A 144179-nucleotide genomic window follows, 5' to 3' on the forward strand; every position below is an offset into this window, starting at 1 on the left:
GTTACCCTGAAATGATTTCATATTGAGATAAAAACAGCTGCATTGGACCTTTAAACATCCTCTGTATTATGTGCTTATTGTTTAATGATGTCTTCTAGGTGTCATGTTGTCTGCCAATGGCATGTCCATCTTTTTGTGAGAAATTACACTGGTCACTCAAAACACTTATAAAGTATAAATAGCCCACACTTTAGATGAGGCCACGCAAAAATATTTAACTTGTAACGATTGTCGTCTGGAGAAGGAGAGGAGGACCAAGGTGCAGCGTGGTAAGTGGCCATATTTTTTTAATAAAATACGAAAACACTTGACAACACTTGACAAACAACAAAAACGACAAAAGAACAGTCGTGAAAGGTAAAACTAAACAGGAAACAACCACCCACAACACACAATGGAAAACAGGCTACATAAATATGGCTCCCAATCAGAGACAACGATAAACAGCTGCCTCTGATTGGGAACCACACCAGGCCAAACACATAGAAAAGAAACAACCTAGAAAAAAGAACATAGACTGCCCACCCCAACTCACGCCCTGACCAACCTAACACAAAGACATAAAAAAGAAACTAAGGTCAGAACGTGACATAACTAATGATTCATAAATGGTTTATAAGGACCTATATTGAAAATGTCATGAATTAATTTATGAATGATTATTAAATACTTGTTGTTTATACATTTGTGAATAACTAGGTTACTAACATTTACAAATGTGGGAGTAATGATTAATAAATTATGACTACACTATTTACTAATCCATTATAAATGCTTTATTAGGTGGAGGATAGTGGTCACCATAAAACAGCAAGTGGGGTCACCATAAAACAGCATTTAATGCCCTATATATCCAAGATGGCGTAGCAGTGTAGACGTGTTTTGTTTCATCCTCTCGTGTACGTTTGTATTTTTCGTATTTCTTGTATATATTTAAAAACATTTTTTCTATCTCTTTTCGATTTTTATTTTGATTATACCTTCCGGTAACCTACCTCACCCAATGTGATACGGAATCGCTATTATTTTTTAACTTTGGAACACATTCAAGAACCCCCAGTAGCTAACCAGCTAATCAGCTACAAGCTATTTAGTCATTTTTAGCCGCTGCTAGCAGCTTTTACCTTCTGCACAGACACCAGCCCTGTTATTAGCCTGGATATTACTCTCCAATTTACCAGCATCGGACTGTCTCTCCACAACAACGCCGGATTCCTGCCGTAATCCCTGAGCCACTACTTCTGATCCTCACAGCTAGCTTGCAGCTAGCACCACTGCCACGAAGCTAGCACCAGTTAGCAAACACAATTCTACAATACCTCTTTCGCCATTGCCATCCGGCTTGGATTCTCTGTCGACACGACCACGTCTGGTCTGCAGACGAATACCCCATCCGCTGTGCCCTCAACCGGCCTCCGTTTGAGCAGACCCCCTCCGTCTGAGCAGACCACCCCCCGGGCTACTAACGTTAAACGCTGCGTGCTAGCGTAGTGGCGGCTTCCCTGCTCCATCTACGGCTGCCCCCTGGACACTATGATCACTTGGCTACATAGCTGATGCCTGCCGGACTGTCCATTAATTCACGGTACTCCATTCTGTTTATTTGTGTTTTATTTGTCGGCTCTGTGTTTTAACTCAGGCTCTGTGTGTAGTTAATCCGACCCTCTCTGCCTAGTCGTCGCCATTTTTACCTGCTGTTGCTGTGTTAGCTGACTAGCTGCTGTTATCTCACCTGTTGTTTTAGCTAGCTCTCCCAATCAAGACCTGCAATCACTTTATGCCTTACTGTATGTCTCTCTCAAATATCAATATGCCTTGTATACTGTTGTTCAGGCTAGTTATCATTGTTTTGGTTTGCAATGGACCCCGTAGTTCCACTCTCCGTACCTCTGATACCTCCTTTGTCCCACCTCCCACACATGCGGTGACCTCACCCATTGAGACCAGCATGTCCAGAGATACAACCTCTCTTATCATCACCCAGTGCCTGGGCTTGCCTCCGCTGTACCCGTGCCCCACCATACCCCTGTCTGCACATTATGCCCAGAATCTATTCTACCACGCCCATAAATCTGCTCCTTTTATTCCTTGTCCCCAACGCTCTAGGCGACCAGGTTTGATAGCCTTTAGCCGCACCCTCATCCTACTACTCCTCTGTTCCTCGGGTGATGTGGAGGTAAACCCAGGCCCTGCATGTCCCCAGGCACCCTCATTTGTTGACTTCTGTGATCGAAAAAGCCTTGGCCTCATGCATGTCAACATCAGAAGCCTCCTCCCTAAGTTTGTCTTACTCACCGCTTTAGCACACTCTGCCAACCCTGATGTCCTTGCTGTGTCTGAATCCTGGCTTAGGAAGGCCACCAAAAATTCTGAGATTTCCATACCCAACTATAACACTTTCCGTCAAGATAGAACTACCAAAGGGGGAGGAGTTAGCCTGCAAAGTTCTGTCATACTTTCCAGGTCTATGCCCAAACAGTTCGAACTTCTAATTAAAAAAATTAATCTCTCCAGAAATAAGTCTCTCACTGTTGCCGCCTGCTACCGACCCCCCTCAGCTCCCAGCTGTGCCCTGGACACCATCTGTGAATTGATCGCTCCCCATCTAGCTTCAGAGTTTGTTCTGTTAGGTGACCTAAACTGGGATATGCTTAACACCCCGGCAGTCCTACAATCTAAGCTAGATGCCCTCAATCTCACACAAATCATCAAGTAACCCACCAGGTACAACCGTAAATCCGTAAACATGGGCACCCTAATAGACATTATCCTGAACAACTTGCCCTCCAAATACACCTCTGCTGTCTTCAATCAAGATCTCAGCGATCACTGCCTCATTGCCTGTATCCGCTACGGGTCCGCGGTCAAACGACCACCCCTCATCACTGTCAAACGCTCCCCAAAACACTTCTGCGAACAGGCCTTTCTAATCGACCTGGCCCGGGTACCCTGGAAGGATATTGACCTCATCCCGTCAGTTGAGGATGCCTGGTCATTCTTTAAAAGTTACTTCCTCACCATATTAGACAAGCATGCTCCGTTCAAAAAATGCAGAACTAAGAACAGATATAGCCCTTGGTTCACTCCAGACCTGACTGCCCTCGACCAGCACAAAAACATCCTGTGGCGAACTGCAATAGCATCGAAGAGCCCCCGTGATTTGCAACTGTTCAGGGAAGTCAGGAACCAATACACGCAGTCAGTCAGGAAAGCAAAGGTCAGCTTTTTCAAGCAGAAATTTGCATCCTGTAGCTCTAACTCCAAAAAGTTCTGGGATACTGTAAAGTCCATGGAGAACAAGAGCACCTCCTCCCAGCTGCCCACTGCACTGAGGCTAGGTAACACGGTCACCACCGATAAATCCGTGATAATCGAAAACTTCAACAAGCATTTCTCAACGGCTGGCCATGCCTTCCTCCTGGCGACTCCAACCTTGGCCAACAGCCCCGCCCCCCCCCCGCTGCTACTCGCCCAAGCCTCCCCAGCTTCTCCTTTACCCAAATCCAGATAGCAGATGTTCTGAAAGAGCTGCAAAACCTGGACCCATACAAATCAGCTGGGCTTGACAATCTGGACCCCCTATTTCTGAAACTGTCCGCCGCCATTGTCGCACCCCCTATTACCAGCCTGTTCAACCTCTCCTTCGTATCATCTGAGATCCCCAAGGATTGGAAAGCTGCCGCGGTCATCCCCCTCTTCAAAGGGGGAGACACCCTGGACCCAAACTGTTACAGACCTATATCCATCCTGCCCTGCCTATCTAAGGTCTTCGAAAGCCAAGTCAACAAACAGATCACTGACCATCTCGAATCCCACCGTACCTTCTCCGCTGTGCAATCCGGTTTCCGAGCCGGTCACGGGTGCACCTCAGCCACGCTCAAGGTACTAAACGATATCATAACCGCCATCGATAAAAGACAGTACTGTGCAGCCGTCTTCATCGACCTGGCCAAGGCTTTCGACTCTGTCAATCACCATATTCTTATCGGCAGACTCAGTAGCCTCGGTTTTTCTAATGACTGCCTTGCCTGGTTCACCAACTACTTTGCAGACAGAGCTCAGTGTGTCAAATCGGAGGGCATGCTGTCCGGTCCTCTGGCAGTCTCTATGGGGGTACCTCAGGGTTCAATTCTCGGGCCGACTCTTTTCTCTGTATATATCAATGATGTTGCTCTTGCTGCGGGCGATTCCCTGATCCACCTCTACGCAGACGACACCATTCTGTATACTTCTGGCCCTTCCTTGGACATTGTGCTATCTAACCTCCAAACGAGCTTCAATGCCATACAACACTCCTTCCGTGGCCTCCAACTGCTCTTAAACGCTAGTAAAACCAAATGCATGCTTTTCAACCGTTCGCTGCCTGCACCCGCACGCCCGACTAGCATCACCACCCTGGACGGTTCCGACCTAGAATATGTGGACATCTATAAGTACCTAGGTGTCTGGCTAGACTGCAAACTCTCCTTCCAGACTCATATCAAACATCTCCAATCCAAAATCAAATCTAGAGTCGGCTTTCTATTTCGCAACAAAGCCTCCTTCACTCACGCCGCCAAACTTACCCTAGTAAAACTGACTATCCTACCGATCCTCGACTTCGGCGATGTCATCTACAAAATAGCTTCCAATACTCTACTCAGCAAACTGGATGCAGTTTATCACAGTGCCATCCGTTTTGTTACTAAAGCACCTTATACGACCCACCACTGCGACCTGTATGCCCTAGTCGGCTGGCCCTCGCTACATGTTCGTCGTCAGACCCACTGGCTCCAGGTCATCTACAAGGCTATGCTAGGTAAAGTGCCGCCTTATCTCAGTTCACTGGTCATGATGGCTACACCCACCCGTAGCACGCGCTCCAGCAGGTGTATCTCACTGATCATCCCTAAAGCCAAAACCTCATTTGGACGCCTTTCCTTCCAGTTCTCTGCTGCCTGCGACTGGAACGAATTGCAAAAATCTCTGAAGTTGGAGACTTTTATCTCCCTCAACAACTTTAAACATCTGCTATCCGAGCAGCTAACCGATCGCTGCAGCTGTACATAGTCCATCGGTATATAGCCCACCCAATTTACCTACCTCACCCCCCATACTGCTTTTATTTATTTACTTTTCTGCTCTTTTGTACACCAGTATGTCTACTTGCACATGATCATCTGATGATTTATCACTCCAGTGTTAATCTGCTAAATTGTAATTATTCGATTTATTGCCTACCTCCTCATGCCTTTTGCACACATTGTATATAGATTCTCTTTTTTTTCTACCATGTTATTGACTTGTTTATTGTTTACTCCATGTGTAACTCTGTGTTGTTGTCTGTTCACACTGCTATGCTTTATCTTGGCCAGGTCGCAGTTGCAAATGAGAACTTGTTCTCAACTAGCCTACCTGGTTAAATAAAAAGTGACATTCCTGTGGCTAAGGCCAATGGCTGTAATTCAGCTAAGCACTTTAAAGTGTTAGAGACGTCTACTCCATGGTTCACACTGGCCTTGCAAGTTGACTAATGTTTTGACCAGGGAGGCAGCTGGTCAGCGAACAGAGATAAGGATGAGCAGATTACTACAAACCTCTCAGAGGAAAGTGTCGGTTTTCATTATGCGTATGTCTGTCAATTATTTGTCAATTAAACCTTTAAATTTAGAAGTCGTTTGCCTTATCCTTGGGCTCAGCATGTTCCACTCCTTGAGCAAATCATTATTCCCGACACCAACTAATCAACTATGATTTCAATATTGAAATTGAAGTAGGTTATTATTTAGTCTTCTGTTATTAAAGCAAGCTATTGATTAGGCAAGCTAAGTTAGCGTCAGCTAGCAGCTAGCTTGGAACCTAACTAGCTGGTTAGCTAACGTTAGCTAATGTTTAACCACATATAAACGTTACCAATATCTCTGGTTTAGCCAAGAGTATTGTAGCTAGCTAACTAAGTTAATGAGGGGTTAGTAGAGGAGGAGGATTTGGAAAACCCGCATGACTGGGAGGGAGTTGCGGAGAAGGGAGAGGCAGGTGAGATTGAGAACAGACAGGGAAGGCCCTCAGTGGGGAAGAGGCCCTTGATTGAGATGGGGTGAGGGGGAGCCAAGAGAGCTCAAACTCTGAACTAAATAGTGAATATTGTACACCGCTAACTAATTACTAGAGACAGTCTTTTTGAAATACAGAATTGATTACTTTTACTCTGGCAGTTTTTGTGCAGTTACAATAAAAGAGAAGGACCTCTAACCATCTCTCTCTCTCTCTCTCTCGGTCCCTCTTTCCATGCAGGCCCACTTTCCAGAACACCTATAACACCCGATGTCACAGGAAGGCCAAAAAGATCATCAAGGACATCAACCACCGAGCCACGGCCTATCATCCAGAAGGCAAGGTCAGTACAGGTGCATCAAAGCTGGGACCGAAAGACTGAAAAACAGCTTTTATCTCAAGGTCATCAGACTGTAAAATAGCCATCACTAGCCGACCTCCACCCAGTACCTTCTCCTGAACTTAGTCACTGTCACTAGCCAGCTACCTCCTGGTTACTCAACCCTTAGAGGCTGCTGCTCTATGTACATAGACATGGAATCACTGGTCACTTTAATAATGTTTACATACTGATTTACTAATTTCATATGTACAGTACATACTGTAGTCTACTGTATTCTAGTCAATGCCACTCCGACATTACTCGTCCTAATATTTATATTTCTTAATTATTTTACTTTGAGATTTGTGTGTATTGTTGTGAACTACTGCACTGTTGGAGCTAGGAACATAAGCATTTTGCTACACGCACAATAAGATCTGCTAAATGTGTATGTGACCAATAACATTTGATTTGATTTAGTTTGATTTATGTGGTGGGGAAGTTGTTCTCTGCTTAGCTGACAGAGATAGGAGCTACAGGAGTCCACTCTGTTCCAAGTACCTGGCTCTTCTCTATGCACAGCACACTGGGGACTTCCTGCAGGTAACCATGACTTCTATCAATCACCCCTATAAATTAATCATTAGTGGTACTGAGAGTTCCTCTAATACAGCTTTGACTCTGCATTGGGGCATTGTAATTAGGACATTTGTCACGTAGAGAGGATGACGTTATTGACTTTTACCAACTGCTTTTTTATTGGTTAAAAAGATGGTTGTATACAGTGGATCGTTCTGTACTGAATGTGTACAAGTAGGTTAGGTAAGGAATGAGGTGAAAACCTTGAGGAGGATAGCTCTCCATGATGAGGATTGGGCAAAATAATTACAGCAGGCTGTTCAATAGTGAGCCATACTGACTGACGAGTGGCGTGGATTGGTACAGCTCAGCTCAGTACCACATAGAATGTTAAAACTTATTTTACTAAATTATTATCTATAGTTGCCGCTTTTGATACAGCAACAGTTTTAAAATGGGCTGCTACCGTGAATGCAATACTAAGATGTTGAAACTTTTGAACTTTTTATTTTTATTCTCTCTCACTGCAGTTGTTCTCAGGAGACTGGTCAGTGTGTGTGTAGAGAACATACACTGAGTGTACAAAACATTATGTACACCTGTTCTTTCCATGACATAGACTGACCAGGTGAATCCAGGTGAAAGCTATGATACCTTATTAATGTCACTTGTTAAATCCACTTCAATCAGTGTAGATGACGAGGAGGAGACAGGTTAAAGAAAGATTTTTAAGCCTTGAGACAATTGACACATGGATTGTGTATGTACAGTGCATATTCAGACCCCTTATCACACACGACACTGACACTTACGTGTCACTGTTGCCTGTGTTGTGGACAAATGTCTTGGTCTTCATACTGTAGTTTGTTCAGCTTTCTTAGGTTCTATTATGATACTGCGAGCACGGGAAAACAAACGCTCCTCAGTCCCTGTACTGGTTCACTGGGGCTTGGTCTCGTCGTTATTGCTTAAAGGTAACAGGCCTTGTGATCATTGATCTTTCTGTACGTTGAAAATAACTGGGTCGCACATCACCTCTATAGTGAAGCCTGTATCCACAGCATCGAGTTTAGCACATGACACCAATGGCAAATCCTGATCCTGTGCATTCCCCTCTTCCTCATACTTATTCTGGAAGTTTTCAAAGAGCTCCTTCCTATTGGACGGGAAAGGAGATCCTGTCAAGGAACTTACAGTGACTGTTTTTGCTTTCGGAGAATTGAGAAAGATGGACGGATACATTTTTTTCGGAGAGATGAGGTCACATTGAGTAAAGAAGAGAGAGTGTTTATTGCCATTCTTTTCAAAAGACCACAAAGAAATGGTTAATATGACCACAAAATCAACATTGTCCAATGGCCATCTCAGTCTCTGGACTTGAACCCCATTGAAAACGTGTGGTTTGAATGTAGAAGAGGGCAGTCCATAAGAGCAGACAAATTATATCAAGGATCTGGAAAGATTCTGTGTGGAGGAATGGTCTATGATCCCTCCCAACATGTTACATTTTACATTTTACATTTAAGTCATTTAGCAGACGCTCTTATCCAGAGCGACTTACAAATTGGTGCATTCACCTTATGATATCCAGTGGAACAACCACTTTACAATAGTGCATCTAACTCTTTTAAGGGGGGGGGGGTTAGAAGGATTACTTTATCCTATCCTAGGTATTCCTTAAAGAGGTGGGGTTTCAGGTGTCTCCGGAAGGTGGTGATTGACTCCGCTGACCTGGCGTCGTGAGGGAGTTTGTTCCACCATTGGGGTGCCAGAGCAGCGAACAGTTTTGACTGGGCTGAGCGGGAACTGTACTTCCTCAGAGGTAGGGAGGCGAGCAGGCCAGAGGTGGATGAACGCAGTGCCCTTGTTTGGGTGTAGGGCCTGATCAGAGCCTGAAGGTACGGAGGTGCCGTTCCCCTCACAGCTCCGTAGGCAAGCACCATGGTCTTGTAGCGGATGCGAGCTTCAACTGGAAGCCAGTGGAGAGAGCGGAGGAGCGGTTCTCCAATGTCATAAACCAATTTAGAATGGCTCAGTGTTGTTATCCTCGCAAGTGGACAGTGATAGAGCAGCGGAAACAGGTGTGCCAATCATTTTTACCTCTATCTTTTTAGATCTGTTTTTATTACTTGTTAAACAAAATATATTTCTCTGAGCAATTGTTTAGTATAAAATAATATAATATCCCCCCCAAAAAATAGCATACAATATAGCTCAGTATTTGTATTATTTATTTTATAGTCTTTTTTTAACATCTTTATCAAGGGTTGCAATAATTGATTCAGAAAGTGTTCAGAACCCTTCCCTTTTTCCACATTTTGTTACGTTACAGCCTTATTCTAATATGAATTTAAAAAAAAACATTTTCTTTATCAATCTACACACAATACCCCATAATGACAAAGTGAAAACAGGTTAAATTTTTTTTTTTAAATGTATTAAAAATAAAAAACTGAAATATCTTATTTACAGAGGTGTAAAGTACTTAACTAAAAATATTTGAAAGTACTACTTAAGTAGTTTTTTTGGGTTATCTGTACTTTACTTTAATATTTATATTTTTGACTACTTTTACTTTTACTTCACTACATTCCTAAAGAAAATTATGTACCTTTTACTCCATACATTATCCCTGACACCGAAAAGCACTCGTTACACTTTGAATGCTTAGCAGGACAGGAAAATGTTCTAATTCACACACTTATCAAGAGAACATCCCTGGTCATCCCTAGGGCCTCTGATCTGGTGGACTCACAAAACACTTGCCTCATTTGTAAATTATGTCTGAGTGTTGGAGCGTGCCCCTAGCTATCCATAATTTAAAAAACAAGAAAAATGATGCCTTACAGTTTGATTAATATAAGGAATTTTACTTTTGATACTTAAGTATATTTTAGAAATTACATTTATTTTTGGTACTTAAGTAGATTTAAAACCAAATACTTTTGGACTTGTACTGAGCGACTTTCACTTTTACTTGAGTCATTTTCTATTAAGGTATCTTTACTTTTACTCAAGTATGACAAATGGGTACTTTTTCCACCACTGCTTAGTTATTTACAAAAGTATTCAGACCCTTTAATATGAGACTCCAAATTGAGCTCAGGTGTATCATCCATTGATCATCCCTTAGATGTTTCTAAAACTTGATTGTAGTCCACCTGTGGTAAATTCAATTGATTGGACATGATTTGGAAAGGAACACACCTGTCGATATAAGGTCTCACAGTTGACAGTGCATGTCAGAGCAAAAACCAAGCCATGAGGTCGAAGGAATTGTCTGGAGAGCTCTAAGACAGGATTGTGTCGAGGCACAGAGCTGTGGAAGGGTACAAAAACATTTCTGCAGCATTTAAGGTCCCCAAGAACGCAGTGGCCTCCATCATTCTTAACTGGAAGAAGTTTGAAACTATCAAGATTCTTCCTAGAGCTGGCCGTCCGGCCAAACTAAGAAATCGGGGGAGAAGGGCATTGGTCAGGAAGGAAACCAATAACCTGATGGTCAAACTGACAGAGTTCCAGAGTTCCTCTGTGGAGATGGGAGAACCTTCCAGAAGGACAACCATCTCTGCAGCACTCCACCAATCAGGCCTTTATGGTAGAGTGGCTAAGCGGAAGCCACTCCTCAGTAAAACTCACATGACAGCCCACTTGGAGTTTGCCCAAAGGCACCTAAAGGACTCTCAGACCATGAGAAACAAGATTCTCTGGTCTGATGAAGCCAAGATAAAACTTTTTGGCATGAATGCCAAGCATTACGTCTGGAGGAAACCTGGCACCATCCATATGGTGAAGCCTGGTGGTGGCATCATCATGCTGTGGAGATGTTTTTCAGCGGGAGGGACTGGGAGACTGGTCGGGATCGAGGGAAAGATGAACGGAGCAAAGTACAGAGAGATCCTTGAGGAAAACCTGCTCCACAGCACTCAGGACATCAGACTGGGGTGAAGGTTCACCTTCCATCAGGACAACAACCCTAAGCATACAGCCAAGACAACACTGGAGTGGATTCGGGACAAGTCTCTGAATGTCCTTGAGTGGCCCAGCCAGAGCCTGGACTTGTGCCCAATCGAACGTCTTGGGAGAGAAAATAGCTGTGCAGCGACACTCCCCTTCCAACCTGACAGAGCTTGAGAAGATCTGCAGAGAAGAATGGGAGAAACTCCCCAAATACAGGTGTAGCTTGTAGCGTCATACCCAAGAAGACTCAAGACTGTAATCACTGGCAAAGGTGCTTCAACAAAGTACTGAGTAAAGGGTCTGAATAAATGTAAATACATTTTTTTTTTTAATACATTTGCAAAAATATCAAAAAAATAGTTTTTGCTTGATGATTATGGGGTATTGTGTGTAGATTGATGATTTTTTTATATCCATTTTAGAATGAGGCTGTAACGTAACAAAATTTGGTGTAGCTCTTGAAAAACAAATCAGTTAAAATATTTTTTTGTAAAGTCTAGGGTGTGTGGGATGTGGAGGGTTTAGTTATGTGTTATTCTAATAAAAGTTATATAGCCATAAGAACAAAAAACACCGTGTGTTCAAGTGAAAATGCTCAACAGTAAAATGCCCCTTGTAGAATGTTTGTTTAATGCTAATGCAAACTGAAAAAACAGCAAAAGACAGGTTAGAATTATTATTTTCATAATTACTATAATTTTTTTATGTTTATACTATTACTATTGCAATGAATTACTAATATTCAAAGATGGTTTAAATATAATCAAGGATTTTAGGAAGCAAATTCTACGAGATTTGCTTGTTTATATACTATTCTTGTCCTGTTCCTGAGAAGAGTGTTCAAATAAATTTCCACAGGGTGGCGACATTCTCTAGGAAAATTATAATAAGTCCCATGGAACAAGCAACAATAAAATGCCCCTTGTTGAATTGAATGTTTGTTTGACGCAAATGCAAACTGAAATAAAAACAAAAGACAGGTTAGAATGATTATTTTCCTAATTACTATCATTTTGATTATTGATACTATTACAATGAATTAATACCAATCAAATATGGTTTAAATATAATCAAGGCTTTTAGGAAGCAAATACCAAGAGATTTGCTTGTTATGCTTTTGTTGTCTTGTTCTTGAGAATAGTGCACAAATAAATATCCACAGGGCGGCAACATTCTTTAAATAATGAGGGTTGAGTGCCATGAAGTGGCAGGCTTCGATACTTACATTGTTGATCAATAGAATTAGACGAAGTAAAGTCATAGGCTGTGGTCCAAACACTTAAAAGACACACCCTCATCAACTTACCCTCACCTTATGCCCTTGGGGGAATCCCTATCACCATCATGGAGGGCGGTCCAAATGATTAGCCAACCAAGGAAGGTTTGCAACGAAGCCCCTCAGCCCTCGTTTTTAGTCGGTTTTGCGAGTGTACAATTACAGTATGTTCACTACGGGGCCTGAAACTCCCCATGATTCAATTTGGAACGATTGTACATCCACTAAGAAAAGTGTGCGAAAACTTAAAAACAACATCAATGGAGAAGTCAACATACAGCTATAAGTAAAAACGAATGCAAATAAGTTAGAAATTGTGTTACTAATGCACATGACGGCACAAATACAGTTGAAGTCGGAAGTTTACACACACTTACATGCTGACCAGACCGGACACGTCGCGTGCGCGAGCGTCGCAAAATAAATTTTGAAATCCATGTTATTCAATTATTGCACGCGCCAACGAGCATCTGCGATGCCAAGGGCTAAAATAGAAGTCATTCCTATTTCTGACGCAGATCGCGCTGCAAGTCCTGCCTCTCCCATCTCCTCATTGGTTTATAGAAGCAGGTACCCACGTGCCATCTCCTCATTGGTTATACCCACGTAGGTGATTGAAAGTCGTGGTAATACTATGAAAGTTTAGATGCGATCGCCATATAAGTTCAAAGATGAAAAAGCCTGGAAGGAGGAGAGATGACTAGAAACGATTCGGTTGGCTGTTTTATGTGTGGATTAATTGTCGGAGTAGAGGTCCTTGTGCATTTCAGGTAAAATAACAACTCAATGTTTATATCCCAGGACAAATTAGCTAGCAACAGCAAGCTAACTAGCTAAATTGCCATACATGTTTAATGCTTTTCGACCTATCCCCAAATTAATGTCATTGGTTCAGAGTTTGTTTTGATATTTTAACCTGCGTGTCGTGATCGTGTTTGGTGTAGGGGGACAAAATAAATTTATGCACGATGGCACACGCGCGCAGCCGGTTTGGGTTCCGTGTTAGGTTGGAGTCATTAAAACTCGTTTCTTAACCACTCCACACATTTCTTGTTAACAAACTATAGTTTTGACAAGTCAGTTAGGACATCTACTTTGTGCATTACACAAGTACATTTTCCAACAATTGTTTACAGACAGATTATTTCACTTATAATTCAGTGTATCACAATTCCAGTGGGTCAGAAGTTTACATACACTAATTTGACTGTGCCTTTAACTTCTTATGGCTTGGGGGCAGTATTTCGACTTCTGGATGAGAAGAGTGCCCAAAGTAAACTGCCTGTTACTCAGGCCCAGAAGCTAGGATATGCATATAATTGGTAGATTTGGATAGAAAACACTCTAAAGTTTGAAATAATAATAATGTCTGTGATTATAACATAACTAATATGGCAGGCGAAAACCTGAGGAAAATCCATCCAGGAAGTGGGATTTTTTTGATATGGGTAGTTTTCAATTGAATGCCTATAGAGTATCTAATGGGTTAGGACGCAGATTTCAGTTCCTATGGCTTCACTAGATGTCAACAGTCGTTAGACATTGTTTCAGGCTTGTGTTTTCAGAAGAATGAGACCTTTCTGTCAGTGGACTGTAGAATCATGCAGTGCTGGATTGCGCACTTGACCGAGTGCGCACCCTTCGTTGTTTTTCCTCTCTATTGAATACGCTATTGTCCGGTTTAAATATTATCGATTATTTAAACAATTGACAACCTGAGGATTAATTATAAACATCGTTTGACATGTTTCGACGAACTTTACCAGTACTATTAGGATGTATTCGTCTGCATGTTTTGACCGCCTTTGAGCCAGTGGATTACTGAACAAAACGCGCCAACAAAACTGAGTTTTTGAGATATAAAGAGGGACTTTATTGAACAAAACGAACATTTATTGTGTAGCTGGGACTCTTGTGACTTCAACCATATGAAGATTTTCAAAGGTAAGTGATTAATTTTAGCACTATTTCTGACATTTGTAATTCCGTTACTTGGTCGTAAAATGTTTGTATGCTTTTGTAAGCGGGGCGCTGTCCTCAGATAATCGCATGGTATGCTTTCACCGTAAAGCCTTTTTCAAATCTGACAAAGTGGCTGGATTAACAAGAAGTTCATCTTTAAGCCGATGTATAACACTTGTATTTTTTATGAATGTTTATTATGACTATTTCTGTATTTTGAATTTGGCGCTTTGCAATTTCCCCGGATGTTGTCGTGATGGGTCGCTAGAGGAATGCTTGCGCCAGGCAATGCTCCAAATACTAATTGAGTGTATGTAAACTTCTGACCCACTGGGAATGTGATGAAAGAAATAAAAGCTGAAATAAATCATTCTCTCTACTATTATTCTGACATTTCACATTCTTAAAATAAAGTGGTGATCCTAAAACATGGAATTTTTACTAGGATTAAATGTCAGGACTTGTGAAAAACTGAGTTTAAATGTATTTGGCTAAGGTGTATGTAAACTTCCGACAACTGCACATCCCGTAAAAAGTAAATGTTTTTGTTTGGTTATCTTTTAGAAATACATTTTTTTCCTTCCTCAGAAGTTCCAGCTAGGCAGGCTAATGTTAGTTAGCTAATTAATTTGCTATCTATCATACAGTAGGCGTATATTAATAAATATATATTTAATATAAGTAGACATGCACTCATAATTAACTGTAGCGCATATAAAGCACCCATAAGCTACAGGTGGCTGAAAACACAATCATCGAGGGATGAACGAGTGATGAATTTCTGGCCACGGGTGGTCCATTTAAAACTAATACCTTCCTCCCTTGCCCCTTGCTCTGCAAGTGTAAACTCATCAGACATAATTTTACGTCATCAGAAGTGTCCACCTAATTTGAGGGCTGAGGGGATTGGGTGTGTCTTTTAAGTGTTTGGACAGCAACCAGAGTGTTCGCCAAGGCGTTGATCATGTGACCTTTAAGCGGAAACCGCATCCGAGAATTTGTTTTCACCGGACGACGCCCTTGTTCGGACTTTTGACCCCCCCCAAAAAATTTTTTGGGGTAAAGTAGATCATACACAGATTATACATACTTTGTTATAACCCTCATGGACATGTGAATACATCATGTAATTTCGCTTTAACAGAAACACATATATATATGGTTTATTTTCCATTTAAAAAAAATGGAAATAGAGTCTGATAGGGGGCATCTATACGCTAAATTAATTTGAGGACAGGTCAAAACACATGAAACATTCATGGACATTTAGCTAGCTAGCTTGCTGTTGCTAGCTAATTTGTCCTGGGATATAAACATTGGGTTGTTATTTTACCTGAAATGCACAAGGTCCTTTTTCTGGATCTATGTAGAATTTTAACCAATTTTGAGTCACACAAAATAGTGTGTTCTCTACTCTGACAATTAATCCACAGATAAAAGGGGAAAACTAGATAGTTATCTCTCCTCCTTCAGTCTTCTTCTTCTTTTGTGGACTTTATATGGCGATTGGCAACCAACTTTAAGGTGCATTACCACAAATAGAACCAAGTTATATTTTAGCGCCTGGCTATGCAAATGCTCGTGAGCAGTTTGGATAAAATTATTAAATAACATGCATATGTAAATTTATTTTGCAATACTCACGTATGCAACACGGGGCGGTATGGTCAGCGTGTAACATCCTGACTACACCGAGCACGCGCATGCGCACGTTGATTTTGTCCATCCACACCAGACACAATCAGGACACGCAGGTTGAAATATCAAAACGAACTCTGAACTAACTATATTAATTTGGGGACAGGTCGAAACACGTGAAACATTTATGGACATTTAGTTAGCTTGCTTGCTGTTGCCCTGGGATATAAACACTGGGTTGTTATTTTACATTAAATGCACAAGGTGCATTTTTTCCTGGATTTTTGCAGAATTTTTACCCTTTCTGAGTCACACAAAATGGTGTGTTCTCTACTCCGATAATTAATCCACAGATAAAAGTGTAAACTTAGTTAGTTTCTAGTAATCTCTTCTTCTTCTGTGGACTTCATATGGCAGTTAGCAACCAATATTAAGGTGCATTACTACAACCGACTGGACTGTGGACCTCAGTTCAGCTTTCAATCACCCACGTGGGTATATGCTCTTAAAAACCAATGAGGAGATGGGAGAAGCGGGACTTGAAGCACATCATGCATCACAAATAGAACCAATTTCTACCCAAAATTACAACCAACTAATTGCAGCATTACTGCAAAAATGGAAGAGGAAAGTGGAAGGGGGAAAAAGTAAGGAATTTGTCTGTCGGCCCTGCATTAAAGACCACAATTGGTTAAAGATAAATAAAAAAGTATACTAGTTTCATTTAATTTAAGGACCAAAAAATGTACAGCCGTGCCATATAGATTGCAAAACAGTTGGGAAGAGATTTTTGACCTACCGATTCCATGGCACATGGTTTATGAACTGATTCCATGGCACATAGTTTATGAACTGATACGCAAAACGACACCGGATTCGAAACGTTGAATTTTTCAATTTAAATTATTATACAGAATTCTTGCAACCAACAGAATGTTATTTATATGGGGGATACAACCTTCCCAGCACTGCAGAGTTTACTGCGAAGAGGCAGAATCATTAGATCATTTGTTTTGGTACTGTCCATATGTAGCTTGTTTTTGGTCACAGGTCCAGGAACGGCTGAAGAATTGCAATATTTACCTGGAGCTAACCCTGCGGACAGCACTACTGGGCGATCTGAAAGTCATATTCAGTCGCTCAATAATATAATAATACATATGTAACAGTATAACTTTAGTACGTCCCCTCGCCCCGACCTCGGGCGCGAACCAGGGACCCTCTGCACACATCAAAAACGGTCGCCCACGAAGCATCGTTACCCATCGCTTTGTGGAACCACTACTTCTAGGTGTATGTGTATATGTATATATATATATTTGCAAAAAAATATATGGGGGATTGGAAGCGATGCAGTCAATTACATTGATCTACCTGCAATATTAAAGCTGATCTACCCCCCCCCACCCCCCCCAAAAAAGATGCACGTGAGCAGGTATGTGTACCAGGTGTGATTGAATAACAGGTATGTGTACATTACTTTTACAACGCTTGTGCGCAAATCGCAGGCGATGTGGTCAGCATGTTATGCCTCGATTACACCGACAATGTTTTTGCACTTTTGCATTTTGGTACAACAGAAGTACATTAATTTCCAATGGAACGCTGCACTTGCGTTGCAGAGGCAGTTGACGTGCGTTCTGTGTGGCGCATGTTGGATTTATCGAATATATTCTTCAAACTGTATGCGCAGGCCGCTTGACAGAAATGGTAGCAGAAGGTGATTTATGAACTTTTGTTGCACACATATCAGGAGGATGCTGCGTATCATTGTTGGTGTGATCGAAGCGTTAGTGGAAGGTAGCGAGATAGTGTATCCAATATCAGACCAGAGTGACCGCTGAAGCACATTTATTGCACCGAAAATCTACAACTACGGCATTGACTTTTACATTTTTTTGTTAAAAAAAATCCAAAACAACAACGAACAATTCAGTCGGATAAAAACTGAATCACTCTGAACACTCCCAAATCCCAATTTCTGCAGACAAATTTCAGTCTCGCTGAAGATTCTAGCCACAATCGCAATATTTTATCACAGATAACACAATCACAGATATTTTATCGGATTTATAAATCATCCGCTTTGCGAGAAGAAGCCCACTGGCCGGTAGTGGGAGAAGCAGGAACGAGATGGATTTTGGCTGACATTCGGCACATTTTTACATCGATGAAACATTTGATCTCAATACAGTTTTCTGAGGGTGGGTATAATTTGTGGAACGTCCCAACAGGAATCTGTTCCAAAAACTTCGTAAAGTATAAGGTGGCCAACAAAAAACGCATACAAAGTAGCATGATCAATTCACCTAGCTAACTAGCTGCCGAATAGGCATCAACTCACCACGTAGCTTATTCTTAATGTTTGTCCATAGGGTACCAGAGTGAGGACAGACATTTTTTGGACTAAACGTGGTGAGTGAAACCTAATGAAATGGCCCACTCCCTACCCGGTATCTTATTCTGCCACTAACAACTTTGTATGCATGCGTTGTTTGTTTGCAAACTGGTTATTTACAATGTTTTTGGAACAGATTCCTGTTGGAACGTTCCACAAATTATACCCACCCGTTTTCTATTCCCTACAATCTGATAAAAAAAAAAAAAAATCGCGTTGTTTAGAATGAGTGTAAATGCGAATTGGGTTGTTGCACACGCGCACTTCACAGAGGCGTTCCCTAACGGAAATATGCAGATATCTGCTAGAACGCGCCAATAGGATCTCGCTAGCTCGTGCCCACCTTGCTTGTTCTGCCCACTATGACTCATTCGTACCCATTGGAAATGACAGGCTGTGGTCTATCTTGGTTTAGTTGAACAAATCTTTGACTGAACCGAATCCGTTCGTCTCCACTCGCCATACGTCATCAATTTTGGCACCAGGCGTGTCCGTCCGTAGCCTCTCGCTTTCCATCTCCACATTGTCTTTACGATATGGCGACTATGTGTGTTGACCGCTGCCCTTCGCTCCGAAAAACAGGTTTTTTATTGTTCAAAACGAGCATTATTTTTGTGTTTCTATTTAATCCGTCTCTAACCACTCGGCTGTATTCTGAGGAGGACCCCGTGGTTATACTGACAAGCGCGACTGTCAAGCAGACTTTGCTCAACTCTTCCACCGCTTGGCTGGTCCAGTTCTACTCATCGTGGTGTGGTCACTGCATCCAGTACTCTCCTACCTGGAAGGCACTAGCTGGCGATGTAAAAGGTGAGTCTTATGGATATTTAGCTAGCTAGCACGGCCAAAGAAAATGTTTGCTAGCCTTTTCTAAATTATCTTTCCCTGTTGTGTTTCTGCTATCTTCTTAGCCGATAGCTAACAACGTTAGCTGGCTAATATTATTAGCTGCTTGATAACTAGCTAGTTTAGTAGCTACCTTAATTGAGTGTGGATTCAAATGTGATACACTAGTTGGCTAACATTACAAATAACAATAACGGTAAGCATAGTCATAATGTTAACTATTGTGTGCATGTTTTCTTAGCTAGCTATTTGGATCGATGTTTTTTCCCCTCATCTGCTCTTCTAGTCAACATATGGTACGGTTTAACACCGTGGTTAAAGTTGGTTTGAAATTAGATATTTGCCGAATATTCGGACCTTCAATCTTCAATAGGTCGAACGATTTGAGCTAACGTCACATACACGAATTTACGAACGTACCCTTCATTAACAATGTCAATTGAGAACGCACAACGACTGTACCACTTAGCTAAGCAAAGAATGACGTGAATAATCAAGTCAATAAACGTTGGGTAGTTAGTTGAATATCATATAATTAATATACTGGCAAGTTTGATGTATTAGTAGGCAACTAACATTAGGTAACTAGCTAACATACAGGCACATACTGCTGTAATGATATGCGGTTCGTAAGAATAGCGTAACTAACAAATTGTCTGCCAACATAACGTGTAACTTATTTGAAAAGTAATTACTTTATTACATTGCTCATCATTTTCTTAACATGTGTCATAATTATTTAAAGCAATGAATTTGTCGGACTTCGGCTAAATATTTTCTGCCATTTACTTCAAATCTGATAACGTTTTGAATCGTTTAGAATTGCATTATGGGCTCTAAAAGCACAGAAATAGTGTCCACTGCTCGTATACTTCATATTTTGGTGTATTTAGTACAACATCTGGGAACTTTTGGTGTACCATACTATGACCAATAAGCATACTGCATCCTCAATTTATGTATTACCACTGTCCCTGATGTAGACATTATGAACAATGTCCAAACATAAATAAAATATGATCTAAATCAGGGTAATCTAGTCAACTCACCTTTAACAACAGGTGCACTGGATGCTGCAGCAGAAAGGATCAGAGAGCTCGAACATCAAGTCCAGAAACTGAGAATAAGCCACTCCCCTCAGTTACAAGTCAACAGATTCTGTGCTTCTGATGAAGATTTTTGATTCTATACCCATTTCCAGTTGGAGATTTTCACTGGATCTAAGCTGGTCCAATGGACAGAGAATCGGACTGCTGACTGGAAACAACCCCCAGTACTAACCGCAAGTTGCAAGTCATTGACAAGTTCTTCCTGTATTGCTGCCATTTAGCTTTAGGATTGAAGGTGAAGGTCTTGCCTGACATCTCTAGAATAAGTGTCCCTACTGTCAGCCGTGTAGTCATCACATGGGCCAACTATCTTTTCCTAGTCCTGGGTTCATTGCCCATCTGGATGAACAGAGAGGATGCGATTGTGACGATGCCTGACAAGTTCCAACAGCACAGTCCAGACGTCAGAGTTATCATTGACTGCACAGAAATAAGATGTGAGAATTCAACATCCTTACTCTTCAATCTGAGATATTCTCCTTTTATAAGAGCACTAACACCTTCAAGGGGCTAATCGGGATTGCCCCATGTGGAGCAGTTACTTTTGTCTCTGAGCTCTACACCGAACCGGTGTATCAGAGGACAAAGGTAACTACTCTCTGACCGAGACATCAAAAGGCTTTCAGGAATTGTGGAGTTACTGGAGCCTGGAGATGGTATCATGGCTGACGAGGGATTCACCATCGAGAGGATGCTGGCTGATGTTGGGACAAAGCTAATCATTCCCCCGTTGAAGAGAACAGCAATGAGGACACTGAAAGTATACAGGCCATAGCTCGTCTGAGGATTCTGGTGGAGAGAGCCATCAGAAGAGTCAAGGACTACCACATCTGGGAAACAACAGTTCCACTCACCTTGGCAGGGACTGTAACCAACGGCTGCTTGATGACCAAATATCAAGGGTCACTTGATGTCGAAGGACAGACTAGTATGATCCAATATTAGCCCTTCAAACCCACCTTCTACTGTCCTACACTGTTCCTGTTCAGCTCTGCCCGAATCCTTAAGATGAAAACAGTGACTGACTGTTGTGTAAAAATATTTTGTAAATTAGTTTTAGTAAATATGTTATTTCTTGTTGGTACACGTTTTTTTTATGACAGTCATTTTCAATCACCTTAACTTGTATGACCATTGTAAGTCAGTCATCTTATGGCATTCCCTGTGACAATCAGTTCTATTCTGGAATTTGTTTGGGGAGACTGCATTGTAGACCCCACCCGGTAAATAGAGCCGTTGACACTTCAAATCCCTTCAGTTGCACACTCTTCAAAATGGTCAAACATTGTTTAAAATAGAGCCAATGTTTCTAAAATAAACACGATAAAACAGTATCTTGTAGGCACACACAGAGCTCTATCAGTAATGCAGAGCAATGTTGTGAACATCTCAATGGTTTTTTTACACCAGTAAATTTTGTTTTTCCACAATATTTTTTTTAGTTAAATTTTTTTTACACAAGAACAAGGTGTCTAAACTCTCGGACGCACACACAGTTCCAACATTAAGTGTAAAGCTGTCTGTTCTCGTCTTTGTTGCTATGTGCTGGGTGGCTAAAGATAAGTCACACCATCTAGCCTTGAAGACAACAGCAGCATTATTTACATAATTTACAATTACATCCCTTCAGGCCATTTTCAGATACTCATCCATGTACAGTACCAGTCAAACGTTTAGACATACCTACCCATTCAATGGTTTTTCTTTATTTTTACTAATTTCTACATTGTAGAATAATAGTGAAGACATCAACACTGAAATAACACATATGGAATCATGCAGTAACCCAAAAAGTGTTTTAAAAAATCTAAACAGTCTTGAAGGAGTTCCCACATATGCAGACCACTTGTTGGCTGCCTTTCCTTCACTTTGTTCTCCAACTCATCCCAAACCATCTCAGTTGGGTTGAGGTTGGGTGATTGTGGAGGCCAGATCATCTGATGCAGCACTGTCCATCAACTCTCCTTGGTCAAAAAATCCTTACACAGCCTGGAGGTGTGTTTTGGGTCATTGTCCTGTTGAAAAACAAATGATAGTCCCACTAAGCGCAAACCAGATGGCATGGCTTATCACCGCAGAATGCTGTGGTAGCCATGCTGGTTAAGTGTGCCTTTAATTCTAAATAAATCACTAACAGTGTCACCATCAAAGCACCCCAACACCATCACACCACCTCCATGTTTCACGGCAGGAACCACACATGCGGAGATCATCCGTTCACCTACTCTGCGTCTCACAAAGACATGGCGGTTAGAACAAAAAATCTCAAATTTGGACTCATAAGACCAAAGGACAGATTTCCACCGGTCTAAGGTCCATTGCTCGTGTTTCTTGGCCCAAGCAAGTCTCTTCTTATTATTGGTGTCCTTTTAGTAGTGGTTTCTTTGCAGCAATTCGACCATGGAAGCCTGATTCACATAGTCTCCTCTGAACAGTAGATGTTGAGATGTGTCTTTTACTTGAACTCTGTGAAGCATTTATTTGGGATAAATTTTCGAGGCTGCTCACTCTCTAATGAACGCATCCTCTGCAGCAGAGGTAACTCTGGGTCTTCCTTTCCTGTGGCGGTCCTCATAAGAGCCAGTTTCATCATAGCGCTTGATGGTTTTTGCGACTGCAGTTAACTTTCAACGTTCTTGAAATGTTCCGTATTGACTGACCTTAATGTTTTAGTTTGAATAAAATATAATTAAATAAAAAGTAAAAAGTGCCCTTCTCTTATCTACATTGAAATAATTTAATTTCAGTAGTCCTCTAAGAATTTTTTTAAATCAATTTCGCATAGCTCATTAGTACACCCTTGTGGTTGAATATATATGTATAAGTTGTAGGTAACTGGGATACAACAATGAATAATGTGGATCAAATATATACCATCAAAGGATACCATACAACTTACAACAATGAACACCTTGTGAAACCGCTGCGAAAACCAACCTTGTTATATTTAAGATTTTAACACGTAAACATTGTTTTGGGCACAGTTGTGTCATTTAATTTTTCACAGATTTGTTGTGCACTCGCATGGCAATCATGGACTGAAATACTGAATTCTGCTCTGTGGAATATAGAGGTGGTTGCTGTGTGGGTGTCACTTGTTCTCAACAGGCTCAGAAGGGGGACTTGAAGAGGGAGACTGCAAAGTCCAGGCAATGCTGCTCTCTTTGTTCTGAGTGTATGCAGTGCTAGTGTTTTTCGTTAATCTTTGTATCTCACATATTATGTGCTCAGTATGATAGAGCAAGATAACTTTCTTAGCAGATCATGACAACAACAGTGGCTGTAGATGATGTAATGAAAAGTTGGAGGGTGGTTGGTAATGGAGGACATCAGGTGAATACGTGTCTGGGTGTCTGGGCTTCTCATGTGAAGGGGGGCTGGATGGGAACTGTTTGACTAAGGGGTCTGGCAGCAGCCTCGTTCTCAGTCATGCGCATTTCACATGAGAGGTATCTCTCGTTCCATTGCTTTTCTACAGACAATGGAATTCTCTGGTTGGAACATTATTGAACGTTTATGATAAAAACATCCTAAAGATTGATTCTATACTTAGTTTGACAAGTTTCTTCGACCTGTAATATAACCTTTTGAACTGTTCGTCTGACTGGACCTGAACGCGCTTTTGGATTTGTTTACCAAACGCCCTAACAAAAGAAGCTATTTTGACATAAATGGACTTAAATTATGGACATTATCGAACAAAACAAACATATATTGTGGAACTGCGATTCCTGGGAGTGCATACATACATGTATTGTGTAACATGAAGTCCTATTAGTGTCATCTGATGAAGATCATCAAAGGTTAGTGATTAATTTGATCTCTTTGTGCTTTTTGTGACTCCTCTCTTTGGCGGGAAAAATGGCAGGGTTTTTCTGTGACTTGGTGGTGACCTAACATAATCGTTTGTGGAGCTTTCGCTGTAAAGCATTTTTGAAATCAGACACCGTGGCTGGCTGGATTAACGAGAATTTTATCTTTAAAATGGTGCCTAATACTTGTATGTTTGAGAAATTTGATTTATGAGATTTCTGTTAATTTGTATTTGGCGCCCTGCAATTTCATTGGCTGTTGGCGAGCGGTTCTGAACCCCAGTCCTAGACAGGTTAAAATACTTTGTCTTTTGGGCTTCACTGAAGTGTAGTGCGTCAGTGCTTCCAGTGGTCGACCGTCCAACTTCTCCAACTGTAGAAGATCGTTGGCTTCCACCGAGGTAACCCTAGGAAGAGAAAAATATCAGTGTTAGGGAAACTTAAACTAGCTTCAGGTTATTTTGTGTGCAAATGCAAGTAGTTATTGAGATTTTTTTATATTCACTTTAACAGATGGTGACCCCAGCTAGTAGCAAAAGAGCAGCGAGGTTTCCCAGGTCTCGCCTTCCCTTTGTCCTTCTTCCAAACAAAGTAATTCTCCTGGATGTCGTAGCACTTGGTCCCCTTCCTGATTCTGCTCCGGTAGCTCTTCTGTTTCTCCTGCGCCTTGTCCATGTTCAGTCTCACCTTGATTGATGACAGGAATACATGCAATTTATATTTCATATTACAAATACATATCTCTTGGAGGGCAAGAAAATACATTAACAGCTGACTATCATTTTTACCTGGTCAAAAATCTCCACATCCTTCTCAGTCCGTGCCTGAAGGTAGTCCTCGAAGGTGTTCTGATCTGGTTCGACAACTTCCACCATATCAGGTGGAGTTTCAGTGATCTAAAAGTACGTACAAAATAGCAATAGTCAAACAACACTAAGTCGATCACAAATTTATAAGACTACAGTATATGCAATAATTGTATATACAATTGCGTTGTTTGCCTCATTCAACAGCTGCGGCTCCAGCCCGTACTCGGCCTAGATGCTGCTGTTGTGTGCCAAACGAATTACCTTCAGGTTGTTCTCCCACCCTTCCTGGTACCAATCAAGGAACTTGCCCATGGCAAGAGGGTCTGGGTTGGTCCTTTCACCAAACCTGCAGGGGGTAGGAAAGCGTTATCTATTGACAATGTAAGATATTGAAATATGTCTGATTTATGTACAATGGAAAAACAAATGGTAAAAAATAAATAAAATAAACCTTTGGTGACAGAATATAACCTATAACATCCGTACCTTGTTCCAGCGTTAGAGAGATTACTTTATTCTTACATGTATTGTGTCATACATTATGCAGATTTTCATATTTGTAAGGACACACACACATTCTTTGATATTGCACTCTGCTGTGGTCAAATATAGAAACCATTACAACATTTGAATTGGGACACTTACCGATCATGTGCCATGGTGAAACAACTGATGGGCTTCAACTACAGCGCCACAGTCTTCAACCTCTCAAACTTCTGGCATGCTAGACAGGGTAAGCAAACAGTGACAAATTGAAACATTATGTGGTCTCTGATAAAACATGAATTGAAATAATACTAATTTCAGATATAATAGAATGTTCTTAATAATAGAATGTACTTAATAAACAAAAGGTTATTTCACTTGCCCAGCTGTCCACCTCCTTGACAATTTCCTGTCAGAATAAGTGTAGGTTGATTTTGGCAATCAAGTGTCTCACTCCGAAATGGCCAGCATATATCTCAGTCAGCACGGCCTCCTTCTCCTCTTTAGTAAAAGTCACCCTCCTGTGTGGCTGGTCATCCTTCCCCCTGGTTAAGGGTATTTGGAATTACCATAATTGCTTACAACTATCCATTTGATTGATCAGGTTTAACTTATAGCTAGACACCTCAATATGACAGATATAAACTATATCAGTGGAGGCTGCTGAGGGGAGGACGGCTCATAATAATGGCTGGAATGGAGTCAATTGAATGTATCAACCACATGGGAACCACGTATTTGATACCATTCCATTTACTCCATTTCTGACATTATGAGCCATCCTCCCTTCAGCAGCCTCCACTGAACTATATGTATAGCTCGCAACTAGCTAACGTTAGATGGAAAATGGTTGTTGAAAAGGGTTGTACATAGCTAAAACAGTCCAATTATCTAATTGAAGTTAACTGCTTAACATTACCTTGAATTGTGAATTTCTCAATGTTGCGATCAGTCGATCAGTCTTCATAATACTTCACCTGTTTGGAAAGACAAAAGAAAATCTCGAGGGATGCCTTTGAAGTGTAAGCTACATACAAACAATGCTGCAATAACAGTTACAGTAGCTTACTTGCTAGCTAACGTTAGCTAAATTAAACTGTCTGGCTAGGCAGGCTGAGGTATAACATTATACGTACATTAGCTAGCAATATCAATCTTAAAACAGCTTAAATTATTTATTCCTATTTAACAATATGTACTTATATAACGACAAATACATGGTAAAGAAAGTTTTCTCTTTCCAGTATTTTCGGTCCTCTGAAGCAGTAGGTAGTAGGCCGGTTGTCACCGTAAAAAACACAGACCTTGCTGAGCTGAGGTAATAATTTTGTGCGGACTGAGCGTGCGGTTATGCGGTGAACTAGAACTGCCTGCGTACTCCTTCCTTCGCGACTGTTACGAGGTAAAATAGAGCCAAGCAACCAGCATAGCAACGGACGCTTTGGTTCATCAATCCGGTCAGAATGTTGCAAGTTGTAGCAACAGCCCTAGCAACAGAAGCTTGAACTCATCAAATCCCATTGTGACATAGATGGGGACACTATCTGGCATGACAGGCCCTCAGTTTCCCACGCCAGTGAGTTCGGGACAGACACCGTTGTAGGCTATTTGCGCAAGGCATAAGAAGCAGTGCTTGACTTGGGCAGGAGCTCACTGGAGCTGAGTACCGGCATCTCAAATGTTCTACTGCTTGAGCTCCCGGTCGTCCTATAGAATATTAGCTCAAAAGTATTATGGAGCTCCTGCACCTAAATATAAACAGTACCAGCACCCAAATTGATTACCGGAACCAATTTCAGTCAAGCATCGATAAGAAGTAATCAGGTAGGCCTATTTCTTGACATTTCCACTGGATCAGAGCATGACATTTTTGCATTTCACGCCGATTCGTTATCGTAAGGTAAAGATTTTTCAAATACGTTCAACTATTGTCATTCTCAATGGTTCTAAAAACACTGTTTGTTTGCTGTTTTGAGGTGAAGAAAACATTACGTTGAGAAGCTCCACAGCTTGATAGTGGTGGTGCGTTAAGTCGATCAGAAATACTATCAGATCCCCAAATGGGCACATTTAATATACCTACATTTGGGCGCTGGCCAGGTAGCCTATAGGCCTACTTATGTGCGTGCGCATCCCTACTCAATATTCACATGAGCACTCTAAACAAAAGACAATGACTAAATTGACAAAACTCATATGAAATAAACCAAATCTTGTTTCTCACAAGTGTAGCATAGTTGGTGCGCTCTGCAAACAATGTGTCCATTCCGACAATGAGAATGGTAAGACTGGAAAAGTAATATTTTATGCATTAACAGAAATGACTGAAACAAACATTGTAGATTAGGAATTATTGGTAAATGTACAACTGGTGACATCTACATTGGCCATGCGACATTTACGGTGTACGGCCCCAGCAGAAGGCAGGGCATTCATACTTCTTGCGCTTCGCTGAGCAGTGCAGGGCTGTTGTCAAGGAAGTTAGTTTGTTTATACAAGATGTACCACCCTCACCTACCGTCAACCAATTATGTCAATGCGGAGAAGCTATACAGAGCCCTCAGCATTGTTACAAAATTTGGGAGGTGCATGGCGATGCGGTACGGAACTTGTTTTGGCATCTGCATGGCTCTGCAATTGCGTCACACCTTCCATATGTGGGAACTTCAAGACTGTTGGAAAAGCATTCCAGGTGACTACCTCATGGAAGCTGGTTGAGGAAATGCTAAGTGTGCAAAGCTGTCATCAAAGCAAAGGGTGGCTACTTTGAAGAATCTCAAATATAACAAATCATTTTGATTTGTTTAACACTTTTTTTGGTTACTACATGATTCCATTTGTTATTTCATACTTTTGATGTCTTCACTGTTATTTTACAGTTGTAGAAAATAGTAAAAATAAAGAAAAACCCTGGAATGAGTATGTGTCAACTTTTGGCTAGTACTCTATATTTATAAAAAATTCCTTAAATTCAATAGTTCCTTGGCCATGTGCTCTAGTAGGGATGGGCATTTGACTTAGTTTTTTTTACTTTTCACAAACTTGCATGATTTCTTAATTTAAAAAAAATTTAATTTAAAAATTAAATTTTGTTTTTACATTACTCAATTGAAAAAATAGAGGTATTTTTAGAACAAGGCTGTAATTTAAAAAAAACTTATCTACACTTAACAAAAATATAAATGCAACATGTAAAGTCTTGGTAAAACATGTAAGGTGTTTGGCAGTAAGTCCAACCGGCCTCAGAACTGCAGACAGGTGGGGTTATGGTATAGGCAGGCATGAGCTACTGACAATGTGCATTTTATCAATTGCAATTTGAATGCACAGAGATACCGTGACAAGATCTTGAGGTCCATTAACGTACCATTCATCCGTCGCCATCACCTCATGTTTCAGCATGATAATCCACGACCCCATGTCACAAGGAACTGTACACAATTCCTGGAAGCTCAAAATGTCCCGGTTTTGCATATTCACCAGACATGTCACACATTGAGCACGTTTGGGATGCTCTGGAACAGCGTGTTCCAGTTCCCGCCAATATCCTGCATCTTCGCACAGCCATTGAAAAGGAATGGGACAACATTCCACAGGCCACAAACAACAGCCTGATCAACTCTATGTGAAGGAAATGTTGCGCTGCATGAGGCAAATGATGGTCACACAGATACTGACTGACTGGTTTTCTGATCCACGCCCCTACTTTTTTTTTTTAAAGGTATCTGTGACCAACATATGCATATAACTAGAGGCTAGAGCTGACCTGGCTGTGGTAACTGCTAGTGTAGGTTATTCATTCATCTCAGTCGAGAGGTGATTAGACATTGGCTAACATTACTGTACATTTCAGTTACAATACGAGCTCAACACTGCGAATAAACACTTGTTTGTTTCTGTTAAGTTAAACATCAGTCAACTAAAGAGTAGACAGTTTCTGATCTGCTTTCTTTTACAACTTGGTGAAGGAGCGCAATACATACAGTGTATTCGGACAACCTTGACTTTTTCCCACATTTTGTTATGATACAGCCTTATTTTAAATTTGATTAAATACAAATCTACACACAATACACCATAATGTCAAAGCAAAAACAGGTTTTTAGACATTTTTGCAAATTTATAAAAAAAAATTAACATACTTTCTTGCCACTATGTCAACCCTTTGGAAATACCTGGATTTCTGCATAAATTGGTCATAAAATTTGATCTGATCATAGAGGTCAGAACAATAAACAGTCTGCTTAAACTAATAACACACAAACAATTATACGTTTTCATGTCTTTATTGAACACACTGTATAAACAGTCACAGTGCAGGGTGGGAAAAGTATGTGAACCCTTGGATTTAATAACTGGTTGACCCTCCTTTGGCAGCAATAACGTTTTCTGTAGTTGCGGATCAGATCTGCACAACGGTCAGGTGGAATTTTGGACCATTCCCCTTTACAAAACTGTTTCAGTTCAGCAATATTCTTGGGATGTCTGGTGTGAACCGCTCTCTTGAGATCATGACACAGCATCTCAATCCGGTTGAGGTCAGGACACTTACTGGGCCACTCCAGAAGTCATATTTTCTTCAGTTGAAGCCATTCTGTTATTGATTTACTTCTGTGTTTTGGGTCGTTGTCCTGTTGCATCACCCAACTTCCGTTGACCTTCAATTGGCGGACAGATAGCCCAACATTCTCTTGCAAAATGTCTTGATAAACTTGAATTCATTTTTTCATCAATGATAGGGCCTGGACAGTTTGCTGAGGCAGCAAAGCAAGCCCAAACCATGATGCTCCCTCCACCATACTTTACAGTTGGGAAGACGTTTTGATGTTGGTGTGCTGTGTCTTTTTTTTCTCCACACATAGTGTAGTGTGTTCCTTCCAAACAACTCAACTGTAGTTTCATCTGTCCACAGAATATTCAGCTAGTAACGCTGTATAACATCCAGGTGCACGTTTGCGAACTTCAGATGTGTAGCAATGTTTTTTTGGACAGCAGTAGCTTCTTCTGTGGTGTTCTCCCATGAATACCATTCTTGTTTTACGTATCGTAGACTCGTCAGAGATGTTAGCATGTTCCAGAGATTTCTGTAAATCTTGAGCTGACGAGAATTTTTCTTAACATCATTGAGCATTCTGCGCTGTGCTCTTGCAGTCATCTTTGCAGGACGGCCACTCCTAGGGAGAGTAGCAACAGTGCTGAACTTTCTCCATTTATAGACAATTTGTCTTGCCGTGGACTGATGAACATCAAGGCTTTTAGAGAGACTTTTGTAACCCTTTCCAGCATTATGCAAGTCAACAATTCTTAATCTTAGGTCTTCTGAGATCTCTTTAGTTCGAGGTATGGTTCACATCAGGCAATGCTTTGTGTAAATAGCAAACTCAAACTTGTGAGTGTTATTTATAGGGCAATCTCCAATCTCCAATCTCGTCTCAATGATTGTACTCCAGGTTAGCTGACTCCTGACTCCAATTAGTTTTTGGAGAAGTCATTAGCCTATGGGTTCACATACTTTTTCCAACCTACACTGTGAATTTTTTAATTATGTATTTAATATAGACAAGACAAATACAATAATTTGTGTGTTATTAGTTTAAGCACACTATTTTTGTCTATTGTTGTGACTTAGATGAAGATCAGATTAGATTTGATGACCAATTTATGCAGAATTCCAGGTAATTCAAAAAGGTTCACATACTTTTTCTTGCCACTGTACCTTATTTCCTTAAGTATTCAGACCCTTTTGCTATGAGTCTCAAAATTGAGCTCAGGTGCATCCTGTTTCCATTGATCATCCTTGATGTTTTTACAACTTGATTGGAGTCCAACTGGGGTAAATTCAATTGATTGGACATGATTTGGAAAGGTGCACACCTGTCTATATAAAGTTCCACAATTGACAGTGCATGTCAGAGCAAAAGCCAAGCCATGAGGTCGAAGAAATTGTCCGTGGAGCTCAGAGACAGGATTATTTTGAGGCACAGATATGGGGAAGGGTACCAAAAAATGTCTGCATCATTGAAGGTCCCCAAGAACAGTTGCCTCCATCATTCTTAAATGGAAGACGTTTGAAACCACCAAGACTCTTCCTAGAGCTGGCCGCCCGGCCAAACAAGGTTCGTCACAAACATTATTTACCACAGCCTCAAATATCGTAAACCCTGCCTGTTTGTACAATTTTGCCTTTTAAAATCTGATTTTAAACTTAACCCTAACCTTAACCACACGGTTAACATTATGCTTAACCCGCCTAAACTTAAGTTAAGACCAAAAAGCACATTTTTACGATATACACAATTATGAAGTTGTGGTAACTAGTGGAAATCCTTAATTTGGCTTCAATGCGCTGATGAGTCTTTACATAGGAATTAATGGTATCACCAGATCGATTGCTTTTTCCATTCATATATACAGTCATTGGTTTCATTGCTTACATTTTCTTGGAAATGCTTTATCCTAGTAGTAGATGCAGGTTGGGCCTACCTTTTTTTTTCTAAATCTCATTTGTCCTCTGTGACCACCTAGCCAGTTCTTTCATTTTCCAGTAGTTTCCTTTTATTCTCTCCAACAAGTAGCAGTTTAGCTATAGTATTATGCTAATCACATCAGGAAGTATGAACCGGTTTTGCACATATTACTTATTTTAATCAGACGCACAAAAAAGACAATGTTTCGATCCAAGTTGGATCCTCGTCAGGTTTCGGTCCGAATTGTATTTTCGTCAGGACGAGATGTCTTCTTTGTGCGTCTGATTAAATCACCATACCAGAGTTGCAGACATATTACTTTTTTATTTAAAATGTTCATCTATCCTGCACCTGATAAATTGGATGTGCATATTTTTCATTTTTTCCCGTTATTCGCTCAGCACTAAGATGTATACAATAGACAAGATTGATAATGTTGGCCTAAATTCTCACTAAGAAGCATTCTGCCGAATTGCATGTTTTTTAGGGAGGCAGACTGAGTTCTTGAGAAGATGAGGAAGGATCACATCAGAGAGAGCTGTTTAATACATTATACCTCTCTTTGTTGGCACATGCTGTCGGCTGGCTAGCCCGTGAATGGCCGCCTACCAGCTGTTACTCTCTCAATGGGGGTCATTCAGGCTCATTGTTTTCTATTGACCCATGGGCTTGCATTTCTCCACATGAGCCGAGGCACATTAAGGATTGTAGGAAGATGGCGAATAGGAACAACCCATGGACACCACTGGCTCCAGGCACAGCCTTTTATTTCCATACAGTGGGGGGGGGAGGTGTAACCAACAGTTGTTTTGTATTGCCTTCAGGCACAATTTAAATAATCGATCTGTTGCTTTCTCCACCAACAATCTATTTTGCCTGTCCTTTAACTTTTTCCATTAGCGCCGGCCTGTCGGCTAATCAGCCGGTTACAGACTCAGTTTCAGCCAGGCTACTTTTTCCACTTCATCTTAACTAGGCTACTTTTCAATTTGCTAGTCTGTCGAGCCCTCTCCCACTAGAATGAACAATGTGCATATTACAGTGCTCTATTGATAGTATAGGTGCCTGTCACTCACAAAGCAATTGATGACAGGGAAATTCAGTCTGCTGTCAGTCCCGCTTTCCGGTGTGCGCAGTGGTTGGTTGCGGTCAAATTTCGTTACACAGAGGAGGGAGAGTGCATGATGCTTGTGAATTTGCACGTCCCATGTAATGTAAGTGGTAACAATGAGTCAAAATCCACTTAACACTAATTAGGCTTTCTGGAAGATTTATTTATTTTCTTTCGCGTGTTTCACATAGCCAACCACGTAGAGTCGTGGCGCATAGGCTATTTACTGTGCTTTGATTGACAACTGAACAGCAAGTGTTGGCTAGTTTATAAAAGGTGTTGAACTGATGGAATAAAGTCGATCTTCTACATCCTTTTGCCATTCTAAAATTATGCAACGTGGATATATGTCCATGGTATTACATTGGTACCAATGGTTTCCTTTCCTAGGATGTCAGGTCTTGGCAGACAGTGACGCTAAATTGTGTGACGCTAAATTGTGTGACGCTAAATTGTGTGTCAGTCAGTGTAGCCTACCATTTCAGATGGAACATGTTAGCCATCCTGATCAGCTTACCGAGTGTTTTTATTTGCTTTAATCACTGAACACAACAGGTGCTTATTAGAGAGGCTTCTATCTCCCTGACCGCACATCACTGAGGTGAGAGCCTTTAATTTGCCTCACTAATTTGCATAGGCTACTGGTAGGCTTAGGCTTTTTGTCGATTTGCTGCAGATAAATTCTGAAAACATTTTCTGAAGATGGTGAATCATCATAGGTAGTGGAGAGCCTCATTCTGGTCCAAATATCAGAATTAGGGCCCTTACGGAATCCAGGCATTAAAACGGAATTCAAGAATATAAAATGTTTTATTGATCTTAGTAGGGAATCAACTAACTGTATTGAAAATGTATTAATTTGCCCAAGTTTATCATAAGACAAACAGAATATATTATTGATTCGTATTTCCTGCAACTTTCTGAAGAGGCAACAACTATGCCCCTGTCTGTGTGTGGTGCACGTCTACCACTTTGTATAGCCGTTATTGATGCTAATGTAAACAGTTTCATTTAATTTATGTCTTCATATCGCAGTCATGTGGTTAATCAAAATTATATCAATTAAATAAAAATGATACAAACCTAAAAAGCTACTCATGTTGCCATAACCAACTAAAAATAACCTACATAAAGCCAACAAATAAAAACATTGGATCCAGCCCAAAGCTTGTGCTGGAGAACTTGCAACATTGTATGAAATATTCTGGGCTCTGCAGTTTCCTGCACCAGTGAGCTCGGGACAGACACAACTATAGGCTATTTGCGCAAGGGATAAGAAGCGGCAGTGCTTGACTTGGGCAGGAGCTCACCAGAGCTGAGTACCAGCACTTCAAATTTTCTTCTGCGCTCTAAACAAAAGACTAAATTGACAACTTGTAAATGGAATGAAATTAACCAAAACTTGTTTCTCACAAGTGTAGCATAGGTTGTGCACTTTGCTAAAAGTGTGTCCACTCCGACAATGAGAACGGGAAGGCTGGAATAATATTGATGCTGGTGCTTAAAGTTAGTGAGGGATATATGAGTCTCCAGCTTCAGTGATTTTTGCAATTCGTTCCAGTCATTGGCAGCAGAGAACTAGAAGGAAAGGTGACCAAAGGAGGAATTTCTTTTTAGGGGTGACCAGTGAAATATACCTGCTGAAGCGTGTGCTACGAGTGGGTGCTGCTATGGTAACCAGTGAGCTGAGGTAAGGCGGGGCTTTACCTAGGAAAGACTTATAGATGACCTGGAGCCAGTGGGTTTGGCGACGAATATGAAGCGAGGGCCAGCCAACGAGAGCGTACAGGTCGCAGTGGTGGGTAGTATATGGGGCTTTGGTGACAAAATGGATGGCACTGTGATAGACTGCATCCAATATGCTGAGTAGAGTGTTGGAGGCTATTTTGTAAATGACATCGCCGAAGTCGAGGATCGGCGGGATAGTCAGTTTCACGAGAGCATGAGTGAAGGATGCTTTGTTGCGAAATAGGAAGCCAATTCTAGATTTATTTTTGGATTGGAGATGCTTAATGTTAGTCTGGAAGGAGTTTACAGTCTAACCACACACCTAGGTATTTGTAGTTGTCCACATATTCTAAATCAGAACTGTCCAGAGTAGTCATGCTGGACGGGCGGGCAGTGATCGATTGAAGAGCTTGCATTTAAGAGCAGTTGGAGGCTACGGAAGGCGAGTTGTATGGCATTGAAGCCTGTCTAGAGGTTAGTTAACAGTGTCCAAAGAAGGGCCAGAAGTATACAGAATGGTGTCGTCTGCGTAGAGGTGGTAACAAGTAACAAACATTGTAGATTAGGAATTAAGGGTTAATGTGCTGGGACAGGCGCAAATTGATATACACTATTGATATACTGGGGAATTGATATACACTAACAATCAAACTCAAACACAATGACGTTATGAAACAATGAATGTGCACAAATTGGCGGGAGAGAAGTGCATTGTGCATCTGGATGCATGGTCATTCTGACGTCTGTATTGGCCATGCAGCATTTACGGTGATATGGCCTCAGCAGAAGTCAGGGCAATTCATTTGCCTAGTTAAATAAAGGTTAAAAAATAAAACATTTGCATTTCTCGGAGCAGTGCAGAGCTGTTGTCAGGAAGTGAGATTGTGTTCATACAGGATGTACCGCCTCCGCCTACCGTCAACCAATCATGTCAATGCGGAGCTATACACAACCCTGCAGTACAGAGCTCAATTTTGCCTCTGCATGTCTCGAGGCTCTGCAATTGCGTAACTCTAATATTTATAATATGCATGTCAATCTCTCCTGGCTCAAAAGCTATCTGTTTGAACTACTGCCTCAAAGTGGAGGAGAGATTGACTTCATCAATAGTTGTATTTCTGAGAGGCATTGACATGTTGAATACACCGAGCTGTCTGTTTGAACTACTGGCGCACAGCTCAGACACCGATGCATACCCCACAAGACATGCCACAAGAGGTCTCTTCACAGTCCCCAAGTCCAGAACAGACTATGGGAGGCGCACAGTACTACATAGATCATGACTACATGGAACTCTATTCCACATCAAGTAACTGATGCAAGCAGTAAAATTTTATTTAAAAAACGATACAAATACACCTTATGGAAAAGCGGGGACTGTGAAGCAACACAAACAGGCACTTAAACACACACGATAACATACCCACTATACACACGTACACATGGTTTTTGTATTGTAGATATGTGGTGGAGTAGGGGCCTGAGGGCACACAGCGTGTTGTGAAATCAGTGAATGTATTGTGATGTTTTTAAATGGTGTAATCTGCCTTAATTTTGCTGGACCCCAGGAAGAGTAGCTGCTGCCTTGGCATGAAAATGTTCAAACGTTACCTAACCTAGCATCATTGCGAACGTTAGCTAGCTAGGTGGCTAGCTAGTACTGACTGCTATGTTCAACATTTAACATTGCTAGCTAGACACAAACAGAACAATGCATAGAATGATCTGCATAAAAAGGCAACCAAGCAAGGTCTATTGGCTAACACCCTTTGGTCTTTTTAACTAACGTTAGCTAGCTAGCAAGCTAACGTTAACAACAGTCACTGCCCAGAGACTGTTTCAACAAACAAAGCAAACACTTTTTACCTTAGATAATTCTTAACTTAACATAATAGCTAGTTAGTAGTGATGTTACGTTTGATACCGGAGCTCCGAGTCATGCATTAAAATCGTTAAGCATCTAACTTCTAAGCCGTGGTCCTTCTTCTTCGTGTGTCATATTGCTATCTGTCGCAGGTCGAAGTGCGAATTGCACATTTTGGTCACCCCAAAAAAACAGAATAGGGAATGGGGAAAAAAGTATTGAATTGCACCACCATCTAACCCACCACCCCATCCCACTACTTGGCCCTAAACGATCCTACACCTATTTTTACTATTTTCTACATTGTAGAATAATAGTGAAGACATATCCTAACTATGAAATAATTCATGGAATTATTTAGTAACCAAAAAGTGTTAAACAAATCAAAATATAATATAGATTCTTCAAATAGCCACCCTTTGCCTTGATGATAGCTTTGCATACTCTTAGCATTCTCTCAACCAGCTTCATGAGGTAGTCACCTGGAATGCATTTTAATTAACAGGTGTGCCTTAAAGTTATTTGTGGAAATTCTTTCCTTCTTAATGCGTTTGAGCCAATCAGTTGTGTTGTGACAAAGTCCATAATTACTTTAAGACAAGGTCAGTCAATCCATGAAAATGTCAAGAACTTTGAAAGTTTCTTCAAGTGCAGTCGCAAAAACCATCAAGCACTATGACAACTGTCTCTCATGAGGACCGCCACAGGAATGGAAGACCTTGAGTTACCTCTGCTGCAGAGGATAAGTTATTTCGCGTTATATTCATCTCAGATTGCAGCCCAAATAAATATTTCAGAGTTCAAGTAACAGACGCATCTCAACATCAACTGTTCAGACCAGGCCTTCAAGGTCGAATTTCTGCAAGAGTACACCAATATGAGGAAGAGACTTGCTTGTGCCAGGAAACATAAGCAATGGATATTAGACTGGTGGAAATCTGTCCAAATTGAGATTTTTGGTTCCATCCTGTGTCTTTGTGAGACGTGGAGTAGGTGAAAGGATGATATCTGCATGTGTGGTTCCCACCGTGAAGCATGGAGGAGGTGGTGTTATGGTGTGGGCGTGCTTTGCTGGTGACACTGATTTATTTAGAATTCAAGGCACACTTAACCAGCATGGCTACCACAGCATTCTGCAGCGATACGCAATCCCATCTTTTTTTGCGCTTAGTCCCACTATCATTTGTTTTTCAGGACAATGACAGTGACCCAAAACACACCTCCAGGCTGTGTAAGGGCTATTTGACCAAGGAGAGTAATGGAGTGCTGCATCAGATGACCTGACCCCCACAATCACCCAACCTCAACCCAATTGAGATGGTTTGGGATGAGTTGGACCGCAGAATGAAGGAAAAGCAGCCAACAGGTGCTCAGCATATGTGGGAACTCCTTCAAGACTGTTGGAAAAGCATTCCTCATGAAGCTAGTTGAGAGAAAGCTTTGCACACTCTTGGCAATCATCAAGGCAAAGGGTGGCTACTTTGAAGAATCTCAAATATAAAATATATTTTGATTTGTTTAACACTTTGGTTATTACATAATTCCATATGTTTCATAGTTTTGATGTCTTCCCTATTATTATTTTTACAATATAGTAAATATAAAGAAACACACCTACTCAATCCAGGGTGTCCAAATGTTTGACTGGTACTGTATTTACAAACAAATATATATGGGGAATTGGAAATGATGCAGACAATTACATTGATGGAAGCTACACTCTATATGCAATATTAAAGCTGATCTACTGCCTAAACATTTAAAAAAAAATCACTAACACCTACTCTAACAAAAATAAAAAATATGTATTAAAGTAGTGGCAGACCCTTGGCTGTGACCCCACTCTGCAATGTGGGATATGCAAAAAAAACACCTTTAAATACGATAACTAACAAATGTCTAGAGCATAGCGTAACTGTCTTACCCTATCATAACCCAAAATATAAGGTTTCATTACTCTGTTGTTTTCAAACAGGAACATAAACCATGCATTAGGGCTGACCCCTTTAGTCGATTGTTTGGTCAACCGAGATTCTTTTTTGTCGACCAGTGGCAAATAGATTTTCTTCCCCATGGCACACGAGGCACCTGTCTTTGCGCCTGTCTCAGTGGAATAATCCATTAAGACCGCGGGGATGCCACGGTCTAAGAAAAGTGTGGCTCAGCAGTACAAGGCACGACTCTCTCCAGATTGTGCGCTCTCCCGCTAATATTCATTGTTTCATAACTTCTTTGTGTGTGCATGGTTTGCTGTGTATCAATTCCCCATTTACTTATGTCACCAGCAGTAGCCTACATTTTACTGTAAATTCCCTTAATTTCTAATCTGCAATGTTTAATTGGTTACTGTAAGTTCTGTTAACGCATTCAAAATATTATTATTAGTCGTTTACAATCATTTTCGGCGTGGACATATTGAAGAAATCACAACCTATGCTACACTTGTGAGAAACAAGTAATTATTTTTTTTTATTTTTTTTTACTTCATTCCATTTATGAGTTTTGTCAATTTATTCATCAACTTTAGTTTGAAATGCTCCTGTCAATGTTGAGTAAGGACACACACCTGATTACAAATATAGAAGTAGGACTAGTCTACCTGGCCTGCGTACAAATGTAGGCTTATAAATGTGCCCATTTGGGGATGTCTGATTTTAGTATTTCTGATTGTCTTAACTCACCACCGCTAAGGAGATGTGGAGCTTTTCAAAGTCATATTTTATTCACCTCAAACACCAAGTAAATAAAGTCTGTTTTTAGAATCAAAAGCATTTGAAAAGTGGATAACCACTTGGCAGGAAATGAAGGGAGAAATGTAATGTTCTTATCCAGTGGAAACATCATAAAAGTGTTACCTCTTATCCCTTGCACAAATAGCCTACAGCTGTGTCTGTTTAAAGCTTACTGGTGTGGATAACTCTTGAGAGCCCAGAATATTTTATACAATGTTGCAAGTTTGCTAGTGAGTTTGGGGCAGACACAGTTGATACAATGTTTCAACTTTGTTGCAGACAGGCCATGCATATGTGATGCAATGTGATTTATATTTTCTACCTGCAGGCTGCAATGTTATTTGTTGGCTTTATGTAGGCTGTTTTTACATAGTTGGCAATGGCAATAAAAGTTACTTTTGATTTATATAATTTTAATTGAGAGAAAATCATTGTCTGGGTTTAGAGATACAAAGACTATTATAAATAAATTAAATAAATCTGTTCCATGAAAATTTGCGTGTGAAAATCACAACTGGCACGCAGATCTGTAGAAATGGTAAGATAAATTGGCGCTCCAAATGGATAAGGTTGCCGACTGCTGGTGTAGCCTATTACCTTTAACTTCGGGAGCATAATGGCAGATTCTGCGAAGGCCAGCAGCAGGAGGAGGGTCGGGAACAGTAATATATTTTTTCCCCTTATGGTTAGGCTATCTTGATCTATCGCTCCTACTTGAGTCATTTGTATGTCTTTATTTAATCCAACAATGTGCTTAAAACATCAGACAAGTTCAATACATACAGTGCATCCGGGAAGTATTCACATCCCTTCACGTTTTCCACATTTTGTTACATTACAGCCTTATTCTAAAATTGATTAAATAGGTTTTTTCCCCTCACCAATCTACACCCAATGCCCCATAATGACAAAGTAAAAACAGGTTTTTAGAAATAATTTGCAAATGTATCACATGTACGTAAGTATTCAGACCCTTTGCTCAGCACTTTGTTGATTACAGCATCAAGTCTTCTTGGTTAGGACGCTACAAGCTTGGACCACCTGTATTTGGGGAGTTTATCCCCCATTTTTCTCTGCAGATCCTCTCAAGCTCTGTCAGGTTGGATGGGGAACGTCGCTGTACAGCTATTTTCAGGTCTATCCAGAGATGTTCGATCTGGTTCAAGTCCGGGCTCTGGCTGGACTTGTCCCGAAGCCACTCCTGCGTTGTCTTGGCTGTGTGCTCTGGGTAATTGTCCTGTTGTAAGGTGAACCTTCGCCCCAGTCTGGCGTTCTGGGGAAGGTTTTCATCAAGGATCTCTCTGTACTTTGCTCTGTTAATCTTTCCCTTCATCCTGACTAGTCCCTGCTGCTGAAAAACATCCCCACCTGCTGCTGAAATTCATCCCCACAGCAAGATGCTACTTCATCTGGTTTCCTCCAGATGTGACACTTGGCATTCAGGCCAAAGAGTTCAATCTTCGTTTCATCAGACCAGAGAATCTTGTTTCTCCTGATCTGGAAGTCTTTTGGCAAACTCCAAGCAGGCTGTCATGTGCCTTTTTTACTGAGCAGTGGCTTCCATCTGGCCACTCTACCATAAAGGACTGATTGGTGGAGTGCTGCAGAGATGTTTGTCCTTCTGGAAGTTTATCCCATCTCCACAGAGGAATTCTGGAGCTCTGTCAGAGTGCCCATCGGGTTCTTGGTCACCTCCCTAACCAAAGCCCTTCTCCCCCTGATTGCTCAGTTTGGCCGAGCGGCCAGCTCTAGGAAGAGTCTTGGTTGTGCCACACTCATTACATTTAAGAATGATGAAGGCGACTGTTCTTGGGAACCTTCAATGCTGCAGACATTTTTTGGTACCCTTCCCCAGATCGGTGCCTCAACACAATCCTGTCTCGGAGCTCTACAGACAGTTCCTTCGACCTCATGGCTTGGCTTTTGCTCTGACATGCACTGTCATTTGTGGGACCCTATATAGACAGGTGTGTGCGGTTCCAAATCATGTCCAATCAATTGAATTTACCACAGGTGGACTCCAAGTTGTAAAACAGGGGTGGGCAAACTGAAATTCAAAGGAGGGACGCATTTTTAAAATCAATTTGCTGGGGCCTCCCGGGTCGCGCAACGGTCTAAGGTATTACATTGCAGTGCTTGAGGCGTCACTACAGACTCGGGTTCGATCCCAGCCTGAGTCACAGCTGGCTGTGACTGGGAGACGCATGAGGTGGCGCATAATTGGCCCAGCGATGTCCGGGTTAGGAAATGTTTTGGCAGGCCGAGATTTCCTTGTCCCATCGTGCTCCAGCGACCCCTGTGGTGGGCCGGGCGCATGCACGCTGACACGGTTGCCAGGTGTACTGTGTTTCCTCCGACACATTGGTGCAGCTGGCTTCCGCATTAAGCAGGCATTGTGTCAAGAAGCAGTGCGGGTCATGTTTTCGGGGGACGCGCGGCTCTCAACCTTCGTCTCTCCCAAGTCCATACGGGAGTTGCAGCGACGGGACAAGACTGTAACTACCAATTTGGATACCACGAAATTGGGGAGAAAAAAGGGTTTACATTTTTTTTGTCTCGCGGGCCAGATTGGAGTGCCCGGCGGGCTTGATCCGGCCCACGGGCCGTACTTTACCCCCCTTGTTGTAGAAACATCTCAAGGATAGGGAATGGAAACAGGATGCCCCTTAGCTCAATTTTGAGTCTCATAGCAAAGGTTCTGAATACTTATGTAAATAAGGTTTTTGTTTTTGTAAATACATATGCAAAACAAATCTACAAACCTGTTTTTGCTTTGTCATTATGGGGTATTGTTTGTAGATTGGAGTTGCTTATTGGTTGTCGGACATAGTGGGGTGCCTGGCTGGCTGCTTTTCTTTTTCTATACAGCCCCAAAGTCCTTATTTATTGGAGGTAAGACTGACCTGTGAACGTTTGTGTTTTCTGTATCAGAATGTACAGTCGTGGCCAAAAGTTTTGAGAATGACATAAATATTAATTTTCACAAAGTCTGCTGCCTCAGTTTGTATGATGGCAATTTGCATATACTCCAGAATGTTATGAAGAGTGATCAGATGAATTGCAATTAATTGCAAAGTCCCTCTTTGCCATGCAAATGAACTAAATCCCACAAAAACATTTCCACTGCATTTCAGCCCTGCCACAAAAGGACCAGCTGACATGTCAGTAATTCTCTCGTTAACCTGTCTAGGACCTCGCCAACAGCCAATGAAATTGCAGGGCGCCAAATTCAATCAACAGAAATCTCATAATTACATTTTCTTAAACATACAAGTATTAGACACCATTTTAAAGATACAATTCTCGTTAATCCAACCACAGTGTCCGATTTCAAAAGTTTTTCGGGCGAAAGCAGAACAAATCATTATGTTAGGTCAGCAACTAGTCACAGAAAGCATACAGCGATTTTTCAACCAAAGAGAGGAGTCACAAAAAGCAGAAATATTGATAAAATGAATCACTAACCTTTGATAATCTTCATCAGATGACACTCCTGGGACAACATGTTACACAATACATGTATGTTTTGTTCGATCAGTTCATATTTATATCCAAAAACCTCAGTTTACATTTGGCTTTGCCTCCAAAACATCCCGTGAATTTGCACAGAGCCACATCAAATCACAGAAATACTCATAATAAACATTGATAAAAGATACAAGTGTTATTCACAGATTTAAAGATATACTTCTCCTTAATGCAACTGCTGTGTCAGATTTTTAAAAAAAAATTGCGGGAAAAGCAAACATGCAATAATCTGAGTACGGCGCTCAGACAACAAATCAACCCAAAGAGATATCCGCCATGTTGGAGTCCACATAAGTCAGAAATAGCATTATAAATATTCACTTACCTTTGATCTTCATCAGAATGCACTCCCAGGAATCCCAGTTCCACAAATGTTTGATTTGTTCCATAAAGTCCATAATTTATGTCCAAATTACTCCTTTTGGTTTTGCGCAATCCAAACTCACGACGCGCGGGCAGGTCCAGGCAAAAGTTCAGATGAAAAATCATATTACAGTCCGTAGAAACATGCCAAACGAAGTATAGAATCAATCTTTAGGATGTTTTTAATATAAATCTTCAATAATGTTCCAACTGGAGAATTCCTTTGTCTTCAGAAAAGCAATGGAACAGAGCTTGCTCTCACGTGAACGAGCGTCATGAGCTCAAGGCATTCTGCCAGACCTCTGATTCATTCCCCTCTCATTCGGCCCCACTTCACTGTAGAAGCATCAAACAAGGTTCTAAAGACTGTTGACATCTAGTGGAAGCCTTAGGAAGTGCAACATGACCACATATACACTGTGTATTCGATAGGCCAAGAGTTGAAAACCTACAAACCACAGATTTCCCACTTCCTGGTTGGATTTCTCTCAGGTTTTCTCCTGCCATATGGGTTATGTTATACTCACAGACATCATTCAAACAGTTTTAAAAACTTCAGAGTGTTTTCTATCCAAATCTACTAATAATATGCATACAGTGGGGAGAACAAGTATTTGATACACTGCCGATTTTGCAGGTTTTCCTACTTACAAAGCATGTAGAGGTCTGTAATTTTTATCATAGGTACACTTCAACTGTGAGAGACGGAATCTAAAACAAAAATCCAGAAAATCACATTGTATGATTTTTAAATAATTAATTTGCATTTTATTGCATGACATAAGTATTTGATCACCTACCAACCAGTAAGAATTCCGGCTCTCACAGACCTGTTAGTTTTTCTTTAAGAAGCCCTCCTGTTCTCCACTCATTACCTGTATTAACTGCACCTGTTTGAACTCGTTACCTGTATAAAAGACACCTGTCCACACACTCAAACAGACTCCAACCTCTCCACAATGGCCAAGACCAGAGAGCTGTGTAAGGACATCAGGGATAAAATTGTAGACCTGCACAAGGCTGGGATGGGCTACAGGACAATAGGCAAGCAGCTTGGTGAGAAGGAAACAACTGTTGGCGCAATTATTAGAAAATGGAAGAAGTTCAAGATGACGGTCAATCACCCTCGGTCTGGGGCTCCATGCAAGATTTCACCTCGTGGGGCATCAATGATCATGAGGAAGGTGAGGGATCAGCCCAGAACTACACGGCAGGACCTGGTCAATGACCTGAAGAGAGCTGGGACCACAGTCTCAAAGAAAACCATTAGTAACACACTACGCCGTCATGGATTAAAATCCTGCAGCGCACGCAAGGTCCCCCTGCTTAAGCCAGTGCATGTCCAGGCCTGTCTGAAGTTTGCCAATGACCATCTGGATGATCCAGAGGAGGAATGGGAGAAGGTCATGTGGTCTGATGAGACAAAAATAGAGCTTTTTGGTCTAAACTCCACTCGCCGTGTTTGGAGGAAGAAGAAGTATGAGTACAACCCCAAGAACACCATCCCAACCGTGAAGCATGGAGGTGGAAACATCATTCTTTGGGGATGCTTTTCTGCAAAGGGGACAGGACGACTGCACCGTATTGAGGGGAGGATGGATGGGGCCATGTATCGCGAGATCTTGGCCAACAACCTCCTTCCCTCAGTAAGAGCATTGAAGATGGGTCGTGGCTGGGTCTTCCAGCATGACAACGACACGAAGCACACAGCCATGGCAACTAAGGAGTGGCTCCGTAAGAAGCATCTCAAGGTCCTGGAGTGGCCTAGCCAGTCTCCAGACCTGAACCCAATAGAAAATCTTTGGAGGGAGCTGAAAGTCCGTATTGCCCAGCGACAGCCCCGAAACCTGAAGGATCTGGAGAAGATCTGTAGGGAGGAGTGGGCCAAAATCCCTGCTGCAGTGTGTGCAAACCTAGTCAAGAACTACAGGAAACGTATGATCTCTGTAATTGCAAACAAAGGTTTCTGTACCAAATATTAAGTTCTGCTTTTCTGATGTATCAAATACTTATGTCATGCAATAAAATGCAAATTAATTACTTAAAAATCATACAATGTGATTTTCTGGATTTTTGTTTTAGATTCCGTCTCTCATAGTTGAAGTGTACCTATGATAAAAATGACAGACCTCTACATGCGTTGTAAGTAGTAAAACCTGCAAAATCGGCAGTGTATCAAATACTTGTTCTCCCCACTGTATATTAGCAACTGGGACTGAGTAGCAGGCAGTTTACTCTGGGCACGCTTTTCATCCAAACGTGAAAATGCTGCCCCCTATCCATAACAAGTTAACACAGATGTGAGTGTTGACGAGTACAAGGCTGGAGATCACTCTGTCATGCTGATTGAGTTCAAATAACAGACTGGAAGCTTCAAAAGGAGGGTGGTGCTTGGAATCATTGTTCTTACTCTGTCAACCATGGTTACCTGCAAGGAAACATGTGCCGTCATCATTGCTTTGCACAAAAAGGAGTCACAGGCAAGGATATTGCTGCCAGTAAGATTGCACCTAAATCAACCATTTATCGGATCATCAAGAACTTCAAGGAGAGCAGTTCAATTGTTGTGAAGACGGCTTCAGTGCGCCCAAGAAAGTTCAGCAAGTGCCAGGACCGTCTCTTAAAGCTTATTCAGCTGCAGGATCAGGGCACCACCAGTACAGAGCTTGCTCAGGAATTGCAGCAGGCAGGTGTGAGTGCATCTGCACGCACAGTGAGGCGAAGACTTTTGGAGGATGACCTGGTGTCAAGAAGGGCAGCAAAGAAGCCACTTCTCTCCAGGAAAAACATCAGGGACAGACTGATATTCTGTAAAAGGTACAGGGATTGGATTGCTGAGGTCTGAGGTAAAGTAATTTTCTCTGAATCCCCTTTCTGATTGTTTGGGGCATCTGGAAAAAAGCTTGTCTGGAGAAGAAGAGGGGACCATCAGTCCTGTGTCATGCCAACAGTAAAGCATCCTGAGACCATTTGTGTGTGGGGTTGCTTCTCAGCCAAGGGAGTGGGCTCACTCACAATTTTGCCTAAGAACACAGCCATGAATAAAGAATGGTACCAACACATCCTCCGAGAGCAACTTCTCCCAACCATCCAGGAACAGTTTCGTGACGAACAATGCCTTTTTCAGCATGATGGAGCACCTTGCCATAAGGCAAAAGTGATAACTAAGTGACTCGGGGAACAAAACATTGATATTTTGGGTCCATGGCCAGGAAACTCCCCAGACCTTAATCCCATTGAGAACTTGTGGTCAATCCTCAAGAGGCAGGTGGACAAACAAACCCCCACAAATTCTGACAAACTCCAAGCATTGATTATGCACGAATGGGCTGCCATCAGTCAGGATGTGGCCCAGAAGTTAATTGACAGCATGCCAGGGCGGATTGCAGAGGTCTTGAAAAAGAAGGGTGAACACTGCAAATATTGACTCTCTGCATCAACTTCATGTAATTGTCAATAAAAGCCTTTGACACTTATGAAATGCTTGTAATTATACTTCAGTATTCCATAGTAACATCTGACAAAAATATCTAAAGACACTGAAGCAGCTAACTTTGTGGAAATTAACATTTGTCATTCTCAGAACTTTTGGCCACGACTGTACTTTTTGCCTTTTAGTTTCTCTAAATTCATTAAAGGTTTAATTAGGATTTGTACCACTGCCTTAAGGCATCCACATGCTTCCCAGACAACAGTTCGGAAGAGTTTGTGCATATATTTGGATATTTTGTGACGTTTTTGTTAATTCTTTACTTTGAGTTTTCCCGGCTGTTCGGGCAAACATGTTTTTTTCCCTAGAGGCAAACCGAATTTCGGATCCGAAGTCTACGCCCCTTCGTCGGTGATAGGTCAACTGTAGGGATTCTTCAATAAAGTCTTTGTTGTATTCCAATGAGAGACGTCTCATTTTCATGTACATTCTTTTCATTGACAAATACTGCACCAAACAGATTTTACATCTTAGATTTAAAATTGCACGACTCTGCAAAAACGTTAAAAAAAAAAGAAGATATTTCTTGAGTTACTTTAGATTAATTCTGACTATTTTTGACGAAGTGTATACTGGACATGGCATCTCAAAATGGACAAACAGTACTATTGCCGCTTTCTTCTCGTTTTTCAAGTGAGGTCTTTTAAGGGAGTATGCGTGCACACTCGTTAGGCTAAGCCACAGCCGAACTGAAGCTTGCTGATGCCTTTACTTTGCCTTTGTCCCTGTAACAACAACTGACATCAATTTTCTCTCTCTTTTTACAGACTGGGAGCATGCCATACGGATTGGCGTCCTGGACTGTGCTCATGAGAATAACTTTGACATCTGCAAGGAGTTTGGCATTCACTTCTACCCCACCTTCAGAGTATGTGCCAGCCAAGATTTGAATCGTGTAGGCTACTAATAAGCCACTATTGTTTTACAGTTCTGCCGCTTGTTCTTTTCTCCCTCAGTACTTTAAAGCACGTGGCCCCACATTTGATGTTGGAAAAACATACAGAGGTAAGATTTTGGTACTTGTAGATGCATTTGGGGATTGTTTTTGGAACAAAATAAGTAGTTTTGATTTGGATGAACTTAAATGTTCACAATATTGTTTGTCTGACAAGGCTTTGCAGTTTGTGAATTTTGTTCCATACTGCCAAATGTAGACAGACCCGTACCACCGCTGCATTCTAGAATAATATGTCCATCTCAAGACAGTTGTTTTCGTATTCGACATTCTCCTCAAGTTGTTTCCATAAAGACCTACTCTTCGGGCTGGGATTTATGCCCTAGGAGTTACCCTCTGCAGGTACCAGGCTGCTCAGGCTTACCTTCCGGGACTTACAATAAAGCTGTGACCGGTCAGAATACAACGGGACTACTGAATAAGTTCAGGCTTTCTAGGTCCGTATACTATAAATCTTCCCAAGATGTATGAATGAGTGGTAACAGGTGTAGGATCTGTGCCAACCTTGTTTTTGGTACCGGCTCTTGTTTCACTGATTCGCAATCTCTAGTTTGACTGTAAATTGCTTTGAACCCTGCTTGCAGCGCCAACTGTTTGTTTATTTAGAACTAGAGTAAAAAACTCGCGGACGCTTAATAAAGCTCAAACCAAGTTTATTCACCCACTGGGTGCACAAGACAAAGAACATATTCACATAAGTCCTGGTATTTAACCCTTTCTCCTATGCTGAGTCTCCTCCTACACATCTGAAAAGCCAATACATCTGTTGCTAGACAGAACCTGAGTGATATCTGTTCTTCCTCACTTCATCTGACCTGACCTCTGCCCAAATTCCTTACTCCTCCCTATAAGATCCCTGATGTCTAACAATAACATATTCTGACAGAATGTAAATGTTCTACATTCCCCTCTCTCCCTCAGTGACATGAATGAGAATATTTCATATTTTAAAGTTAATAAGTCTGAACCCATCAGCGCAAACCAGATGGGATGGTGTATCGCTGCAGAATGCTGTGTTAGTCATGCTGGTTAAGTGTACCTTGAATTCTAAATAAATCACAGACAGTGTCACCAGCAAAGCACCATCACACCTCTACCATGCTTCACGGTGGGAACCACACACGCAGAGGTCATCCGTTCACCTACTCTGCATCTCATAAAGACATTGCGTTTGGAATCTAAAATTTGGACTCATTAGACCAAATTACAGATTTCCACCGGTCTAATGTCCATTGCTCGTGTTTCTTGGCCCAAGCAAGTCTCTTATTCTTATTGGTGTCCTTCAGTAGTGGTTTCTTTGCAGCAATTCGACCATGAAGGCCTGCTTCACGTAGTCTCCTCTGAACAATTGATGTTGTGTCTGTTACATTTACATTTAAGTCATTTAGCAGACGCTCTTATCCAGAGCGACTTACAAATTGGTGCATTCACCTTATGATATCCAGTGGAACAACCACTTTACAATAGTGCATCTAACTCTTTTAAGGGGGGGGGGTTAGAAGGATTACTTTATCCTATCCTAGGTATTCCTTAAAGAGGTGGGGTTTCAGGTGTCTCCGGAAGGTGGTGATTGACTCCGCTGACCTGGCGTCGTGAGGGAGTTTGTTCCACCATTGGGGTGCTAGAGCAGCGAACAGTTTTGACTGGGCTGAGCGGGAACTGTACTTCCTCAGAGGTAGGGAGGCGAGCAGGCCAGAGGTGGATGAACGCAGTGCCCTTGTTTGGGTGTAGGGCCTGATCAGAGCCTGAAGGTACGGAGGTGCCGTTCCCCTCACAGTGCCTGGATTAGGACCTGCGCGCTTCCTGTGTGAGGCAGGGTCGTACTCTGCGAATGTTGTAGAGCATGAACCTACAGGAACGGGTCACCGCCTTGATGTTAGTTGAGAACGACAGGGTGTTGTCCAGGATCACGCCAAGGTTCTGTCCACTCTGGGAGGAGGACACAATGGAGTTGTCAACCGTGATGGCGAGATCATGGAACGGGCAGTCCTTCCCCGGGAGGAAGAGCAGCTCCGTCTTGCCGAGGTTCAGCTTGAGGTGGTGATCCGTCATCCACACTGATATGTCTGCCAGACATGCAGAGATGCGATTCGCCACCTGGTTATCAGAAGGGGGAAAGGAGAAGATTAATTGTGTGTCGTCTGCATAGCAATGATAGGAGAGACCATGTGAGGATATGACAGAGCCAAGTGACTTGGTGTATAGCGAGAATAGGAGAGGGCCTAGAACAGAGCCCTGGGGGACACCAGTGGTGAGAGCACGTGGTGCGGAGACAGATTCTCGCCACGCCACCTGGTAGGAGCGACCTGTCAGGTAGGACGCAATCCAAGCGTGGGCCGCGCCGGAGATGCCCAACTCGGAGAGGGTGGAGAGGAGGATCTGATGGTTCACAGTATCAAAGGCATCCGATAGGTCTAGAAGGATGAGAGCAGAGGAGAGAGAGTTAGCTTTAGCAGTGCGGAGCGCCTCCGTGACACAGAGAAGAGCAGTCTCAGTTGAATGACTAGTCTTGAAACCTGACTGATTTGGATCAAGAAGGTCATTCTGAGAGAGATAGCAGGAGAGCTGGCCAAGGACGGCACGTTCAAGAGTTTTGGAGAGAAAAGAAAGAAGGGATACTGGTCTGTAGTTGACATCGGAGGGATCGAGTGTAGGTTTTTTCAGAAGGGGTGCAACTCTCGCTCTCTTGAAGACGGAAGGGACGTAGCCAGCGGTCAAGGATGAGTTGATGAGCGAGGTGAGGTAAGGGAGAAGGTCTGTGTCCAAACCTTTGACTGCTACTGTACATAAAGAAAAATATTCTCACTTGTGTGACTCATTAAGGCAGCGTGTCTTTCGCGCAGTACTTCTCATTTCCCACTCTGGGATAATGTGATGGGCTTTCACTGTTAAAGTAACTCTCTGTAGCCCTGGAGGTCCATCCATCTGTAGTTAGCGCAACACAGGGTGCATTGGCCAATTTAATTGTCAACTTCAGCTTTAGCTTGCTTATATAAACAACCTGTTTGCTGAAATGGGTGCAAGAGGGCGACGTTTGTAACGTGGCTCGATCACTTTCGCGAGGTGCTGAAATCCCCTTTTTTTTCTCCACCGAGAATCGCCGCATAAACTTTTATTTTTATTTCACCTTTATTTAGCCAGGTAGGCTAGTTGAGAACAAGTTCTCATTTGCAACTGCAACCTGGCCAAGATAAAGCATAGCAATTCGACACATACAACAACACAGAGTTACACATGGAATAAACAAGACATACAGTCAATAATACAGTAGAAAAAAAGAAAACGAAAGTCTATATACAGTGAGTGCAAATGAGGTAAAATAAGGGAGTTAAGGCAATTAATAGGCCATAGTGGCGAAGTATTTACAATATAGCAATTAAACACTGGAATGGTAGATGTGCAGAAGATGAATGTGCAAGTAGAGATACTGGGGTGCAAAGGAGCAAGACAAATAAATAAATACAGTATGGGGATGAGGTAGATGGATGGGCTGTTTACAGATAGGCTATGTACAGGTGCAGTAAGCTGCTCAAAGCTAGTGAGGGAGATGTGAGTCTCCAGCTTCAGTGATTTTTGCAGTAGAGAACTGGAAGCAAAGGCGAGCAAAGGAGGAATGGAGCGCGTGCTATGAGTGGGTGCTGCTATGGTGACCAGTGAGCTGAGATAAGGCTGGGCTTTACCTAGCAGAGACTTGTAGATAACCTGTAGCCAGTGGGTTTGGCGACGAGTATGAAGCGAGGGCCAACCAACGAGAGCGTACAGGTCGCAGTGGTGGGTAGTGTATTGGGCTGTGTTGACAAAACATATGGCACTGTGATAGACTACATCCAGTTTGCTGAGTAGAGTGTTGGTAGTTATTTTATAGATGACATCGCCGAAGTCAAGGATCGTTAGGATGGTCAGTTTTACGAGGGTATGTTTGGCAGCATGAGTGAAGGATGCTTTGTTGCGATATAGGAAGCCGATTCTAGATTTAATTTTGGATTGGAGATACTTAATGTGAGTCTGGAAGGAGAGTTTACAGTCTAACCAGATACCTAGGTATTTGTAGTTGTCCACGCATTCTAAGTCCGAGCCGTTCGGGCAGATCATTTTAGAAAGAGAGGGTCCAGATTGTCTAGCCCGGCTGATTTGTAGGGGTCCAGATTTTGCAGCTCTTTCAGAACATCAGCTATCTGGATTTGGGTGAAGGAGAAATGGTGGGGGCTCTGGCGGGTTGCTGTGGAGGGTGCCGGGCAGTTGACCCGGGGTAGGGGTAGCCAGGTGGAAAGCATAGCCAGCCGTAGAGAAATGCTTATTGAAATTTTCAATTATCGCGGATTTATCGGTGGTGACAGTGTTTCCTAGCCTCAGAGCAGTGGGCAGCTGGGAGGAGGTGCTCTTATTCTCCATGGACTTTACAGTGTCCCAGAACTTTTTTGAGTTAGAGCTACAGGATGCAAAAAAAAGCTGGCCTTAGCTTTCCTAACTGCCTGTGTATATTTGTTCCTAACTTCCCTGAAAAGTTGCATATCACGGGGGCTATTCGATGCTAATGCAGAACGCCACAGGATGTTTTTGTGCTGGTCAAGGGCAGACAGGTCTGGAGTTAACCAAGGACTATATCTATTCCTAGTTCTACATTTTGAACGGGGCATGCTTATTTAAGATGGTGAGGAAGGCACTTTTAAAGAATAACCAGGCATCTTCTACTGATGGGATGAGGTCAATGTCAATCCAGGATACCCCGGCCAGGTCGATTAGAAAGGCCTGCTCGCAGAAGTGTTTCAGGGAGCGTTTGAAAGTGATGAGGGGTGGTTGTTTGACTGTGGACCCATAACGGAAACAGGCAATGAGGCAGTGATCGCTGAGATCCTGGTTGAAAACAGCAGAGGTGTATTTAGAGGGCAAGTTGGTTAGGATGATATCTATGAGGGTGCCCGTGTTTACGGCTTTGGGGTGGTACCTGGTAGGTTCATTGATAAGTTGTGTGAGATTGAGGGCATCAAGCATAGATTGTAGGATGGCCGGGGTGTTAAGCATGTCCCAGTTTAGGTCACCTAGTAGCACGAGCTCAGAAGATAGATGGGAGGGCAATCTGTTCACATATGGTGTCGAGAGCACAGCTGGGGGCAGAGGGTGGTCTATAGCAAGCAGCAACAATGAGACTTGTTTCTGGAAAGGTGAATTTTTAGAAGTAGAAGCTCGAATTGTATGGGTACAGACCTGGATAGTAAGACAGAACTCTGCAGGCTATCTTTGCAGTAGATTGCAACACCGCCCCCTTTGGCAGTTCTATCTTGGCGAAAAATGTTTTAGTTAGGGATGGAGATTTCAGAGTTTTTAGTGGTTTTCCTAAGCCAGGATTCAGACACGGCTAAAACATCCAGTTTGGCAGAGTGTGCTAAAACAGTGAGTAAAACAAACTTAGGGAGTAGGCTTCTAATGTTGACATGCATGAAACCAAGGCTTTTACGGTTACAGAAGTCAACAAATGAGAGCACCTGGGGAGTGGGAGTGGAGCTAGGCACTGCAGGTCCTGGATTAACCTCTACATCTCCAGAGGAGAAGTAGGATAAGGGTACGTTTAAAGGCTATACGAACTGGCCACTTAGCAGGTTCGGAACAGAGAGTAAAAGAAGCAGGTTTCTGGGAACGATAGCATAGATTCAAGGCATAGTGTACAGACAAAGGTAAGGTAGGATGTGAGTACATTGGAGGTAAACCTAGGCATTGAGTAATGATGAGAGAGATATAGTCTAGAGACGTTTAAACCAGGTGATGTCATCGCATATGTAGGTGGTGGAACAACATGGTTGGTTAAGGCATATTGAGCAAGGCTAGAGGCTCTACAGTAAAATAAGACAGTAATCACTAACCAGGACAGTAATGGACGAGGCATATTGATATTAGAGAGAGGCATGCGTAGCCAAGTGAGCCAGTTGGGTTGGCTGGGGACACGGCGATTCAGACAGTTAGCAGGCCGGTGCTAACAAGCTAGCAGTTTGTAGGCCGGGGCTAACATGCTAGCAGTTAGCAGATGGGGGCTAGCAAGCTAGCAGTTAGCAGACCAGGGGCTATCAAGCTAGCAGTTAGCAGACCAGGGCTAGCAAGTTAGCAGAAGGGCCTTTGGGGGAAGTCGCGATGGAGGTAAGTCTGTTTTTGCCTCTTCGTGCGGTGACGTCGATAGACCAGTCGTGGATTAGTAGGGTTCCAAGTAGCTCTAGGCTAGCAGAATGGGCCTTCAGCGGACGTCGCGCCTGAGGGGCCTGTTGGAATCCTCGGGCAGATTATGTCGGTATTCCAGTCGTAGAGGATCGGGGGGGTTCCGTGCCCCGTACCGGCAGTAGAAGGGGTCCGGATATTGTAGCCCAGGAGAGGGCTTCGGTGGTAGCCCAGGAGCCCTAGCCAGGCTAGCTTCAGGCTAATTGGTGCTTGCTCTGGGATGGAGACGCTAGCCAGGAGTAGTCACCCGGGATTGCGGTTAGCTAGTTGCAAAAATCCAGATGAAAATGTTCAGAGTTTGCACTAGGATTCCGGGGATATGGAGAGAGAAAAAAATAGGTCCGTTATGCTCTGGTTTGAGTCACGTTGTACGAAACTGGTGAGAGCTTTCCGAGCTAGTTAGCTGATGGTTAGCTGATGACCGCTAGCAATGGTTTCCTGACTGATAGCTGGTAGGTAGTTTGCTGGCTAGCTTCAGTTGAGGGATTCCAGATCCGAAGTAAATAGAAATACTTTAGAAAAAAAATAGATCCACATTGGCTGAGGCGGGTTGCAGGAGAGTATTTAGAAGTTGAGGTTTAGGAAAATATTTTTTTAAGATATGCGAAGAAAAATATATAAAAAAGATGTATACAAGGGACAGGACAAAGACAAAGACGTCTGACTGCTACGCCATCTTGGATCTTGAAGATCCATACTTATTGCTCCTCTAAATTATTTGACCCGGTCAAAGTCTGCTGCAAAGGGCTGCTTGAATGCAGAGGGGAGACAAAGTTGTTTGGTAGGAATACTGGGGTGATCTTGGTATAAATGTGTCAACATGTTTTAGATGTTGGCAGCTGCATAGGCTATTCTCTCTCTGTTTGTCACTGTTGTAATCCACTGGGAAGCCAAAATGTTCCCAAACTGGAGATTTAGACGATGGAGAATCCTCCTGGTTTATTGACCTCGCCATCGTACAGAAATAGTTCCTTGCTGCACCTCGGAAAATGTGCCAATTAAGGTATACATTTTTATTACAACATGCGCGTAGGCTCTAGTTTTAACAGAATAGCATGACATGTTTTTTTTTTAAGCTGATATTTACTCAAGAAGCCTATAGGCCTCGTGGTTTTATTTTTATTTTTTATTTATTCATTCGTGTTCACAGTGTGGACCGAATCGATGTCCCCGTACTGAACGGTTCGGTACGAGTACATGTACCATTTTACTAATAATAATTTTATTTTTTGGGTGAAATTAATAGCTGACTGAGGACAGGAAGGCTGGGCATTCGTGCGGTTGAGTCCGTTTCGGCCGTAACATGGACTCTTAACATGAAGATTTTGTACTCCTTGCTGAAACAAGCAAATTTGTGTTTCTGTCACCTAGGCAATGTCCACCACAATGCAGCAGCAGCACACATGGAAGTAGAATAAATAGAATAGGCTTGGAACCTCTAACCCTGGCAATTTGACTGGAAAACTCAGGTTCTGACTAAAGGGACTGCAGCTACAACCGGAAGTGACATAGCAGAATTTACACAGCAAGTTAGGAGACTTGGATTAAGAAAAGGGTTAAGGTTAGCTAAAATGCTCTCCTAACCTGCTACGAAAAGTAACTTAAGGTCATAGCTGTTTTCGCTCTAGTCACAACCCTAAACTCATGGGTACACTTGCAATGCCTGCCTGGTATTGTGATGCGATCATTTTCATGGTAATATAGCATTTTTATTCAAATTTTGTTAACTGATGTGGCTCATGCAATACAATGTGTTTTTTTGTAATGTTCGGTTCCCATTATGCCATCATTGTTTCAATTGCAGCATATGCAGAGGAGATAAGAAAATGTGCAGCTTCATTTTTTTATGTGTATATACAGTGGGGAGAACAAGTATTTGATACACTGCTGATTTTGCAGGTTTTCCTACTTACAAAGCATGTAGAGGTCTGTAATTTTTATCATAGGTACACTTCAACTGCGAGAGACGGAATCTAAAACAAAAATCCAGAAAATCACATTGTATGATTTTTAAGTAATTAATTTGCATTTTATTGCATGACATAAGTATTTGATACATCAGAAAAGCAGAACTTAATATTTGGTACAGAAACCTTTGTTTGCAATTACAGAGATTATACGTTTCCTGCAGTTCTTGACCAGGTTTGCACACACTTCAGCAGGGATTTTGGCCCACTCCTCCATACAGACCTTCTCCAGATCCTTCAAGTTTCGGGGCTGTCGCTGGGCAATACGGACTTTCAGCTCCCTCCAAAGATTTTCTATTGGGTTCAGGTCTGGAGACTGGCTAGGCCACTCCAGGACCTTGAGATGCTTCTTACGGAGCCACTCCTTAGTTGCTCTGGCTGTGTGTTTCAGGTCGTTGTCATGCTGGAAGACCCAGCCACGACCCATCTTCAATGCTCTTACTGAGGGAAGGAGGTTGTTGGCCAAGATCTCGCGATACATGGCCCCATCCATCCTCCCTTCAATACGGTACAGTCGTCCTGTCCCCTTTCCAGAAAAGCATCCCCAAAGAATGATGTTTCCACCTCCATGCTTCACGGTTGGGATGGTGTTCTTGGGGTTGTACTCATCCTTCTTCTTCCTCCAAACACGGCGAGTGGAGTTTAGACCAAAAAGCTCTATTTTTGTCTCATCAGACCACATGACCTTCTCCCATTCCTCCTCTGGGTCATCGGCAAACTTCAGACGGGCCTGGACATGCGCTGGCTTGAGCAGGGGGACCTTGCGTGCGCTGCAGGATTTTAATCCATGACGGCGTAGTGTGTTACTAATGGTTTTCTTTGAGACTGTGGTCCCAGCTCTCTTCAGGTCATTGACCAGGTCCTGCCGTGTAGTTCTGTGCTGATCCCTCACCTTCCTCATGATCATTGATGCCCCACGAGGTGAGATATTGCATGGAGCCCCAGACCGAGGGTGATTGACCCTCATCTTGAACTTCTTCCATTTTCTAATAATTGCTCCAACAGTTGTTGCCTTCTCACCAAGCTGCTTGCCTATTGTCCTGTAGCCCATCCCAGCCTTGTGCAGGTCTACAATTTTATTCCTGATGTCCTTACACAGCTCTCTGGTCTTGGCCATTGTGGAGAGGTTGGAGTCTGTTTGAGTGTGTGGACAGGTGTCTTTTATACAGGTAACGAGTTCAAACAGGTGCAGTTAATACAGGTAATGAGTGGAGAACAGGAGGGCTTCTTAAAGAAAAACTAACAGGTCTGTGAGAGCCGGAATTCTTACTGGTTGGTAGGTGATCAAATACTTATGTCATGCAATAAAATGCAAATTAATTACTTAAAAATCATACAATGTGATTTTCTGGATTTTTGTTTTAGATTCCGTGTCTCACAGTTGAAGTGTACCTATGATAAAAAATGACAGACCTCTACATGCTTTGTAAGTAGGAACCTGCAAAATCGGCAGTGTATCAAATACTTGTTCTCCCCACTGTATATATATTTAATGAACAAAAAAGTTTTCCCCTCAAAAAGGCTTTATTACAGACAGAAATAGTCCTCAGCGGAATTTTGTGTGCATATGGAACATTCCTGGGATTTTTTATTTAATTTCATTAAACATAGGACCAACACTTTACATGTTGGATTCATCTGAACAGAACAGTCAATGTTATGGAATGAGCAGGTAGGTGTTCGTAATGTTTTGTACACTCAATATATATATATCGTGAAACTAGAATTAAACGCTCAGTCTCAAATAGCCGCCTGTCTCTCTTAATAGCCGGGCAATGGCACACATTTCAGCAAATAAACACCCGTTTCAAGTAAGTGTCGCGTCTAAATTAAATGTTTACGAGGTTACCATGAATTGTTACAAGATTTGTTTGATTTGTTACATTAAATAATTCCATAATCTCGAAGAAATTACGGCAATCATCTGTTTTTATGCCCAGTAAGAAACTGCTAGCCATTAGCTGTTGACAGCTGAGTACTGCTAGCTAACTGGCAAGCACAAAAACAGTCGTCAACTTCGGGAGTACAGACCCCCAGAAATCGTCTTGTCGCCCTCTAGTGGTGAAAACAAAAAAGAAATGCACAGTCAGAGGAGAATAATTATTGTGAATAATTAAGGATTATTACGTTTTTAAATAGAGGCATATTAAGACAGACTAAATGTGACACAGTATGTAAATGATAACACATAAGGGCAGGAAATATTTTTTTTACTTAAAATGCTTGAAGTGAATGTGGAATTATTGGTAGAAATTGTAAGATAAATTGGCACTCCAAATGGGAAAGGTTGCCGACCGCTGGTGTAGCCTACCACCTGCAACTTCAGGAGCATAATGGCAGATTCTGCAAAAGCAAGCAGCAGTGGGAGGTGGTTCGGGAGTTTTTTTTCTTCTTCTGGTTAGGTTATCTTGATCTATCGCTCCTGCTTGAGTCATTTGTATGTCTTTATTTAATCCAACAATGTGCTTAAAACATCAGACAAGTTAAGTGCATCCAGAAAGTATTCAGACACCTTCACGTTTTCCACATTTTGTTGCATTACAGCCTTATTCAAAAATCGATTTAAGTGTTTTTTACCCCCCTCTCCAATCTACACACAATAATAGTGACATAGCTCATAGTGACAAAGTGGAAAATGTATTTACATAGGTATTCAGAGACTCGAAATTGAGCTCAGGTGCATCCTGTTTACATTGATCACCCTTGAGATGTTCTACAACTTGGAGTTCACCTGTGGTAAATTCGATTGATTTGACATGATTTGGGAAAGTACACACCTGTAATTAAGGTACCACAGTTGACCGTGCATGTCAGAGCAAAAAACTAGCCATGAGGTCGAAGGATTTGTCCGTAGAGATCTGTGACAGGATTGTGTCGAGGCACAGATCTGGGGAAGGGTACCAAAACATTTCTGCAGCATTGAAGGTCCCCAAGAACACTGGCCTCCATCATTCTTAAATGGAAGAAGTTTGGAACCAATCAGGTGAGAAGGGCATTGATTACCCAAGAATCTGATACCGCCTCACCGGTCACGTGTCACAGTTTAGTCACTGTAATTATTGTTATTTATTTAATATTTTACCTTTTATTTAACTAGGCAAGTCAGTTAAGAACAAATTATTATTTACAATGACGGCCTACCCCGGCCAAACCCTAACTGAGACGACGCTGGGCAAATTCTGCCCCACCCTATGGGACTCCCAATCATGGACGGTTGGGAATTGAACCAGGGTCTGTGGTGACGCCTCTAGCACTGAGATGCAGTGCCTTAGACCGCTGTGCCATCTGATGCGCTACCAAACTTGCTAACTGACTGGTACTCAGCATTCCATTGTCCCTCTAATCACTCTGACATTAATGAAACATTTTATCAAACACTTCATGAGAGCCCATGAGCTCATGTTGCACAACATTTCTTTAGGCTATTCAATTGCGCAAGAAAACAGTGATGGCCTCTTAAAAAGAGGAGTATTGTGTCAGCAAATTACAAGTTTATGTTATAATACTGTTTATACATCAAAGAAGGGTCTCATCTGTGTCTGTTGTTCGAGTTGGGCCTGTGGGGTTTGAGCTGATAATTGATTGACTTGGTGATGAAACCTACAGCTGGCATTCCATAGACAGGATGTGGGGTGGTTGTAGATGGGATAGAGAGGAGTAGAACCAAGGCCTCAATGGTTCTTAGACATCCTGGCATCTGGTAAATTAGGCCAGGGTAGTGGGTTAAGATGACGCCAGGTGCAGATAAAGACAGGATGAGTCCAGTGTGGCTTATGATGCCCTTTGATCTGCATGACAAAGCATTTTAGTCATGCTATATAAGATGTATGTTTTTTCATTATTAGTTAGGCTCTCTGCCTAACAGTCAAGACTTTTGTGCTGACTGTTTCATTATTACAAGAATTTATCAATATTAAAACATTTTAGTCATCCTATATAAGATGTCCGTTTTTTATTCATTTATATAAAAATAAAAATAAACACTTCTTAGTGATCCCTTCACGTGCGGGATTGATTTGACAACACCCAGTAAAATAGCAGCGCGCCAAATTCAAAAACAGAAATACTCATAATAATAAATCATACAAGTGTTATATATCGGATTAAAGATGAACTTCTTGTTAATCCAGCCACAGTGTCAGATTTCAAAAAGGCTTTACGGCGAAAGCAAACCATGCTATTATCTGAGGACAGCACCCCATCAAACATACACATGAAAATCATAATTCAACCCGCCAGGCACGACACAAGTCAGAAATAACATATAATTCATGCCTTACCTTTGAAGATCTTCTTCTGTTGGCACTCCAGTATGTCCATTAAACATCACAAATGGTCCTTTTGTTCGATTAATTCTGTTATATCCCCAAAATGTCCATTTATTTGGAGCGTTTGATTCTGAAAATACACCGGTTACAACCTGCGCAACATGACTACAACATATCTAATAAATGACCTGTAATCTTGATCCAAACATTTCAAACAACTTTCCTAATACAACTTTAGGTATTTTTTAACGTAAAGAATCGATAAAATTTAAGACGGAAAAACCTGTGTTCAATAGCGGATAAAAACAAAGTGGAACGAGCTTTCAGGTCGTGCGCCCCAACCACAACAGTACACTTCACTCCACCCTCGTTCTGAACTGCCCTACTTAATTTCTCAAAGGAAAAACATCAACCAATTTCTAAAGACTGTTGACATCCAGTGGAAGCGATAGGAACTGCAAGCAAAGTGCCTTAAATCTAAATCCTCATAGAAAACCCATTGAAAAGAGTGACCTAAAAAAATTAATCCTGGATGGTTTGTCCTCGGGGTTTTGCCTGCCAAATAAGTTATATTATACTCAGACATAATTTTAAGTTTTAGAAACTTTAGAGTGTTTTTTATCCAAATCTACCAATTATATGCATATCCTAGCTTCTGGGCCTAAGTAGCAGGCAGTTTACTTTGTGCGCACTTTTCATCCGGATGTGAAAATAGTGCCCCCTAGCCTTAAGAAGTTTAATTAAGAGTGTTGGGCTGACGGTTTCATTATTGCAATAATTTATCTATTTTAAATAAGTATGATTGTTTGAAGAAATGACCAAGTCTATCTCAGTACTGAATTTCCACAACATTTTTGGTGACGGGGATAGTATCTGCAACTTCACCTGTTTTACCCCTCCTGAAGATCTGGTTAAACTGTGTATCAGTTTTGGATCAGAAGTTGGGATCTCAGGGTTAACCACGCTTATTATTGAGCAGCTGGACCCGCCCATGATCTGAGAGGTAGCGGGCACGGGTGAATACCAGATCTTGGGACATAGTACTGAGAAGAGGTAGGCTTGGACAAAAAAATCAATAAGTGATGAAATTATAAATAAAAAAGAAATGCCCTGTTTCTTAAAGAAGGCCACAGCTAAGGTGACTAACAGGACTGAGTTGAGTTGATAAGTGTTCTTAAGTGAGGTATCCTTGGTCATGATTATTAATTAGCCAGTCGAGGGCAACCTAAACTCCAGTCTGTGGTACTGACTTGATCACAATAGGACTGGTGAAGTTTGTGGGAACAAGGGAACAGAGCCTGGTGACACCCTGCGGGGGCACTAGTCCTGGCGAAGTTCAATTAGACGAGGGACCTGCGCCCGGTGACACCTGAAAGTACGCTGGCCCTGGCGAAGTCTAATTATAATTTGTTTTGATAAATTAGGTAAACGGGTATGCCCTGGGTTACTATTGTTAGGTGTTATTGTGCGTGTTTTGTTATTCCTGATACTTAGAAAATACGAGGTAAGGTTGGATTTTTGCAGGGACCGTGTTGCATACTTACATGGGTACTCTGTAGGTAGTTTTGCACATTTGGATAGACATAAAATAATCTATACCATAGTAATCGCAGTAGGTGGTATCCCAGTGTGGATACAATACCCCATTGTGGGACTGCTAATTAGGCAATATTTTGATAATGGTATGGGTTTCACTGTTTATTTAGACAGGGTTTTGACGTCTTAAAACAGCGCTAACCAGTTTTCCTCTTGTCTGTCTCATTCCCATCTGTGTTTTTTGTTTGTGTTGTCTGTGAATGTGATATGAGTGTGTGAGGGAAGTATGTTTTCGGAGTTATAACTAAACATGGTTGGTGATATTACTAGTTTATCTAGCGTGTCCTGCGTTGCATATAATTGATGCGGTGCGCATTCGCGAAAAAGGGCTGTCGTTGCTCCAACGTGTACCTAACCATAAACATCAATGCCTTTCTTAAAATCAATACACAGAAGTATATATTTTTAAACCTGCATATTTAGCTAAAAGAAATCCAGTCTAGCAGGCAATATTAACCAGGTGAAATTGTGTCACTTCTCTTGCGTTCTTTGCATGCAAAGTCAGGGTATATGCAACAGTTTGGGCCGCCTGGCTCATTGCGAACTAATTTGCCAGAATTTTACGTAATTATGACACAACATTGAAGGTTGTGCAATGTAACGTCAATATTTAGACTCAGGGATGCCATCCGTTAGATAAAATACGGAACGGTTCCGTATTTCACTGAAAGAATAAATGTTTTGTTTTTGAAATTATAGTTTTCGGATTCGACCATATTAATGACCTAAGGCTCGTATTTCTGTCTGTTATTATGTTATAATTAAGTTATGATTTGATAGAGCAATCTGACTGAGCGATGGTAGGCACCAGCAGGCTCGTAAGCATTCATTCAAACAGCACTTTCGTGCTTCAAGCATTGGGCTGTTTATGACTTCAAGCCTATCAACTCCCGATATTAGGCTGGTGTAACCGATGTGAAATGGCTAGCTAGTTAGCGGGGTGAGCGCTAATAGCGTTTCAAACGTCACTCGCTCTGAGACTTGGAGTAGTTGTTCCCCTTGCTCTGCATGGGTAACGCTGCTTTGAGGGTGGCTGTTGTCGATGTGTTCCTGGTTCGAGCCCAGGTAGCGGCGAGGAGAGGGACGGAAGCTTTACTGTTACACTGGCAATACTAAAGTGCCTATAAGAACATCCAATAGTCAAAGGTATATGAAATACAAATGGTATAGAGAGAAATAGTCCTATAATTCCTATAATAACTACAACATAAAACTTCTTACCTGGGAATATTGAAGACTGATGTTAAAAGGAACCACCAGCTTTCATATGTTCTCTTGTTCTGAGCAAGGAACTTAAACGTTAGCTTTCTTACATGGCACATATTGCACTTTTACTTTCTTCTCCAACACTTTGTTTTTGCATTATTTAAACCAAATTGAACATGTTTCATTATTTATTTGAGGCTAAATTGATTTTATTGATGTATTATATTAAGTTAAAATAAGTGTTCATTCAGTATTGTTGTAATTGTCATTATTCCAAATACATTTTTTTTTTAAATCGTCCGATTAATCGGTATCGGCTTTTTTGGTCCTCCAATAATCGGTATCGGCATTGAAAAATCATAATCGGTCGACCTCTAGTTTGAATGACCTCTGTCCTGACTTTCTAGTGTGGTTTGATGTCCCTCACTGGAATGCCGAGAGACATTGGATGATGATTTAGATGTCATATTTAATAATGTTTTGAAGGTAATTTTGTAATACTGATAATTATGGATACATTTTATAACTCATAGGACCACGAGAAAGATAGTTCTGTCTCTAGTCTATTTTACTATGAAGTTACGGGTACAAATGTTTATTTTTTGTTTGTTATTAATGGTAGTAATTCGAATTTGATTTGTAGTGTTGTTTTTACACATTAGTCACTGAATTATGTGTCAAAATGGGGGAATTACCAGTATTGAGGTTTTTGGATTGAAGTTTACACACCTTAATTAAGTGAGATATATATATATATATATATAGAGAGACATTTTTTGAGTGATGTATGAAGGAGTGTTTTGTTCTGTTTTGTTTTGTTTCGATAAATCTCACCAGATTGGGTCTGCTGGATGATCGGGATAATTTCCTGAACCTATGACTCTGCGATTAGGTTGAAGCATTGTTTCAACAGAATGTGATGTTATTATTATTATTTTTTTTTTACATGTGTTTTAGAGATTTGCATTAAGAATATTGGTAGTAGTAATAATTTGTCATACACTAGATAATTTGTTTGGATTTCTTGAATGCTTGTCTGGATTTCCTGAATCGGAAATGAACTGAACTGTTGTTCTGGTCTGTCGTCTCCCTCGAGGTTATAATAAGCATAAGCAGGGACAATTTGACCAAACGGTGTGGACCTCAAAACTCCCTGTAACCGGCTGAAGAAATGGCGTGCACTATGGCCGGTGTCCTGCACCACTTCTATCGAGAGACCTGAGTCCGAACCAGCAACCTTGTACAGCATCTAGTTTAAATGATCAAATGCCTTCTCTCAGGAGTGCAACAGAAGTCCACGTGGAGTGAGCATGAAGAGATCCGTTCCAAAACCTCTCATATTGCTGGTATACTGGTTGGCAAATGGACAAGACATAATGAGTTGTGGTGGGGTTCTGGTGAGACATTGAAATTGGGTCATTGTTATGGGCCATCCACTTTGAACTGTGAAGCTGTCTGAAGAAAAATGAAGAAATGCCAGAAGACTGAGTGCCGGAGAAGGGAAGGGGTTGGTCAACTGTGCTCGTAATTGATTTGGACTGGTATAAAATTGTTATTTGGGGTATCAGGTTGATTATGGAGGTTCACACTGCTAAATTTATAATAATTTAGGCTAAGAATGCATTGGGATACTGATCTGTAATTATAACCCTGATGAGAGTTAATTGGGTTTTAATTATGATTTGGAAATTATTTCCCTGACCTATTCCTGACTACATCTCTGATGAAGAGGACTCCAATTCTGAGCATAAGGACCCAATCACCGCATTCTTATCGGCAGACTCAATAGCCTTGGCTTCTCAAATGACTGCCTCGCCTCGTTCACCAACTACTTCTCAGACAGAGTTCAGTGTGTCAAATCAGATGGCCTGTTGTCCGGACCTCTGGCAGTCTCTATGGGGGTGCAACAGGGTTCAATTCTCGGGCTGACTCTTTTCTCTATATATCAATGATGTCGCTCTTGCTGCTGGTGATTCTCTGATCCACCTCTACGCAGACGACCCCGTTCTGTATACCTCTGGCCCTTCTTTGGACACTGTGCTAACAAACCTCCAAATGAGCTTCAACGCCATACACGCCCATACGCCCTTCCGTGTATGCTCTTCAACCGATTGCTGCCTGCACCCTCCCGCACGACTAGCATCACAGCTCTGTACGGTTCTGACCTAGAATATGTGGACAACTACAAATACCTAGGTGTCTGGTTAGACTGTAAACCCTTACTTTCAGACTGAGCATCTCCAATCCAAAATTAAATCTAGAATCGGTTTCCTATTTCGCAACAAAGCCTCTTTCACTCATGCCGCCAAACATACCCTCGTAAAACGGACTATCCTATCGATCCTTGACTTCGGCAATGTAATTTAAAAAATAGCCACCAACACTACTCAGCAAACTGGATGTAGTCTATCACAGTGCTATCCGTTTTATCACCAAAGCCCCATAATACTCGCCACCACTGTGACCTGTATGCTCTCTTTGGCTGGCCCTCACCACATATCTGTCGCCAAACCCACTGGCTCCAGGTCATCTATAAGTCTTTGCTAGGTAAAGCCCCGCCTTATCTCAGCTCACTGGTCACCATAGCAACACCCGTAGCATACTCTCCAGCAGGTATATTGTACTAGTCATCCCCAAAGCTAACACTTCCTTTGGCCACCTTTCCTTCCAGTTCTCTGCTGCCAATGACTGTAACGAATTGCAAAAATCTCTGAAGCTGGAGTCTTCTATCTCCCTCTAACTTTAAGCATCAGCTGTCAGATAATCTTACCGATCACTGTACCTGTACACAGCCAATCTGTAAATAGCACTACCTCATCCCCATATTATTACTTACCGTCTTGCTCTTTTGCACCCCAGTATCTCTACTTGCACATCATCATCTGCACAGCCATCACTCTGGTGTTAGTGCTAAATTGTAATTATTTTCACCTCTATGGCCTATTTATTGCCTACCTCCTTACTCTTCTACATTTGCACACACTGTACATAGATTTCTTTTCTTTTGTGTTATTGACTGTACGTTTGTTTGTGTAACTGTTGTTTTTGTTGCACTGCTTTGCTTTATCTTGGCCAGGTTGCAGTTGTAAATGAGAACTTGTTCTCAACTGGCCTACCTGGTTAAATAAAGGTAAAATAAAAACTGGGTGGACATTTTCATCAAGCTGACCCCTATCTTTGTGCATAGTGCCAGGGTGATAATTATCCTGTTTGCTGTAATGAAGCTTGTGTGAGATTTTATTTTTCATGTTTCATTTTCTGTTTCAGCTTGACTGTGTTTAGATAAGAAAGGTCTAAAACTCAGCAAGCAAAGAAAGGTTGTTTATCCTGGATGAATTGTCAGCCACCAGAAATATGTACTTTGTTTGTTTAAATGTATGTTTACCAATAATCATGTAATGCTTGTACCCTTTGATTTTTCTAGAAGGTGCTTAGCTTCTTGAGAGGAGAATGTGACAAAAAATGTCAAGATTATGTTATATTACTGTTTATGCATCAAATAATGGTTGATGAGTACTCATCTGTTTCTGTGGTTCGAGATGGGCCTGTGGGGCTTGAGCTGACAATTGATTGACTTGGTGATTAAAAACCTACAGCTGGCATTCCATAGACAGGATGTGGGGTGGTTGTAACTAGAATAGAGAGGAGTAGAACAAAGGCCTCAATGGTTCTTAGACATCCTGGCATCTGGGAAATTAGGCCAGGGTTGGGGGTTAAGATGATGCCAGGTTCAGATAAAGACAGGATAAGTCCAGGGTGGCTTATGATGCCCCTTGATCTGCATGACAAAGCATTTTAGTCATCCTATATAAGACGTACAGTGGGGAGAACAAGTATTTGATACACTGCCGATTTTGAAGGTTTTCCTACTTACAAAGCATGTAGAGGTCTGTAATTTTTATCATAGGTACACTTCAACTGTGAGAGACGGAATCTAAAACAAAAATCCAAAAAATCACATTGTATGATCTTTAAGTAATTAATTTGCATTTTATTGCATGACATAAGTATTTGATCACCTACCAACCAGTAAGAATTCCGGCTCTCACAGACCTGTTAGTTTTTCTTTAAGAAGCCCTCCTGTTCTCCACTCATTACCTGTATTAACTGCACCTGTTTGAACTTGTTACCTGTATAAAAGACACCTGTACACACACTCAATCAAACAGACTCCAATCTCTCCACAATGGCCAAGACCAGAGAGCTGTGTAAGGACATCAGGGATAAAATTGTAGACCTGCACAAGGCTGGGATGGGCTACAGGACAATAGGCAAGCAGCTTGGTGAGAAGGCAACAACTGTTGGCGCAATTATTAGAAAATGGAAGAAGTTGAAGATGACGGTCAACCACCCTCGGTCTGGGGCTCCATGCAAGATCTCACCTCGTGGGGCATCAATGATCATGAGAAAGGTGAGGGATCAGCCCATAACTACACGGCAGGACCTGGTCAATGACCTGAAGAGAGCTGGGACCACAGTCTCAAAGAAAACCATTAGTAACACACTACACCGTCATGGATTGAAATCCTGCAGCGCATGCAAGGTCCCCCTGCTCAAGCCAGCGCATTTCCAGGCCCGTCTGAAGTTTGCCAATGACCATCTGGATGATCCAGAGGAGGAATGGGAGAAGGTCATGTGGTCTGATGAGACAAAAATAGAGCTTTTTGGTCTAAACTCCACTCGCCGTGTTTGGAGGAAGAAGAAGGTTGAGTACAACCCCAAGAACACCCTCCCAACCGTGAAGCATGGAGGTGGAAACATCATTCTTTGGGGATGCTTTTCTGCAAAGGGGACAGGACGACTGCACCATATTGAGGGGAGGATGGATGGGGCCATGTATCGCGAGATCTTGGCTAAAAACCTCCTTCCCTCAGTAAGAGCATTGAAGATGGGTCGTGGCTGGATCTTCCAGCATGACAACGACCCGAAACACACAGCCAGGGCAACTAAGGAGTGGCTCCGTAAGAAGCATCTCAAGGTCCTGGAGTGGCCTAGCCAGTCTCCAGACCTGAACCCAATAGAAAATCTTTGGAGGGAGCTGAAAGTCCGTATTGCCCAGCGACAGCCCCGAAACCTGAAGGATCTGGAGAAGGTCTGTATGGAGGAGTGGGCCAAAATCCCTGCTGCAGTGTGTGCAAACCTGGTCAAGAACTACAGGAAACGTATGATCTCTGTAATTGCAAACAAAGGTTTCTGTACCAAATATTAAGTTCTGCTTTTCTGATGTATCAAATACTTATGTCATGCAATAAAATGCAAATTAATTACTTAAAAATCATACAATGTGATTTTCTGGATTTTTGTTTTAGATTCCGTCTCTCACAGTTGAAGTGTACCTATGATAAAAATTACAGACCTCTACATGCTTTGTAAGTTGGAAAACCTGCAAAATCGGCAGTGTATCAAATACTTGTTCTCCCCACTGTATGTTTTTTCATTATTAGTTAGGCTCTCTGCCTAACAGTCAAGACTTTTGGGCTGACGGTTTCATTATTACAATAATTTATTAATATTAAATAATTATGATTGTTTGAAGAAATGAAGTCTTTATCTGTACTGAATTTCTGCGACAGGATCCAATCAGCTTTCTATTGGCTAGGCCTACTATATTAATTTCACGACTTTCCTAATGTTAAGCACATTGCTTGTCTTTACAACAGGAGTATAGCCCACCTGGCTGGCATGAAAATTACCACAGAAAAAGTGTTCTCCCTTCTCTATTTAAGTGCATAGATGACATGTATTTTTTCCCCTGCCCCTGTTTTGAGACAGGTGCATGATAATGGTCCATTCTAAATCAAAACAAATTTCCCACATATGGTATTTAGTTTATGTAAAGATTAAGATTATGTTTTGTCACTTGTGAATGATGCCCAGCTTAAGGCAAGAAACAATGACTTTTTTCGAATCATAGTTGCACACCTCCTGTAGGTCTATAGGCGTATATGTTTTGATGAGGTTTGTATCACAACTAAAGTGGCCAAATAACTTCTTAAAATTAAGCACATTAATCCGCTTTACGATGGGTGTAGAGCATAACTGGCATATAATAAAAACATTAAATGCATAATCGCATTTGCGTTCACTTTTGATAATGGTATTTCAAATCAAAGTTCATTTGTCACGTGCGCCGAATACAACAGGTGAAGACCTTACAGTAAAATGCTTACTTACAGGCTCTAACCAATAGTGCAAAAAAGGTATTTGGTGAACAATAGGTAGGTAAAGAAATAAAACAACAGTAAAAAGACAGGCTTTATACAGTAGCGAGGCTATATAAGTGCAAATAGTCTGGGTAGCCATTTGATTACCTGTTCAGGAGTCTTATGGCTTGTGGAACATTCACGCGTATAGCCTACTGCCGTGTGCTCATTGCTGCGCTTATAATGTGAAGAAATAGCCTCATAGTTTATCAACATTTTAAGCTAAATGTTTTGATCTGTTGCTTGTGGTTGTATTAATTTAAGATCTATCGCATCCCAAAACGGTCCCAGACTGTTTGGTTCATTTATTTCTAGCCCAGAATAGAATAGGTCAACTTTTGTACTATGGTGGATAATATATTGAGATGGGCTGGAGCTTTTGCTGTTCGTTAGGCCAACTCATCTTGTTGGCTGACGAAAAGTAAATGTGGACAGTTCTTCCAGTATCTTCAATATGCAATCGGAATTGGATAAGGAAGCGTGCAGTTGCGTCCCCGATGTGTCTGTCTTAACTTGTAGCCTTTGAGAAATACCCGATCACGTGAGGGAGAGCCATGTGAGTGAGAGGTGCTTCAGAGCGCGCAGCACTCGGGGAGGGCACAACGGCCACTGGTCGCGAAAGGCATGGATTTTTTTAGGGTGCATTATGGCAGCACAAATGGGATGCTGCGGGGAAATTCAAGCCATTATCAAGTGCTTGTCAAATTGGTAATGACAAGTGTGTACAGCTGCGCAGAAGACAAAGCAGAGCTCATACCTTTTTCAAGCAATTTGAAATCGTAAAGTGCCTTTCCCAAACTGTTGCCACAAAGTTGGAAGCACAGAATCATCTAGAATGTCATTGTATGCTGTAACGTTAAGATTTCCCTTCACTGGAACTAACGGGCCTATCCCGACCATGAAAAACAGCCCCAGACCATTATTCCTCCTCCACCAAACTTTACAGTTGGCACTATGTATTCGGGCAGGTAGCGTTCTCTTGGCATCCGCCAACCCAGATTCGACAGGTTCGACTGCAAGATGGGAAAACATGATTCATCACTCTAGAGAGTGCGTTTCCACTGCTCCAGAGTCCAATGGCAGTGAGCTTTACACCACTCCAGCCGACGCTTGGCATTGCGCATGGTGATCTTAGGCTTGTGTGCGGCTGCTCGGCCATGGAAACCCATTTCATGAACCTCCTGGCGAACCGTTCATGTGCTACCACTTTGCGGCTGAGCCGTTGTTGCTCCTAGACGTTTCCACTTCATAATAACAGCTCAAACAGTTGTCTGGGACAGCTCTAGCTGGACAGAAATTTTACGAACTGACTTATTGGAAAGGTGGCATCCTATGATGGTGCCATGTTGAAAGTCACTGAGCTCTTCAGTAAGAGCATTCTACTGCCAATGTTTTTCCTATGGAGATTGCATGGCTTTGTGCTCGATTGTATACACCTGTCAGCAACGGGTGTGGCTGAAATAGCCCAATCTACAAATTTGATAGGTTGTCCACATACTTATGGCCATGTAGAGTGTATATATACATTTGAACAGTTATTACGGTGACAGCGGTCATATGGCTGGCCAATTACCGTCATCCACGACCTTCACAGCCCTACCTACTGTGTTCTCTCCTGTATAAAGGACCAGAATGTGTGCAGATGTCAACCTCTCATCTAGAGCTGGGACATTCATTCTTGCGGCTGAAATCCCGTTAACGGGATTGATTTGACAACAGCCAGTGAAAGTGCAGGGCGCCAAATTCATCCGAACGTGAAAATAGCGCCCCCAGCCATAAGACGTTAAACCGAAAATTACTGATGTTGTCTTCCTCCTTACTGAAGCATTTTGACTGCGTTGCGAATTTTCGTTATTTTGCTACACAAAGTTTCTGTAGATTGTTGTAAAACAATGCATCTCAACAGTAATGTCTGTTATGTTGATTCCTGCTATGAAAGTAACTGGCTGTCCCCGTTTCACTAGCAGCTGCTGTGTGAGCATGCCACTATCACTCCCTCTCCCCAATGTGCGCACAAAGTAGGGAGAGATGCATTCTGAGAAGCACAAGCATATGGCCGTTGCTCAAAATGCAATTGTGGAAAAATTGTTTTCAAAGCAACTATGGCTGTTTAAGTCACAAATTTCTGTGAATATGTCATTTATTTCTCATATCTTAAGACCAGGCACCACACCCTCAGGGTAATTGTTTTCCCTTAATTATATCACAATCAACCTTTATCAGTTGATGGTAGACATAAATCTAATAGTTTTTTTGTATAAAATTGTCAGAAATGGGAGGCTATATATCAATAATTATGCGCCTATTTTATATAGTGCAAATACATTTTTCTGGACACTGGATGAGGTCAGTCTAAATATTTTGGTTTAATTTTGTTAAGACACTCCAGGAGGACTGGACTTATCCATAGCAGATTGTGGATAAATATATTTATGGGTCAATTTATTGGTCAGTTTATCGAGATATGGGTTTTTATCAATATCGCCAAGCTCTATTCTCATCTCTCTCCCCAGGTGCAGATAGGGAGCTACAGACAGTGCGACAGCTGATGGTCAACTTCCTCCAGAACCACACAAGACAGGACAGGCCTGTCAGCTGCCCTCCACTTGAGCCTTACAGGTTTGTCCAGTGGCACACCTTGGTCTTCAAGACAGTCTTGGGACCAGAACAATTAGCCTATGCCATGGTTTGATAAATAACCTCTGTCCTTTTACACTGCCATATGTCTGCTAATACGGGTCACTGTCGGGTTGATTTTTGAATCGCTCAAAGAGAAGTGAGTGGCACACAATACAGGTGATTATCATATTAAATCGACTGTGTCGCATTTCCTCTTTTCAGCTCTGCAGATATATTGCCTTTGATTGGTCAGAAATCCAACCAATACACAGCTGTCATTGTTGAGAACGAGGACTCCTATGTTGGCAGAGAGGTATGAGGATTTCAAATTAAACTGAACTGTACCTTTCATGGCATTCTTATACTATCAGACTTCAAAACAACGAAGTAATTTAACTTAAATGCTCCGTTATACGGTTAATATGTGGGGGTTTAAATATATATAAAGTAATGTCAACTGTTCTATAGGTTATCTTGGACCTGATGATGTATCAGGGGCTAACAGTGAAGAGGGCATTGAGTTCAGAAAAGAGCCTCACAGAGAAGCTTGGCATCAACTCTTTCCCCTCAGCATACCTTCTCCACCCTAATGGAACACATGCCATTCTGCATGTGTAAGTTGGCAACCTCTACTATATTTACTTCTCCAGGAGTTCTGGTTCAGATGTTGGAGACTCAACAAATGTGTTTTGGTAGTTGGCATGGCATCCCCTTTTAATGGGTTGTATGTGAACAGAATATAGCATTGTTGTTATTTTATATTTTATATATATCTTTTTTTTTTTTACAAACATGTAATTATTATTTAAAAATAATATTTCATCCCAATTGTCAGTGAAATGTTTGACTTCTTTATGTAGTCTGTTTTATAAATTCAGGCATTTTAAATGTTGCTCTGATATTTCTGTATCACCAGGCAGAAAAGACTGCGCTTCTTCTTCTCCTCGTTCCTCAAGCTTCTCCTAGGGGTCCACAGAAAGCTGAGCACCTCTGGAGCACCCCAGGAGCCCCTACTGGAGGGGCCACGAGGTCCCGGGACAGCTGAGGCCTTGAAGGACTTTGAGAAGTGAGTCTGATGCTAACACAGTATCTTATGAATGAAGATGATACCAGTGGCTATGTGTGGGTGCTCACGTGCGTTCTTTGTGTGTAACCATGTCTGATCCGAGGCCCCATCATTGATTTTAAAAGTTTTGTCATTTTAGCAGATGCTCTTATCCAGAGCAACTTACAGGTGCTCATATCCAGAGCAACTTACAGGTGCAAGTAAGGTTAAGTGCCTTGCTCAAGGGCAAATCAACAGATTTTTCACCTAGTCTGCTCGGGGATTCAAACCAGCGACTTTTCGGTTACTGGGCCATGCTCTTAACCGCTAAGCTACCTGTCTCCCTGATTTTCTCCAGGTCCAAGGTGTACATGGCGGACCTTGAGTCAGGGTTGCACTACCTGCTGAGAGTAGAGCTGGCTACCCACCAAACCCTGGAGGGAGAAGAGCTAAAGACCTTCAAAGACTTTGTGACAGTGGTTGCTAAGGTATAAGTGCTCTAAGGCTGAAGTGGGTCCGCACAAACAAGTAAACAATATTTACCCTCTTGTTTCTATTAGAGAAGTAACATTTATCTTTTCTTTGATTCTTGAATCCCAGCTCTTCCCCGGTCGCCAGTCTGTGGTAAAACTCTTAGAGACTCTTCTGGAATGGCTGGTCAGTCTTCCCCTGGAGAAAATCCCCTTTGATGCCATCCTCGACTTGGTCAACAACAAGATGCGGGTAAGGGAGGCATTTGTGTGTTATTTCATTATCAAGTGCTCAAATAGATCAAATAAAATAGCTGTTTGGCATAGTTTAAAGGGCCATTCAGGAATAATTGGTAAAGTGGGGGAGGCTCTCCCTTTTTGCAGAAGGGGTGTACTTGAATGCATTTCTAATGGAAACAATCCATTTCCACTAGCATTGGTACTTTACCAAAAATGCTAGCCAGATTATTCTTAACATTGCTAAGTAACCAGTAATCAAATTTAGAAACAGTTTAGCGGAAACAACCACAGCCTAAGGAAGTCAAATTAGTTAAACTATCCTTTTAACCTCTACCACTTCTCTCTCCCGGATCCGGGATCCTCCTCATCAAAAAAGCTGACTAGCATAGCCTAGCCTAACGGGACAGGGATATCATATAATATAATTTTCATGAAATCACAAGTCCAATACAGCAAATGAAAGATAAACATCTTGTGAATCCAGCCATCATTTCCGATTTTTAAAATGTTTTACAGCGAAAACACTATGTATTTCTATTAGCTAACCACAATAGCCAAACACACAACCGCATATTTTCACCATGTTTCCACCGCATAGGTAGCTTTCACAAAACCGACAAAATAGAGATAAAATTAGTCACTAACCAAGAAACAACTTCATCAGATGACAGTCTTATAACATGTTATATAATACATTTATGTTTTGTTCGAAAATGTGCATATTTGAGGTATAAATCATAGTTTTACATTGCAGCCACCATCAAAAATAGCACCAAAGCAGTCAGAATAATTACAGAGAGCAACGTGAAATACATAAATACTCATCATAAAACATATATGAAAAATACATGGTGTACAGCAAATGAAAGATAAACATCTTGTGAATCCAGCCAATATTTCCGTTTTTTTTTAAGTGTTTTACAGCGAAAACACAATATAGAATTATATTAGCTTACCACAATAGCCAAACGCATTTATTCACCGCAAAGGTAGCTTTCGCAAAAACCAGCAAAAGATATAAAATGAATCACTAAACTTGAACAAATTCATCAGATGACAGGATCGATATGACTACAGCCAGTGGAAGTGCCGGGCGCCAAATTCAAACAGAAATCTCATAATTAAAATTCCTCAAACATACAAGTATTTTATACCATGTTAAAGATAAACTTGTTAATCCCACCACAGTGTCCGATTTCAAAAAGGCTTTACAGCGAAAGCACCACAAACGATTATGTTAGGTCACCATCAAACCACAATAAGCACAGCCATTTTTCCAGCGAAAGATAGCAGTCAGAAAAAGCAGAAATAGAGATAAAATTTATCACTAACCTTTGATTATCTTCATCAGATGACACTCATAGTACTTCATGTTACACAATACATGCATGTTTTGTTTGATAAAGTTCATATTTATAACAAAAAATCTGAGTTTACATTGGCGCGTTACATTCACTAGTTCCAAAAACATCCAGTGATAGTGCATAGCCACATCGTTTCAACAGAAATACTCATCATAAATGTAGATGGTAATACAAGTTATACACATGTAAATATAGATATATCTCTCCTTAATGCAACCACTGTGTCAGATTTCAAAAAAACTTTACAGAAAAAGCAAATCATGCAATAATCTGAGACGGAGCTCAGAACAATAGCCAAATTATCCGCCATGTTGGACTCAACAGAAACCAGAAAATACATGATAAGTGTTTCCTTACCTTTGATGAACTTCATCAGAATGCAGTCCTAGGAATCCCAGGTCCACAATAAATGCTTGATTTGTTCAATAATGTCTGTTATTTATGTCCAATTAGCTACTTTGGTTCGCGCCTTCGGTAAACAATTCCAAAGTCAGAAAGTGCCTCCACTATAACGTGACGAAATGTCCAAAGGTTCCGTAACAGTCAGTAGAAACATGTCAAACAATGTATTGAATCAATCTTTAGAATGTTGTTAACATACATCTTGAATAACGTTCCAACCGGAGAATTAGATTGACTTCAGTTGAGCGATGGAACGGAGCTGCCTATCACGTGAACGCGCGTGGTCAAAGCATGGTCAGCTCGTGGCAGTGGTGACTAATTCCTGTCTCCTTCGGCCCCCCTTCACATTAGTCATCAGACAAAGTTCTATTGACTGTTGACATCTAGTGGAAGCCGTAGGAAGTGAAAACTCATCTATATCTCGCTGTAATTTCAATGAGAGCTTGGTTGAAAATCTGCCACCCTAAGAAAAAATCCAAACAGGAAGTGGAACTTCTCAGGTTTTTGCCTGCCATATGAGTTCTGTTATACTCACAGACATAATTCAAACCGTTTTAGAAACTTCAGTGTCTTCTATCCAATACTAATAATAATATGCAAATATTAGCAACTATGACTGAGGAGCAGGCTGTTTACTCTGGGCACCTCTGTGCACCTCTGTGCACCTTTCATCCAAGCTACTCAATACTGCCCCTGCAGCCATAAGAAGTTAAAGTATCCAAAACTTTATTTCCTCAAAAACACATTTTCATTAAATGTTGGTTTTTGCCAACAAATGGCCGCGACATCCGACAGGTTCTTGTAGGCCGCCACAAAATTAGTAGGGGTGTAACCGTTCACTAAATCAATGGTTTGGTATGTACCTCTGTTCTTAGGCCACTGTTCTGTGGGGGGTTTCAGTCCAAAAGGAGGGACAATTTTTCATATTAGCAATGGGAACATGTACATGTCAAATCCCATAGAGAATGATAACTAAATGCTAACGAGCGCATTGCGAACATTGTACAGTTTCACGTAAACTATACAAGTATACAAGTAACTCAAATGTTACTTGCAGTTTGTTGCACACACTAAACAAATATTAACCAGCAAGGTTCTTGATCCAGGAGGGGATTCTCTGCTGTTATCAAGCAAGGCTTGATTACGTAAGGAGCTAACCACTAAGCTAGATAGCTAACTAGCTACTAAATTAGCAAACCAAATGCACAACATTTGGCACATTTTAGACAGTAAACTTAATAGTTAGAAGATATCTAGCTGGCAAACATTTAGTTGTGAATTCCATACTGTAATTAGATCACCCACAAGGTGATCTACCAAACATTGAAGGTACCAAACATTGAAGGTCCCCAAGAACACAGTGGCCTCCATCATTGTTAAATGGAAGAAGTTGGTAACCACCAAGACTCTTCCTAGAGCTGGCCGCACGGCCAAACAGAGCAATTGGGGGGGGGGAAAGGGCCTTGGTCAGGGAGATGGCCAAGAACCCGATGGTCACTCTGACAGAGCCCCAGAGTTCCTCTGTGGAGATAGGAGAACCTTCCAGAAGGACAACCATTTCTGCAGCACTCCACCAATCAGTCCTTTATGGTAGAGTTTATAGACGGAAGCCACCCCTCAGTAAAAAGGCACATGACAGCCCGCTTGGAGTTTGCCAAAAGGCACATGAAGGACTCTCAGAACACGAGAAACAAGATTCTCTGGTCTGATGAAAGTGTCACATCTGGAGGAATCCTAGCACCATCCTACGGTGAAGCATGGTGGTGGCAGGATCATGCTGTGGAGATGTTTTTCATTGGCAGGGACTGGGAGAATAGTCAGGATCGAGGGAAAGATGAACAGAGCAAAGTACAGAAAGATCCTTGATGAAAACCTGCTCCAGAGCGCTCAGGACCCCAGACTGGGTCAAGGGTCACCTTCTAACAGGACAATGTCCCTAAACACAAAGCCAAGACAAAGCAGGAGTGGCTTCAGGACACGTCTCTGAATGTCCTTGAGTTTCCCAGCCAGAGGCCAGACTTGAACCCGATCGAACATCTCTGGAGAGACCTGAAAATAGCTGTGCAGCGACACTCCCCATCCAACCTGACAGAGCTTGAGAGGATCTGCAGAGAAGAATGGGGAAAAACTCCCCAAATACAGGTGTGCTAAGCTTGTAGCGTCATACCCAAGAATACTCAAGACTGTATTCGCTGCCAAAGGTGCTTCAGCAAAGTACTGTGTAAAGAGTCTGAATAGTTATGTAAATGTCATATTTCAGCAAAAAAATCTAAAAACATGTCTTAGCTTTGTCATTATTGGGTATTGTGTGTAGATTGATAAGGGGGGAAAGTATTTAATCGATTTTAGAATAAGGCTGTAACGTAACAAAATGTGGAAGAAGTCAAGGGGTCTGAATACTTTCCCGAATGCACTGTATATCACTGTTAACTTTTTTCCTCACTGCCCTGACCCAAGATCTGCTGGCCTAATTTCAATTTCTACTGGAATAGTTTAAGTGCATTGGCGTCATGTCGGGCTCATAAATTGAGGGGCTCTCTTTTTCTTCAACTGTTTTTTACCATGATTGCATTTAGAAATGTTTTGCAATGACTGGGTTTATCAGAATGCAAGTTTCTCCATGTGGGACTAGCAACTTGAAAGCGCCTCCGGAGGATTACCAGTGGAATAGTTTAGCCTCCCTCTCTGGGGATGTCTGATTTTGCTGTTCTGTAACATCACTCATCTTGCTGGCTGAGAAAAATGTATTGTGGACAGCTGTAGTACATGCGCCTTGGCAGAATTTTTTTTTTCTCCATGTTCCTAATTGGCACATTGTTCAAAAGTAATTTAGTTCACCTCATGCATAGCACATCCAGTGAACCGATGGCCCATAGTAGACGGTCCTGTTCAAATACACATGTCATTACAGCCTTAATAATACAGTATGTGGTAGATGGAAAAACCTTGGTCCACATTTCGCGAACTGCATTACCAAAACTGGCAGCTTGTGACAGACCAGTTTGGTTCAGTCCCCTGATCTACTCTGGCTTAGTAGTGAGTTTTTCTGACTCTCTCCCTGACCACCTTCAGATTTCAGGGATGTTCCTGAGTGACCAGCTGCAATGGGTGGGTTGCCAGGGAAGCAGAGTCGGACTGAGGGGCTACCCCTGTTCACTGTGGACCCTGTTCCATGTGCTGACCGTCCAGGCGGCCAGCCGGCCCGACGCATTGGCCAACACCGGTACGTACGCATGCATATACATGCAGCAAAATACTGGTGTAATTAAGAAACATCCATGTCATAGCAATACTGCACACCTTCGAAAATAGATGACAACATCACGATTGGTACCATCATGAATATCTCAACTGTGGGATGATTATGAAATGTGTGCCTTGTCAAGAAATCGACTGTGCTTCTCTCTCGTTCCCCTGACCTCCTCCCTTCTGTCCCACCAGGCCTGGAGGAGAATCCCAAGGCAGTGCTGCAGACAATGCGCAAGTACATTGTGAACTTCTTCGGCTGCCAGGAGTGTGGGAAGCACTTTGAGGAGATGGCCGTGGCGTCTCTGCCCCAGGTGAAGTCTGTTGACCAGGCGGTACTGTGGCTCTGGAGGAAACACAACCAGGTCAATGGACGCCTCGCAGGTGGGGAACCTACCTCTATATCGGCATCGTTTGAGATCTCAAACCTAACCTGGAGAATATACTGTCATTAGAAGTATATAATCCGTATAGTAGATATATACTGTGGTATAGGTTAGTAAGCAACGTGTGTTAGAATTGAGTAGGCCGGTCAAAATGACTGGTCTCGACTTGGGCCAACAATAACTTGACCTGGTGTTATACCTGTGTTATTGACCCTGTGTTCTCTCTGTAGGAACAATGAGTGAAGACCCTCACTTCCCCAAGACCCAGTGGCCCAGCCCGGACCTCTGCCCCACCTGCCATGAGGAGCAGGATGGCATCCACGTGTGGAACGAAGACAAGGTGCTCATGTTCCTCAAGCAGCACTACGGGGCCGCCAATATCTCCCCCAAACACATGTACAGCAGTCAGCATGATCCAAACCAGGAGGCCCTCGGATCTCCTGACAACAAGCCCATTAAAGCCACACAGGAAAAGACCGTGGCCCCTGAGAGCTCCCTACTCCACGCCAAGCAGAGTGACGTGGAGGGAGCAGGGCAGGCGGGCACAGGGGCCCACAGGGAGACCAGGCCGGGGATGAGCTTCCTGGGTCTGGGCTTCTCCAGTGTGGACATGAGTCTGTGTGTTGTGCTCTACGCTTTGTCCTGTGTCTTTCTCATGGTCATGTTCTTCTTTTTCCGAGTCCGCTCCAAAAGGTGGAAGATCCGCTATAATCGTCCATATGTATAGCAGTCTACTGGTCCAGGTCTGCACATTTGACTGAGAAAAGAGTTTTGTTTTTTTTGGAATTGAGTTTTCCTTTTTAAATGTAGATTAGAAGGTTGCATTTTTTATTTATTTGTTTATGTTTTGTATAATATTTGCTGTGAAGAAACAGTCTCCAGATCAAGTATTTTACAATAGTGGATGGTTGAAAAAGTTTTAGTCCCCATAACAGAACCCCATAACATTGTCATGGGGGAAGGACTTGACTGTACACAATTCATTCCCAATACAATGTCTCTTAGCTATGATGGTAAGGAATTGTAAATAGTGTAAAACCATGACAGAGTCCAATTAATCAAGTGTTTTTTATATCTTTCTATCTAATTCAACGGTATTGGTCATGTTTTAATGGACTAAGATGAACCTCTGGAATATTTGTATTGACTACTACTAAAATCTTACTGTGTGAATTTATGATTTCAACCTCAATGTATTATTTTCCAGACCTATCAAGGAGATCACTTATTACAACCTATTAATGTTGGCCCATAACCATGAGAAAGAGAGGAGCAAGTACAGCCTTATTTTACCTAAGTGCTTGTTGTCTAAATACTTGGTGTGCATTTGAAGTCCTCTGTATTCTCCCAGACCCTAGGTGGCCTTAACGTGATTTCATCATTCATTCTAGTCAAGATAGTATGTGGTATAATACACTATACACTACCGTTAAAAAGTTTGGGGTCACTTAAAAATGTCCTTGTTTTTAAAAGAAAATACACTTTTTTTTGTCCGTTTAAAATAACATCAAATTGTTCGGAAATAGTGTCGACATTGTTAATATTGTAAATGACTATTGTAGCTGGAAACTGCTTTTTTTAAATTTTTATTATGGAATATCTACATAGGCATACAGAGGCCCATTATCAGCAACCATCACTCCTGTGTTCCAATGGCACGTTGTATTAGCTAATCCAAGTTTATAATTTTAAAGGGCTAATTGATCATTAGAAAACCCTTTTGTGATTATGTTAGCACAGCTGAAAACTGTTGTGCTGATTTTAAAGAAGTAATAAAACCGGCCTTCTTTAGACTAGTTGAGTATCTGGAGCATCAGCATTTGTGGGTTCGATTACAGGCTCAAAATGGCCAGAAACAAAGTACTTTCTTCTGAAACTCATCAGTCTATTCTTGTTCTGAGAAATTAAGGTTATTCCATGCGAGAAATTGCCAAGAAACTGAAGATCTCGTACAACGCTGTGTACTACTCCCATCACAGAACAGTGCAAACTGTCTCTAACTAGAATAGAAAGAGTGGGAGGCCACGGTGCACAACTGAGCAAGAGGACAAGTAAGTTAGTGTCTAGTTTGAGAAACAGACGCCTCACAAGTCCTCAACTGGCAGCTTCATTAAATAGTACCCGTAAAACACCAGTCTCAACAGTGAAGATGCTGACCTTCTAGGCAGCCGTTTCCAGCTACAATTCTCATTTACAATATTTCGGATCAATTGTATGTTATTTTAATGGACAAAAAATGAGCTTTTCTTTAAAAAATGATATTTCTAAGTGACCCCAAACTTTTTAACAGTAGTGTATATACAAAAGTATGTGGACATCCCTTAAAATGTGTGCATTCGGCTATTTCATCGACACTTGTTTCTGACAGGTGTATAAAATCGAGCACACAGCCATATAATCGCCATTGGCAGTGGAATGGCCTTACTGAAGAGCTCAGTGACTTTCAACGTTGCACCGTCATAGGATGCCACCTTTCCAACAAATCAGTTCATCAAATTTCTGCCCTGCTAGAGCTGCCAAGGTCAACTGTAAGTGCTGTTATTCTGAAGTGGAAACGTCTAGGAGAAACAACGGCTCAGCTGCAAAGTGGTAGGGCACACAAGCGCACAGAACAGGACCGCCGAGTGATGTAGTGCGTAAAAATTGTCTGTCCTCGGTTGCAACACTCACTACCGAGTTCAAAACTGCCTCTGTAAGCAACGTCAGCACAAGAACTGTTCGTCGGATGCTTCATGAAATGGGTTTCCATGGCCAAGCAGCCGCACATAAGCCTAAGATCACCATGCGCAATGCCAAGCATCGGCTGGAGTGGTGTAAATCTTGCCACCATTGGACTCTGGTGCAGTGGAAACGCTTTCTCTGGAGTGATGAATCACTCTTCACCGTCTGTTGGCTGAATCTGGGTTTGGTGGGTGCCAGGAGAATGCTACCTCCCCCAATGCATAGTGCCAACTGTAAAGTTTGGTGGGGGAGGCATAATGGCTTGGGGCTGTTCTTCATGGTTCGGTCTAGGCCCCTTCGTTCCAATGAAGGGAAATCTTCATGCTACAGCGTTCAATGACATTCTAGATGTTTATGTGCTTCCAACTTTGTGGCAACAGTTTGGGGAAGGCCCTTTCCTGTTTCAGAATGATAATGCCCCTGTGCACAAAGCGAGGTCCATACATAAATGGTTTGTCGAGATAGGTGTGGAAGAAATGAAATGCCTTGCAAAGAGCCCTGACCTCAACCCCATCGAACACCTTTGGAATGAATTGGAATGCTGAATGCGAGCCAGGACTAATCGCCCAACATCAGGGCCCGACCTCACTAGTGCTCTTGTGGCTGAATGGAACCAAGTCTCTGCAGCAATGTTCCAACATCTAGTGGAAATCCTTCCCAGAAGAGTGGAGACTGTTATAGCAGCAAAGGAGGGACCAACTCCATATTAATGCCCATGATTTTAGAATGAGATGTTCAACGAGCATACTTTTGGTCATGTAATGTACTACAAATAGGGCTGTAGCCAGTTATCTTCAGAATGTATAGGTCATAGTGCATTACACGAACAAAACTGACACCCAATATTACTCAAATGTCCTTGTGTTAATAAAAGTTGATCTGATGATTCATCTGCCCATGCATTATTGTTCATTTTCTTTGAAAAGCTTATTTCTCTACTTAAAATTGATTTATTTGATGCGTAAAATGACAAACATTGGATAGAAACTTGTCCGATGGTGACATGATTGAGTAAATAGCATTGAGTCACAAAATTGCTAATCTGTATTCTGGTTTTATGAAATGTTGTATGTTTCTATATCTGAAATTGGGCACGTTTTTCAGGTAACTGCAATGTTACTGTAATTTGAGAATGAATGTCTATAATGCATGTGATATGCAGGTATGAATGGAAGCACTTACTGTAGCTCTGAACCAAGTTAGACTTAGTGCTTCTGAAAATAGAATGGTCTACAATATTGTGAATAGAACCTTTATGTTTTGTTCCAGGTGCTGGTCCTTGATAATAAATTTTTTTGCCAAAAGTAACTGTATTGGAACTTTGAATTCACAATAGATTGGTGGTATCCCCCGATACTTGAACATTTTAAGTGTGGATTGACTTCCCTGATCAATTCTGTGAAATAAATCATGTTATGCCACATAAACATAGACAAAGCTTACTTGAAGACTTGCAACTCAATTAATTGTACAATTTGCTATAAAATTTATCTCAGTCAGATTGTCGCCAGGATCTGATCTAACTGGAAAATATAACATTTCAATTATGTAAATAAGTGTTAATTTGTTTGTTACTTCTAGTGTGTGTTCTCGCTGCTGGAAATCATTGATTTTAATGTTTATTTTTATTTTTACTCTACTGCATTTAATTTATATTTCTTACTATTTCATTTATTTTTGGTCTCCGTGCATTCTTATTTTTTCATTTATTTTCAAGAGTTGATAATGGATCATTTGAAATTGTACTTTGTTTGAATAATAAAAAATCTGGCATTATAAAAACTCTGAAACGCTAGTGATACTGGCCCAACCACTGTTAAGTATAATTTAACACGGTAAATATTCACATATTCAGGACCAACCCAGATTGGTTAGTGCTATCAGGGATCCGTGGGACGTCCCTACCGTAACTACTACCCTTACCTAACCTTAACCCTTACATTAACTGTTGACATTTTTTACGGCAATGGTGTGACGTCAGTGTGGGGACGTCCCAGGATCCCGTTTAGACTTGAGAAGAGGTTGTTGTCCAGCAAGCAGCAAGCATTTAGGCCTACCTGCAAACAACCACAACGCTGGTGGAGTGTTCCAGAAAGCCAGCTAACTTTGATAGTCAAATTAACTCTTGATTTTCTGATTTAAGCTAAACTTGAATATGTATTGTTGTTTGACGAGTCAATTATACCATGCCAATTTCAAGTATATTTCTCGAAAATAAGTTATTTAAGATGATTTGGTACAAATCACTGGCTGTCTCATTGAGCCTGGAACAGCCCCAAGTAGATAGCGATTGTGTTCATCTTTACCTTATGCCCCATTCGAGTTAAAAATATTTATAGTTATGATTTTCTTTGAGTGCGTACATTTGTGTAAAAACAAATTTCATTTTGAGTAAATTGCTTTTTACTTGTGTACAATACAGTAATATTAGAAGATTGGAGAATGACAGTTGCCTGACTGTAATATTGCCTCACATTCACCCTACAGAATGTCGGATGCGATTGTCTGTCTTTTTAAAATACGTTGAAGTCAATGCAGCGTGAGTGCAGTTCAATCTATCGTCAACGTGAGATAGGCCGTGATTAGTTACTGTACAAGGAAATGCTGAAAAATAGAATGAGGTGGCGGCAATTTTATTCAAATATTTTAATTCTCAGGATCTTTAATATTGTAGCAACCTTGATAGGCACCTTACAATCTGTCACAGGTTACAATTGCCTCACCATCTCCTGGTTATTTTTTGTTTACCTTTGTTAATACTTTACAATAAGGTTCAATTTGTAAAGGGTGTTATAATTCCATTAACAGTTAATAATTTGTAAATGCATTATAAACCATTAATAAACGGTTATATCACATTGGTCAAAATAGTGCAATAACTGGTAAGTGTTTGCCCGCCTTGTCATCTGTCCCTATCCAAATGGCCTTTGCTACCTGGAACTTGCCTGCCATGGAAGTCGTTTCTATCTACCTCTCCTCAATCCTGTAATGAAGTAGACGGAGAACAGCGGCATGCTGCTAAACGGACAGGCTTGACTGCGAGAGATTCGGAGCAGATTGATTTAAGGAATAGTTTCGCTGCACTGGTGCCAGATCTACCTGTGCCTTCATCGCTGGGATTGCATGCATCTGCGACGGCAGTGCTGACTCCAACTACACTGACTACGGCAGCGGTTTCATTGTCGAGTTTGGCCACTCTCTGGATCTGACCGCGCACTGCCTGCTATGGGAGGTCTGGACCTATCGCCGGGAGCAGCGAGCTTACGCTATCCTGCTTCTCGTGGGCCGGTGAAAGGTTCAACAAATTGTGTAAGGGGTAGGAATAGGAGGATTTCTCCATTCCTTTCCCTGGCCGTTGTATTGGGCAGCTCAATGGTGAGAAATGTCTCAGATCCTGAAGCAAAAATGTTGTGCTATCCAGGAGCATGAGTACAGGACAATTCGCCTATCAGAAGCTTCTAAAGCCATGACATATTTTCTGGAATTTTCCAAGCTGTTTAAAGACACAGTCAACTTAGTGTATGTAAACTTCTGACCCACTGGAATTGTGATACAGTGACTTAATTATAAGTGAAATAATCTGTGTAAATAACAAAAGGAATGGCAAAAAAGTCTGGCTGCAGTACCGATTGGCAAATGTACTGCAAATTGAGAAATCATGTGACTAAACTGAATTAAAAGAAGAACCTACGCTATGAAACAAAGATAAATTACATAAAGAATGATAAGATTTGGAGCACCTTAACATTTTGGCAAAATGCAAATTCATCTCCTTTCATTAAATAGATGGCTCATTCTTCACAAAACCCACTGATATTGCCAATTACTTTAATGATTTTTTCCTTTGGCAAGATTAGCAAATTTAGGCATGACATGCATAAGTATAACTGATCAAATTATGAAATTTGAATTTTGTAAATTGTTAGTGTGAAAAAAAATTGTCTGTAACAATGACAAGCCACTGGGGTCTGACAACTTGGATGGAAAGTTACTGAGGATAATAGCAGACGGTATTGCCACTCCAATTTGCCATATCTTCAATTGAAGCCTACTTGATAGTGTGTGCCTGGAGGGAAGCAAAAGTTTTTCCGCTAAGCAAGAATAGTAAAGCCCCCTTTACTGGCTCAAATAGCCGACCAATCAGCCTGTTACGAACCCTTAGTAATCTTGTGGAAAAAATTGTGTGACCAAATACAATGCTTTTTTACTGTAAACAAATTGCCAGACTTTCAGCACGCTTATAGGGAAGGACATTCAAGCACAGCACTTACACAAATGACTAAAGATTGGCTGAGTGAAATTGATGATAAAAAGATTATGGGAGCTGTTTTGTTAGATTGCGGTGCGGCTTTTTATATTATCGATCATAGTCTGCCAATGGAAAAACGTAGATGTTATGGCTTTACACCCCATCCTATATTGTGGATAAAGAGTTAACTGTCTAATAGAACACAGAGTGTGTTCTTTAATGGGAGCCTCTTCAACATAATCCATGTATAATCACGAATTCCCCAGGGCAGCTGTCTAGGCACACATACTTTAAAAAATCTTTACTAATGACATGCCCCTGGCCTTGAGTAAAGCCAGTGTGGCTATGCATGCGGATGACTCAACACTATACACGTCACCACAGTGAGTGAAATGACTGCAACACTCAACAAACTGCAGCAGCAGTTAGTTTCAGAATGGGTGGCAAGGAATAAGTTAGTCCTAAATATTTCCAAAACTTAAAGCATTGTTGTTGGGACAAATCATTCACTAAACCATAAACCTCAACTAAATATTGTACTAAATAATGTGGAAATTGAGCAAGTTGAGGTGAATAAACTACTTGGATTAACCCTGGATTGTTAACTGTCACGGTCAAAACATGTTGATACAACAGTAGCTAAAATGGGATAAATCTGTCCATAATAAAGCGCACGCTGCCTTCTTAACAACACTATCAACAAGGCAGGTCCTACAGGCTCTAGTTTTGTCGCACCTGGACTACTGTTCAGTCGTGTGGTCAGGTGCCACAAGGAGGGACCTCGGAAAATTACAATTTGCTCAGAACAGGGCAGCATGGCTGGCCATTAAATGTACACAGAGAGGTAACATTAATGATATGCATGTAAATCTCTCATTGCTCAAAGTGGAGGAGATACTAAATCATTACTTGTTTTTCTAAGAAGTGTTGACATGCTGAATGCACCGAGGTGTCAGTTTAAACTACTAGCATATGGACACCGATGCATACCCCACAAGACATGCCACCAAAGGTCTCTTCACAATCCCCAGGCACAGACATACACAAGATAAGACACAAACTCTACACACACGTGCACATGGATGTTGTATTATAAATTTGTGGTGGTGACCTGAGGGAACACACTAAATGTGTTGGGTAAGGTGTTATGTAATGTCATGTAGTACTTAAACTGTATGTAACTGTCTTATGTTGCTGCACCCCAGGAAGAGTACCTGCTGCCTTGGAAGCTAATGGGGATCCATAATAAATACAAATACAGAAACAATATTTACCTCCTGTTATTAACCATTTATAAATGCACTTACAAATGCTTATAAGTTGAACCCTTCCGTAGCATCATGCAACCTTATTTTCAGTAGCTGAATAGTTAATGTCTCCCTTTTTAGGTGTGATGCATTGTTGCTCTAACCCAGGAACTGAAGAGGTTGGTTTTCATGATGTGTCTTGACCGACCTTTGAAACCCTGATGCCCTGGCCAAATTTACATCAAGGACATTACTCAATCAACATCACATCTCTGTGATAGTCCAAGTATGGTGAATGTGCTGGTGTGAAATGGTAACTAATACCTTCGGTTGGGGAAACAATGGAGGTATCCTCTCACAACGTTGAACGTTTTGGTCTTCATACCCACCATTCATTGACTGAACATGTTTAATAAAGTGTTGAATCTTCTCACATGTATGTAGTGATGAGTACCAAATACTGCCTATGAGTACTGTATGTCTAAGCTCTGAGTGTACCTTATTTTAAAGTGACAGAACTACAAACATAAAGGAGTTACCAAAATGTATATACACTACTGGTCAAAAATGTTAGAACACATACTCATTCCAGGGTTATTCTTTATTTGAACTATTTTCTACATTGTAGAATAACAGTGAAGACATCAAAACTGTGAAATAACACATGGAATCATGTAGTAAACAAAAAAGTGTTAAACAAATCAAAATAGATTTTATATTTCAGATTCTTTAAAGTAGCTACCCTTTGCCTTGATGAAAGCTTTGCACTTGGCGTTCTCTGAACCAGCTTCACCTGGAATGCTTTTCCAACAGTCTTGAATGAGTTCCCACATATGCTGAGCACTTGTTGGCTGCTTTTCCTTCACTCTGCTGTCCGACTCATCCCAAACCACCTATCTGATGCAACACTCCATCACTCTCCTTCCTGGTAAAATAGCCCTTACACAGCCTGGAGGTGTGTTGGGTCATTATCCTGTTGAAAAACAAATGATAGTCCCACTAAGCCCAAACCAGATGGGATGGTGTATCGCTGAAGAATGCTGTGGTAGCCATGCTGGTTAAGTGTGCCTTGAATTCTAAATAAATCACAGACAGTGTCACCAGCAAAGCACCCCCACACCATAACACCTCCTCCATGCTTTATGGTCAGAAATACACATGCAGAGATCATCCGTTCACCCACACCGCGTCTCACAAAGACATGGCGGTTGGAATCAAAAATCTCCAATTTGGACTCCAGATCAAAGGACACATTTCCACCTGCAATTTCTGAGTCTGCTAACTCTAATGAACTTATCCTCTGCAGCAGAGTTAACTCTGGTTCTTCCATTCCTGTGGCGGTCCTCATGTGAGCCAGTTTCATCATAGTGCTTGATGGTTTTTGTGACTGCACTTGAAGAAACTTTCAAAATTCTTGAAATTTTCCTGATTGACTGACCTTCATGTCTTAAAGTAATGAAGGACTGTCGTTTCTCTTTGCTTATTTGAGCTGTTCTTGCCATAATATGGACTTCGTCTTTTACCAAATAGGGCTATCTTCTGTATATCACCCCATACCTTGTCACAACACAACTGATTGGCTCAAACGCATAAAGAAGGAACAGACATTCCACAAATTAACTTTTAAGAAGGCACACCTGTTAATTGAAATGCATTCCAGTGAAATATCTATTTGTGGTTAATATTTCCTAGCTAGTGCTAGCAAACGTTAGCTAGCTGAGCAGCATGCTAAATTATACAGCAGAACTTCTGTATTCAAAAGTGAAACAAATTACATAGAGAATTTCTCCTGTGTGAAAATGGGTATCTAGTGCACGTTTCTTTTGCGCAATCTCTTCTCTCTGGTCTTTGCACACTTCTCATAACCTCGTCCATCATGATTCTTCACGACGCACTGTCACATGATGTCAGTGTCATCAACATTCTGGGCACGTTCCAGGTCTTCTTTATTTCAAGCGTGTTTCACAGGGAATTTTTACAGAAACCCGCAAACCACACCAATAATATGACTTGAGATCTTGAGATAAAGAGTTCATTCCTGGAATAAATAAGTGTACCAATGTATCATCAGGGTTTCAGATGTAAGACACATCATGGGAGTTGACCATTGGTCTGAAACCAACCATTTCTGTTCCTGGAACAGAGCAACAATGCATCACACCCAAAGTGAGAAAATAACTATTGTTTAACTGTGCAACCATTGGAAAAAAGTTTGCATGATACAGTACATAAGCATTCAATATTATACGCATTTGTAAGTGCATTTATAAATGGTTAATAGTTGGAGGTAAATAGTGGCTCACTATTTGGCAAGCACTGACTGGCTGTTTTTACCAATTTGTTATAACCCATTTATTAATGGCTGATAAGGCATTTACAAATGATTAATTAACAGTAAATGACATAATTACAAACCCTTTACCCTTTACAAATGGAACCTTATTGTAAAGTTGTTACCCTTTCTTGTTTATGTGCAATCAAGATTGTTATTAGCTCATTGTGAAGCTATGGGGATCTCCGGTTGTGACCACTGTTAGAAATCTGGCGCTGACACGCAATAGCACTTTACAATTGCCCCACCATGTTTAAAACTATGATGTCGGTGTTGTATCCATAGCTCCAAATGAATCTAAAAGCGGTTACATTTCCTTAGCTCTATTAATTTACAGTGGCAGGGGCAGGCTGTTGAAATTACAGATTGTGCCTTTTAATATATCAAAATCCTTTTACCTCTCTAGCCTATGTTTGGAGGGGTGTCAATTCATTAGAAAAATACATATTATTGTTAATCAGTCCACTACTAACATCACATCTGCAGATAATCATTAGATTATCACTGCAGTACAAATCCTACATTAATGCTGGCTAGATAATCAGAAGCTGAGATTCAAAATCAAGTTTTCATGCCCTTCCTCATTCTTTAATTGCAAGAATATCCTTTTCAATATAGTCTTTAGACAATAATCCTAGCAGTATTGGATAATACCCACTTATCCTCCATAACCTATGAGTTATCCTTGCCATATTATAAGAAATAACAGGCACATCCAGCTCTTTCTTTAATCACAGACGAGTAGTCATTTGTGTGCAGTGCCCTGTGTGTCTGGCTCCTAGTTGGCACATAGACGCAGTATGCACACTATGTACTCAGCATGCCAAGTTGGGACAGGCACTGCATTGCAGCGCTGTGCATTTGCCCAAGTCTTGGCACACAGGCTGTCTGATCACACAGTGTAGATCATCTACTGTAAAGAACATAAGTCGACAGTATTATACCATAGTGTGCGTGACAACCCGTATGCCGGAGCTCTTTATCTGTCTTCTGTATTTTAGACGGTCTCAGTAACAATCAATCTTCCGTCTTATTAATCTCTGAAACAGATGAGGTATGTAATACATGTCTCCATTTCCCAGCTCTATAGTACACAGTCACCCTCTGCAGGGCAGTTATCCGCATTAGCTCTCTCTATGTCCTTAAATGACTCCTCCTCTCCGTCTCACACCCTCCCTTCCTCTGTCTGTGTCTATAGCCTACCCCCCTTTCCCTGTGACACATACGCTAGACGTTGCATTGATTGTGCATAGAGAACCTCACCCTCTTCTACCACCTCAGTCTCGAATGGAGAAGGAGAGAATTGGAGTGCTTCTGTTCTTTCTGGTGGGCAACCTTATCTTTTATCTGAATGTATGTTTGACTTGTTTAGAGAGGACTGTACAGTACAGGTTAGAGACTGTTTGTAATAGAAGGATGAGTGTTGGCTGACTTTCTGTGCAGGTAACAGTTAGTACAGTCTATTGAATACCTGAAAGCATATGCAGAGCAGTTCAAAACTTGTATCTCATTCCTCTGTATTAACAATCATGAATATAAGTTCTGGAAAATAAATGTTAGCTTACTGACATGTTTTGTTGGAAATAGTTGCAAAGATACTGTGAACTCTTACTCTTTTTTAAATAGCATATTAATATGCATGTTGTATTGTCTGAAGCTGGATAACTTTTTTCTCCATCTCCTCTTTCTATCTGTCTTTGTCGGCAGATGCCCTTTCAGCCGGTCCTGTCTCCAGTGAAGACCTGCTCTCATCATAATGTCCCAGCTCCTGCATGTGGAGATCCCCAACTTTGGCAGCTCTGTGCTGGAGAGTCTGAACGAGCAGCGCCTGCAGGGCCAGTACTGTGATGTGGCCGTCATGGTCAACGGCCAGTCCTTTAAGGCCCACCGCGCCGTGCTGGCCGCCAGCAGCCTCTACTTCAGAGACCTGTTCAGCGGCAGCTCTCAGGGCATGTTTGAACTACCCTCCTCGGTCACCCCGTCCTGCTTCCAGCAGATCCTTTCCTTCTGCTACACGGGCAGGCTGACCATGGCTGCCAGCGAACAGCTCGTGCTCATGTACACGGCCGGCTACCTCCAGATCCAGAACATTGTGGAGCGCAGGATGAATCTCATGCTAAAGGCCAACTCTCCACACTGCGATTCCCAGACGGCCACCACCGAGGATCTGGGCTTCGAACCGTCAAGCCCCAACTACAGCCATCCGGCCCTGTTGCCAGGCGACACACTAATGGCCACTTGTAGGATTAAGCAGGAAAGATGTGAGTCCCCAATGAGTGAGGAGCACACAGCAAAGGGCCTCAAGGGCTACGCCACGAGGAGCAGTGCTCAATGTTACATGAGGGCAGGAGGGAGTGGTATTGTACCCGGAGTACAGTCGTACCCTATGGCCTCTGGGGAGCGCTCTAGCCCAGGGGCCTCCAGCCTCCCAGCCACTGACAGCCCCACTTCCCACCCCAACGAGGAGGAGTTTGAAGAGGAGTTCTACGGCAGCAGCAATACAAACGGGGTTTATGGGCAGAATTATGGGCACCCAACCAACTCCTACAGCAGTAAATGATCCATCCTCTGTGTTACTTTTTAGAAGCACCAGTAGTTCTCATTTGAACACAACTTCAGCTTTACAATACACTGTCTGGTATTGAAATTCTGCCTCCACTTGTTCCCCCAGTGCAGGATAAGTTGGACGTGTTGTCCCTACCTCTGGCCACTGAGAGGCGCTGTGTGCTGATCGGCAGGGACACGATGGCGCTGCCACCCAGTCTCATCAGCCAGATTGGCTACCGCTGCCACCCCACCCTGTACACAGAAGGGGATCCCGGGGAGAAGGTGGAGCTGGTGGGAGGTAAGACATAAGCAGTGACACCTGATATAGGCCACTCTATAATATGTATGTCTATGGTGCATCTCAGCTCGCCTCAAGCACTGACTCAATTAACACTAGAACCGCTGGGCTTTTCAGCCTTTAAGTACCCGCTAGAGAACATTGCTGGGCATCCCCTTTAGCGTCCGCATCAGATGAATATCAACCTGCAAGGTGTGCAAACATAGGTGTGCATAGGTATGCAAACATAAGCACCAACTCTTGAAAATATATTGTAAAGGATAAATTGCATAAAGAAATACTCATAGAAATATATCCATGTAAAAATATAACAATAGTTATTTGTTTAGATAGTGTGAAGGATATGTTTTGGATAATCCTACAAAGTCCTACTGAAAAACGTATAGCCTATTTTAATTTATTTTATAATAAAACATTAGTGTAATACATTTGATACATTTTATTTCTAGATTTGATTAGTAATAGAGTTATAATAAGTATTACAGTCCAGTTACAGCTTCTTTTGACAAAGTAGAAACAAAAAATCCAGCTGTGCAGGTGAAATTATTTGCCGTATTCCTAAACAAAAGCACCAGTGCATGAATAATTGTAAAGGATGAATTGCGTGAAGAAATATTTGTGGAAGTATATATATGACTAGATATAAAAACAACAGTTTTTTGTTTGGATAGAGTCAAGGATATGTTTTGTATAATTCTACAAAGTCCTAGTGAAAAATGTAGGCATACAGCCTATTTTCGTTTCCCTTACAATAAAAACATTAGTGCAATATATTTGAGCAACTTTATTTGTAGATTAGATTAGTAATAGTTAAAGTAAGTATTACAGTCCAGTTACAGCTTCTCTGACAAAGTAAAAAACAAAAATATATAATAATATAACCAGTCAGGTGCTCAGGTGAAGTGATTTGATATATTCCTAAATAGAACCACCAGTGCATGAACAATTGTAAAGGATGAATTACAAAGAAATATTTGTGGAAATATATCAATGACAAGATATAAAAAAAAACATCATTTGACATTGTCCTCTTTTTCCCGAGTGGGAGCTATGGTGCGTAGGGAAGAGGGAGAGCAGGACGCGCTGCTGCCTTGGCGGCTGTAGCTGCTTTCTTGGCGTTCATGTGGTTCTCACGAAGCTCACATGCCAGATCCATGATGAAGTCTCTGCTGACTATCTTGTCAAGGCATTGCTTGTACAACACGTGCGCATTGATAGCAGCCACGTCGATCACGTTGTAGGACACTGCAACAGGCCAGCGGCAAGTACCTCCTTTTACAGAGTACAGTCTTGCCATCTGGACGAGTGCATCCACACCAAGCTATTGCATAAAACCAAATAGAATAGAAAAGGTTTGAATTTTGTATAATAAAACTAATAGTAATATCAATAATATTAACGTAATACAATATAATGAAAGGAGAAAATATTTGTTGCATGGCAGATGGAAAGGCAGAGCTACATACCTTTGTGCGATTGTAGTCTGTCACTGTCTCCGATTTCTTCTTCTGGTAACTGCTGATGGCAACAGTGGGATGCATGGTGCTGAGGATTGCAAACACTCTTATTTATTTTACATCTGTACACTGTGAGTGTTGCTTTTCCACTCTCCATCACTGATGTGGAGTAAAGCTCCGCTGGTATGTTGTTTTGTGCAGAGGGCGGAAGCTCCAGTCTCTGTTTGTTCACTGTTCCGAGCAGGCTAGTTTTCTTTGCCAGACTCCTGTCTCACTGTGGCAGGTTGGATCACCGTCTCAGTTAGCCCTGTTCTAGTTTTGCTGCGGCGAGGCTCAGGCATCAGAGGCAGAGTCTCGAATCAGAGGAATAATCTTCATCAGAAACGTTGATTTCAAGCTCAATATCCGATCCTCCATCCGATTCCAGCTCATCTAAATTCTACAGAATATGCAATGCTGTCAGTGTGTCCATTCGTTTGGTTCGGCTTGCCATTGTGAACTACACACATTGTATGTTGTTCTTAGTTTCTGATTTGACTCTCTGAGGGGAGATTATACAATTTCCAGGCTTTCATAATAAAATAATTAGACCTCCCACAATTCTTTATCATCATTACACTATTGTTCTAAATTCAAACCCCTTCTCCCTCGTCATTCAGATCATTAAAATTCAATCACCCTCTTCACCTTCCTCCTCATCATTCAGTTCATTCAAATTCAGTTGTGAAGTGACATGCACAATTATCAGTTTCTATCTGGTTTCTATCACCCATTCATCCATTGACAACACTCATTCAGTGAGGAGAGAGTTGCATTAGAGCCTCTGTACCAACACCCTTCGGCACATTTCTCTTGGCCCCTTAAGTTAGAAAAAAATATGAAAAAACAACAACAGGTAAACAGCCTCTAAATACCTTTCTGTTTGTGATTTAAAAATTCTGACAACTGAGCAATGTAAAACATAAATATTTAGGAAAAGTCAGGGAAGGAGCAGGACGTTGCTATTCTTTGGGGGGGCAGATATTTTTTATTTACAAAATCAAACGTCAGTGGCCATTGGTTGTTGTAGTGTTAAAGACCTAAGCCCTCACATGCAGACAGTATATTTTCTTCTTTACAACTGTATCATACAATACAGAGACGTTATCATGGACATAGAGATCATTAGGGAGGCCCGCCATTTTATTGTTTTCATCATGGATGTGAACGTGAGTAGCATTGCTCTGTCCTTTTCCCCAGGTTCTGGTGTATATATGACTCGTGGCCAGTTGATGAACTGTCATTTGTGTGCTGGCATTAAGCACAAAGTGCTGCTGCGTCGGCTGCTCGCCACCTTCTTTGACAGGTTAGACTGTTAAATTCTACAGTGCATTTGTAACTATATTGCCGTAGCCAGATTCTGGACCTAGGCAGTAGGCTACTAGCTCTTTATAAAGCATATTTAGTAATTTTAGACAGAGAAAATGAGAGAGGAGGTAGAGAAAATGATAGAAAGGAGAAAGGGAAAGCCCTATGGATACTGATTATGCTATTGTGTACATAGAAACACACTGGCCAATAGCTGTGGAACTGGAATTCGCTCCTCCACCAATGATCCCAGTCGAAAACCGTTGGACAACCGAGTCCTAAACACTGTCAAACGTAGGTGCCCTTCTGTTTTCTCAGGTGTTAAACTCCATACTGTATTAATTTGGCTCAACACTATATGTAAAGTTGACAATATGCATTTCTTTCAGTGTTGTCTTGTCTCTTTCCTCTCTTTTGCAGTCTACTGTCAGAACTTTGCACCTAATTTCAAAGAGAGTGAGATGAACGTGATTGCAGCCGACATGTGCACAAACGCACGGCGTGTGCGAAAGCGCTGGCTGCCCAAGATCCAGTCCATGCTCCCGGAGACCAAGGAGAGCAGCAGAAGCTCCTGCAAGGGGCAGTCCAGGGCCTGTGCGTCATCCCAGACAAGTGTGCTGTCGTCGGCCTTGCCCTTTGAAATGGACTTCAGACACCTGACGTCGTCCTACCTGACCCTAGAACAGCAGCTCTACGCCGAGAGCCGCAAAGAGACTCTCCTACCTCACCTGCAGTTTGTGGGATCCACCAGGTCAGAGGAGGGGGCTGCAGCAGCAGAGCTGGCTGAGTCCGAGACAGAGCATGGGCCTGAGCGAGGAGAACGAGGAGCCCAGGCAGGCCAAGGAACTGAACGCCTCTCTGAGTGCTTGGAGAGAGCAGCTGAGGTCCCCTCCCTCAGCACACAGGGTAAGGCTGGGGCCGGGGGCTCCCCCTCCTCCAAACACACAGGACAGCAGGAGGACAAGTTGCTAGGAGATGACCAGTGAGCTCCTAACATCCCTCTTCTCAACCAATCTATATATGTCTATGTATGTGTATTTAAGCTTTGGCTACTCTACTGCATGTAACATCGCAGAAATAGCAGTTCAGACATGCACTTAAAAGAAATCTGATGAAAAATGAAATGCAGTATAATAATTCCCTGAAGAAGAAGAGAAGAATGCTACTACTGTGGCACCTGATGGACTCGCTGATAGATAAGGTGGGTGAACAGACATGGGGCGAATGAGGAAAACCGTTGAGTTTTTAGTTGTCGTCTGTAGTTTGTACTCTTGTAAAGCCTACAAGACCAGAGGTCTAGGGTTGGCTTTTATGTGCATTTACCCTCTACTACACCACTGGTCATAATGTATGGCTCACTACTTCTACCAAAAGTTCGGTACCACTTTATTTTACAGTACAGAAATTACCTGGTATTTTACATAGAAATTGCATTGTAAAATGGTAATTAAACAATTCTAATAACCTATAACCTACATTTGTTAATTTCAGGCTCAATGCAAGTAGCACCACATCACCATTTGGTACCAAGTAGTTAACAATAGTTTAAAGGTTTTTGAAGTAAGTAGCAGAAAGTACCCATTAATACCTCACAATTTCCTAGAAAATACCAAGTCATTTCTGTTCCTTAAAATAATGTGCTACCAACGCTTCTTCATTGATTTCTGTTTTCTAATTGTTCTGCTTCCACCTAATTACCTCTGATGTGACATTATGTTCATCTATATAATCAACTGTTGGCACTGAATAAGACAAACATTACCAATAACAACATGGGGAGGCCACACAATATTGCTTCTATATTCCTTTATTTTAATCAGCTTCAAACTGTCGGTCCACTGAGATGCATTGAAGGTATAGCCCCAGTGAGATTGATCTGTTCTTTACCTTATATCCAGTACTGTTTTGATATTACTGATTGGAATATGTTGAAAGATTCATCCACCCAGGACTCATCCATCAACATTGAGGAATATACACATCAATCACAGGCTTCATTAGGAAATGTGTTGATATTGTTCCCACAATAGCAATCCGGACATGCCCCAACTAAAAACCCTGGATCAACAGAGATATCCGTACCATGCTCAGAGCCCATACTGCAGCATTCAATGTCAGCAGAACGGACCCTGATGACTCGGTGGGGCGCGATGCGTACAAAGCAAGCAGTTACGAGCTCCTCAAATCCATTAGTGACGCAAAAAGACATTACAGACTCAAACTTTAATTGATGTTTGACAACTTAGACTCGCGACACGTGGCAAGGACTACAGACTATCACGGACTACAAAGGCAAATCTAGCTCTGTGATGCCCACCGAAGCCTCCCTCCCAGATGAGCTTAACACATTCTATGGTCGCTTCGAGGCAAACAATACCGAGCAATCCAGGAAGACACTCGCTGCTCTGGACAACCAAGTGACCCGTTCCTGTAGGTTCATGCTCTACAACATTCGCAGAGTACGACCCTGCCTCACGCAGGAAGCGGCGCAGGTCCTAATCCAGGCACTTGTCATCTCCCGTCTGGATTACTGCAACTCGCTGTTGGCTGGGCTCCCTGCCTGTGCCATTAAACCCCTACAACTCATCCAGAACGCCGCAGCCCGTCTGGTGTTCAACTTTCCCAAGTTCTCTCACGTCACCCCGCTCCTCCGCTCTCTCCACTGGCTTCCAGTTGAAGCTCGCATCCGCTACAAGACCATGGTGCTTGCCTACGGAGCTGTGAGGGGAACGGCACCTCCGTACCTTCAGGCTCTGATCAGGCCCTACACACAAACAAGGGCACTGCGTTCATCCACCTCTGGCCTGCTCGCCTCCCTACCTCTGAGGAAGTACAGTTCCCGCTCAGCCCAGTCAAAACTGTTCGCTGCTCTGGCACCCCAATGGTGGAACAAACTCCCTCACGACGCCAGGTCAGCGGAGTCAATCACCACCTTCCGGAGACACCTGAAACCCCACCTCTTTAAGGAATACCTAGGATAGGATAAAGTAATCCTTCTAACCCCCCCCCTTAAAAGAGTTAGATGCACTATTGTAAAGTGGTTGTTCCACTGGATATCATAAGGTGAATGCACCAATTTGTAAGTCGCTCTGGATAAGAGCGTCTGCTAAATGACTTAAATGTAAATGTAATGCTTTCACTCTGAGGCTGACGTGAAGAAAACTCTCAAAAGAGTGAAAACTCACAAAATCGCCAGACCAGTTGGCATCCCTGGCCGCATTCTCAGAGTGTGTGCTGACCAGCTGGTGAGCGTCTTCTCAGACATCTTCAACCTGTCCCTGGCTGTAGTCCTCACCTGCTTCAAGGAGACTACCATTGTCCCAGTGCCCAAGAAAAACAAGGTGACATTCCCAAATGACTACCGACCAGTCTCACTCACCCCAGTCATCATGAAGTGCCTCGAGAGGCTGGTCATGGCCCACATCAAGGCCATCATGCCAGGCACACTGGACCCACGCCAATTTGCCTACCGCTCCAACAGATCCACGGAAGATCCCATTTCCATCGCTATTCACACAGCCCTAACACATCTGGACAAGAAGAACACCTATGTGAGAATCCTGTTCATTGACTACAGTTCAGCATTCAACACTATTGTTCCCTCCAAGCTTGACACCAAGCTCAGAGCACTGGGTCTGGACAGCACCATCTGCAACTGGGTCCTGGATTTCCTGGCGGGCAGACCACAGGAACAACACCTCTTCTATACTAACTCTTAACACAGGGGACCCTCAGGGGTATCTCCTCAGCCATCTGCTGTACCTCCTATTCACCCATGACTGCGTGGCTTTGCATGACACCAACTCCATCAAGTTTGCTCACGACACCACAATTGTAGGCCTGGTAACCAACAATGACGAGTCAGTCTATAGGGAGGTTGTAAGTGAACCGGCATTGTGGTGCCAGGACAACAGCAGCTAGAATTTTTCCGTCCACAATTCAACTGTGGGAGCATGGCGGCTCTCAACACCAGGCAACAAAAAGAGCTGGCCACTACTATACGAGAGATTGTTTGTGAGGAGATTACCTCTGCCCTCGTCTTACAATTAAAACCGATAATTTAATCATTGGCTGTGCTCACTGCTAAAGTGGATACCTATTCTAAAATGGGAAGCCTGGAGAAGACAAGCAATGCGACAGAGGTGTGACTCCATGACCTGGAAACAGCGCAAGCTAAGTTGGAAGGGATAATCAAATTCCTGTAAATTCAATGTGCAGGTCACAGGACTTGAAACTGGTGTGGAACTCAACTTCCTTCATGAGCAATCTTTTCTATGAACTGTTCGGGCAGGAGGTCCTATGTCGCCGATTAACAGTGAGCACTGCAACGGTCAACTCCAACTGCTCTCACTGTATGATTGTACGGATCCACAGCTTTGAAGTCAAGCGGCGAATTGTTCACCTTGTAGTGTAATCTGGGGGTTTGACTATGCAGGGAAGAGGATCAGCATCTACCCAGACCTGAGTGCCAAAATGCTAAAACACAGGGAAACCTACAACAAGGTGAGATACCAGCTACGCAAGCTAAACCTGATATTCGGCTTCATCCACTCGACAAAACTCATCTTGACCTCCAGAACACCACACACATGTTTTCCACTGCCAAGGAAGCTCAAGACTTCTTCAAGAAGCACATCAAACCCAACACACAACGGGACAAGCCAACAGAAGGAACCTCATGACTGGCACATTTTTTAAGGTATGCTATCCATGCACAATCACACGGCCTAGCCTATGGCTATGATGCAGCCCTCAGCATAAGACAATGATGACACCCCCTAGTACAAGGAACAATAATAATATTATTGCTGAGCATTAAACTTGTTATAAGTATATTGCCTATGGTCCTGGACATTTACACAGTAATGGCACCACACCAATTAATGGGCAATGGACAATATATGGAGGTTTACACATACTGGAACTGCTTTCTTGTGGCTACAGTGTATTGAATCCATTTGGGCAGAATATGGCAAATAACAGTATATATACAAAAGTATGTGGACACCACTTCAAATTAGTGGATTCAGCTATTTCAACCATACCCGTTGCTGACAGGTGTACAAAATCTCCATAGACAAATCTCCATCGACAAATATTGGCAGTGGAATGGCCTTACTGAAGAGCTCAGTGACTTTCAACGTGGCATCCTATATCCTGTCATAGGATGCCACCTTTCCAACAAGTCAGTTTGTCAAATTTCTGCCCTGCTAGAGCTGTTCCGGTCAACTGTAAGTGCTGTTATTGTGAAGTGGAAACTTGTAGGAGCGTCAACGGCTCAGCCGCAAAGTGGTAGGCCACACAAGCTTACAGAACGAGACCGCACACAAGCGTAAGATCACCATGCGCATGCCAAGCTTCGGCCGGGGTGGTGTAAAACTCGCTGCCATTGGACTCTGGAGCAGTGGAAACGCGTTCTCTGGAGTGATGAATCACGCTTCACCATCTGGCAGTCCGACGGACAAATCTGGGTTTGGCGGAAGCCAGGAGAACACTACCTGCCCGAATGCATAGTGCCAACTATAAAGTTTGGTGGATAAGGAATAATGGTCTGGGGCTGTTTTTCATGGTTTGGGTTAGGCCCCTTAGTTCCAGTGAAAGGAAATTTTAACGCTATAGCTTACAATGACATGCGAGATGGTTCTGTGCTTCCGACTTTGTGACAAAAGTTTGGGGAAGGCCCTTTCCGGTTTCAGCATGACAATGCCCCTGTGCACAAAGCAAAGTCCATACAGAAATGGTTTGTTGAGATCGGTGTGGAAGAACTTGACTGGCTTGCAAAGAGCCCTGAATATCAACCCCATCGAACACCTTTGGGATGAATTTGCGAGCCAGGCCTAATCGCATAACATCAGTGCCCGACCTCACTAATGATCTTGTGGCTGAATGGAAGCAAGTCCCCGCAGCAATGTTCCAACATCCAACATCCATATTAATGCCCATGATTTTGGAATGAGATGTTCGACGAACAGGTGTCCACATACTTTAGGTCAAGTAGTTTAAGTTAGTAGCTATTCTCCTACTATTTTATGTTTAATTTGGTATAGATGTTTTGCTACTGCCAAGGAGAGAAGGCCAGTCCAATATAGGCTACTACTACACAATAGATTTTTTGGTTTTGCTTGTTTTCCTTCTTGTTGATTCCTTTTCCCCTCTATTTAGGCACTAAATGTATCTCCCAGGGAGGACTTTCCCTACAGACAATGATTAATTATTATATACAGTAACATCTAGAGTATAGACTTCACTTTTTTGCACATACCCTCTTATTTGTTTTGTACATAGTACAGAGCACTTAAAGGAGGGCAAATGTATGTTTAAAGTCATTCAAAGCATATTGATAATAATTTATGCATATAATGGATTAAGATCTATTGCTCCTCCTATTGTTGACTGTTTCGGCATTAGACTTGCATATCTGTCATCTTTTTGTTTTCATTTTCTTTATTTTTTCTTCCTTGATGAGTAAGGGTGGGCCTTACTCATCAAGTCTGCTAACTTAACTGTAAAGGTCTAAATTGGTTGCTTATTTGATGTTTTACTTAACAATAATAAGTTGCTTAAGAGATTCCATGTGTAAGGCTGCCACTCACAGTTATTCTACAACCCTGTAAGTATAGTGCAGGGCGGGGGGAACAGAAGAAGGAGGGCTGGTCCCGTGTGGCTCAGTTGGTAGAGCATGGCGCTTGCAACGCCAGGGTTGTGGGTTCATTCCCCACGGGGGGACCAGGATGAATATGTATGAACTTTCCAATTTGTAAGTCGCTCTGGATAAGAGCGAACGGTTTATAGAGACCCAGTGGGTCGTGCTTTTTATTTTACATCCATGATCTTATCAACACTAAGGATAACAATTACATTTTAGAAAAAACAATGGCAACACTAGCTATTGTCTCATGGAATCTGAAAGGCTTTAATAATCCTATCAAACATTCCAGCTGTCTTGATATTCAAGCAAGGAACCATATTGATATAGCAATGCTCCAAGATACACACTTGCTCCAAAAGGACACACATAGAATAGAGAACCATTTGTACAAACTGGCTGCTTTTTAAAAAGCCCCAAACAAAACTAAGGGTGTTATCATAATGATGCATAAGAATCTCAAAATCACAGTATCCCTGGTGAAGGCGAAGACCAAGAAGGCAGAATCACTTTCCTTAAATGTATCCGTAATGGAAAGAAAATTGCCTTTATCAATGTGTATGCTCCAAATTCATATGATACCACTTTTTTTTATTCTCTGACCAGCATATTGTTAGAATTGACTGAATTCCAACTGGTTATTCGCACAGACATGAATGTCTTTTTGGACATGCAGGACAAATCTAATGAGACCAACATACTCTCCAACATACAGTGCATTCGGAAAGTATTCAGACCCCTTGACTTTTAAACATTTTGTTACGTTACAGCCTTGTTCTGAAATTAATTAAATTGTTTTTTCCCTCATCAATCTGCACACAATACCCCATAATGACAAAGCAAAAACAGGTTTTCAGACATTTTTGCAAATGGATAAAAAAAACTGAAATATTACATTTACATAAATATTCAGACCCTTTACTCAGTACTTTGTTGAAGCACCCTTGGCAGCGATTACAGCCTCGAGTCTTCTTTGGTATGATGCTACAAGCTTGGCACACCTGTATTTGGGGAGTTTCTCCCATTCTTCTCTGCAAATCCTCTCAAGCTCTGTCAGGTTGGATGGGTACCGTCGCTGCACAGCTATTTTCAGGTCTCTCCAGAGATGTTCGATCAGGTTCAAGTCTGGGCTCTGGCTGGGACACTCGAGGATATTCAGAAACTTGTCCCAATGCCACTCCTGCATTGTCTTGGCTCTGTGATTAGGGTCATTGTCCTGTTGGAGGGTGAACCTTCACCCTATTTTGAGGTCCCGAGAGCTCTGGAGCATGTTTTCATCAAGGATTTCTTTGTACTTTGCTCTGTTCATCTTTCCTTCCATCCTGACCAGTCTCCCTTTCCCTGCCACTGAAAAACATCCCCACAGCATGATGCTGCCACCACCATGCTTCACCGTAGGGATGGTGCCAGGTTTCCTCCAGACGTGACGCTTGGCATTCAGGCTAAAGAGTTCAATCTTGGTTTCATCAGACCAGAGAATCTTGTTTCTCATGGTCTGAGAGTCCTTTAAGGGCCTTTTGGTAAACTCCAAGCGGGATGTTATGTGCCTTTTACAGAGGAGTGGCTTCCGTCTGGCCACCCTACCATAAAGGCCTGATTGCTGGAGTGCTGCAGAGATGGTTGTCCTTCTGGAAGTTTCTCTCATCTCCAAGGAGGAATTCTGGATCTCTGTCAAAGTGACCATCGGGTTCTTGGACATTCCCTGACCAAGGCCCTTCTCCATCGATTGCTCAGTTTGGCCGGGCAGCCAGCTCTAGGAAGATTCTTGGTGGTTCCAAACTTCTTCCATTTAATTGATTGATGGAGATTGATGGAGGCCACTGTGTTTTTGGGGACCTTCAATGCTGCAGGCATTTTTTGGTACTCTTCCCCAGATCTGTGCCTCGACACAATCCTTTCTCGGCGCTCTACGAACAATTCCTTCGACCTCATGGCCTGGTTTTTGCTTTGACATGCACTGTGGGACCTTATATAGACAGGTGTGTGTCTTTCCAAATCATGCCCAATCAATTAATTTCACCACAGGTGGACTCCAATCAAGTTGTTGAAACATCTCAAGGATGATCAATGGAAACAAGATGCACCTGAGCTCAGTTTCGAGTCTCATAGCAAAGGGTCTGAATACTTATGTAAACAAGGTCTTTTTGTTTTTATTTGTAATAAATTAGCAAGCATTTCTAAAAAAAAAAAATGTTTTTTCGCTTTGTTATTATTGTGTATTGTGTGTAGATTGATGAGGATTTTTTAAATGTAATCTATTTTAGAATAAGGCTGTAACGTAACAAAATGCAGTAAATGTCAAGGGGTCTGAATACTTCCCGAATGCGCTGTACATGGAGACTGTTTTGTGACAAAAATAAGGTGTTAAATACGTACAAAAAAATTGAAAATGTTTATATCTCTCAGATATAGGACAGACACTTCAGAACAAACTTCGTTCAGATTTCTTTTTTTGGGGGGGGGGTGAATCTGTTATTCAATGCTTTTGTATGGGCTAATAATAGTAAGGCCAAATAAAATTGTTAATCAAACTGGGTCGTGTTTTGGAGGACACATGACTCTCGACCTTCGCCTCTCCCGAGTTTGTAGGGGAGTTGCAGCGATGAGACAAGACTAACTATCAATGGGATATCATGAAATTTGGGAGAAAAGGGGTAAAGCATTTTTTTTTTTTTTACATTGGTCATCAATTTATTTTTTATATATATATTTTTATACATCAAGGGGTCTTAAAATTATAATAATTAAAATGAATATGAAATAACAAAACGAACCTTGGTATGACCTTCTTAAAACAATTCCATATACAGTAGCTTAGTAGAACCCCCCGATTGAGCCCCTGGCCCAGGCAATTCGACATTCAAAAGAAGTTACACCAATATGCCTCAATTCTACGGATCAAATCATCTCATTATACGCTGAAGATGTAGTTCAATCCCTCCCAAATGCTTTGAAGATCATAGACAAATTCCACTCCAGCTCAAGTTATAAAATAAATCTAACCAAATCTGCCCTACTCCCCCTCAAGAATCTGACAAGAGTACCCCAGCTCTACTTATAGAATCCCAATCGTTTCCCATTTTAAATATTTAGGATTAGATATATTTCCTTCTTTAGACAAAACCATTGTCAAAACCTTCAACAGAATGCTCAGTGAAGATGCGGGAGGAGGTGTGCTTGGTAGGGTGGGAAGGGGTGGGAAAAATGGTTTCTGGGTGGGGAGGGAGGATGCAGGCGTGTGGATATGGACTGAGGGGGTGGGGGAATGGGTTGGTGAGGGGGAGCCTTTTTTGTTAATTTTCCTCGCGTAAAAAGTTACAAAACTGTTGATACACGTACTGTTCTTTATCTTACAAAACTGTTGATACTGTTCTTTATGTATGTATGCATTTCTCTGATAGTTTTTTCTTCTTCTTTCGAGTGGCATCCCACAGGTACAAAAAAATATGAAAGGCAAATATGATAACTGAATATATCTGAATTGATTTGACTTTGAATGTTATACCGGTACCTGTAACCCCCTTCTGAAAAAATTACAAACAAAATAAAAAATGTGTTAAAAAAAAGGAAGCAGAGGACGGACACATGCCCTGATCCACATATATGGGATTGCAGTCAAAAGAGTCAGCAGTTTTAAGTTCCTGGTGTCCACATCACCGAGGACTTGACATGGACCAACAGCACCATTACTCTTGTCAACAGGGCGCAACAGCGTCTCTAACTCCTAAGGCGGCTGACGATATTCCGCATGCCAACCCAGCTCCTCTCCAAATACTTCCGCTGCACCATCGAGAGTGTCCTGAATGGTTGCATCACTGCCTGGTAAGGGAATTCCTCCATCCACTACAGTAAGACCCTCCAGCGTGGTGAAGACGGCCCAGTACATCACTGGGACCGTGCTCCTGCCCATCCAGGACATCTACTTGAAACGGTGCCTGAAGAAGCCCCGCAGCATCATCAAGGACACCACACACCACAGTGAAGAGCTGTTCACTCCCTTATCGTCTGGCAGATGGTATCGAAGCATGAGGTCTTATACCAACAGACTCAGAGACAGTTTCTATCTACAAGGCATCAGACTGCTGAACACTTGAACTGGACTGACCACCTGCACTGACTCTCTGCACCTTAGCAAACATGCACTCACTCACATACACAGCCACACAGATACTGTATACGCGCGCACACACACAAACACAAACACACACACATATTCATGCTACGCACACACACATCCCAACTGCTGCTACTAGGCTCTTATTATTGCTAAATACTGCACAATTTAAACACTTGCCCACCAAACCCCCCCTTCCCCAAAACACGTGTAAATATTGGACTATAAATTGTGCCTTCCTGTATTATATTTAAGCTAAAATATTTATTCTATTCTACTGAGCCATTTACTTTATGTTCGATATTCTTATCTTTTATAATTTCTTATTGCTGTTGCATTGTCGAGAAGGAACCTGCAAGGAAGCATTTCATTAGACGGTGTATATCATGTTTATCCTGTACATACAACTAATAAAACTTTAAACTAGATGCTTAAGGCTCTCCATCCCTACATCAATAACATAGTTTCTCACACTCATGTTCCAAGACAAGGTTGAGCGCAGCAAACAGATGCAATAAACAGAAACATTGGTCAAAATCCTCTTTGTTTTGATGTCATGTGAAAGGCTGCAGAGCTACCAATAGAGGATGGTTTAGCTGGGAGAAATTGGTGCATATATTGTATGTTAGGTTTGTTATATTGGTTGACTTTGTTCACAATTACTGTTACTTGGTTGACAATTAATGTTAGTCTTTAAACCCACTCTTGCACAATCAATACATCCAGACGGGTTTGTAATTACACAAAGATTGGTCTGGCTATTGGAATATTTTCAAAACCTAATGGCTGGCTGTTTATGAGTGAAGGCACACATGGTATTTTAATTACACTTTTGCTATAAGGTATTAATTGAGTATTGTTTGTAGAAATACATGTCAATACTTATACTACCCAAAACATACTACTACACATACAGTACCTTGGATAACTTGGACATTGGAGGGTGAATGTTCATGTGTCATTGTTGTTTTGTGATGGTCTTTTGTGAGGTCCTCCTGGTCCATGAGCTTCTCCAGGAGGAGGACGTGTCCCTAAATGTGAAGAGGAGGTTCCGAAACTTCCAGACAGTGTGGAACTGGTTGCTCTGTTTGAGGTGGTTGTTCTCCAGGCGAAAGAGATTACAAATACACCGTCTGGAGGAAGAAGAACAAAAAAACAGGCTTTTGACAAAAAGTTGTGGCAAACCTTTGGCCAATTTGCCCCAAAATTTAGCAAATTCGTTTTGTGGCAAACTGTTGCAGTAAATATGCGGCAACTTGTAAACTTCTGGCAAACAATTCTAGGAAACTTGTGGCGAACATTATGTGACGAACAGTACGAATATGCAAATCAAATTAAATTAAAGTTTTTTGTTACAATGTGTTAAACAAATCAAATGTATCTACATAAACCAAATCACATAACATTAAATTAATTTACACTACCGGTCAAAAGTTTTAGCACACCTCCTCATTCAAGGGTTTTTCTTTATTTTTACTATTTTCTACAGTGTAGAATAATAGTGAAGACATCAAAACTATGAAATAACAAATTGAATCATGGAGTAACCAAAAAAGTGTTAAACAAATCAAAATATATGTTATATTTGAGATTCTTCAAATAGCCACCCTTTGACTTGATGACAGCTTTGTACACTCTTGGAATTCTCTCAACCAGCTTCATGAGGTAGTCACTTGGAATTAATTTAAATTAACAGGTGTGCCTTCTTAAAAGTTAATTTGTGGAATTTCTTTCCTTCTTAATGCATTTGAGCCAATCAGTTATGCTGTGACTTGGTAGGGGTGGTATACAGAAGATAGCCCTATTTGGTAAAAGACCAAGTCCATTTTATAGCAAGAACAGCTCAAATAAGCAAATAGAAACGACAGTCCATCATTACTTTAAGACATGAAGATCAGTCAATATGGAACATTTCAAGAACTTTTTAAGTTTCTTCAAGTGCAGTCGCAAAAAACATCAAGTGCTATGAAGAAACTGGCTCTCATCTGGACCGCCACAGGAATGGAAGTCCCAGAGTTACCTCTGCTGCAGAGGATAAGTTCATTAGAGTTACCAGCCTCAGAAATTGCAGCCCAAATAAATGCTTCAAAGAGTTCAAGTAACATATACAGTGAGGGAAAAAAGTATTTGATCCCCTGCTGATTTTGTACGTTTGCCCACTGACAAAGAAATGATCAGTCTATAATTTTAATGGTAGGTTTATTTGAACAGTGAGAGACAGAATAACAACAAAAAAATCCAGAAAAACGCATGTCAAAAACGTTATAAATTGATTTGCATTTTAATGAGGGAAATAAGTATTTGACCCCCTCTCAATCAGAAAGATTTCTGGCTCCCAGGTGTCTTTCATACAGGTAACGAGCTGAAATTAGGAGCACACTCTTAAAGGGAGTGCTCCTAATCTCAGTTTCTTACCTGTATAAAAGACACCTGTCCACAGAAGCAATCAATCAATCAGATTCCAAACTCTCCACCATGGCCAAGACCATAGAGCTCTCCAAGGATGTCAGGGACAAGATTGTAGACCTACACAAGGCTGGAATGGGCTACAAGACCATTGCCAAGCAGCTTGGTGAGAAGGTGACAACAGTTGGTGCGATTATTCGCAAATGGAAGAAACACAAAAGAACTGTCAAACTCCCTTGGCCTAGGGCTCCATGCAAGATCTCACCTCGTGGAGTTGCAATGATCATGAGAATGGTGAGGAATCCGCCCAGAACTACACAGGAGGATCTTGTCAATGATCTCAAGGCAGCTGGGACCATAGTCACCAAGAAAACAATTGGTAACACACTACGCCGTGAAGGACTGAAATCCTGCAGCGCCCGCAAGGTCCCCCTGCTCAAGAAAACACATATACATGCCCGTCTGAAGTTTGCCAATGAACATCTGAATGATTCAGAGGACAACTGGGTGAACGTGTTGTGGTCAGATGAGACCAAAATGGAGTTCTTTGGCATCAACTCAACTTGCCGTGTTTGGAGGAGGAGGAATGCTGCCTATGACCCCAAGAAACCATCCCCACCGTCAAACATGGCGGTGGAAACATTATGCTTTGGGGGTGTTTTTCTGCTAAGGGGACAGGACAACTTCACCGCATCAAAGGGAAGATGGACGGGGCCATGTACCGTCAAATCTTGGGTGAAAACCTCCTTCCCTCAGCCAGGGTATTGAAAATGGGTCGTGGATGGGTATTCCAGCATGACAATGACCCAAAACACACGGCCAAGGCAACAAAGGAGTGGCTCAAGAAAAAGCACATTAAGGTCCTGGAGTGGCCTAGCCAGTCTCCAGACCTTAATCCCATAGAAAATCTGTGGAGGGAGCTGAAGGTTCGAGTTGCCAAACGTCAGTCTCGAAACCTTAATGACTTGAAGATCTGCAAAGAGGAGTGGGACAAAATCTCTCCTGAGATGTGTGCAAACCTGGTGGTCAACTACAAGAAACATCTGACCTCTGTGATTGCCAACAAGGGTTTTGCCACCAAGTACTAAGTCATGTTTTGCAGAGGGGTCAAATACTTATTTCCCTCATTAAAATGCAAATCAATTTATAAAATTTTTGACATGCGTTTTTCTGGATTTTTTTGTTGATATTCTGTCTCTCACTGTTCAAATAAACCTACCATTAAAATTACAGACTGATAATTTCTTTGTCAGTGGGCAAACGTACAAAATCAGCAGGGGATCAAATACTTTTTTCCCTCACTGTACATCTCTCTATCAACTGTTCAGAGGAGACTATGTGAATTGCTGCAAAGAAACCACTACTAAAGGACACCAATAAGAAGAAGAGACTTGCTTGGGCGAGCAATGGACAGTAGACCGGTGGAAATTTGTCCTTTGGTCTGGAGTCCAAATTGGAGATTTTTGGTTTAGAATTCATGGCACACTTAACCATCATGGCTACCAGAGCATTCTGCAGCGATCCGCCATCCCATCTGGTTTGGGCTTAGTGGGACTATCATTTGTTTTCATCAGGACAATGACCCAACACACCTCCAGGCTGTGTAAGGGCTATTTTACCAAGAAGGGAAGTGATGGAGTGCTGCATCAGATGACCTGGCCTCCACAATCCCCCGACATCAACCAAATTGAGATGGTTTGGGACGAGTCGGGCCGCAGAGTGAAGGAAAAGCAGCCAACAAGTGCTCAGCATATATGGGAACTCCTTCAAGACTGTTGGAAAAGCATTCCAGTTGAAGCTGGTTGAGAGAATGCCAAGAGTGTGCAAATCTGTCATCAAGGAAAAGGGTGGCTATTTGAAGAATCTCAAATATAAAATACATTTTGATTTTTTTAACACATTTTTGGTTTCTAACTGTTTCCATGTGTGTTATTTCATAGTTTTGATGTCTTCACTATTATTGTACAATGTAGAAAATAGTAAAATAAAGACAAATCCTTGAATGAGTAGGTGTTCTAAAACTTTTGACCGGTTGTGTACTTCACATAGAGAAGAAAATTAAACATACCAAATGTAGTAACTAAACAACATATATTCAATGTCTTTAACTTCTTATGGCTGCAAGCCCTAATTCAGGCTCAATATGACAACAGCCAGTCCATGTGCAGGGCACGAAATTCAAAATATATTTTTTAGAAATATTTTACTTTCACACATTAACAAGTCCAATACAGCAAATGAAAGATAAACATCTTGTGAATCCAGCCAACATGTCCGATTTTTGTAATGTTTTACAGCGAAAACACCACGTATATTTATGTTAGCTCACCACCAAATACAAAAAAGCACAGACATTTCTTTCACAGCACAGGTAGCTTGCACAAAACCGACCAAATAGAGATAGAATTAGTCACTAACCAAGAAACAACTTCATCAGATGACAGTCTTATAACATGTTATACAATAAATCTATGTTTTGTTCGAAAAATGTGCATATTTCAGGTATAAATCATAGTTTTACATTGCAGCTACAATCAGAAATAGCACCGAAGCAGCTAGAACAATTACAGAGACCAACGTGAAATACCTAAATACTCATCATAAAACATTTATGAAAAATACATGGTGTACAGCAAATGAAAGACAAACATCTTGTGAATCCAGCCAATATTTCAGATTTTTTAAGTGTTTTACAGCGAAAACACAATATAGCATTATATTAGCTTACCACAATAGCCAAAAACACAAACCATTTATCAGCAGCAAAAGTTAGCGATCGCAAAAAAACAGCAAAAGATATATAATTTTTCACTAACCTGGACAAACTTCATCAGATGACAGTCCTATAACATCAGGTTATACAATACACTTATGTTTTGTTCGAAAATGTGCATATTTAGAGCTGAAATCCGTGGTTATACATTGTGAAAACGTAGCAACTTTTTTCCAGAATCTCCGGATATATTTCTGACACTCACCTATTCTGACCAAATAACTTATCAGAAACTTTACTAAAAACATCATAAATGGGTCCTACTTTTGGTGAGCTTCCATCAGAATCTTGTACAAGGGGTCCTTTGTCCAGAACAATCGTTGTTTGGATTTAGAATGTCCTCTTCGTCTGTTGATTTAGCAACCAAAGCTAGCCAAGTGGCGCGAAGATGTCCATCGTCACCAAACGCAGAGAACGGAACACGCCAAAACTCCCGAAAAAATTTCAATAATCTGATAAAACTATATTGAAAAAACATACTTTACGATGATATTGTCACATTTATCAAATAAAATCAAAGGCGGAGATAGTAGCCGTCTATAACGAAAGCTTTTCAGAAGCCAATGCTGATGTCCTACCCGCGCCTTCCTGAACAAAGGAAATTGGGGTCATGTCATTCCAAGACCTCTCTTTTGACCTCAGATCAAGCTATACACTCAATTTCTTCTCTCACTGCCTATTGACATCTAGTGGAAGGCGTATGAAGTGCATGTATACTAATAGATTTCAAGCAAATTAATAGGGAGGCCCTGGAACAGAGCCTCGATTTCAGATTTTTCACTTTCTGACAGGAAGTTTGCTGCAAAATGAGTTCTGTTTTACTCACAGATATAATTCAAACGGTTTTAGAAACTTGAGAGTGTTTTCTATCCAATAGTAATAATAATATGCATATTGTCCGAGCAAGAATTGAGTACGAGGCCGTTTGAAATGGGCACCTTTCATCCAAGCTACTCAATACTGCCCCTGCAGCCATAAGAAGTTTTAACAGATAAAAAATTAATCCAATACAACTTGAAATCATCAGCATGGTAAATGAAGAAAATAGCTAAGACTGGATATTCCCCAAATAAATAGTTTATTTAATCTTTTTATGTAAATAGAACATTTACAGTGGGGAGAACAAGTATTTGATACACTGCTGATTTTGCAGGTTTTCCTACTTACAAAGCATGTAGAGGTCTGTAATTGTTATCAAAGGTACACTTCAACTGTGAGAGACGGAATCTAAAACAAAAATCCAGAAAATCACATTGTATGATTTTTAAGTAATTAATTTGCATTTTATTGCATGACATAAGTATTTGATACATCAGAAAAGCAGAACTTAATATTTGGTACAGAAACCTTTGTTTGCAATTACAGAGATCATACGTTTCCTGTAGTTCTTGACTAGGTTTGCACACACTGCAGCAGGGATTTTGGCCCACTCCTCCCTACAGATCTTCTCCAGATCCTTCAGGTTTCGGGGCTGTCGCTGGGCAATACGGACTTTCAGCTCCCTCCAAAGATTTTCTATTGGGTTCAGGTCTGGAGACTGGCTAGGCCACTCCAGGACCTTGAGATGCTTCTTACGGAGCCACTCCTTAGTTGCCATGGCTGTGTGCTTCGTGTCGTTGTCATGCTGGAAGACCCAGCCACGACCCATCTTCAATGCTCTTACTGAGGGAAGGAGGTTGTTGGCCAAGATCTCGCGATACATGGCCCCATCCATCCTCCCCTCAATACGGTGCAGTCGTCCTGTCCCCTTTGCAGAAAAGCATCCCCAAAGAATGATGTTTCCACCTCCATGCTTCACGGTTGGGATGGTGTTCTTGGGGTTGTACTCATACTTCTTCTTCCTCCAAACACGGCGAGTGGAGTTAGACCAAAAAGCTCTATTTTTGTCTCATCAGACCACATGACCTTCTCCCATTCCTCCTCTGGATCATCCAGATGGTCATTGGCAAACTTCAGACAGGCCTGGACATGCACTGGCTTAAGCAGGGGGACCTTGCGTGCGCTGCAGGATTTTAATCCATGACGGCGTAGTGTGTTACTAATGGTTTTCTTTGAGACTGTGGTCCCAGCTCTCTTCAGGTCATTGACCAGGTCCTGCCGTGTAGTTCTGGGCTGATCCCTCACCTTCCTCATGATCATTGATGCCCCACGAGGTGAAATCTTGCATGGAGCCCCAGACCGAGGGTGATTGACCGTCATCTTGAACTTCTTCCATTTTCTAATAATTGCGCCAACAGTTGTTTCCTTCTCACCAAGCTGCTTGCCTATTGTCCTGTAGCCCATCCCAGCCTTGTGCAGGTCTACAATTTTATCCCTGATGTCCTTACACAGCTCTCTGGTCTTGGCCATTGTGGAGAGGTTGGAATCTGTTTGATTGTGTGTGGACAGGTGTCTTTTATACAGGTAACGAGTTCAAACAGGTGCAGTTAATACAGGTAATGAGTGGAGAACAGGAGGGCTTCTTAAAGAAAAACTAACAGGTCTGTGAGAGCCGGAATTCTTACTGGTTGGTAGGTGATCAAATACTTATGTCATGCAATAAAATGCAAATTAATTATTTAAAAATCATACAATGTGATTTTCTGGATTTTTGTTTTAGATTCCGTCTCTCACAGTTGAAGTGTACCTATGATAAAAATTACAGACCTCTACATGCTTTGTAAGTAGGAAAACCTGCAAAATCGGCAGTGTATCAAATACTTGTTCTCCCCACTGTACATGAGAGGAATGGGAACACTATCGGGATGTTGACCTTAGGATGTGGGACAACTCCAGAATTATTTACGAGCCAAGTATTAACTGAGCAATAGATTAACCAATGGAAGTTTAAAAGATAATCAGCCACATGTAATAATAAAAACAACAAAAACTAAATCAAACCCAGTTCAGAACTTTTTCCTTTTTGTGTGAACTTTGGAGGTGGTGGTTGTCGTGTCTTTACTATGGATTAAATGATATGACATGCATGCATTCAAAATAGCCCTTACACAGCCTGGAGGTGTGTTGGGTAATCAAATCAAATGTATTTATAAAGCCTTTCTTACATCAGCTGATATCTCAAAGTGCTGTACAGAAACCCAGCAAAAAAACAAACAGCAAAGCAATGCAGGTGTAGAAGCATTGTCCTGATGGAAAACAGATGATAGTCCCACTAAGCCCAAACCAGATGGGATGGAGCATTACTGCAGAATGCTGTGGTAGCCATTATCAAATCAATTCTCTGTAATTAATATTACCTGACTAAACTAATCATGTAAATGTAATTAACTAGGAAGTCGGGCACCACGGAAGAATGTTTATAGAGCTGTTGTCTTCCATATAAACTCTTAAAGATCTGGTAATCTTTTATATAATTAGCAGTAAATTACGCCGTGAGCTATGGGGGTCATAAACCTCTCCAACAGGGCAACGTCATGACACAGCCCTGTAGAAAGTCCTTTGTCCAAAGTTTGTTGAATGCATGCACTGAAACAAATCAGTAAACAAAATTAGGATACTGAAAACAATTACTGAAAAATATATATTTTGGCATCTTAAAAAGCTAGAAATTGAGTCATGCCTAATATGGAAATTCATATTATTTTTCCAACATGAACTATTGTTACTCTAAATCCTGGGTTAAAAATAAGCCAATTTGGGTAATTTCGACAACCCACTGCTGGATCAATATCGATCAGACACAGCATTGGGTTAATTCAACCCAACGGGTTTGGGTTGTGCTTCTAACCCAACGCCTTGGGTTGAGCACTTGACCCAACTGCTGGGTAAATATTAGACAATATTTCTGGATTGTGACATAAACCCAGCACATTGGGTTGGGGGATTGACACAGCAGCTGGGTCATTTATGTCATCCATGGGTTATTTTCAGTGTCATCCTAATTTATATTTTGATTGGATATTACATTTGAAGGTCACTCTACTAAGGACAGACTGATGACTCACTACTTAACTATTTCATTCATGAAGCACTTTTCACAATTCCCAAAATGTAACGTTTGTATTTAAAATAAATTGTTGTGATCGAATGAAAGCGCAATAGAACGTGCTTCAGTGGTTGAACTAGAGGCAAACAAGCCACATACCGTGCTGTAGGCAAAAACCAGGCACAAATATATTAAAAAACGAACTAAGAGTAAATTTAACAGATCGAATAAATAGTGCCTTAAAGAAGCAATAAAACGGGCCTTCTTTAGACTAGTTGAGTATCTGGAGCCCCAGAATTTGTGGGTTCAATTACAGGCTCAAAATGGCCAGAAACAAAGAACTTTCTTCTGAAACTCGTCAGTCTATTCTTGTTCTAAAAAATGAAGGCTATTCCATGCGAGAAATTGCCAAGAAACTGAAGATCTCGGACAACGCCGTGTATAACTCCCTTCACAGAACAGCGCAAACTGTCTCTAACCATAATAGAAATAGGAGTGGGAGGCTCTGGTGCACAACTGTGCAAGAGGACAAGTACATTAGAGTATTTAGTTTGAGAAACAGACGCCTTACAAGTCCTCAACTGGCAACTTCATAAAATAGTACCCGCAAAACACCAGTCTCAACATCAACAGTGAAGAGGCGACTCCGGGATGCTGGCCTACTCATAAATGTTACTTCCCAATACACAGATCAACCTTACCGAAGGGGATGCAGAAGGTGATTGTTTCAAGGATGAGATCCTGAGCTATATAAGCGGATGGCTTGCACATGAGGTACAGAAAGATCCAATCCTCCATGACTGCAAGGCATGTGAGAGGCTGCTGGTCCACATCGGTTCTGAGCATGACTATGCTAAAGGATCTTCTGATGCCACAACCTTTATCAAAAGGAAGCGCTACACTGAGGACGCTAGGCTGGTGGATCCATCTCAACTGCTGAGGGAGATGGTAACAAGGACATAATTGACAAAAACCTCAGCAGTCTCTGGGCAAAAATTGGCATTGTGTCAGGACTAAGAGTCCTTTTACTTAGATCTAGTATCTTTGATTGCAAAGCAAAAACCGTAAAAAAATTTAGAAATTGTTTGCAAATGCATAAAAATAAAAATAAAAATCTAATTTACATAAGTAGTCAGACCCTTTTCTCAGTACTTTGTTGAAGCACCTTTGGCAGCGATTACAGCCTTGAGTTTTCTTGGGTATGATGCTACAAGCTTTGCAAACTTGTATTTGGGGAGTTTCTCTGCAGATCCTCTCAATCTCTGTCAGGTTGGATGGGGTAGAGTTGCTGCACAGCTATTTTCAGGTCACTGGCTGGGCCACTCAAGGACATTCATAGACTTGTCCCAAAGTCACCCATGCGTTGTCAACATCGTTGTCATTTTGGAAGGTGAACCTTCGCCCCAGTCTGAGGTCCTGAGCGCTCTGGAGCAGGTTTTCATCAAGGATCTCTCTGTACTTTGCTCCGTTCATCTTTCCCTCAATCCTGTCTACTCTCCCAGTCCCTGCCGCTGCAAAACATCCCCACAGCCAGACGCTAACACCACCTTGCTTCACCGTAGGGATGGTGCCAGGTTTCCTCCAGAAGTGACGGCTGGAATTCAGGCAAAGAGTTCAATCTTGGTTTCATCAGAACAGAAAATGTTGTTTCTCATGGTCTGAGAGTCCTTTAGGTGCCTTTTGGGCAAACTCAAAGCGGGCTGTCATGTGCCTTTTACTGAGGAGTGGCTTCTCTGGCCACTCTACCATAAATAACTGATTGGTGGAGTGCTGCAGAGATGGTTGTCCTTCTGGAAGGTTCTCCCATCTCCACAGAGGAACTTTGGAGCTCTGTCAGAGTGACCATCGGGTTCTTGGTCACCTCCCCGACAAAGGCCCTTCGCCCCCGATTGCTCATTTTGACCAGCTGGCCAGCTCTAGGAAGAGTCTTGGTGGTTCCAAACTTCTTCCATTTAAGAACGATGGAGGCCACTGTGCTTTTGGGGACCTTCAATGCTGCAGAAATGTTGTGGTACCCTTCCCCAGGATTGTGTCGAGGCACAGATCTGGGGACTGTGGGACCTTATCTGGAGACTGTCAACTGGGGACTGTGGAACCAGATCTGGGGACTGTCAACTGTGGGACCTTATATAGACAGTTGTGTGCCTTTCCTAATCATGTCCAATCAATTGAATTTACCACATGTGGACTCTAGTCAAGTTTTAGAAATCAAGGATAATCAATGGAAACAGGATGCACCTGAGCTCAATTTCGAGTCTCGTAGCAAAGGATCTGAATAATTATGTAAATAAGGTATTTTGATAATTTAGTTTTTTATACATTAGAAAAATTGTCTAAAAACCAGTTTTCACTTTGTCATTATCGGGTATTGTGTGTTTAGAGAAAAACGTTTTTTAAATACATTTTAAAATAAGGACGTAACGTACCAAAATGTGAGAAAAATGAAGGTGTCTGTATACGTCTCAATACTGAATCCGCCAGTGTCTCACTTCGGCATCTGCGGTGAAAGGTGGCAGAGCTAGAGCGGTGTTTGTCAGACCATGAGACATCCCAAAAATGGGTCTTATCACGTAAACGTATGTATTGTCAGAACGGTTTGAACTATTATGACCACTCTATGGAAAGGGAAGACTCTCATAATGGTGTTCTCCGTTTTGCTCTATGACGCCCTCAACCTAAATACATTTAAATTGTTTTTGTTCTGGAACCAAGTAACATGTTCCTTGGTACACAAACATGTACACAACAAAAACAAGCCATACCATGCGGTGCTTGGTCTTTAAGGATGTGTTATGAATGACTGAAAGTGTCTCACTTCAAACTAAGTATTACAGGACACTACATGAAGTGTCAATACATAGGTTATTAACTGTTTGCTGATTTATGAAGATTCTCTCATGATTCACAGGTTACTGTCGGGTGTGAGAGGTATTTAAATGGGTTGATTTAACAACAAAGATAGTTAGCAGGTCTGTTAGGAAATGCCTTTGTCACACCATCTGGATAAGGGCATTTATGTGCTGCACCAGAAACTCTAAAAGGGAAGATGGGAAACTCCATTAAATTTGTATTATTATATTCCTCTTTCATTTACAAATCTCATGATGTGACTGTGAGACATGGCTGTATCAGGGAGGATTTGTGTTTAGCTGAGCCTGCTAGCTAGCAACATTTTGGCTAGCTATACATTGCTGTGAAGTCACCAACATTATTTGAAATAACTTAACTACTACAAACTAATTTAAATTACAATAAATAAGCACATTTGGGACATTTGATTTGCATACTCATCACACGTGCAGCTTCTTCTTCTTCTGTGGATTTTATATGGCGGTTGGCAACCAACTTTAAGGTGCATTACCCTCCACCGTCTGGAGTGTGGACCAGAGACAGTGAAGGTCTAAATCCTACCCAATAATCTCGTCTCCCTAAGGGAAACAAAATACATAATTAAATACTACATCCCCTGAAGATTTCCCCAAGAGTTCACTTAATCCTGGATCTTCAACCCCGTTACTCCTCAAATCTAATGGCAATCGCACCCTTTCTCTCACATATTTCTGGCAATGAAATAGAACGTGTTCCACAGTCTAAATCTCCTCCTGACAACGATCACACCTCCCAGTCGGATGTTTCCCACCACTTTCAATGTACTATTTAGCCTTGTGTATCCCAGTCTCAGCCTTGTGACTACTCTTTCCTCCCTTCTCTCTCGGCCTGCGAACCTCCCTGCCCCCACCTTTTCCTGAACCTTATGCAGGTGTCTTCCCTTACTCTCTCTGTTCCACAACTCTTTCCACTTATTTGTAACCATTATTCTTATTAATCCCTTAGCTTCTGCTTTACTGATTGACAATTCCATCTCAACATTAGGATGTTAAAGAGCCTGCTTGGCAATAATATCCACTTCCTCATTCCCCTCTACTCCCACATGAGCTGGTACCCAGAGGAACATCTGCGCTCTAGCCAACAGCTTGCAGATACAGCAGGGGTAGTCTCTGCGGGTTGGCTAGTCTACATGATAAGATTATTACAGATATTATAGATAATATTATCAACTGTCAAACGGCAGTCGAGCATCGATCTGACGCCTCAGTGCGTTTTGCGTTTTGCGTTTTGTTGCTGTGCGTTTTGTTGCCAACCTTACTTTGCTAGCTGACAACTTTACGTATTTTTTTTTCTTTTTAATTACCGTTTATATTTTTAGTTTTTCCATCACAACTTTTTTCCCTCATTCAACTTTTTCACTCCGGACGCTTTATCTGGACATGGTTCGTCAGCACTTTCAACAGCCGAAGCTAAGTAGTAACATTAACATGATGTCTTCTAATTGCAGTCGCTGTACTCATAATATACAGGAGAACGATCGCCTTATGGCGAGGATAGCTGTGCTGCAAGCCCAGCTTCAGACGCAATCGTTAGGCAAGGGTAATTTCAGTGTAGGAAAGGATGAAACAGCGTCTGTGCCACCAGTAAGTAGTGCCAACAGTCCCCGCAGCCGGACAACTTTCTCATGGCTTCTGGAGGGAAATGCTGTAGAAATGCTCAACTGGTGTCGCTCATTCAGCCGACAGAAACTTTCAACCGGTTTTCCCCATTAAGTAGCGAGTCGGAGTCTGAGGCCGAGTCTTCTCTTGTCTCTACTCCTCCCGTTACGGGGTCTGAGACGCCGAAGGCTCCCACCATTAGCTCTGACAAATTGAAAACCCTAGTCATTGGCGACTCCATTACCCGCAGTATTAGACTTAAAACGAATCACCCAGCGATCATACACTGTTTACCAGGGGGCAGGGCTACCGACGTTAAGGCTAATCTGAAGATGGTGCTGGCTAAAGCTAAAACTGGCGAGTGTAGAGAGTATAGAGATATTGTTATCCACGTCGGCACCAACGATGTTAGGATGAAACAGTCAGAGGTCACCAAGCGCAACATAGCTTCAGCGTGTAAATCAGCTAGAAAGATGTGTCGGCATCGAGTAATTGTCTCTGTCCCCCTCCCAGTTAGGGGGAGTGACGAGCTCTACAGCAGAGTCTCACAACTCAATCGCTGGTTGAAAACTGTTTTCTGCCCCTCCCAAAAGATAGAATTTGTAGATAATTGGCCCTCTTTCTGGGACTCACCCACAAACAGGACCAAGCCTGACCTGCTGAGGAGTGACGGACTCCATCCTAGCTGGAGGGGTGCTCTCATCTTATCTACCAACATAGACAGGGCTCTAACTCCTCTAGCTCCACAATGAAATAGGGTGCAGGCCAGGCAGCAGGCTGTTAGCCAACCTGCCAGCTTAGTGGAGTCTGCCACTAGCATAGTCAGTGTAGTCAGCTCAGCCATCCCCATTGAGACTGTGTCTGTGCCTCGACCTAGGTTGGGCAAAACTAAACATGGCGGTGCTCGCCTTAGCAATCTCATTAGGATAAAGACCTCCTCCATTCCTGCCATTATTGAAAGAGATCGTGATACCTCACATCTCAAAATAGGGTTACTTAATGTTAGATCCCTGACTTCAAAGGCAGCTATAGTCAATGAACTAATCACTGATCATAATCTTGATGTGATTGGCCTGACTGAAACATGGCTTAAGCCTGATGAATTTACTGTGTTAAATGAGGCCTCACCTCCTGGTTACACTAGTGACCATATCCCCCGTGCATCCCGCAAAGGCGGAGGTGTTGCTAACATTTACGATAGCAAATTTCAATTTACAAAAAAAAAAAATACGTTTTCGTCTTTTGAGCTTCTAGTCATGAAATCTATGCAGCCTACTCAATCACTTTTTATAGCTACTGTTTACAGGCCTCCTGGGCCATATACAGCGTTCCTCTCTGAGTTCCCTGAATTCCTATCGGACCTTGTAGTCATAGCAGATCATATTCTAATTTTTGGTGATTTTAATATTCATATGGAGAAGTCCACAGACCCACTCCAAAAGGCTTTCGGAGCCATCATCGACTCAGTGGGTTTTGTCCAACATGTCTCTGGACCTACTCACTGCCACAGTCATACTCTGGACCTAGTTTTGTCCCATGGAATAAATGTTGTAGATCTTAATGTTTTTCCTCATAATCCTGGACTATCGGACCACCATTTTATTACGTTTGCAATCGCAACAAATAATCTGCTCAGACCCCAACCAAGGAGCATCAAAAGTCGTGCTATAAATTCTCAGACAACACAAAAATTCCTTGATGCCCTTCCAGACTCCTTCTGCCTACCCAAGGACGTCAGAGGACAAAAATCAGTTAACCACCTAACTGAGGAACCCAATTTAACCTTGCGCAATACCCTAGATGCAGTTGCACCCCTAAAAACGAAAAACATTTGTCATAAGAAACTAGCTCCCTGGTATACAGAAAATACCCGAGCTCTGAAGCAAGCTTCCAGAAAATTGGAACGGAAATGGCGCCACACCAAACTGGAAGTCTTCCGACTAGCTTGGAAAGACAGTACCGTGCAGTATCGAAGAGCCCTCACTGCTGCTCGATCATCCTACTTTTTCAACTTAATTGAGGAAAATAAGAACAATCCAAAATTTATTTTTGATACTGTTGCAAAGCTAACTAAAAAGCAGCATTCCCCAAGAGAGGATGGCTTTCACTTCAGCAGTAATAAATTCATGAACTTCTTTGAGGAAAAGATCATGATCATTAGAAAGCAAATTACGGACTCCTCTTTAAATCTGCGTATTCCTCCAGGGCTTAGCTGTCCTGGATCTGCACAGCTCTGCCAGGGCCTGGGATCGGGAGAGACACTTAAGTGTTTTAGTACTATATCTCTTGACACAATGATGAAAATAATCATGGCCTCTAAACCTTCAAGCTGCATACTGGATCCTATTCCAACTAAACTACTGAAAGAGCTGCTTCATGTGCTTGGCCCTCCTATGTTGAACATAATAAACGGCTCTCTATCCACCGGATGTGTACCAAACTCACTAAAAGTGGCAGTAATAAAGCCTCTCTTGAAAAAGCCAAACCTTGACCCGGAAAATATAAAAAACTATCGGCCTATATCGAATCTTCCATTCCTCTCAAAAAAAAATTAAAAAGCTGTTGCGCAGCAACTCACTGCCTTCCTGAAGACAAACAATGTATACGAAATGCTTCAGTCTGGTTTTAGACCCCATCATAGCACTGAGACTGCACTTGTGAAGGTGGTAAATGACCTTTTAATGGCGTCAGACCGAGGCTCTGCATCTGTCCTCGTGCTACTAGACCTTAGTGCTGCCTTTGACACCATCGATCACCACATTCTTTTGGAGAGACTGGAAACCCAAATTGGTCTACACGGTCAAGTTCTGGCCTGGTTTAGATCTTATCTGTCGGAAAGATATCAGTTTGTCTCTGTGAATGGTTTGTCCTCTGACAAATCAACTGTACATTTCGGTGTTCCTCAAGGTTCCGTTTTAGGACCACTATTGTTTTCACTATATATTTTACCTCTTGGGGATGTTATTCGAAAACATAATGTTAACTTTCACTGCTATGCGGATGACACACAGCTGTACATTTCAATGAAACATGGTGAAGCCCCAAAATTGCCCTCGCTAGAAGCCTGTGTTTCAAACATAAGGAAGTGGATGGCTGAAAACTTTCTACTTTTAAACTCGGACAAAACAGAGATGCTTGTTCTAGGTCCCAAGAAACAAAGAGATCTTCTGTTAAATATGACAATTAATCTTGATGGTTGTAAAGTCGTCTCAAATAAAACTGTGAAGGACTTCGGCGTTACTCTTGACCCTGATCTCTCTTTTGACGAACATATCAAGACTGTTTCAAGGACAGCTTTTTTCCATCTACGTAACATTGCAAAAATCAGAAATGTTCTGTCCAAAAATGATGCAGAAAAATTAATCCATGCATTTGTTAGACTACTGCAATGCTCTACTTTCCGGCTACCCGGATAAAGCACTAAATAAACTTCAGTTAGTGCTAAATACGGCTGCTAGAATCCTGACTAGAACCAAGAAATTTGATCATATTACTCCAGTGCTGTCCCCAGTCCACCTGGCCTTGCTGCTATTCCAGTTTCAACTGTTCTGCCTGCGGTTATGGAACCCCTACCTGTCCCAGACCTGCTGTTTTCAACTCTTAATGATCGGCTATGAAAAGCCAACTGACATTTATTCCTGATTATTATTTGACCATGCTTGTCACTTATGAACATTTTGAACATCTTGGCCATGTTCTGTTATAATCTCCACCCGGCACAGCCAGAAGAGGACTGGCCACCCCTCATAGCCTGGTTCCTCTCTAGGTTTCTTCCTAGGTTTTGGCCTTTCTAGGGAGTTTTTCCTAGCCACCGTGCTTCTACACCTGCATTGCTTGCTGTTTGGGGTTTTAGGCTGGGTTTCTGTACAGCACTTCGAGATATTAGCTGATGTACGAAGGGCTATATAAAATAAACTTGATTTGATTTGATTTGATCACAAATACCCCCATCTGTCTCAACCTATACAAACACTGCAAAACCTCATACAGTACATCCTGTCTGCTCGGAGACACACATTAATTTAAGCTCATCAGTGCTGCAAAAAAGTATGGCCAACAACTCCACTGTGTAAACAGATAAATAATTTGTTGCTCTTTTTGTCACTGACACCTTAAAACTCAAGAACACTAAAAGCTGCTCCTGTACTCCTTGTTTTAGGGTTCTTTAGATCCATCTGTGAATATATTCAAGAAAGCATAGTACTGTGTTGTTAAATGTTCCCTTACAGCTGAATCTACTCCTTCCTCAACATCTCTTACCCTCTTTTAAACAACCCTATATCTATCACTGGTTGAGGAAGAAACCAAGATGGGATAGCAAGAAGAACCAGAGAGGGGCTATACTCCCTCCCAAACAACCCCATCTCTTTCGCAATGCAGTTGCCTATCCACCCAAAGCTTGTATTCAGATTTGATTCATGTTCCCAGCACTCTAATAGCACCTTTTTTGTAGGATGTGTAACCTTATGTCCTTGTAGATTTACCCAATATGTCATGGCTAGCTGTTGTCTTCTTAACTTTAACGGCATCTCTCCCAACTCTACCTGCATCGCTGCCACCGAAGAGGTCCTAAGTGCTCCACAACATATTCTTAGGGCTTGGGCCTGGATAACATCTAGCTTTTTTAAAGATGTTTGAGCTGCTGATCCATATGCTATACTTCCATAATCCATTGATGACCTTAACAGCGCTATATATCTAATTTTCAACGGCATTCTATCTGCCCCCCCACTCCATTCCTGACAAGCAACGCATCACATTCAATATTTTCTTTCCTTTGACAACTACTCTGTTAACACGCTCTGCCCATGTCATTCGGGTGTCAAAACAGACCCCCGGGAATCTAAACACTCCCACCCTCTCCAGATTCCTTCCATACAACTTCAAGTATATTTCCTCCCCAACCTTCCTTCTAGAAAAAAACACAGTCTGTGTTTTCTCAACTGAAAACTTGAAGCCCCACCTGAGGGACCACTGCTTTACTTCACTAATCGCTTCTTTAACCCTTCTGGCTAAATGGGTAATATTTCTCCCACTCTTCCACAGCATTCCATCATCCGCAAACAATGACCTCCCAACATCAGGTCTCACCTGAGAGAATACATTGTCAATCATAATGGAGAACAACAAAGGACTAATGACACTTCCCTGGGGTGTTTATACTGAATCGGGTGCTGGTAATTATGGGACCATTTCAACATTCTGAAAGCACTGTTCCGACTCTTCACTACTTCTCTACACTCTTCACTCCACCAGGGGACTGCGTTTCTCTTTCTTCGCCCTGTACCCATAGGAATCACCTGCCTTGCAGCCCTTACTATTGCACCTCTAATTCCATAATTGACTGTTTCTGTATCTGAATTAAGATCTACCTGGAACAACTCCTGTTCACTCAACTCCTGAAACTGACCCCACTCTGCTTTCCCAAATAGCCATCTCCTCAATCCATTTCCTACTGATTCTTCCTCCCTCAATCCTACAATACACATTATAGGATAGTGACACTGTAGATTCCTCCAAAACCTCCCAACTGCATCTACCTGCCATTGAACTTGAGATCAAAGTAAGATCCAGAGCAGATTCATTTCCAGTTACTGGGTCAATCCTGGTTGACCCAGTATCTCATCCAGTAGTTCCTCCAACACTTGTCAGTTTACATCAGTCCATAACCCTCCCCAGAGCGTACTATGAGCATTAAAATCCCCACACCACATTACCCGTCTCCTATCTTGACCTTCTACATTCCCAGGGGCCAGCAACTCCAGTCTCTTATACGGGTTGTAAAAGTTCACTATTACCATATTCCCCCTTCCCAACCACACCTCTACCACTTCAACTCCCTTTCCCACACACCTATATGGGATCCCACGCTTTATAAAGGTAGCACACCCTCCCCCTATCTCTACGGACCGCAACATAACCTTGTAATACAAAATCTAGCGTAGGTTTTAGCCATGTCTCCTGGAGACATACAGTATGTGACTCACCACCTGGATTCGGTCTTATGCAGCAAAATTTGAAATTATGTTTTTTTACATTAGATAAAAGTAGAGACTCAGAGCTACATAATAATGGTACATCATGCACTGCGTTTCAGGAACAATGGGAAAGTAATTCTGCTTTGAAATTTGATCAACTTGTAAACTCACTTTTGAGAAAATTGCCTTTGAATGTTTTGGTATCTAGTGAAGAGCTCTTCTTTGTCTACACCCATTCAGCATCGTTCACACCCTCTTAATCTTTAGCCCCACCCATCTCATTTCGCTCTTGAAGCGCACACTTGACACTCTGGCCGATGATTTGTTTACCTCTAGATAACACGAAAACAGCCTAACCAGCTCTGCTGGCAACAATTTCATCGCTTTTTTTGCAGACGTTTACTGACACTGGCCATATTCAATGGGTGTTGTACACACGTCACGCAACGTTAGCTAATGAGCCAGCCAGCCAACGTTAGCTAGTTAAACAACAATGAACTGTGCCAACAATGCCACAGTGCTGGGAGCTAACCAACCATGTTCAATGTTAGCTAGCTAACATTAGGCTCTAACTAGAACAGCAAACGACTCTGGGAAACGAATAATAACGTCAGCTAGGGAGGCAGCTAACATTAGCTAGCTAGCTAACAGTACACTTTAGCTTAAGACATCTAGCTAGCTAGTTAAACAATGTACCTAGCTAGGTAAAGAAAGTGTAAGTTCACACACGTCACGATAGCTAACGAGCCAGCCAGCTAACGTTACCTAGTTAAACAACAATGAACAGTGCCAACAATGCCACAGTGCTGGGAGCTAACAGCCATGTTCAATGGCTCTGGGAAACAAGAGCTAACAGCTCTGGGAAACAAATAATAATGTCAGCTAGGGAGCCAGCCAGCTAACGTTAGCTAGCTAACTAACAGTACACTTTAGCTTGAAATGAAACCACTTTCTGTCAAAATTATAAAACGTGTAATATCTGAAAATGTACTGTAGCTAGCTAACGCTAGACTATCTTACCTGTATACATCATTGTGCATGGACACGTTTGCCTGTCAGGAATGCCATACGTTGCCCTTAGTTTGAAGATGTAATCCAGAGACAGGTGTTTTCTCCATCTCTTTAGCTATCACTTTAATACTTGATCCTCCAGAAAGTGGAGAGCAACACTTATGCAACTCCACTACACAATACATTTTTCAAAAAACTTGTTCGACAGGATTACCAACAAAGACTGACGAGCTTCTATGGCAGACCAATCCGAACTCCTCTCTCGGCATGTCCAGCCCACTCATTATCTCAGCCAATCATGGCTAGTGGGGAAGGTTGCTGACTTTTTCCTGTGGCTTAACAAACAAGGCTCATAATGTAACAATTGTATTCATATTTACAGATGGCATACAAGTTTGTTATTAAGGCACATGAAAGTTCACATACTCGAGAAGGCATTTCTGCCTAAAAACATATTTTTATGTTCAAATGGCTCTCCTGTGAAGTTGTTACTTGTGACATATGCCTAGTTTCCTGAATCGGGTCACATATTATATCAGGTTTGGCTGGTAACTCCTCAAGAAACTGTTTGAACTCTTGCCCATTAGCCATCAAACTTCTGGCATTCCATTGAAGGATTAACACCATAATGCAAATTAACCAATACATGATTCCTGGCTGGACTGATTCTCAATCTTATTGAGGTCATCCTGTACATTTCCCCATGTCAGTCCTGTGATCCCAAGATACCTCACTGCCTGCTGCACTATGATCTTTATCTTCTTAGTCCTTGATTGAAATGTTTCTGTGCAATTGATTGCTGCTGTCACAAATATAATAACCTTCCTCAAGTCTCCTACCAGTCTTGTGTTCTCCACCATTCTGCTCCCTCCATCATGCCCTGCATCTCAATCTGCCCTGGAATTCCTGCTCTTCTAGGTGCCCTGATTGTTTCTGCGTGAACTACCTTCACTGCTTCTGTATTCAAGATGTTACGTTCACTCCTTACCTGTTGCACTTCCACCTGTCTTTTCATCTCTGAACAACCCCCATGCGTTACACTATGGGCGCCCCCAAAGTTACAGCACTTTAACTGGACCCGATCTCCACATTCCCCATATGCATGTTCTCCCCCACACTTTGCACATCTCCTTTTGCCTTTACACACTGCCGCTACATGCCCAAACCTTTGACAGTTATAGCAACGCAATGGCTTCGGAACATATGCTTGCACATAGTAACTCATATACCCAATCCTAACTTTTTCTGGCAATACCAGACCCTCAAAGCTTAGTAGCACTCACAAGCTATCCACCTTCTTCCCATCTCGTGTCATCGGGAGCCTCTTTGCCTCAATAAGAGAGCCTCACTTCAAGTGGTCCTTTATTTCCTTAATGTTAACAATTTCTGGAACTCCTGTAATAACTCTCTTCACCTACTTCCATCCAGTTTCATCCGAAATGCTACTATCAAACACACGTTTACATACCTGCTTGAGTTTGACCGCCTTCTCATACTGTTTAACATTGAAACCCACCACCACCAAACTTCCATTACAAAGAACTTTAGCAGACACAACCTCTCCTACTTTACTCTCCAACTCCCTAGCCAACACGATCAGACTCACCGCCGTGACTCCACCTTAATCCTTAAATTTCACCAACACCTTGAACTCCACTTCTCTCAGTACAACACTGCGACCCGAACCTCCCTCGTCACTACTCTCCTCTGACAAGACCTGCAAAGGCTCCTCAGGCTTCCTCTTCTTCTTAACCTTTACTCTTACAATACCTCCACATTTTTCCACTCCACCACTTCACTCCATCCCATCCACCTCAACTCCTAACCCCCCTACCTTTCTATCCATCTCTGCTCCAGTCACAGCCCAGTGTTGCTCAACCACCTCCACCCAATTCTCATGTGTGGACAAGATCAGTCAAACGCTAGCGCATTACGACCGTCGTTGCTCCTAAACCATGTGCTGGTCACCAGCCTGCGTCTAGTCAGCAACAATACAAAAGTACTTCCGGTTCTTCTTCAATCCGCATGAACAGCGTCTCCTCAGCAACACTAAAAAGGTACTTCAAAATAAAAGTCCCCCACGTAATAGTAGAAAGGTGTCAATAACCATTCATGAGATATGAAAAATAATTGTCTAAATATTAACAATGATTCATATTAGTTCATATTTATGTGACATTTGCATTAAATGTGGGTTTTAAAACATGTTCCAAGGTCAAATAAATGCCCCCAATGTGGAGGTATACATATTGGCTTAGAGCAATAAATATTCTGGGTGCAGCAGTAATAGTATTGTAGGGAATACTCAGTAAGTTCTGTAGAATGTATATATGGTGTCATTTCATGGGGCTCTCAATAATACGGAGTGTTGCTGGCCTTTTACTCCACCCATTCCATTGGCGGTCAAATCCCAGCAAGGCAACTACACTCAAAAGCCTAAGTTTCTTAGATTTTTTTTCCAGACCTCAAAAGTCATCCCTTGATGTGGTTTAAGCATTGATGTGAACACAGACCCTTTTTAAAAATGTTTGCCTAAAATGACGTACCCAAATCGAACTGCCTGTAGCTCAGGACCTGAAGCAAGGATATGCATATTCTTGATACCATTTGAAAGGAAACACTTTGAAGTTTGTGGAAATGTGAAATTAATGTAGGAGAATATAATAGATTAGATCTGTTAACTTCTCTAGGGTAGGGGGCAGCATTTTCACGTTTGGATGAAAAGCATACCCAAATTCAACTGCCAGTTACTCAGGCCCAGAAGCTAATATATGCATATTATTAGTAGATTTGGATAGAAAACACTCTGAAGTTTCTAAAACTGTTTGAATCATGTCTGTGAGTATAACAGAACTTATTTAGCAGGCAAAACCAAGAGGACAAACCATTCAGATTTTTTTGTTTGAGGTCACTGTCTTTTCAATGCATTTTCATTGGGAAACCAGATTTCTAAGCAAATTGCTTGCAGTACCTACGGCTTCCACTAGATGTCAACAGTCATGAGAAATAGGTTGAGGTTATTCCTTTGTGTAATGAAGAAATACGGCCATCTTGAAGTCAAGGCACTCCAGGTGTCCTGTACATACGCTTCAATCAAACAGAAGGCATGCAAATTTCGTTTTAGTCCTGTATTGAACACAGATCATCCCGTCTTCAATTTTATCGATTATTAACGCTAAAAAATACCTAAAGTTATATTACAAAAGTAGTTTGACATTTTTTGGCAAAGTTTACAGGTAACCTTTGATATATTTTGTCGTCATGTTTGAGCAAGTTGGAACCGGTGTTTTTCTGGATCAGACGCGCCAAATAAATTGACATTTTGGAAGTATATCGACGGAATTAATCGAACAAAAGGACCATTTGTGATGTTTATGGGACATATTGGAGTGCCAACAACAGAAGCTCGTCAAAGGTAAGGCATGAATTATATTTTTATTTCTACGTTTTGTGGGTTGAAATGCCTGCAGGGTTGAAATGTTTTCTCTCTTTTGTTTACTATAAGTGCTATGCTCAGATAATAGCATCGTATGCTTTCGCTGAAAAGCCTATTTGAATTCTGACATGTTGGCTGGATTCATAACCAGTGTAGCTTTAACTTTTACTTGGTACTCATCCCGGATCCGGGAGCACCCCCCACAGTAAAAAAAGCTGACTAGCATAGCCTAGCATAGCGTCACAAGTAAATACAAGCATCTAAATATCATTAAATCACAAGTCCAAGACACCAGATGAAAGATACAGATCTTGTGAATCCAGCCATCATTTCTGATTTTTAAAATGTTTTACAGGGAAGACACAATATGTAAATCTATTAGCTAACCACGTTAGCAAAAGACACCACTTTTTTTACTCCACCAGTTTTTTACTCCATCAGTAGCTATCACTAATTCGACTAAATAAAGATATATATAGCCACTAACCAAGAAACAACTTCATAAGATGACAGTCTGATAACATATTTATGGTATAGGATATGTTTTTTTAGAAAAATGTGCATTTTTCAGGTATAAATCACAGTTCTACATTGCAGCTGCAATCTGAAATAGCGTTGGAAGCAGCCGGAATAATTACAGAGACCGACGTCAATTACCAAAATACTCATCCTAAAACATTTCTGAAAAATACACAGCCTACAGCAATTGAAAGACAAAGATCTTGTGAATCCAGACAATATTTCAGATTTTCTAAGTGTTTTACAGGGAAGACACAATATGTAAATCTATTAGCTAACCACGATAGCAAAAGACACAACTTTTTTTATCCACCATTTTTTTCCTGCATCAGTAGCTATCACTAATTCGACTAAATAAAGATATATATAGCCACTAACCAAGAAACAACTTCATAAGATGACAGTCTGATAACATATTTATGGTATAGGATATGTTTTTTTTGAAAAATGTGCATATTTCAGGTATAAATCACAGTTCTACATTGCAGCTGCAATCTGAAATAGCGTTGGAAGCAGCCGGAATAATTACAGAGACCGACGTCAATTACCAAAATACTCATCCTAAAACATTTCTGAAAAATACACAGCTTACAGCAATCGAAAGACACAGATCTTGTGAATCCAGACAATATTTCAGATTTTCTAAGTGTTTTACAGCGAAAACACAATATATCGTTATATTAGCATACCACATGAGCTAACATCACACCAGCATTAAATCAAGGCAAAGGGGGCGATAACGTTATCGCCACCAAAATATATTAATTTTTTCACTAACCTTCTCAGAATTCTTCAGATGACAGTCCTGTAACATCATAGTACACAATGCATATAGAGTTTGTTCGAAAATTTGCATATTTAGCATCACAAATCGTGGTTATGCAATGTAATCTGTCAAAACATGGCATGCATTCGGGCCTGCGCCATCTTGGAAAGGCACCTATGTTTACGATTATTTATCGATTAGATAGACTAAAAAAATACAGGTTGGACAGCTAATGAAAGATGCATTGGTTATTAATGCAACCGCTGATTTAGATTTTTAAAATTTACGTTACTAGACATACATTGTGAGTTACAGCCAGACTAGTGCCGCAAAAAATGGCTGACAACTGCGTTTACATTTTTCCACATAAATACGGAATAAAATCATAAATAACTCTTACTTTTGGACGAGCTTCCATCAGTATCTTGGGCAATGTGTCCTTTGTCCAAAATAATCGTTGCTTTGTTGTAAAACGACCTCCTCAAATTCGGAACTAGCAGCTAACGATAGCTACACGGCACACACATGCCCAAATCCTCAAACGCAATACTAAGGAAATTCAGAAAAATAGCAATATACTCGCATAAACTGATATAAATCGGTTTCAAATAACTTCGTTATGATGTTTCTAACACCTATATCGAATTAAATCACAGACGGATATATCTTTGATCAATAACGAGAGCTTTTGAGCATGCGATTCTGATGTCCTCCCTTGCGTCCTGGCGAGCGTCCAAAAGAAGGGACATCTCACTCCATTCCCTTTTATAAACTCTGACAAACACGTAGAGACACCATTCCACTTCTCATTGGTTACTGACATCCAGGGGAAGGCGGGTGCAGTTCATGTCAAGCCATAGGGCACACACAGAGTTTTAAACTGATCCGAGATCAGAGACTATTTTTCAGAGCTTCGCATGTCCTGTCATGAGTTTCGCTGTAGAAAGAGTTCTGGTTCACCCACAGACATAATTCAAACGGTTTTAGAAACTAGAGATTGTTTTCTATCCAATAGTAATAATAATATGCATATTGTACGAGCAAGAATTGAGTACGAGGCAGTTTAATTTGGAAATGTAAAAAAAAAAAAAAATGCTAACAGCTCCCCCTATTGACAAAAGGTTAATTTGGTATCTTTCATGTGCGATTTAATGAAAGTTTGATTTTATAGTAATTTTCATAGTAAATAATTTTAATTTGGGGCTCTGCATTTTCTCAGGCTTTTTGCCAAGTGATACAGTAGCGTCTTGCCTAAACTCAGATTTTTGGATATAAATATGAACTTTACCGAACAAAAAATACATGTATTGTGTAACATGAATTCCTATGAGTGTCATCTGATGAAGATTATCAAAGGTTAGTGATTAATTTTATCTCTATTTCTGCTTTTTGTTAATGCTCTCTTTAGCTGGAAAAATGGCTGTCTTTTTCTGTGACTTGACTCATACCTAACATAATTGTTTGGTGTGCTTTCGTCTGGATTTACAACAAGTGTAGCTTTAAAATGGTGTAAAATACTCGTATGCTTGAGGTATTTAAAATATGGGATTTCTTTTGTTTTGAGTTTGGCGCCCTGCAGTTTCACTGACTGTTGAAGGGGTGGGACGCTACCGTCCCACATACCCTAGAGAGGTTAACCTGTTTGGGATAGGGGGCAGCAATTTCACGTCTGGATGAAAAGAGTTCCCAGAGTAAACTGCCTGCTACTCAGGCCCAGAAGCTAATATATGCATATTATTAGTAGATTTGGATAGAAAACACGTTGAAGTTTCTAAAACTGTTTGAATGATGTCTGTGAGTATAACAGAACTCATATGGCAGGCAAAAACCTGAGAAAAATCCAACCAGGAAGTGGGAAATCTGAGGTTTGTAGTTTTTCAACTCATTGCCTATCCAATATACAGTGTCTATGGGGTCATGTTGCACTTCCTAAGGCTTCCACTAGATGTCAACAGTCTTTAGAACCTTGTTTCAGAATTCCAATGTGAAGGGGGAGCGAATAAGAGCTGTTTCAATCAGGTGTCTGGCAGAAGGCCATGAGCTGGTCATGCGCGTGGCCGTGAGAGCGACCTGCGTTCCATTGCATTTCTAAAGACAAAGGAATTGTCCGGTCGAAACAATATTGAAGATTTATGATAAAAACATCCTAAAGATTGATATTATACATCGTTTGACATGTTTCTTCAAACTGTAATATAACTTTTTGGACTTTTCGTCTGGACTTAGTGCTCGCGCCTTGTGCATTTGGATTACTGGACTAAACGCGCAAACTTAAAGGAGGTATTTGGACATAAATGAGTAGCAGGCAGTTTTGTCTGGGCACGCTTTTCATCCGAACGTGAAAATAGCACCCCCAGCCATAAGAAGTTAAGGTTAAAATTAACCAGGGCCAAGGATGAGTTTTGTCTGATGTTTATCGAACAAAACATACATGTATTGTGTAACATGAAGTCCTATGAGTGTTATCTAATGAAGATCATCAAAGGTTAGTGATTAATTTTATCTCTATTTCTGCTTTTTGTGACTCCTCTCTTTGGCTGGAAAATGGCTGTGTTTTTCTGTGACTTGGCTCTGACCTAACATAATTGTTTGGTGTGCTTTCGTCGTAAAGCCTTTTTGAAATTGGACACTGTGGCTGGATTTACAACAAGTGTATCTTTAAAATGGTGTGAAATACTTGTATGCTTGAGGAATTTTAATTATGAGATTTCTGTTGTTTGAATTTGGCGCCCTGCACTTTCACTGGCTGTTGACGAGGTGAGACGCTACCGTCCCACATACCCTGGAGAGGTTAAAGCGGAGAAGTATGAATTCCATCGCTCTACAATTTCCTTCCTATGATATATCATCGCTGCAGGGCATATACAGTTGGTTCCAGACAAGGTGGGAGCTGTGGTGGATTGGCCTCAACCCACATCCAGAGTGCATCTGCAACGTTTCCTGGGGTTTGCTAATTTCTTCTGCCGTTTCATCCGGGGTTATAGCATCCTGGCTTCCCTCCTCTTAGCGCTCACCTCTCCCAAGGTTCCCCTCACGTGGTCTCCAGCAGCTGATCAGGACCTCAAACGTCGAATTACTACAGCCCCCATCTTAATCCATCCGGACCCATCCCGTCAGTGTGTGGTGGAGGTCGACACCTCGGATGTCGGAGTGGGGGCCATTCTGTCCCAGCGTTTGTCCCCTGCGCTTTCCTCTCCCATCGTCTTAGCGCTGCTGAGAGGAACTATGATGTGAGAAATTGAGAACTCCTCACCATCAAGATGGCGTTGGAGGAGTGGAGGCACTGGTTGGAGGGGGCGGGACACCCATTCTTGGTGTGGACGGACCATAAGAATCTGGAATATCTTCGCACCGCCAAGCGCCTCAACTCTAGGCAGGCTCATTGGGCCTTGTTATTCACCCGTTTCAATTTCACTCTCTCCTACCGGGTCCAAGAACGTGAAGCCTGACGTAATCTCACGGGTTGTATTGCTCCGTTGCTACTCCGTCTGACCCCTAGACCATCCTCCCTACGCAGCGTTCCCAGCCAGACACCGAGGGGGGATGTTTGTCCTGGACTCTGCCTGTTCCCCGGTCCTGGAATGGGCACATTCCTCAAGACCGACCTGCCATCCAGGCTCCCGTCAGACCCTTGGCTTTTGTCCGACAATGCTTTTGGTGGCCTTCTGAGGACAGAGAAATGTGTGCTCAGGGGCTGTGTTTGGCTGTGGGTGTTTACGTGAGAAAGACACAGAGGAGAGCCAATCAGTAACAGTACAGCCCCCTTCATTACTGACGTATTGTGCCAACAACATCAAATAACCATTCCAGACTCTGAAGTCAAGTCTTCAAGAGTTAGCCAGACAAGTGATTAACTGCAATGGAAAAGTAATTGTTTGTCTGGCTACAACATAACACAATTTGAAGTCATATGGGGCAGTTTCAAAAGCATTAGAAACAGCATTGGGTGTGAATACGGTGGGAACATGTGGATCTGAGCAAGTGTGATGTCCTTAATGTTTGTGGATATGTACTGTACGTATGTACATGTTAAGTTGTCTATTGTTTTTGTCAATGTATGTTATTGTTAGAAAAAAAATAATTGTCTGCTTTACTACATATTGCTTAGGACTTGTACATTCTAAACCCGGACTGCTCGGGGAAACTCGCTGATAACTGGATCGCGGTCTTCAAGGGGAAAAAAACGTATCTTTGCCACCCCAGAGAGACACAGTCAAAAGAAAATGTATTCGAAGTGCAGGTATACCAAAGTTCTTAAGGCTGGGCCTAATATAGTGTATAAAAGGTCATACAATAAGTTTTGTAGTGATTCTTATGTTGATGATGTAAATAATATTTGCTGGTCTGTGGTGTGTAAAAAGGAGCAACCAGACGCTGCACTTCACACATTTATGAAATTGTTTATTCCAGTAACTAATAAGCATGTACCCATTAAGAAAATTATTGTAAAACTGTTAAATCCCCTTGGACTGATGAGGAATTGAAAAATTGTATGGTTGAGAGGGATGAGACAAAAGGTATGGCAAATAAGTCTGGTAGCCCAACTTATTGGCAAATTGAGTAATCATGTGACTAAACAAAATTTGAAAAAACTAAACTATGAAACAAAAATGAATTATATAAAGAATGATAGTAACAAGCTTTGTAGCACCTTAATTGACATTTTGGGGAAAAAGACAAACTCAGCTCCATCATTCATTGAATCAGATGGCTCATTCATCACAAAACCCATTAATATTGCCAACTACTTTAATGATGTTTTAATTGGCAAGAATAGCAAATTTAGGTGTGACATGCCAGCAACAAATTCTGACTACTCATCCAAGTATATCTGACCAAATTATGAAAGACAAGCATTGTACTTTTGAATTCCGTAAAGTGAGTGTGGAAGAGGTGAGAAACTATTGTTGTCTATCAACAATGACAAGCCACCGGGGTTTGACAACCTGGCTGGAAAATTACTGAGCGTTTTGTCACTCCTATTTGCAAATATCTTCAATTTAAGCCTACTGTAAAGTGTTCTCTCAGGCCTGGAGGAAGCTAAAGTCATTCCCCTAACCCAAAAATAGTAAAGCCCCCTTTACTGACTCAAATAGCTGACCAATCAGCCTGTTACGAACCCTTAGTAAACTTCTGGGAAAAAAATTGTGTTTGACCAGATACAATGCTATTTTACAGTAAACAAATTGACAACAGAGTTTCAGCACGCTTAGAGGGAAGGACATTCAACAAGCACAGCACTTACACAAATTACTGATGATTGGCTGAGAGAAATTTATGATAAAATGATTGTGAGGGCTGTCTTGCTAGACTTCAGTGAAGCTTTTGACATTATCGATCATAGTCTGCTGCTGGAAAAACGTATGTGTTATGGCTTTACACCCCTTGCTATATTGTGGATAAAGAGTTACCTGTCTAACAGAACACAGAGGGTGAGTAAAGCCTGTGTGTTTATGTATGCAGATGATTCAACACTATACACATCAGCTACCACAGCGACTGAAATGACTGCAACACTTAACAAAGAGTGGCAGTTAGTTTCAGAATGGATGGCAAGGAAAAAGTTAGTGCTAAATATTTCCAAAACTAAAAGCATTGTGTAATACCCTTGTTAAAACCAAGTATAGAGTTTGTCATAATTAATTGGTATTAGATTTAAAAGGTGATCGAATTGCTCCTGATTTGTAATGTCATTAATGCATTTCTTTTGAAGCAATGTTTCTTTAATGTACAAGTGAATAGGTTGGTTTCCTGTTAAGTTTAAGTTTTCCATGCATCTTGTTAAGTTTTGTTAAGCTGTGGCCAATGGGAGAGTTGACCTGGTTAACTTCTCTAGGATAGGGGGCAGCATTTTCACTTTTGGATAAATAGCATGCCCAATTTCAACTTCCTTCTACTCATCCCCAGAATATAAGATATGCATATTATTAGTAGATTTGGATAGAAAACACTCTGAAGTTTCTAAAACGGTTTGAATCATGTCTGTGAGTATCACAGAACATATGTAGCAGGCAAAAACCCAGAGGAGTAACCAATCAGATTTATTTTTTTTGAGGTCACCGTCTGTTCAATGCATTTTCATTGGGATACTAGATTTCTAATCAACCTGTTTGCAGTTCCTACCGCTTCCACTGGATGTCACCAGTCTTTGGAAATAGGTTGAGGTTATTCCTTTGTGCAATGAAGAAGAACGGCCATCTGGAATCAGTGTAACGTTATGTGTACTGTTTGAGAGTTGCGCAAGACTAGAAAGTATCGTTAGTTTGTTGTCATCCTGTATTGAAAACAGATAGACCCGTCTTCAATTTTATCGATTATTAACGTTTACAAATACCTTAAGTTGTATTACAAAAGTAGTTTGAAATGTTTTGGCAAAGTTTAGAGGTAATTTTTGAGATATTTTGTAGTGACGTTGCGCAAATTGGAAGCTGTTTTTTTCTGGATCAAACGCGCCAAATAAATGGACATTTTGGACATATATGGACAGAATTAATCGAACAAAAGGACCATTTGTGATGTTTATGGGACATATTGGAGTGCCAACAAAAGAAATTCGTCAAAGGTAAGGCATGATTTATATTTTATTTCTGCGTTTTGTGTTTCGCCTGCAGGGTTGAAATATGCTACACTCTCTTTGTTTACTGTTGTGCTATCATCAGATAATAGCATCTTATGCTTTCGCCGAAAAGCCTATTTGAAATCTGACGTGTTGGCTGGATTCACAACGAGTGTAGCTTTAATTTGGTATCTTATATGTGTGATTTAATGAAAGTTGGATTTTATACCTTTTTATTTTATTTGGCGCTCTACATTTTCCCTGGCTATTGGCCAAGTGGGACGCAAGCGTCCCACATAACCCAGAGAGGTTAACAGGAGGCCTGGGGGAAAAAATATAGAGAGAGACGTTGAAAAAAGAGAGAGGAGACGTGAAGAAAAACTAGAGAAGAAAGACATACCTAGTAGTTTTGAAGGGAAATCCTGATTTTATTTTTATAAGAGAGCATTATTATTTTGTTAAGAAATACCTATTGTAGACTGAAGCTGTCTTTGCATTGTGGAGACATTCGATATCCTCAAGGTTAGCCTAGCATCGTGCGAGGGCTGGAGAGAATTGCTTGGGGATGATCGATGAGTTCAGGTTTCCATGCGATGTCTGTTGCTGCTACGGAGTACTGGTGTAAGGTACTGGGTGTCGGAGTGTGAAGTCAGGCGCAGGAAAACAGAGAGTTCGATAGAATGTTCTTTTAATGCAACACGATGAACCTCGGCCACCCCACTCAACACTGGGTGCTCAAAATAAACTGCCCCAGACACGGGGAACGAAAACAGTCCAGCACTAAATATACGAACATACACAAACACGTCTGTCTGTAACAAACCACCAGGCTTACAATAAACACTCCCGCACAAAGAAACGGGCGGGCTGGCTGACTAATAAAGCCCAACTAATTACAGACACAAAACAGGTGTCACCAATAAACACATAAGGAGGGGGAGAAAAGAATCAGTGGCAGCTAATAGGCCGGTGACGACGACCGCCGAGCGCCACCCAAACGGGAAGGGGAGCCTGCCTCGGTCGGAGTCGTGACAACTGGCTGCATTGATAGCTGTGTTTGCTGTGGATTTTGTGAGGACACCTGCACAGAACTGCTATATGTTACTGAGGAAATATCTACGAGTAGTGAGTAACCACCAATGTGTGGTACTTTGAGACTTTCTGTATTTTCCGTAATTTCTTTGAGCTCCAACGCGCACCAATGGTTTAAGCAAGCTTGCAAGTAATTTGGACATGGGTTGTGTACGACTCATGGGTTTATTATTTGTATTTATTTTGATGTGGTACAGATCTTGAACCTTATGTCTGTTGCATTGGTGGAGTCATTTATTATTTCAGTTTAATTTAATGCATGGGGAAAGTATATCTTTATAATAATTACAAAATCCATAATCATTTTATCTGAATTCAATACCCTAGTTTGTCATCTCCCTAGCGAGTTTACAATAGGGATTCTTATTGGAGATGTCCTTCTCACCTAATATCCCGTGCTGTTCAGATATTCTAAGTAAGGGAATACCCCCCTGAAATAGACAAAAATGAATGGGAACTTATTGGCACCGTACGAAACATATACACGATGTACAACACCACTCAAATGGACGTCGTTTCATTCAAAACTTATTGCAAATGCCATATGGCAAATGCCAAGTGTCACACAGCAAAAATCCAATAGATGGCGAGCGCACTCCACGGTAAATTTTCATATTGCAAATGCACATCAAGTCAAAAAATCTAAAACTTATCACCCCCTTAAAAAAGTGCTTTCTGGACCATTTTTCGAAATTCTTTCGATTTTTTTTGTTGTCAATTATGCATGTATAAGAACTGTATGAACATACTTTTGTCATATTTTATTGTCATATTTTCTTTACTTGTTCATAAGGCATATGTTTTGTCCATTTGCAATAGGATTTCATAGGAAGTCAAAAGTCGAAGTCAAAAGTCAGTGAACCATTGCCAAATGCCATAAGAAATGTCCAAATGCAATATGAAAGTATTGATAGTGCCAAATCAGGGTGTTATGTCCATTTGCCATGTATGATCATAGGAAGTCGGTTTCCAAACCCAAAAGTCAGTGAACCATGTCCAAATGGGATGTTTTGTCCATTTGCAATATGATTTCATAGGAAGTCAAAAGTCGAATTCAAAGTCAGTGAACCATTGCCAAATGCCATAAGAAATGTCCAAATGCAATATGAAAGTATTGATAGTGCCAAATCAGGGTGTTATGTCCATTTGCCGAGGTGGTTAAAAACAGATCTCCATCCTCTGCTAGTTTGCTACCGATGGCCCGGCTAGCTGTCTGAATCGCCGTTACCCCACCAACCTCACTACTCACTGGACCCTTATGATCACTCGACTAAGCATGCCTCTCCTTAACCTGTTATGGCTGCAAGGGAAATTATTGAGTAGCCAGAAAAAAGGTGCCCATTTCAAACGGCCTCGTACTCAATTCTTGCTCGTACAATATGCATATTATTTATTACCTTTGGATATAAAACACCTTCTAGTTTCTAAAACAGGTTTAATTATTTCTCTAAGTGAAACATAACTCTTTTTACAGCCCATTTTCTGGAAAAAGTGAATTTTCCAAGAAGCTATGTCTCTCTTCAAGATACTCTCTATAAAAGGCCTTGGCACTTGGGACTGTACAAACACGTCACACATCTTCCCCTGGTTGTCATGCGGAAGTGAGAGAAAAAAGGACTTGATTATCTCTGTCAGGGACTGAAAGGAACCTCTTTGAGTGATAAGTGCGCACTTTATAATTTTTTCTGGGCGCGAAGTAGGAACTGGACCGCGCTCCTGGAAAACACTCGTTATAGGTGAATATGACCTCCAGCTTCGATTTTCTTTGATACATGTCACAAAATCATCCTAAAGTATGTTTTTTCAATATACTTTAATTATATTATTGAAATTTATTCTGGACTTTAGACGTGATGCGACGCAAGAATTTTGTCAAGACGGAGAGGTTAGCATGGCATGGCCAGTGTGTCATGCTAATTCAACAGGGACATCGTTCGTTCTAGGTCCAAATGAACACGGTTCTGAACAAAGGACCCTTTGGAGAACATTCTGATGGAAAATCAACAAAGATAAGGACCCAATTTGGGATGCTTTTTCATATATCTGTCGAACTGTGCTATCGCTAGCGTTTGACTAGAATCAATGCTGCTGTGTGCTAGCTATTGTAGTAAGCTAATATAACGATATATTGTGTTTTCGCTGTAAAACACTTCAGAAATCGGAAATATTGTCTGTATTCACAAGATCTTTCTCTTTCATTAGCTATCCACCATATATTTTTCTGAAATCTTTTCTGATGTGAAATTAGAAGTAGACGTTGGTGTCTGTTTTCTCTGGCTACTGCCGTGCGATTTCTTACTGTAGCTATGATGGTAGCAGTAATGTAAAACTGATTTATAGCTAAAATATGCATTTTTTTTTAACAAAACATAGATTTATTGTGTAACATGTTATAGGACTGTCATCTGAGGGAGTTTTTTCTAGGTTATTTAGGTTAGTTCTAGGTTAGTTAGGTTGGCTTTGCATGCTAGCTGCATGCTAGCTGCATGCTACCGGTGCTGTGAAAAATATGTCTCTCTTTTTGTATTTGGTGGTGAGCTAACATGAATATATGTGGTGTTTTCGCTGTAAAACATTTAAAGAATCTGAAATATTGTCTGTATTCACAAGATCTTTCTCTTTCATTAGCTATCCACCATATATTTCTCTGAAATGTTTTCTGAAGTGTAATAAGGTAGTTGACGTTGGTGTCTGTATTTTCTCTGGCTACTCCCGTGCGATTTCTTACTGTAACTATGATGGTAGCAGTAATGTAAAACTGATTTATAGCTAAAATATGCATTTTTTTTTAACAAAACATAGATTTATTGTGTAACATGTTATAGGACTGTCATCTGAGGTAGTTTTTTCTAGGTTATTTAGGTTGGTTCTAGGTTAGTTAGGTTGGCTTGTGCATGCTAAATGCAGCCTACTTGTGCTGTGAAAAATGTCTTTCTGTCTTTTTTTATTTGGTGGTGACCTAACATAAATATATGTGGTGTTTTCTCTGTAAAACATTTAAAAAATCGGACATGTTGGCTGGATTGACAAGATGTTTATCTTTCAAATGCTGTATTGGACTTGTTAATGTGTGAAAGTTAAATATTTTACAAAAATAGATTTTGAATTTCGCGCTCTGCACTTGGACAGGCTGTTGTCATATTGATCCCGATGTCGGGCTTGCAGCCTGAAGAAGTTAACTTGTTATGGCTGCAGGGGGCGTATTGAAAAACTGGAAATATGTGCCCATTTTCAAACGGCCTCTTAATCAATTTTTGCTCGTACAATATGCATATTATTATTACTATTGGATAGAAAACAGTCTCTAGTTTCTAAAACCGTTTAAATTATTTCTCTAAGTGGAACAGAAGTCTTTTTACAGCCCATTTCCTATCCGGAAGTGAGATTTCCAAAATCGATGTCTCTCTTCAAGAGCTTGTCTATAAAAGGGCATGTCACTTAAGACTGTAGAAACACGTCATACGCCTTCTTCTGGGTGTCATGCGGAAGTGAGAGCAGAAATGACTTGATTATCTCGTCCTGGGATTGAACACAACCTCTTGGAGTGAGACTTGCGCACTTTATTTTTTTTTCTGGGCGCGAAGTAGGACCTGGACTCGGCTCCTGGAAAACACTCGTTAAAGGTGAATATGATCTCTGGCTTCGATTTTATTTGATACATGTCACAATATCATCCTAAAGTATGTTTTTTCAATATAGTTTCATTATATTATTGAAATTTATTCTGGACTTTAGACGTGATGCGACGCAAGAATTTTGTCAAGATGGAGAGGTTAGCGCCGCACTGCCAGTGTGCTTGCTAATTCAAGAGGGAAATCGTTCGTTCTGGATCGAAATAAAGACGTTTCTGAACAAAGGACCCCTTGGAGAACATTCTGATGGAAGATCAACAAAGATAAGGACCCAATTTGGGATGCTTTTTCATATATCTGTCGAACTGTGCTATGCTACCGTTTGACTAGAATCAATGCTGCTGTGTGCTAGCTATTGTAGTAAGCTAATATAACGATATATTGTGTTTTCGCTGTAAAACACTTCAAAAATCGGAAATATTGGCTCTATTCACAAGATCTTTGTCTTTCATTAGCTATCCACCATATATTTTTCTGAAATGTTTTATGATGTGTAATTAGTAGTTGACGTTGGTGTCTGTATTTTCTCTGGCTACTCCCGTGCGATTTCTGACTGTAGCTATGATGGTAGCAGTAATGTAAAACAGATTTATAGCTAAAATATGCACATTTTTTGATTTTTTTTTGAACAAAACATAGATTTATTGTGTAGGACTGTCATTTGTCATCTGAGGTAGTTTTTTCTAGGTTATTTAGGTTGGTTCTAGGTTAGTTAGGTTGGCTTGTGCATGCTACTTGAATCCTACTTGTGCTGTGAAAAATGTCTGTCCTCTTTTTTATTTGGGAGCTAACATAAATATATGTGGTGTTTTCTCTGTAAAACATTTTAAAAATCGGACATGTTGGCTGGATTGACAAGATGTTTATCTTTCAAATGCTGTATTGGACTTGTTAATGTGTGAAAGTTAAATATTTAAAAAAAAATAGATTTTGAATTTCGCACCCTGCACTTGAGCTGGATGTTGTCATAGGTGTACCGGCGTCGGGCTGCAGCCATAACAGGTTAAATATGGCTGCAGTCCCGTTAACGGGATCGATATGACAACAGCCAGTCGAAGTGCAGGGCGCCAAATTCAAAAAACAGAAATCTCATAATTAAAATTCCTCAGACATTCATGTGTCTTATATCATTTTAAAGGTAATCTTGTTGTTAATCCCACCAAAGTGTCCGATTTCAAATAGGCTTTTCAGCGAAAGCACTACAAACGATTATGTTAGGTCACCACAAAACCACAATAACCACAGCCATTTTTTCCAGCTAAAGATAGCTTTCACAAAAACCAGAATAGATATAAAATTAATCACTAACCTTCGATTATTTTCATCAGATGACACTCATAGGACTTCATGTTACACAATACATGCATGTTTTGTTTGATTAAATTCATATTTTTATAAAAAAAATTGAGTTTACATTGAGGCGTTAGATTCACTAGTTGCAAAAACATCAAGTGACTTTGCATAGCCACATCGTTTCAACAGAAATACTCAACATAAATATAAATGATAATACAAGTAATACACATAGAATTATAGATATACCTCTCCTTAATGCAACCGCTGTGTCAGATTTCAAAAAAACTTAACGGAAATATTAACCATGCAATAATCTGAGACGGAGCTCAGATGATTAGCCAAATTAGCCACCATGTTGGACTCAACAGAAACCAGAAAATACATGATAAATGTTTCCTTACCTTTGATGAATTCATCAGAATGCAGTCCTAGGAATCCCAGGTCCACAATAAATGCTTGATTTGTTCGCTAATGTCCGTTATTTCTGTCAAATTAGCTACTTTTGAATTGTTTACCAAATACCCTAACCAAAGTCTCAAAGCGCGACTACTATAACGTGACGAAATGTCCAAACGTTCCGTTACAGTCAGTAGAAACATGTCAAACGATGTACTGTATCAATCTTTAGAATGTTGTTAACATACATCTTGAATAACGTTC

General features: G+C 41.5%; 2 protein-coding genes and 1 long non-coding RNA gene across 4 annotated transcripts; 2 read left to right on the plus strand and 1 right to left on the minus strand.

The window, feature by feature from the left end:
- Positions 1–18547: 18547 nt before the first annotated feature.
- qsox2 (quiescin Q6 sulfhydryl oxidase 2) lies at positions 18548–84263 on the plus strand. The gene is made up of 12 exons (XM_071400116.1): positions 18548–18978; positions 47281–47381; positions 47470–47518; positions 71426–71531; positions 71754–71844; positions 72000–72145; positions 72448–72597; positions 72935–73064; positions 73177–73299; positions 78125–78275; positions 78494–78682; positions 78915–84263. The coding sequence occupies exons 1-12, from the start codon at positions 18705–18707 to the stop codon at positions 79409–79411; spliced, it is 2007 nt and encodes a 668-aa protein (XP_071256217.1). The 5' UTR covers positions 18548–18704; the 3' UTR covers positions 79412–84263.
- A 6189-nt stretch (positions 84264–90452) lies between these two features.
- On the plus strand, positions 90453–96671 carry LOC139575113 (nucleus accumbens-associated protein 2). Of its 2 annotated transcripts, none has more exons than XM_071400117.1 (6): positions 90453–90559; positions 90941–91785; positions 91905–92078; positions 94775–94880; positions 95079–95176; positions 95303–96671. In XM_071400117.1, the coding sequence occupies exons 2-6, from the start codon at positions 90990–90992 to the stop codon at positions 95866–95868; spliced, it is 1740 nt and encodes a 579-aa protein (XP_071256218.1). In that variant the 5' UTR covers positions 90453–90559; positions 90941–90989; the 3' UTR covers positions 95869–96671. The 2 variants fall into 2 exon arrangements, with proteins under 2 accessions (XP_071256218.1, XP_071256219.1); XM_071400118.1 differs by having other exon boundaries at positions 90941–91494.
- Positions 92843–94540, minus strand: LOC139575117 (uncharacterized). Its single transcript, XR_011674896.1, has 2 exons — positions 93545–94540; positions 92843–93399 (listed from the first exon to the last, which is right to left on the minus strand). It is a non-coding gene; the product is annotated as an uncharacterized lncRNA (long non-coding RNA).
- Positions 96672–144179: the final 47508 nt, after the last annotated feature.

The sequence above is a fragment of the Salvelinus alpinus genome, chromosome 5 (assembly GCF_045679555.1).
Source record: "Salvelinus alpinus chromosome 5, SLU_Salpinus.1, whole genome shotgun sequence".
NCBI lineage: Eukaryota > Metazoa > Chordata > Actinopteri > Salmoniformes > Salmonidae > Salvelinus > Salvelinus alpinus.

What these genes read in the sequence shown, in the direction of transcription:
- qsox2 (XM_071400116.1), top strand. Translation starts at nt 18,705, where the DNA reads ATGGCGACTATGTGTGTTGACCGCTGCCCTTCGCTCCGAAAAACAGGT. An exon ending in ACTTCTACCCCACCTTCAGA is followed by an intron (nt 47,382 to 47,469) that starts GTATGTGCCAGC and finishes TTTCTCCCTCAG; the next exon opens with TACTTTAAAGCACGTGGCCC. An exon ending in TTGTGACAGTGGTTGCTAAG is followed by an intron (nt 73,065 to 73,176) that starts GTATAAGTGCTC and finishes CTTGAATCCCAG; the next exon opens with CTCTTCCCCGGTCGCCAGTC.
- LOC139575113 (XM_071400117.1), top strand. Translation starts at nt 90,990, where the DNA reads ATGTCCCAGCTCCTGCATGTGGAGATCCCCAACTTTGGCAGCTCTGTG. An exon ending in CCCAACCAACTCCTACAGCA is followed by an intron (nt 91,786 to 91,904) that starts GTAAATGATCCA and finishes TTGTTCCCCCAG; the next exon opens with TGCAGGATAAGTTGGACGTG. An exon ending in GAAGGTGGAGCTGGTGGGAG is followed by an intron (nt 92,079 to 94,774) that starts GTAAGACATAAG and finishes CCTTTTCCCCAG; the next exon opens with GTTCTGGTGTATATATGACT.